At 62.5% G+C, this 124,615-nt stretch overlaps 23 protein-coding genes across 39 annotated transcripts in view; 14 read left to right on the plus strand and 9 right to left on the minus strand.

The window, feature by feature from the left end:
• The first annotated feature begins 12,206 nt into the window (after nt 1-12,206).
• On the plus strand, nt 12,207-14,045 carry PYM1 (PYM homolog 1, exon junction complex associated factor). 2 transcript variants are annotated; one of them, XM_061361821.1, is made up of 3 exons: nt 12,207-12,339; nt 12,946-13,039; nt 13,333-14,045. In XM_061361821.1, exons 1-3 carry the CDS (start codon nt 12,309-12,311, stop codon nt 13,802-13,804), a joined length of 597 nt encoding a protein of 198 aa, XP_061217805.1. In that variant the 5' UTR covers nt 12,207-12,308; the 3' UTR covers nt 13,805-14,045. The 2 variants fall into 2 exon arrangements, with proteins under 2 accessions (XP_061217805.1, XP_061217806.1); XM_061361822.1 differs by having other exon boundaries at nt 12,285-12,339; nt 12,946-13,139.
• Nucleotides 13,934-15,503, minus strand: LOC133216805 (transmembrane protein 198-like). Its single transcript, XM_061361826.1, is given in 5 exon segments — nt 13,934-14,007; nt 14,401-14,520; nt 14,742-15,188; nt 15,385-15,422; nt 15,424-15,503. Coding segments are annotated over 5 exon segments (759 nt in total).
• A 585-nt stretch (nt 15,504-16,088) lies between these two features.
• DNAJC14 (DnaJ heat shock protein family (Hsp40) member C14) lies at nt 16,089-18,353 on the plus strand. The gene is made up of 6 exons (XM_061361727.1): nt 16,089-17,196; nt 17,278-17,384; nt 17,468-17,587; nt 17,661-17,821; nt 17,898-17,991; nt 18,072-18,353. The coding sequence occupies exons 1-6, from the start codon at nt 16,213-16,215 to the stop codon at nt 18,292-18,294; spliced, it is 1,689 nt and encodes a 562-aa protein (XP_061217711.1). The 5' UTR covers nt 16,089-16,212; the 3' UTR covers nt 18,295-18,353.
• Nucleotides 18,354-18,694: 341 nt separating this feature from the next.
• On the minus strand, nt 18,695-19,777 carry ORMDL2 (ORMDL sphingolipid biosynthesis regulator 2). The gene is made up of 3 exons (XM_061361728.1): nt 19,550-19,777; nt 19,310-19,461; nt 18,695-18,947 (listed from the first exon to the last, which is right to left on the minus strand). Exons 1-3 carry the CDS (start codon nt 19,721-19,723, stop codon nt 18,812-18,814), a joined length of 462 nt encoding a protein of 153 aa, XP_061217712.1. The 5' UTR covers nt 19,724-19,777; the 3' UTR covers nt 18,695-18,811.
• Nucleotides 19,778-20,225: 448 nt separating this feature from the next.
• On the plus strand, nt 20,226-34,879 carry SARNP (SAP domain containing ribonucleoprotein). Its single transcript, XM_061361734.1, has 11 exons — nt 20,226-20,285; nt 20,410-20,509; nt 21,051-21,097; nt 21,332-21,399; nt 22,655-22,706; nt 24,445-24,518; nt 24,802-24,830; nt 25,337-25,362; nt 25,688-25,756; nt 32,938-33,027; nt 33,874-34,879. Exons 1-11 carry the CDS (start codon nt 20,250-20,252, stop codon nt 33,913-33,915), a joined length of 633 nt encoding a protein of 210 aa, XP_061217718.1. The 5' UTR covers nt 20,226-20,249; the 3' UTR covers nt 33,916-34,879.
• A 2,892-nt stretch (nt 34,880-37,771) lies between these two features.
• Nucleotides 37,772-42,859, minus strand: GDF11 (growth differentiation factor 11). Its single transcript, XM_061361731.1, has 3 exons — nt 42,118-42,859; nt 39,039-39,412; nt 37,772-38,731 (listed from the first exon to the last, which is right to left on the minus strand). The coding sequence occupies exons 1-3, from the start codon at nt 42,476-42,478 to the stop codon at nt 38,351-38,353; spliced, it is 1,116 nt and encodes a 371-aa protein (XP_061217715.1). The 5' UTR covers nt 42,479-42,859; the 3' UTR covers nt 37,772-38,350.
• Nucleotides 42,860-44,233: 1,374 nt separating this feature from the next.
• On the plus strand, nt 44,234-46,006 carry INPP1 (inositol polyphosphate-1-phosphatase). The gene is made up of 4 exons (XM_061361730.1): nt 44,234-44,510; nt 44,625-44,685; nt 44,764-44,964; nt 45,037-46,006. The coding sequence occupies exons 1-4, from the start codon at nt 44,307-44,309 to the stop codon at nt 45,777-45,779; spliced, it is 1,209 nt and encodes a 402-aa protein (XP_061217714.1). The 5' UTR covers nt 44,234-44,306; the 3' UTR covers nt 45,780-46,006.
• Nucleotides 46,007-46,301: 295 nt separating this feature from the next.
• CD63 (CD63 molecule) lies at nt 46,302-48,819 on the plus strand. Its single transcript, XM_061361733.1, has 7 exons — nt 46,302-46,467; nt 47,422-47,610; nt 47,867-47,941; nt 48,037-48,132; nt 48,217-48,360; nt 48,436-48,519; nt 48,642-48,819. Exons 1-7 carry the CDS (start codon nt 46,402-46,404, stop codon nt 48,705-48,707), a joined length of 720 nt encoding a protein of 239 aa, XP_061217717.1. The 5' UTR covers nt 46,302-46,401; the 3' UTR covers nt 48,708-48,819.
• A 54-nt stretch (nt 48,820-48,873) lies between these two features.
• On the minus strand, nt 48,874-51,336 carry RDH5 (retinol dehydrogenase 5). The gene is made up of 5 exons (XM_061361732.1): nt 51,233-51,336; nt 50,529-50,849; nt 49,850-50,108; nt 49,617-49,780; nt 48,874-49,178 (listed from the first exon to the last, which is right to left on the minus strand). The coding sequence occupies exons 2-5, from the start codon at nt 50,839-50,841 to the stop codon at nt 48,955-48,957; spliced, it is 960 nt and encodes a 319-aa protein (XP_061217716.1). The 5' UTR covers nt 50,842-50,849; nt 51,233-51,336; the 3' UTR covers nt 48,874-48,954.
• Nucleotides 51,337-52,114: 778 nt separating this feature from the next.
• BLOC1S1 (biogenesis of lysosomal organelles complex 1 subunit 1) lies at nt 52,115-54,219 on the minus strand. The gene is made up of 4 exons (XM_061361823.1): nt 54,135-54,219; nt 53,818-53,890; nt 52,485-52,617; nt 52,115-52,281 (listed from the first exon to the last, which is right to left on the minus strand). Exons 1-4 carry the CDS (start codon nt 54,193-54,195, stop codon nt 52,171-52,173), a joined length of 378 nt encoding a protein of 125 aa, XP_061217807.1. The 5' UTR covers nt 54,196-54,219; the 3' UTR covers nt 52,115-52,170.
• A 1,650-nt stretch (nt 54,220-55,869) lies between these two features.
• Nucleotides 55,870-64,686, plus strand: ITGA7 (integrin subunit alpha 7). Of its 5 annotated transcripts, XM_061361736.1 has the most exons (26): nt 55,870-56,097; nt 57,235-57,362; nt 57,441-57,520; nt 57,600-57,849; nt 58,267-58,398; nt 58,509-58,628; nt 59,600-59,807; nt 59,888-60,081; nt 60,176-60,264; nt 60,357-60,484; nt 60,672-60,767; nt 60,847-60,908; nt 61,005-61,174; nt 61,439-61,609; nt 61,726-61,838; nt 61,918-62,113; nt 62,177-62,260; nt 62,348-62,427; nt 62,509-62,586; nt 62,694-62,796; nt 62,877-63,053; nt 63,138-63,221; nt 63,446-63,559; nt 63,635-63,733; nt 63,812-63,937; nt 64,490-64,686. In XM_061361736.1, the coding sequence occupies exons 1-26, from the start codon at nt 55,931-55,933 to the stop codon at nt 64,667-64,669; spliced, it is 3,429 nt and encodes a 1,142-aa protein (XP_061217720.1). In that variant the 5' UTR covers nt 55,870-55,930; the 3' UTR covers nt 64,670-64,686. The 5 variants fall into 5 exon arrangements, with proteins under 5 accessions (XP_061217720.1, XP_061217719.1, XP_061217721.1 ...); XM_061361735.1 differs by having other exon boundaries at nt 62,877-63,221; XM_061361737.1 differs by lacking the exon at nt 58,509-58,628 and having other exon boundaries at nt 62,877-63,221.
• Nucleotides 64,687-65,394: 708 nt separating this feature from the next.
• Nucleotides 65,395-67,765, plus strand: MCRS1 (microspherule protein 1). 3 transcript variants are annotated; one of them, XM_061361746.1, is made up of 13 exons: nt 65,395-65,524; nt 65,598-65,727; nt 65,825-65,983; nt 66,057-66,166; nt 66,237-66,345; nt 66,456-66,564; nt 66,651-66,726; nt 66,795-66,823; nt 66,941-67,033; nt 67,112-67,194; nt 67,275-67,362; nt 67,437-67,564; nt 67,649-67,765. In XM_061361746.1, the coding sequence occupies exons 1-13, from the start codon at nt 65,415-65,417 to the stop codon at nt 67,733-67,735; spliced, it is 1,311 nt and encodes a 436-aa protein (XP_061217730.1). In that variant the 5' UTR covers nt 65,395-65,414; the 3' UTR covers nt 67,736-67,765. The 3 variants fall into 3 exon arrangements, with proteins under 3 accessions (XP_061217730.1, XP_061217732.1, XP_061217733.1); XM_061361748.1 differs by having other exon boundaries at nt 66,057-66,133; nt 66,426-66,564; XM_061361749.1 differs by having other exon boundaries at nt 66,057-66,133.
• A 483-nt stretch (nt 67,766-68,248) lies between these two features.
• Nucleotides 68,249-82,026, minus strand: SPATS2 (spermatogenesis associated serine rich 2). Of its 3 annotated transcripts, XM_061361742.1 has the most exons (13): nt 81,407-82,026; nt 79,414-79,636; nt 75,922-76,001; nt 75,599-75,707; nt 75,012-75,061; nt 73,862-74,111; nt 73,072-73,284; nt 72,004-72,139; nt 70,048-70,106; nt 69,597-69,706; nt 68,795-68,897; nt 68,489-68,691; nt 68,249-68,376 (listed from the first exon to the last, which is right to left on the minus strand). In XM_061361742.1, exons 2-13 carry the CDS (start codon nt 79,436-79,438, stop codon nt 68,257-68,259), a joined length of 1,458 nt encoding a protein of 485 aa, XP_061217726.1. In that variant the 5' UTR covers nt 79,439-79,636; nt 81,407-82,026; the 3' UTR covers nt 68,249-68,256. The 3 variants fall into 3 exon arrangements, with proteins under 3 accessions (XP_061217726.1, XP_061217727.1, XP_061217725.1); XM_061361743.1 differs by lacking the exon at nt 81,407-82,026 and having other exon boundaries at nt 73,072-73,281; nt 79,414-80,408; XM_061361741.1 differs by lacking the exon at nt 81,407-82,026 and having other exon boundaries at nt 79,414-80,408.
• A 1,115-nt stretch (nt 82,027-83,141) lies between these two features.
• Nucleotides 83,142-84,382, minus strand: DNAJC22 (DnaJ heat shock protein family (Hsp40) member C22). Its single transcript, XM_061361753.1, has 2 exons — nt 83,548-84,382; nt 83,142-83,350 (listed from the first exon to the last, which is right to left on the minus strand). Exons 1-2 carry the CDS (start codon nt 84,292-84,294, stop codon nt 83,174-83,176), a joined length of 924 nt encoding a protein of 307 aa, XP_061217737.1. The 5' UTR covers nt 84,295-84,382; the 3' UTR covers nt 83,142-83,173.
• Nucleotides 84,383-89,259: 4,877 nt separating this feature from the next.
• C1QL4 (complement C1q like 4) lies at nt 89,260-91,163 on the plus strand. The gene is made up of 2 exons (XM_061361754.1): nt 89,260-89,847; nt 90,852-91,163. Exons 1-2 carry the CDS (start codon nt 89,332-89,334, stop codon nt 91,029-91,031), a joined length of 696 nt encoding a protein of 231 aa, XP_061217738.1. The 5' UTR covers nt 89,260-89,331; the 3' UTR covers nt 91,032-91,163.
• Nucleotides 91,164-92,168: 1,005 nt separating this feature from the next.
• PRPH (peripherin) lies at nt 92,169-95,108 on the minus strand. Of its 3 annotated transcripts, none has more exons than XM_061361750.1 (9): nt 94,722-95,108; nt 93,889-93,949; nt 93,614-93,709; nt 93,368-93,523; nt 93,163-93,288; nt 92,865-93,085; nt 92,592-92,641; nt 92,403-92,473; nt 92,169-92,296 (listed from the first exon to the last, which is right to left on the minus strand). In XM_061361750.1, the coding sequence occupies exons 1-9, from the start codon at nt 95,084-95,086 to the stop codon at nt 92,249-92,251; spliced, it is 1,194 nt and encodes a 397-aa protein (XP_061217734.1). In that variant the 5' UTR covers nt 95,087-95,108; the 3' UTR covers nt 92,169-92,248. The 3 variants fall into 3 exon arrangements, with proteins under 3 accessions (XP_061217734.1, XP_061217735.1, XP_061217736.1); XM_061361751.1 differs by having other exon boundaries at nt 92,172-92,293; XM_061361752.1 differs by lacking the exons at nt 92,403-92,473; nt 92,592-92,641 and having other exon boundaries at nt 92,172-92,296.
• Nucleotides 95,109-95,931: 823 nt separating this feature from the next.
• LOC133216760 (tubulin alpha-1C chain) lies at nt 95,932-97,910 on the minus strand. The gene is made up of 3 exons (XM_061361745.1): nt 97,688-97,910; nt 97,469-97,617; nt 95,932-96,936 (listed from the first exon to the last, which is right to left on the minus strand). Exons 1-3 carry the CDS (start codon nt 97,806-97,808, stop codon nt 95,962-95,964), a joined length of 1,245 nt encoding a protein of 414 aa, XP_061217729.1. The 5' UTR covers nt 97,809-97,910; the 3' UTR covers nt 95,932-95,961.
• A 4,426-nt stretch (nt 97,911-102,336) lies between these two features.
• Nucleotides 102,337-105,659, plus strand: TUBA1A (tubulin alpha 1a). The gene is made up of 4 exons (XM_061361744.1): nt 102,337-102,494; nt 103,480-103,702; nt 103,773-103,921; nt 104,505-105,659. The coding sequence occupies exons 1-4, from the start codon at nt 102,492-102,494 to the stop codon at nt 105,483-105,485; spliced, it is 1,356 nt and encodes a 451-aa protein (XP_061217728.1). The 5' UTR covers nt 102,337-102,491; the 3' UTR covers nt 105,486-105,659.
• A 1,747-nt stretch (nt 105,660-107,406) lies between these two features.
• TUBA1B (tubulin alpha 1b) lies at nt 107,407-110,447 on the plus strand. The gene is made up of 4 exons (XM_061361755.1): nt 107,407-107,560; nt 108,491-108,713; nt 108,785-108,933; nt 109,274-110,447. Exons 1-4 carry the CDS (start codon nt 107,558-107,560, stop codon nt 110,252-110,254), a joined length of 1,356 nt encoding a protein of 451 aa, XP_061217739.1. The 5' UTR covers nt 107,407-107,557; the 3' UTR covers nt 110,255-110,447.
• Nucleotides 110,448-111,015: 568 nt separating this feature from the next.
• Nucleotides 111,016-115,413, plus strand: LMBR1L (limb development membrane protein 1 like). 6 transcript variants are annotated; one of them, XM_061361762.1, is made up of 17 exons: nt 111,016-111,173; nt 112,173-112,257; nt 112,452-112,488; nt 112,593-112,732; nt 112,829-112,932; nt 112,998-113,124; nt 113,237-113,305; nt 113,457-113,521; nt 113,627-113,702; nt 113,797-113,880; nt 114,053-114,129; nt 114,211-114,288; nt 114,369-114,442; nt 114,520-114,610; nt 114,739-114,805; nt 114,885-115,046; nt 115,128-115,411. In XM_061361762.1, the coding sequence occupies exons 1-17, from the start codon at nt 111,102-111,104 to the stop codon at nt 115,184-115,186; spliced, it is 1,467 nt and encodes a 488-aa protein (XP_061217746.1). In that variant the 5' UTR covers nt 111,016-111,101; the 3' UTR covers nt 115,187-115,411. The 6 variants fall into 6 exon arrangements, with proteins under 6 accessions (XP_061217746.1, XP_061217741.1, XP_061217742.1 ...); XM_061361757.1 differs by having other exon boundaries at nt 113,457-113,702; nt 115,128-115,412; XM_061361758.1 differs by having other exon boundaries at nt 114,885-115,411.
• A 952-nt stretch (nt 115,414-116,365) lies between these two features.
• On the plus strand, nt 116,366-121,746 carry DHH (desert hedgehog signaling molecule). The gene is made up of 4 exons (XM_061361763.1): nt 116,366-117,549; nt 118,721-118,982; nt 119,547-120,871; nt 121,675-121,746. Exons 1-3 carry the CDS (start codon nt 117,238-117,240, stop codon nt 120,206-120,208), a joined length of 1,236 nt encoding a protein of 411 aa, XP_061217747.1. The 5' UTR covers nt 116,366-117,237; the 3' UTR covers nt 120,209-120,871; nt 121,675-121,746.
• Nucleotides 121,060-122,930, plus strand: RHEBL1 (RHEB like 1). Its single transcript, XM_061361764.1, has 8 exons — nt 121,060-121,395; nt 121,675-121,746; nt 121,930-121,997; nt 122,079-122,161; nt 122,250-122,306; nt 122,379-122,426; nt 122,504-122,591; nt 122,672-122,930. The coding sequence occupies exons 1-8, from the start codon at nt 121,344-121,346 to the stop codon at nt 122,759-122,761; spliced, it is 558 nt and encodes a 185-aa protein (XP_061217748.1). The 5' UTR covers nt 121,060-121,343; the 3' UTR covers nt 122,762-122,930.
• A 1,002-nt stretch (nt 122,931-123,932) lies between these two features.
• Nucleotides 123,933-124,615, plus strand: part of KMT2D (lysine methyltransferase 2D) — a 24,401-nt gene continuing 23,718 nt past the window's right edge. The window contains exon 1 of the mRNA XM_061361827.1: nt 123,933-124,020. The gene's annotated coding sequence lies outside the window, so the exon portion shown is untranslated. The remainder of the gene's footprint in view (nt 124,021-124,615) is intronic.

Here is a 124,615-nt window from a genome sequence, read left to right on the forward strand (position 1 = left end):
CCTTGATAAAAGCCAAACCCAAAAGAAGCTCCCTGTTTGGAAGCTGTGCCTTATATATCCCAGGCCCTACCCACAGCCCCTCCCTCAATGACCTGGCTCGGGGGTGGGGCCAATCACTACCTGAGATAAAAGCAGCCTGACAAGGGACAGCTGGGTTGGTTTTGGTTGGAGTTTGCTTTGTTGGTTTGTCTCTGGCTTTTAAGTTTTTGGGGTTTTTTTTTATGCTTTAGGTTTACTTTCAAAGCTCACAGACTGCATAGCTTCAATTTTATGAAGTCAGGTTGAGAATTACACACAGAAAACTCTCAAAAAGCTTAGATATTAATGAATTTTCTGCTTCCTTTCAGACAACGCCTGGCCTTTACACAGATTAAGTTCCAACTTCAACCCCCTCTGAGCAGGGTGAAAAGTACACTGTAGCATTTTGTACTGACACTGTTAGCTGGTTAGATATCAGCCAAGCATGAGTAGTTCAGCCCTCAAATTGATCCCCTCAATTATTTCTTTATAATCAGCATTCTGAATAGTGGAAGATTAAGCTCAAGAACACTTTCGATCACAGAGTTGTTTCTATGTACTGGTCCCTTGGCACAGTTACCAATGCCAGTGAAGCAGAAACTGATTTAAGACCTTTCCTGTACAAAACCACTGTTTACAAGTTCTTTAATGGGGCAAGAAATTAATATGCATGTTAGAAATGAACTCACTTCCTCCACTACTCAGGGAAAGAAACTAAATAAAAAGCTTCTAACTAGCTGGACCAGCAATACAGCCACCATGTTAGCTCAAAACAAACTATGTTACTTCAGCATTCCCTCCTGCCATTGCTGCGGAACCACATCAGTTCTATACAGCCACAACTAGACTTGGATTTCAGAAAGAAAAGAAACAATTTAAAGAAGTTAAAAATTGTGTTAAGCTAATTCATCAGCTTAGGTTCTCAACAGCCAATTTCAAGACCTTTCTTCTAGAATGAGTTAATTTAATATGAACGAAAAAAAACACGCAAGCCACATCTCTCTGACCCCTTCATTTAAATGATGTGGAAGTGCCAATGCAAATCACAAGCAAATATACTCATTGAAACAGTCATGCTGCACTACCATACACACTCGAAGATGGTGCTATAAAACATCCCATTTTATTTTTCTCATCCCCATGGTACATTTCAAAGCTCTTCCTGCTGTACTGATGGTTCTCCTCAGGCCTTTCCTGTCAGAAAATATTCTTCTTTCTTAGTTTTTATAGTCCCATAACTCTAAAGCAAAACTTAATGCTCAGAACTCCACTATTAGAAACAAGAGTATTTACTGCATCCAGCCATTTATTTTTTATTATCTGCAGTAAGAAAAAATAATAAAAATCAGCCATATAATACTTCACAGACAAATAAAGAACTCTGAAATATTAATTCCATGCAGACTGTAAAGAACCTGTGCTCTCTATACTTTAGATGCATAAAAGGAGAAATTTATAAGCTAAAAAAATTCTTTTTACTACTCTCCACCAAAAAGCACCAGTTTTTTAACAGTCTGTACATCCCAAAACAACATAAATATACTGTTTTGGTTTTTTTTTAACCTAGGCATTCAACTTACTTTTTATAAGTACATACACCCAAAAGCAGCTTCATATAACTGGAATGTTGGTTTAGTAGCCACTATCATAACCATTAAATGCAAAAAAAAAAGTAAATAAAGTAAGAAAAACAAAAAAAAAACAACTTTGGCCATATTTTCTATGCCTGAGAACATCCAAAAAAGCTTGCTAAGCTCAAAAGCACTCAAAACCACAGCACCCTAAATAAATCCACAGCACAAAAAAAGTTGATTGGCACATGCCCACATAAGTATTAACAAAACTTAAAAATTTTAGTTCAGAAAATAAGCATTCCAAAAAAATTAAAAAAACAAAGCAAAAAATAAAAGACAAAGCATAAAAACCTCAAAACACCCCAAACACCTCACCTTGATAAAAGCCAAACCCAAAAGAAGCTCCCTGTTTGGAAGCTGTGCCTTATATATCCCAAGCCCTACCCACAGCCCCTCCCTCAATGCCCTGGCTCAGGGGTGGGGGCAATCACTACCTGAGATAAAAGCAGCCTGACAAGGGACAGCTGGGTTGGTTTTGGTTGGATTTTGCTTTATTGCCTTATCTCTGGTTTTTAAATGTTTGGTTTCTTTTTTGTCCTTTAGGTTTACATTCAAAGCTCACAGACTGCATAGTTCAGTTTTATGAAGTCAGGCTGAGAATTATGTTTAGTTTCTGACTGTGTAGGGTTTTTTTAATCTCAGATTCTGGGTTTCGGATTCACAGGAGCTTATTTCCACACAGAGTGGCTCAGACTCCTATGTTTAAGCTGCACAGGTGCTCTAGCTCACACTTAGGTTCAACCTGGCTTTGACTGCCTCACTCATCCACACAAGTCTCACACTGAGACTAACACAGAGTTCTTGGCTCAGACTCGCTCTCCCTTTCTAACTAAATAAAGACATTCAGGTGGTTTAGCCAAGGTTGGGAGCTTTGAAAGAGAAAGAGGGCTGTTACAGAACAGGCCAGCATTGGTGGGTGGGGTGGTGGTGGTGATGATGATGATGATGGTGGTGATGATGATGGCCAGCACAGGGTGCTCATGTTGGTTCTTCTGTTTCTTGCAGGTGATAAAGAGGAACTTGGCAGCTGTGGCAAGATCCCAGGATCAGTTTGAGATCCATGGCAGTATAGAAGGTAAGCAGAAGGACTGCTGCTTGGGACTGGAGGGTGGGGGACAAGATCAGGATGGCAGGAAGGGGTTTGAAGTATAGCATGGGGCTGAGGGAAAGGCAGGGGCTATTTTGCAGCATGAGCTTACATGGGTAGGGCAGCTACAGCTTGACTGTGTTATGGAGTGAGGGTGTCACCCATAACCCTTCCCTCAGTGCTGTGGGTCAGGGGTGGGGCAAACTCCCAGCTGGGATAAAAGAACCCTGACAATCCACAGCTGAGTCTTACTTAACGTGGCTCTGGTTCATTGGCTGCTTCCCAGCTTTAATTTTTGGCTTTTTCTCTGTGGCTCAGACTCCCATTTAAGACTCAGAGACCACGCAGGCCCCCTCTCACCCAGACTGGCTCTGGCTCAGACTCATGCTCCATTTAAATTGCACAGACACTCTCTGGCTCAGACTTGGCCTCACACTCACTTAGGCTCAATCTGACACTGGTTGGCTCATACATCCACATAAATCTCATACTGATTCTAACACAGAATTTCTGGTTCAGACTACTTGGATGAGCCTCCCTGACCCAAAGTCACCCTCAGTCTCCAGCTGAAAAAGAACATTCAGATGACTCAGCTAAGGTGAGCCATGCTTGGGATACCCAAGAAACAGCTTCTTTCAGGGAGCTGCAGCTTCTATTTTTCTCTCAATGTCTGCCTGTTTCAGTTTTGGTTTTAGGTGCCACAGGTAACTCAGGAGAGGTGAAGCTGCCGACTGAGGAGGGCTGTGAGAAGGTAAAAGGATTGTCTGCCTGAGTGGTGACTCAGAGTTGAGAATAACACGTCAAAGGGTTCACTACTCGTGTTGGTCACTGCAGGTCCTACTTTCTATCTCTGGAGTCAGATGAGTGTTTGACATGACACAGGGAGGTAACAACACTGGTTGTGAGGGTCACTCACTTTTTGCAAGTACCATGGTTAATTCTCTCTATTGTATCCTAGGTTCCGGAGTGCAGCAGAAGCCCAGCACCCTATTCTGCAATAGATTTGGTCAAGGTGAACATAATATTAAGAAGGCTAAGCAAGAGATACAGAAGTGGTGGGCATCGATGGCTGGCGTGGTGGAGGTAATGACCAACACAGCCTGTTCCCCTTTGTTTGTTTGTCTCTGGCAGATGATGAAGAGCAACTTGGCAATGGCCGCAAGATGACTGGCATCTGCTGTGGGAGTTCTGAGCAGTGCGGCTCCATGGAGATGCATGGCACTATGCACGTTAAGTAGAGTGGGTCCTTTATGAGGCGAGGGGGTGGGGGACAATGTCAGAATGGCAAGAAGGGGTTTGAGCTGTAGCATTCCAATGTAGTATTTGAGCCAGAATGTCTGAGAACACCCTTGGAGGTGCCTGGGAGGGGAATGATCAGTTTTAGTGTAGGTAGTGCCTCAGAGTTAAATGCCAGGATGAAAAGGTGCCTTTTGTGGGGCTGAAGTCTGGGGTGCTGTGTCAGGGAGAATAGGTAATGATCTGTGGTGAAACACACAAGGGTGGGAAAGGTGCTGTTTGTTGTCATGGGCCTCTCGCAGAGGGTTTTGCTTTGGCTGCTTCATGCGGTGTCCAGCTTTGGTTCCTAGCCAGAAAGTTCTGCTTTCGAAGTGCCTGGGAAAGTCCTGAGCCTTGGAGACCTTCTTAGATTTGGTTGGGCGCTTCTTGCAACGTGGGCTGGCCCCCTGCGTTGCAATGAGTGTTCAGTTTTTGTGAGTGTGAAAGCCTGAGCCTCATGCTGTGTGAGGGAGGCAGAAGCTCATGCCAGGCAGGTGAAGGTTGCCTGCGCGGGGACGCCCGCTAAGGCTGAGCCTGCCACCTCGCACTGCCATGATGATTCTCGGAGCTGGTTTGCTGATGGTCTTCCCAGGGTCCTTGGGCTTGGTAAGATAAGGAAGCATGAGAAGTATCCTTTCCTATCTCTATAGTTTGCCATGTTAATAAACTATTAGTGAGTTGTTTGCTTGTCTCTGGTTTTGTCTCACCTGGAATTGTTGAACTGTGCAAGGTATGTGGTGCAGTTTTATAATGACAGTGTAGCTGTGTACTCTTGATGAGCTGTGTGAATGGACAGAAGAGCTCTTAGAATAAGCTTGTAATGAACGAGTCAGGGCCAGAGAGTCTTCTTGGGAGTGGGTGTGATAGTATATTTGGAGTTAGTGTCTGAGGCAGAGGGTGTAGGGGCTGTGCTGCGACTGTCTGAACGTCAGTCTGTGTATGCATGTCAACCTGAGTGTCGGTGTGAGCTTGGGCTGTGACTTAGAGGCAGAATAAGCTTTTGGTTGGCTTTGCGGTTAATAAAGCCAGGTTATTCTTGCAGGTGGCGAGATGGTTAGCCCCCTGTGAGAGGCTGGTGTAGGAGGGTTGAGCTGAGTTAGGGTACCAGGTGGGTAAATTTGTGGTGTTCAGAAGGAAGTTTCAGTTTATTGTGCTGGTGGGCTTATGACTTTGTGTGTGTTTTGAATTTGGAGGTGCGCAGGGAGGAGCAAAGCGAGCTCGTTTGCCCGGAGCTGTCTTGAACTAGGTGAGCTGTGCTTAGCAGACTGAAGCAGCAACTGATGGAGTGTCTTACAGTTTTTGTGAGATGAAAACCAGGTCTTAACGTTGTGTTTTGCAGGCGGTGCACGTGCTGAAAGAAGAGAAAAGAAGCCGTGCAAAGGCTGCGGAAGAATAGCAGAGTGATGGGTGAGGGAGTTGGGATTTGCTGAGGGAAGGGTGTTCCTTCGAACCATCTCTCAGCCTTTGTCTGTTTCCCTTTGTGTTTCAGGTGCCGCAGGTACCTCGTGTGTGTTGAAGGTACCAACGGAGGAGGGCTTAGAGGAGGTAAGACGTTTGTGCATGCATGTGGCAGGTTAGAGTTGAGAAGAAGGTGTTGAATGCGTTTAGTATTGGGTGTTTGGTGTTGCAGGTCTTGCCCTCGAGCTTTGGAGGCGGAGGAGTGCTTGAGGTGAGTCAGGCAGGTAAGGAGAAGGTTTGCGGGGTGGGTCAGTTTCGCAGGAGCGATGGCCCTTGGCTTTTGTTGCACTCCTAGAGCACGGAGGGGAGGAGGAGCCCCAGGTGAGACTGCGGAAGGGCTTTGGTGGCAGGCGAGCCCAGTATTGAGCAGCTTTGGAGGAGCCTGAGAGTTGGTAAGGACCAGGCCGGGCTGGGGATGCTCACTGGCCAGCACCAGGGGGGGGTTCCCCCTCACTGGCCAGCACCGGGAGGGGTCCCCACTCACTGGCCAGCACCGGGGGGGGTCTCTATGGGGAGGGGGTCCCCACTCACTGGCCAGCACCGGGGGGGGTCTCTATGGGGGGGGTTCCCCACTCACCGGCCAGCACCGGGGGGGGTCCCAACTCACCGGCCAGCACGGGCTCCCCGAACTTGTTCCCGTAATCACTGGCCCCATCGCTGGCCCCGATGGCCACCTCCAGGGGCCGGGCGAAGGCCGTGGGGTACGGCAGGGCCGGGTCCTCCCAGGGCAGCTCATAGCCTGCAATGGGGGGGTTCAAAGGGGTTTCAGAGGGGGGGATACAAAGGGGGGGTACAAAGGGAGGACTCTTGTGGGGTTCCAGGGGGGTCTGCGGGTCCCAGACTGGTTCCTGGTGTCTCTGAAGCTGGTTTTGGAGCTCTGGGGGGGGAGGGGGTTGGGGGGCCTGGAGCTGGATTTGGGGACCCAGGGGTGGTTTTGGGGGCGTGGGGTGCTTGTGCCTGTATCAGGGTCCCTGTGTCCGTACTGGGGTCCCTGCTCTGTACTGGGGGTCCCTATGCCCGTACTGGGGTGTTCCTATGTCCATACTGGTGTATCCCTATGTCCGTACTGGTGTATCCCTATGTACGTACTGGTGTACCCTATATCCATACTGGTGTACCCTATATCCATACTGGTGTATCCCTACGTCCGTACTGGGGTATCCCTACATCCGTACTGGGGTATCCCTACGTCCATACTGGGGTATCCCTACGTCCGTACTGGTGTATCCCTATATCCATACTGGTGTATCCCTATATCCATACTGGTGTACCCTATATCCATACTGATGTATCCCTATGTCCGTACTGGTGTATCCCTATGTCAGTACTGGTGTAACCCTATATCCATACCGGTGTATCCTTATATCCATACTGGTTATCCCTACGTCCATACTGGGGTCACTATATCCATACTGGTGTATCCCTATGTCCATACTGGGGTATCCCTATGTCCATAATGGTGTACCTTATATCCATACTGGTGTACCCTATATCTATACTGATGTATCCCTATATCCATACTGGTGTATCCCTATATCTATACTGATGTATTCCTATATCCGTACTGGTGTATCCTTATATCCATACTGGTATACCCCTATATCCATACTGGTGTATTCCTATGTACGTAGTGGTGTACCCTATACCCATACTGGTGTACCCTATACCCATACTGGTGTACCCTATACGCATACTGGTGTATCCCTATGTCCATACTGGTGTACCCTATGTCCGTACTGGTGTATCCCTATATCCATACTGGTGTATCCCTATGTCCGTACTGGTGTATCCCTATGTCTGTACTGGTGTATCCCTATGTACGTAGTGGTGTACCCTATACCCATACTGGTGTACCCTATACGCATACTGGTGTATCCCTATGTCCATACTGGTGTATCCCTATGTCCATACTGGTGTACCCTATGTCCGTACCGGTGTATCCCTATATCCATACCGGTGTATCCCTATATCCATACCGATGTATCCCTATATCCATACTGGTGTATCCCTATGTCCGTACCGGTGTAACCCTATGTCCGTACCGGTGTAACCCTATGTCCGTACCGGTGTAACCCTATGTCCGTACCGGTGTAACCCTATGTCCGTACCGGTGTAACCCTATGTCCGTACCGGTGTAACCCTATGTCCGTACCGGTGTATCCCTATGTCCATACCGGTGTATCCCTACGTCCATACCGGGGTATCCCTACGTCCATACCGGTGTATCCCTATATCCATCCTGGTGTACCTTATATCCATACTGGTGTACCCTATATCCATACTGATGTATCCCTATATCCATACTGGTGTATCCCTATATCCATACTGATGTATTCCTATATCCATACTGGTGTATCCCTATTTCCGTACTGGTGTATCCCTATATCCGTACTGGTATACCCCTATATCCATACTGGTGTATCCCTATGTCCGTAGTGGTGTATCACTGTATCTATACTGGTGTACCCTATACCCATACTGGTGTATCCCTATGTCCATACTGGTGTATCCCTATGTCTGTACTGTTGTATCCCTATATCCATACTGGTGTAACTTATATCCGTACTGGTGTATCCCTAGATCCGTACTAGTGTATCCCTATGTCCGTACTGGTGTATCCCTATATCCATACTGGTGTAACCTATATGCATACTGGTGTATCCCTATGTCCGTACTGGTGTATCCCTATATCCATACTGCTGTAAACTATATCCGTACCGCTGTATCCCTATATCCGTACTGATGTGCCCCTATATCCATACTGGTGTATCCCTATGTCCGTACTGGTGTATCCCTATATCCATACTGGTGTACCCCTATATGCATACTGTTCTCCCTATATCCATACTGGTGTACCCTATGTCTATGCTGGTGACCCTATATCCATACTGCTGTATTCCGATGTCCATACTGGTGTCCCTATGTCCATACTCGTGTAACCCTATATCCATACTGATGTATCCCTATACCCATACTGATGTATCCCTATACCCATACTGGTGTATCCCTATACCCATACTGGTATACCCCTATATCTATACTGGTCTCCCTATGTCCATACTGGTGTACCCTATGTCTATACTGGTGTCCCTATATCCATACTGGTGTTCCCTATATCCATACTGGTATCCCTATGGTGTCCGTGCGGCACTTGCCGGGCAGCAGGAGGTTCCCGAAGCTGTACCCGGCGGTGCCGGCGATCACGTGGGCCCCGCGCCCGTTGCGCTGCACGTCCCGGTGGTGGCGCCACTGAACGGGGCCACAGGTGCGGGGTGGGGCCAGGCGTGAGGGGCGGGGCCACAGAAAGTCCCCCTCCGCCCATTCATACATCCGAGGCCACGCCCCCCCGCTGACGGATCGAGGTTCTCCGCTGGTAGGGGCTGGGTCCGGCCGGGTCCTGGGGCCACAGCAAGGAGACCGCGGCCCCACAGATGGCGCTGGGGGGCAGAGAGGGGTGACCCATAGAGACCCCATAGGGACCCATAGAGACCCATAGGGACACTACAGAGACCCATAGACACCCCATAGAGACATACCTAATGGACTTTTAGGTATGAAATTGAGAAGCAACCGCAATGATGGTGACACCGTTGCAAAGCTGACCGTGTGTTGAAGATTCCCAGCACCACCTTTCACTCCTGCCTCTTTAGCTGTGGGACGAGATTCCAAACATTCATTCTCTACTAATACTGCTGCTACTCAGCTGAGAGCCACCACCAGAGATGTTGAATTGAAATGGACTTTTAGGTATGAATTTGAGGAGTGACAGAAACAATGGTGGCACCGTTGCAAAGCTGACTGTGTGCTGAACATTCCCAGCACAAGCGTTCCCTCATGGCTCTTCGGCTGTGAAAGCAGAGGCCAAACGTCCACGCTGTACTCACTCTGCTGTTGGGCAGCCAAGAGCACGTGCTTCAGAGGTCAGATTCAAATGGATTTTGAAGTTGGAAAGCAAGGAGCAACAGCAATGATGGCCGCACCACTGTGAACCTCACATATTGCAGAACAACTTTTTTATTTTTTTTTTCAGGCTTCATTTTTTTTCATTTTTATTCACTTTAGTCACATTTAGCTCACTTCTTGATTATGCTTTGCTCACATTTTGCTCAATTTTCTCAAGATTTGAAGTAGTCACTTTTGGTAACTTTTTTTTTTTTTTGTAGATAGCTTATATTGATCTAGTGCAACCCCTTGACACCTCCTATATCCCCATGCAGCCCACTAATAGGTCCCCTGAGCCTCATAGACTTCTTATAAACACCCCATATTGTCCCAGAGCAACCCATAGACACCCCACAGCAACTCTTGATGAACCTACAGTGACCCATAGACAGCCCATAGCCATTCACAGCACCCCATGGTCACCCTATAGACATCCCATATAGACTCACAGTGACCAATAGACATCCACAGCACGCCATGTACACTTCAAAGTGACTCACAAATGCCCCATAGAGACCCATAAATCCCCATAATGATACACTGCAACCTACAGATACTCCATGGACACCCTGTAGTGAGCCCTGGACACACTGTACTGAGCAACTACTAGATACCTATTGACTGACACTTGGCCCTGTGACAACACGTAGAGCCATATAGACACCCTGCACTGTCACATAGCACCTCATAGGCCCACTCCTCAATGCCCCATAGTTCCCTACAGATGCACAACACACACCCCATGGCTTCTATTGACTTATGGTGTCATGATGTCACTAGGACCATGATGACATCATCAGCATCGTCAATGGCATGGTGCCCTATAGAGATGCCCAAGAGCCCTGTGAGGGGTCCCCAAGTGCCCCATAGGGCCCCCACTACCCCGTCGCACCCCATAAGAACCCCAACACCAACTGATCTTTTTATTGGCTTTTATTCATTTTTATGAACTTTCATTCACTTTTATTCAAGATTCATTCAGGCTTGCTCACACCTATTTCTTTTTTATTTGCTTTGTAATAAGTTATAAACACATTATTCTCTCTTTTGCTTTTTATTGTCTTTACGTGGGTTTATTTATTTGGGTTTTTATTAATTTTTTCTTCAGATTTCTTTGCTTTTTAGTTCTTTTTAGTAAAAAAAAATCTTTTAGATGCCCAATAGCAAGCCAGAAAAAACTCACAGAGCCCAACAGACCCACAGGGGCGCACAGCAATAGATAGAGACTCATAGAGACCCCATAGTGATCACAATAATCATGTTCTGATGAGTCTTAATTTTACAGCAAAAAAAAAAATCATTTTAAGGCAAAAATCTTCATTTTAAAGCAAGAAAACCATCATTGTACAGCAAAAACAAAAATTCATTAAAAGGTTAAAAAAAGCCGCATTTTAAAGCGAAAAAGGTCTTTGGGGTGGTTTTGGGTGTCACTAATGCTGTGTCACCTCCCTTCACATCTGCACCTCTGCTTTGCCTCATCCCCAACAGTCCTGGGAAGGTGAACTCTGCAACAGTCCCACCAACTTTAGGGGTGAGTTTTGGGGTGCCAAAGAGCTCCCCAGAAGATAGAGCAGCTGGAGTAAGGCCAGAGAAGGCCACGGAGATGGTCAGGAGCAGCTCTGCTCTGGAGCCAGGCTGAGAGAGCTGGGCTGGTTCAGCCTAGAGAAGAGAAGGCTCCTGAAGGGGAGACATCAGAGCAGCTCCAGTACCTAAAGGGGCTACAGGAAACCTGGAGAGGAGCTTTAGATAAGGAATGGAGGGGCAGGACAAAGGGATTGGCTTTAACCTACCAGAAGCAAGAGTTAGATAGAATACAGGGAAGATGGTCTCCCTGAAACTGATGTGGCTTATTATGTACAGGGGGGTTGTACAAGGGGGTTAGGCAAAATGTACAGGGGGGTTAGACAGAATGTACGGGGGGGGTTGTACAAGGGGTACTCCTTAAGTCATAGCTGACAAGCTATGACAAGCTTGACAAGCTCAGCAGATGTCTTATCAGGCAGTACCCGGACAGAACCTCCTAATGAGGAGAATAGGGGGGGTTGTACAAGGAGTACTGCTTAAGTCATAGCTGGCTTGACAAGCTCAGCAGATGCTAAGATAAAACTTCCTAACGAATGGAATAGCTCATTAAACCAGTTGGACATAGACCAGACCCATCCAGCTCCTAAAGAGCATGCGTGAGGACCAGAGGTAAAAAGTTCAAGCCTGAGGAAGACTCGTTTACTTCATCTTGAAGACCCCTACCCACAAGAGGAAGACTGCTTACTTCATCTGAAGACCCCTGCCCAAGACCACCAGGAGGCACTGCGCATGCGTGGAGAGCCTTTTAGCTCATTACAATATGAAGCGGTGGGGGGGGGGGGCGGGTAGAATATGAATATGTATAGGCGTATTGTGCAACCTAATACATATGTATGACTTTACAGGATAAATGTAAAAGGAAAACGGCACTGAGGCTCACATGCTTTTTGGAGGACCAATCCCCCATGCGTCTTCAGCTGAATAAAGCGTATCTACTTTACAACTTTAACGAAGTTGTGGAGTCTATTCCGCTATCACCCCCCAAGGCCACTCCATTGTGGGATTCAATCTTCTGCGGTCGAGCTTTAGGCCTCAGCAGGGCGCAGTGCAGCGAAGCCAAAGTGAAGTGGTGTCAGACCTGGTTGAAGCCCGGGGTGCCTCCCATTGCTGTAGCAAACGCGAAGGTGAGACCTGACTGAAACCCCCCTTAAATTAACTGCAATTAGCTCCGCCCCTTTAATTGACCCCAATTAGCTACGTCTCCTTTAATTCACCCCACGGGTAGCTCCGCCCCTTCGAGGCCACGCCCTACAGCCGCCGCTAACGTCCGGGGCGGGGCCTGGAGGCCGGAAGTGTGTCGTGCTCGCAAGATGGCGACTCCCTATGTGACTGATGAGACCGGTGAGTGCGGCGCGGCCGGATCCGGCGCTGTGGGTCAGGACGCGGGCTATGGGGCAGGGCACGGCGCTGTGGGGCACAGCCCGACGCTGTTGCGCAGGACCCGGCGCTTTGGGGCGGACCCGGCGCTGTGGGACCGGACCCGGAGCTGTGGCATGGGCGGCCCCCTCCCGCTCCATAGGGCAGCGCCCACCTGCGGTCCCTGTGGGGCAGGCCCCGATCCCTTTGGCGAAGGCTGCCTACACTGTCTGTGGGGCTCTGTCGGCTCCCCCGCACCCCCCACTGCCGTTCGCTATGGGGCACCTCGCCTGTCGCTGTGGGGCTGGGTCAGGGCAGCCTCGCGCTCCCTTGCCCCGGTTCTCGCGGTGTCCCGTGGGATTCGTGGGGGGGCCACAAAGCCCCCTGGGGTCCGTAGGGTGTCCCACGAGGTGTATAGGTTGTCTTGTGGGGTGTCCTTTGAGGTCCATGGGACGCCCCACAGACCGGGGGTTTTCCTTTGGGGTGTCTTACGGCCCTTGTGGGTCTGTGGGGTGCTCCATGGTGTCCGTGGGGTGTCCCAGGGCCCTTGTGGGGTGCCCCATATCCAGGCCTGACTGTGGTCCTCCACAGGGAAGTACATTGCCTCGACACAGCGCCCAGACGGGACGTGGCGGAAGCAGCGGCGGGTGAAGGCCGGTTACGTGCCACAGGAGGAGGTGCCGGTGTAAGTGACGGTGTCCGTGTCCCCGGTGCCACACGTGGGGCATGTCCCATCCCGTTCCCTCCATCCCCGGTGACATCTTGAGCTCCAAGTCTCTTTCCAGGTGCCCGCGCGATTCCGACCCCCTCACCCCTGTCCCATAACTGTGTCCTGCCTGGTACATATTGATCCCCTTGCGGGCACAGAGCTTTGGAGAGGTTTCACCGGTGGCATGGGGCTGGCTCCTGGGACCAGGGGTTTGTGGCACCACTGTGGGGGCCACACAGAGCCTTCACAAGCTGTTTCCCCCCATGCAGGTATGAGAACAAATACGTCAAGTTCTTCCGGAGCAAACCAGAGCTGCCACCAGGGCTGAACCCAGAAGCAGCAGCAGCACCCGGGAAAGCAGAGCCCAGCGACACGGGACTATCCAAGGCAGCCAAACGGAACTTGAAACGGAAGGAGAAGAGGAAGCAGCAGCAGGAAAAGGGGGAGCGGGACACGGACGAACTGATCCAGGCGCTGGAGCGCTCGGCACTGTCGGAGCCGCTGCCGGGCTGTGGCACTGCCAGCCCTGTCGTGAGCCCTGGCACCAGCCCCGGTGACGCTCCGGCCTCAGAGAGGAGCCGGAGGCTGAAGAACCTGCGGAAGAAGCTGCGGCAGGTAGAGGAACTGCAGCAGCGCCTGGACGCCGGTGAGGTCCCAAATCCCACCCGCGAGCAGCTTGAGAAGCTGAGCCGGAGGAAAACACTGGAGGAGGAACTGCGGGACCTGGAGAGGGACTCATAGCGGGGGAATCAGGGGGTGTGGGGGGTGGTATTGGAACAGTTGTTCCCACTGTTGGGAACGCAGCAGCGTTTGGACACTTCTCCCTTTATCCTTCTTTTTTATTTGCTGTTTTATTTTATTGGGGGGGTCTCATCTCGTGGCCCCCTCCCCACCCAGCCCCTCGTGTTCCTTGTCATGGTCTTGTCCCGGCCTTGTTTCAAACCCTGGTGACAATAAACCCAGCAGAGCCCCAGCGCTGGCAGCTCCTGGTCCATGGGGTTGTCCTTTGGGAGCCCCATGACAGGGTAAGACCCCCCCACCATAGGGTTGAGGCTCTGGGGAGAATTGGAGGGGTTGGTCCCATGGTAGTGTTTGGGTAGGTCCTACAAAAATAGAAGTGGGGCTTTCTTTTGACAGAGTTTTTGGTGGGGGGAGGCAGGTTATGGGGCAAGCAGCACTAGGGAGGGCTGGAGATTTGCCCCATGGGAGGTGTCCCTGAAGCCCTTCCCACACCATGACCATGCCCTGATTAGGGTGGGAAATATAGCACCTCATTTGTGTATTTAAAGGAGAAGGCACGTGGAGGGATCGTCCCCAGCAGGCCCTGCTCAGCCCACCTGGTACAGGCTCACTGGGGGCTGCGTGCCACCCCTGGGGGTCCTCGGAGGGAGTCGGGTTCATCCGACTCTCGGTCTCTTTCTGCCACAGGAGCTGCTGCTGCCAAGAGCTGCAGGGGGCTGTGGGTACGGGTCGAGCCCAGTGGGACACATCCCAATTCCCATCCCAGTCCCTATCCTATCCACATCCCAGTTCCTTCCCCATCCTGACATTATCATCACAATCCCAGCCTTATCCCCATCCCAATCCCTTTCCCATCATGTTCCCATCCCACTGTCCCGTTGCCCATCCGCTCAGAAGCCCCATGGGCAGCATGTGCTCCTTGTGTTCCCCCACTTACCGGCGCTATGTGCACAGCTGTGGGCCATGACCCTCCATTGGAGCATCTCAGCAAAGAAGCTGAGCAGGGCCCAGGCTCCCAGCAGCTGCTCGCACACAAACAGCACCAGCACAAGTGCCTCCACAAAGTAATCGGCACCTACCAGGACAGTGGTGGCTCCCGGTGCCGCGGTGGCCACCACAGTCACCCCCGTGGTCCAGCGCAGCACCTGGAGTGCGCAGAGGAGCGTCAGCGCCGTGCTCAGCGGCACCGGTGCAGCCATGGCCAGCGTGGCTGCGGCTAGCAGCAGCCCCCTCATGAAGAGCCCGATGCTGCACAGCAGCACGGTGGGCAGCGCGATACCCACGCTCGCCACTGGCCCCAGCTGCCCGTAGCACAGCATGAAGTTGACAGCGGAGCTGAAGAGCAGCCAAGAGAGGAACATGACAGCCCTGAAGCAGCGGTAGCCTGGCACCGGCATGAGACAGTCACTGGTGCTGCCATGGCCGTGCCCCGCAGTGTCCCCCTGTGCCACCCTCCTGGCTCTGTCTCCTAGAACACCTTTGTCCCCCCCTGTGCCACAGTACAACCCCCTCCATGGGCTTGTGGTTCTCCCCAAGTGAGCCCCAGTGCCACCCCCCAGCTCTGCCCCCCCGGCGCCCACTGAAACAGCCACACAGGAGCCCCAGGAGCACTCCAAGCACAGGGAACAGTGGGGACCAGCTCGTAGTGGGGCCGTGGCTCCGGGGTGCAGCAGGGCACAAGGCGGGGGCCGGGCCCCATGACATGGGACTGGGGGGGAATGGGTGTCTGTGAGCCCCCAGTGACCTCCCCCCGGTACTCAGCCCTTCCTCCCCCCACCCACATCTGGCAGCGCCTCCTGGGGAGAACATCTGGGGGAAAGTGCGAGGCAGGCGAGGTGGGAGCGCTGGGAACAGGAGCTCCGGGAGGGAAACCGGGAGCTCTGGGGGACACCACACCGGGACCATTGGGACAGCAGGGGCGGCGGGACGGGAATCCCCCCTCGGTGCCCACCCTCCCCGGGACTCACCCGCTCGCCGCCGGCCACGGGGGTCGCGGTGGGGCGGGACCGGGACCCCCCCGAGAGCGGGATGGGCCCCTCCTGCGGTTAAGGGGGGACGGGGGAGAAGGTGCTGCTCCTTTAAGGGGCGGGGTTAGGAGCGGGGACGCTCCGGCTCCAGGGCCCGGCTCTGGGAGTGGGCGGTGGCGGAAGTGCTGCAGGACGCAAACTGGGGGGGGAAGGTGGTGGAACCCCCCCGAGCCCGGACGGGCGCCGGCGCGGTGAGACCCGGATCCCCCCGCAGGTCCTGAAGTGGGGCCTGAGCACCGGCCCTTGGGGGGGCCCTGGCAACGGGGGGTGCTCAGGGCCGGTCGGGGGGTCCTGGGGCCGCTCTGTCGGCGCTGACCCCGCTCTGGCCCTTCAGGACATGGCTGTGACTTAAGCCCGTCCGGGGCCAGTGGGGCCGCCGGGATGGAGCAGCCGCGGCACCGGGAAGCAGCGGCGGCGGCTGAAGGAGGCGACGGCTCCGGTGGGAGCCTGGAGGAGCCCGGGGTCACCGGTGGCCGCCGCGGCTGGGACAGCGCAGGCTGGAACGGGAGCTGCGGGTGGGCAGCGGCTGCCGGCCGGGAGGAGGAGGAGGAGGAGGAGGACGGGGACGGGGACGGCGAGCACGACCCAGGCCCCGAGCGCTGCTGCCGCTGCCGGGGGGAACCGGCGTCTGCCCCGAGTGCCGCGGCCGAGGAGGAGGACGAGGAGGAGGACGCGGGGCTCCAGCGGCCCGGGCGGCGGCAGCGCGCGGCGGTCAAGAAGGAGGAGGGGAGCAGGCGGGAGGGGAAGCGGCCGCAGCCGCCGCGGAGGAGGAGTCGCGGGGCCGAGGCCGCGGCTGGGTGGCGGGAGCCGCTGCTCCAGGCCCGCAGGCTGGCGGCGGAGGCCGGGGGGCGGCTGCTCTGCTCCTGCTGCCGCCTCGGAGCCGCGGAGCCGGGCTCGGTGTGGGGCTGGGGCCGCGCCGTAGGGCAGCGCGCCCGGAGCGGGTCCTTGCGGGCAGCGCGGTGCCTGCGCGCCGCGGCACGGCTCGGCCTCCGCCTGCTCTGGATGCTCCTGGCGCTCCTGCTGCTGCTCCTCATGCTGCTGCTGGGTTGCCTGCGGCTCTGCGGCCGCGCCGGCGCCGCCGCGGTCCAGTGCGCAGCTGGGAGCCGGCTCCTGGACGTGGCCGCGCTCCGCAGGACGTGGGGGCTGCTCTGGGTCTGGTTGAGGCCATGCCGGGATCCCCCTTGGGCGGGGGCCGCGGGTGGGACGGGGGTTGCGGCGCCCGAGGACCGCGGCGAGGAGGTGACCCGGCTGCTGGCCATGGCCGAGATGCCCGAGGAGGAGCTGAACCCCTTCCACGTGCTGGGCGTGGAGGCGACAGCGTCGGACACTGAGCTGAGGAGGGCCTATCGCCGCCTGGCCGTGCTGGTGAGGGGGACCGAGGGTGGCAGGGTCTCTGTGCCCCCACCTGGGGCTGCAGTGTTGAGGTTCCCACCTTCTCCATGGCAGGTTCACCCAGACAAGAACGAGCACCCCCGGGCAGAGGCAGCATTCAAGGTGCTGCGGGCGGCCTGGGACGTAGTCAGCAGTCCTGAGCGTCGGAGGGAGTTTGAGATGTGAGCAAGAGGGAATTTTGAATGGTCCTTCCTTACCCCAGCTCTGTGCCGGGGGTCTGAGCCCCGATTCCTCCCTGGCACAGGAACTGGATGGCACAGCACGAGCTGCCGCGCTCGGTGGGTGAGTTCCTGCGGCGGCTTCAGGAGGAGCTGCGTGAGGCCATGAACACCATGATGTGCAGCAAGTGCCAGGGCAAGCACCGGTGGGTACCGGCGGGGGGGCTGGGAGCCGGGGCTGGGCCCGGCAATGCCTGTCCTCATCCATCCCAACCACAGGCGGTTTGAGATGAACCGGGACCCGCTGAGTGCCCGGTACTGTGCCGAGTGTGGCCACTTGCATGCAGCAGAGGAGGGTGATCTGTGGGCAGAGTCCAGCCTCCTGGGGCTGAAGATCACCTACTTTGCTATGATGGACGGGAAGATCTACGACATCACAGGTGGGTGTCCCCCTGTATGGTGCCTGCGGTGCTGCTGCGCACCCTGGTGTGACCAGTGCCCACTTCCCTCCTGCAGAGTGGGCAGGATGCCAGCGCGTGGGCATCTCCCCAGACACCCACCGCGTTCCCTATCACCTCTCCTTTGGGCCGCGGGGCGCAGGGCGCCACAGGTCAGTGTCCTGCACCCCTGGGTGGGGGGGCACCAGGCTCGCCTGGGGCACCCCTAAACCCCACTTCCCCCCCACTGCAGGAGCACACCCAAGGGCAACACCCCCTCAGCTGGCGACCTGCAGGATTTCTTCACCCGCATCTTTCAGAGCAGCTCAGGGCCAGGGGGACCCTTCCCGCCACCCCCCAACCCCCCAGCAGCTGCAGCCCCTCCCAGGAGTACCCCCAAGGCCGAGGGGGCTGCGCCCAAGGGGGACATGAGGCACAAGAGGCGGAAGAAGCTGCGTCGGCCACTGCAGCGCTGAGGGTGACTCTGGCCCAGGCACTCTAAGGGCTCTTTCCAATAAACAAAGCTCTATTTTTCCTTTTTAGAATTCCTTTTAAATACTCTGAGGCTTCCCAAGGGAACCGGGGGGGGGGGGGTGGGGGTACACACAGCCAGAGACAGAGGTACAAACACCTGGTGCCATGCCAGTGCCCCTCACATAGTGTTTTGAAGTTGCTCATCCCTCTTTGTTACCCTCCTCTTCCCAGTGCCAGAGCCCAGGCTGGCTTTTCCTGCCTCTCAGCTGCTTGAGGGACTCTCATCCCTTTCTCATCAAGGAGCTGTGGGTGGATGTGGGGGGCTGGATTTCAAGGGGTGCTGCCCCCCACGTGAGTGTCCAAGTGGGTCCTGGCTGGAAACGAGGGGTTACCTGTAGCAAATGCCTCTGAGATGGATTTGGTTGAATTCTAACCAGAGGAACGGGATCCATGGAGCAGCTCTGGGCTGGAGGAACCTTACCCAGACCCTGGTGGAGCTGGAGGGTTCCTTCAGGGGGCTCAGTACTTGTTGATGCCGAAGATACGGACACCGTGGAACTGGGGCAGTTTAGGCAGGAGGACGCTGAGCAGAGAGGCTGTGTTCACCAGGAAGTGCAGAGGGTCGTACTTGGTGTAGAAGCTGGTCAGGAGGTACCTGGGGCACAAGGAGACACAGGGTGAGCTCCGGGCTGCTTCCACCACCCACATTAGGGGCTTCTTGGGTGCTTCAGAGAAGCCCACAATGGTTTATGTTACAAGGGACCTTAAAGCTCCTCCAGTTCCAACCCCTGCCACAGGCAGGGACCCCTTCCACTGGAGCAGCTTTCTCCAAGCCCCTGTGTCCAACCTGGCCTTGAGCACTGCCAGGGATGGGGCAGCCACAGCCTCCCTGGGCACCCTGTGCCAGCGCCTCAGCACCCTCACAGGGAAGAGTTTCCAACGTCCCCCTTGTGTTGGGAAAAGGGCCCTTGGCCCAGGCTTGCCCAGCACTATCCTGCCCAGGTAAGCAGCACTCACAGCACCACGGGGGAAATGCTGAGGAACTTGCGTGCTGCAGTGCACTGTGTTCCGTAGTCTATCTGCTCCCAGTGCGTGAGGAGCCGGTCCCTGCCCTGGTCTGGGGTCTCGAAGGGCGTCCCCTTCACGGCATGCAGCAGCATGTACATGACCTGTGGGGTGAAGCAGGGAAATGCTGAGCCCCCAGCAACCCCGCAGCCAGGGGCTGCCCCGGGGGAGATGGGGCAGAGTTGGCCTGACCAGGTTGTGGATGATGTTGGTGAGCGTCCAGACCACGGGCACGCTGAAGAAGGGGATGCTGAGCAGCACCACGTGAAGGATGCCCACTGAAATCCCGTAGGCCACCCAGACGCCTCTGCTGTTCATCACCCGCGTGTTGGGGTTCACCTCGCTGTGAGCCACGCCGACGTTCATCCTGCACCGGGGGTACGGGGAGCTCCAGCCTGGTCCCGCATCGGAAACACGGGGGGCTCCAGCCTCGCCCGGCAGCCCCGACCCCAAGCACGGCCTCAGGCACTGTCACGGCTCCCTCCGTACTCCCGGCCCGCTCCCGGTCTCCAGGTCCCCCTCCCCAGCCCCCTTCGCCTCCCACGGTCCCGATCCCTGGACCCCCCCCGGCTCGTCCCGGTCTCCCCGGTCCCGCTCCCAACTCCCACCCGGCGACTCCGCAGCCGTTGCCAGGCCCCCGCCCGTGCCCGTCTCCAGGAAGCCTCTACGCCCGCCCCTTGCCTCTTCCCATTGGCTGATCTGACTTTTTTTTTTCCTCATTTTTATTGGCTATTCCGCCCTTCGCTCCACCCCACAGCAGGCCAATGGAGCGGGGCGGAAGTCCCGGCCAGTGGCGAGAGGCGGTGTGGGGTAGTGCTTTGAAATTGACAGCGCTGATTGGGTTAGAGGCGGGCTGTGGGGTGGGGCCGGCGCGGGCTGTGCGGGTGACAAGATGGCGGCAGAGGCGGTGGAGTTGCACAAGCTGAAGGTACCGGTAACTCCTGGGACCGGATGTCCTGGACGGGGATGGGGGGGTCCCGGGCGGGCCGAGGCCGGAGCCCGCCGTGGCTCTGGTGCTCGGTCCGTGCTGAGTGGCGCCTCTCGCCTCGCAGCTGGCCGAGCTGAAGCAGGAGTGCCTGGCCCGCGGCCTGGAGGCGAAGGGCAACAAGCAGGACCTGATCAACCGGCTGCAGGCTTACCTGGAGGAGCACGGTGGGTGCCCGCCTGGGTCGAGGAACGCGGGCTTGTGGTGTGGGGTGAAAAGGGCTCCGGACATCCCCCTCTCTGCCGCAGGGCTGTGTCCAACTCGGGGGCCCCAATACAAAACGGGCCTTAGATCAGCTGCAGGACCTAAAGGGGCTGCAGGAGACCTGGAGAGAGGTTTTTTACAAGGGCTTGTAAGAACATGACAAGGGGAATGGCTTTAACCTGTCAGAGGGGAGATTGAGATAGGATCTTGGTCAGAAGTTCTTCCCTGTGAGGGTGGTAGACACTGGAATGGGCTGAATGGAGGTTTGGATGCTCCATCCCTTCGAGGCCAGGTTGAAGTAAGCTGCTCTAATGGAAGGCGTCCCTGCACATGGAACTGGAGGAGCTTTAAGGTCCTTTTCCACCCCAAACCATTCCATGCTTCTGTGATCCATGATCACAGCCTTTGCTTCCCATTTTCCTAAGTCCCATTCTCATCCCAGGCTCCACGTGGGAAGCCGGAGGTGTCAGTGCTGTCACTCACTCCTGTTCTTTTGTCCTTCAGCTGAAGAAGAGGCAAATGAAGAAGATGTCCTAGGAGAAGAAATAGAGGTGAGTCCGTGCTGAGGGGCTGGGAACCAGGAGAGGTGGTGGTGAGGAGGAGAGCCTGTGGCTGTCCCAGCTCATGGCCAGCACAAATCTCTTCTTGTTGTGGGGCACGTTCAACACCCAGCCCTAGAAGCCTGGATCGGGGGGGGGGGGAGGCTGGATTCCAGACAGGGGCCTGTGTCTGGCCTCGGGGCTGCTCCATGCTTGGCTGTTGTCATTCCTGCCTTTTCCCTGCAGGAGGAGGAGCAGAAGCCGGTGGAGCCGCCGGTCAAAGCTGAGGAGCCTCCTGTAAACTCGCCTGATGTGTAACTATCCCTCTGAGCAGCAGAAAGCCAAGCCAGGCCTGGGAGGGCTCCTGGGGAGGGGTATGGGGCTGGAAGTGGGGCGCAATTCTAGTGGGATGCAGTCCTGTGCTGGATCCTGGAGGCTGGTGGGTGCTTGGTGTGTCTGACTGCCCTGCTCTGCGCGGCTCAGGGGGTGGGGGGAGCCCCCAAGGAGCCCACAGTGAGCCCCAGTGAGCTGCAGTGAGCTCCAGTTCACCCTCATTGAGCCGTGGTGAGCCCGATCGTGGTGCGGGCAGAAGGGGGCGTCCTGAGCCCGCGGAGCCGCAGGCCCGGGAGCCCCGGTCCCGGCAGAATCGCTTCCTGTGGCAGTGCCATGAACCCATCCCTCCCCTCCCGGGCATCCAGTGAGATCCTGCTTAGGGCTGAACAAAAGCCGGGAGCTCCCATCCCAGTGGGTGGTGTGCGATGGGAGCTGTTGGCAGCAGCAGCAGAAGGAGGAGGACTTCTCAATGTTGTCTCTTCCTCTTTTGTTCCCCCCCCCCCCCGAGCCCAGGCTGTGTTATGGGAGCAGAGCTCTGGAGCACGCCCCCTCCATTCTGCCGGCCCTGGGGCTTTGTGTGTGGCTGCTGCTGCCCTGGAGCTGGAACACAAGAAGCCTTTGTGTGGGAGGGCTCCAAAGGGGGCTCCAGAGCTGAGTGTTCCCCGTCAGAGTCCAAGGCTGGGAGAGACCTCCCTGAGCCCCAGAACCTCAGAGCAGGGGGGACATGATCGTTCCCCATGCTCTGACAGAAGGATGGGGCCAGGTCACTGCTCCCAAAGGATGAGACAACAGGAAAGGGCCTTAAGCTGTTCCAGGGGTGGGTTAGATGGAGATGAGGAACAATTCCTTCCCCATTGGAACACGGCAGTAGTGGAGTCACCATGCCTGGAAGTGCTCACACACAGCGTAGCAAACCCCTCAGTGCCTTGGGTTAGTGGTGGTCTTAGCAGTGCTGGGAATGGTTGGATTAGATGACCTTAAAGCTTGTCCAGCCTGGTTGATTCTGACCACTCCTGCATTAAAGAATGGCGAGTATGGCTGGGTCCAGTGACTTGCCCCTTCTTCCTTTTGGCAGAGGGATTTGGGAGCATTTGAGGCAGTGGTGGGGCTCACTGTGCTCCATGGCTCACCCTTCACGCTGGCATCGGGATGCTCAGCCCTGGGTCGAGGGTGCTGGTGGTGGTGTTGGGTGGGAGGACCCATTGTGACCTGTTTATCTCTTTCCCATCTCTGCAGGATCACGGAGAAGAAGGTGGTGAAGATCACGTCGGTGATCTCACAGATGGAGGTGAGGTCCCTCCTCTGCTCTCAGTTCCCTTCCTCACTTCCTCCATCTCCTGGGTGTAGCTGAGGCAGTGTCAGCATTCCCATAGGAAACCTGCTTTCTTTTCCCTTGGGATTGTGGTGCTGCTGGCTGTGAAGAACCCTGAAGCAGGTTCCTTTAGCTCTTGGGGAATGTTCCTCTCTGTTGTCCTTAACTCCTCTTTCCACCACCAAGCCCATGACCCTTCTTCAGTATCCCAGCATCACAATTCCAGTCATTCCAGGCCATTATTCTCTCTCTGGGCTCACTGCAGCCACAAAGCTTTGGTAAGGATCCACTTGAGGGGGGAGAGGGGTATCTACTGTGAGCTGAGGGATCATCCCATCATCTGCCCTGCCTTTGCTATTGCAAGCAAGCAGCTATTTCTCTGGGAAAATTTGGAGTTCAGGGAGCCTGCCCGTGATTCCACAGTACCCCCCTTGCTGGCTTCTGTTCCCTGTGCAAACACAGGTTTGGACTCCCTGCTGCTCAGCACCACTCAGAGCCTTTTCATCTCCTCTTTGGGCCACTACTATTTCCACGGCAACGGGATGTCGCAAGCAGAGGATTAGGAGGGAGGGAGCGGAGGGGGGGGTGGATGGAGCTCCATGGCCCCTGTGGTGCTGCCCTCAGGGCGAGAGCTCCCACTGGGCTCTTGGGTCTGCTCCAAACCCTGTCCAAGCTGATCCCAGGCTTGGGTTTGCTGCTGAGTGTGGATCGGTCCCAGGGCTTGGCAAAGGGGTGCTGGGGATGGTTCCCCATCCCTGGGGGGGTTCCCATCCCTGGCAGTGTTCAAGGCCAGGCTCAACTGGGCTTGGAGCAGCCTGCTCTACTGGAACATGTCCCTGCCCGTGGCAGGGGTTGAAGCTGGAGGAGCTTTAAGGTCCTTTGCCGTTCCAACCCATTCCATGATTCTGTAATCCATGGTCACAGCCTTTGCTGCCCCCTCAGGTATTCCTCAGGGATATTCTTCAGTGTGTCCCAAAGAATAAGGAAACTGGGATCCGGGTGCTAGGTTCTACTGTCCCGGCTGGTGCTGCAGGGTGGGAGCCCTGGTCCTGCTCCGTCTTTTCCAAGCGCTGCCATTCCAATGGGGATGTTTGTCCTACTCCTCACTGGGCTTGTGGCTAAAGTCAATGTTTCCATTACTAAGCTCTGTTTCTCTAACCCCAAACACGCTGCTGGGCCCTTGGCTCGGAATGAAATGTGAACTATTTCCCTTAAGCCTTTAAGGGGATTTAACACTTGGAAATGCAAATCCTGAGCTTCCAAAGCTTCCAAACTTTTCCTTTCTCCCCCTTACCTGGGGCTTTCTCCAAAGCCAAAATTCACCTGGAGTTACAGCACTAAGGCTAAACTGTGCTCTCAAGGCCAAGCCAATCAACACCCCCATCCCCTTTCCCAGCATATTCCTTTGGCCTTTAAGAGAGAAAGAAGGAAAGGAAACCCTCTTTGCCTCTCAGTTGTTACTAGGTTGATGTTTATTAAAGCTCCTTTTGGTCAAGTCCCAGCCCTGGGGTGGCTCCTGGGGGGGAGAAGGTCCCTGCAGCATCTCTGCCATCACCTGGGGGTGCAAAGGAGAGTTTCCCCATTTCAGCCTCTGGGCTGCCAGCCCAGCAGGACCCACTGGGGTGTTGACTTGGCCTCCTGCACCTGCAGAACCTCCTCCCCAGCCCCTGCCTGTGGTGACTCCTCCTCAGGTGATTCCTTTCTCTCCCTCTAGCGCATGCAGAAGAGAGCTGAGCGCTTCAACGTACCCGTCAGCCTGGAGAGCAAGAAAGCAGCGCGGGCAGTACGGTGGGTGCTGCCAACCCCCCCAGCCACCAGTGGTTGGGAGTGTTGGGTGGTGGGACTCCAGCAAGGGAATGGGGATGTGCCAGTGATCCCACTGCTGTTCCTGCACGGGGAGGGGGGGGGGGGGGGGTTGGAGGGAAGCTGGAATTGCTGCAGTGCTGCCTGCAGCCAGGAATGCTGGGTCTCAGTTAGTCTTGCCCCCAACCCAGTTTTCCTCATGGGAAACACTTGCAGGGAGGCTTCCGGGGCTGACCCTGCTCTGACAGCTCTTGTTTGCCTTTGGCAGGTTTGGTTTGGCCATGGTGTCCACTAAAGGTGAGGGAGTGAAGCAGAACTCCAGTCCCTGGAGTTCCCTGGTGCAGTTGTTGTTACCGGGGGGCAGAACGGTGCTGGTGGGATAACCCTGGGTTTAAACACTCCCTTTTCCTGCCCGGGAGTTCCAATTGGGCACTGTGGGATCAGGAAGGGAGGCCACACGTTCCCTTGGTAGTTCAGACACTTTTCCCCAGTGTGTCCCCGTTCCAAGCCCAGCTGGAGGACACAAGGTGTCCACGTGGGGCTCTCGAGCAGCATCCTGTGGCTTCATGAATGACCAGGTCCCATGGCCAGTGTCTTAGCAAGGTGGGACAGTGACGGATTGTGAGTGGAGATGCTGGAATAGGAACTGTGAGACTCATTGTGTTGGGAACAGAGAGAGAAAGTGGGAAAAGCAGTTCCTGAGTCCCTGGTGGGACTTTTCCCGTGCCTCCTTGTAGGTAAGATCCTGCTCCTGATGATTGTTCTTTAATTGGGTTTTCCCTTTTCTTCTCTCTTCCTTTCAGGCCTCTCCTCAGACAGCAAACCCACGGTAAGGAATTTTCTTGTCCTTGAGTTGCTGGTGGTCAGGCCCTTCGCATGTGTTGATGGGAGCAGGGGGGGTCCCTTTCCCATTTCCATGCTCCTCGGCTGCGGATGAGGGTACATGGTTGAGCCAAGATGTGGTAGCCACCATGTTGTTGTGCCAGTGCTGGAGATTTTGCAGAACAGCACCACGAGCAGCACAGGCTGGGGAGGGCTCATCCCTGGAAGCCTGTGTTCCTTAGGGATAAGGGCTGGCACAGGAAGCTCCCTCTGGAACCTGAGTGCTGGTGGGTTTAGAAGAGAAAGGTGACTTGTTTCCTGTGTCTCTGCAGGTAAACATGGATAAGTTGAAGGAAAGGGCTCAGAGGTTTGGGTTGAATGTCTCCTCACTCTCCAAGAAGGTAAGTCCAGAACACTCTGCACCTTCAGAGCACCTGGATGTGCTGTCTGAGGTTCTTCATCTCCTATCCCAGTGCTGTTTTCTTCCATTCCATTGTGCCTGTGTCTTCTGCTGGAGCTGGAGAGCTTCTCAGTTGTTCTCCCTGGTTTTGCCTGGGAAGAGGCGCCATGCAGCAGGTTTGGGGCATCTCCCACTGGAGATGACAGGGAATAACTGTTTGAAGTAGAGGTGAGATGGGCTTTGCAGGAAATGGATTTGCTTCCAAAACCACTGATTTTTTTCCAGGGGGGAGAGCTATCCCCAAGCTCTGCGCATAACCCCCTTCTGGGTCTCAAAGCAGCTCCTGATGGAGCTCAGCCCTGGGGTGGCAATGGAGCCAGGGACCTCCACTGGAGATGGATGGGATCCCTGGGATCCCTCTCCTGTTTTGTAGCAAACGATGAATTGAGGATGTAGAAGGAGTCAGTCAATCTGATGTGGATGCAGTGCCCTCTGTGCTTCCCAAGCAAACCCATCCCAACCCTTCCCTCCCCTGCCTGCTGATCCTGTGCTGATGGAAGGGGATTGTCCTGCAGGAAGAGCTGGATGCTGCTGGCATGGAGACCTCTCTGCTTGGTGTGGGTGAGAGCAGGGGAGGTTCATCCTCCTCCATCTCTCTGAAATAAGCTCCAGCCCTCCTCGGGGTTGGGGGGGGGGGGGGGGATTTGACCTGTTTTGCTAGGTTCCCACATCCAAGTGTTATCTCTCTGGCTCTGGGCATCCTCATGGAGGACACCTCAGTTGAAGGTCACTGTTCCCCCCTTGGCTTCTGGCCTCTGGGAATGGGGGAAGGAGCCATTAAAGACGGGATGTGTGGAGCTGAGGGTGAGAGGCTGCTCCAGCACCATTAACACCGTCCCTGGGAGCTCCCATTTTTCAGGAGGAATCAGTTCCTTGGCAGCCCTTATGGCCGTGGCCTTCCAGAGCTGCAGGGCTGTGGGGCTAAAGTTTAAGAAAGCCGCAAGGCACTTACAGAAGGAATCGGCTTCCCAGCCTGGGCCATGTTCCCAAACCAGTTCCTCACTGGGAGCTTCTGGCCCAGGGTCAGAAGTTGGTGGCTTCAGGCTCCAGGTGACCCAGTGTGGGTTTTGTCCCCCCTTGGCCTCACCTCCCCACGGCTCCTTTTTGTTTTCTCCCCAGGAAGCTGAGTTCATGGGCTTCCGAGTGGCTTTTCCCACTGAGCGGAGCACGCTCCCGCATTCCCAGCAGGAATGTGCCTGGGCACTTTAATTAGCTGCTGGCATTGTGCTTCCCACCTGGGTGCTCTTTATGGCTGCTCGGCCTGCGGGAACCCAGTGCTGTTTACATGCGTGTCAGCAGGTTTTCCTCCAGCCCCAACTTTACAATCAGCCATTGTCCCTGTGGAGCTTCTCCTGGATCCATGCAGCAGGAATGGGAAGGGGAGGGGGAGGATTTCAGTGCCTGTGAACTCCTGTGGAGCTTGGAGCCCCCCCTCTCCCCATCAGCACCCTGGGCTGGGAGTCTTTCAAGTTGAAAGTGCCCCTTCCAAAGGGATTCAGGATAGGATAGGGATGGGATGGGGATGTGGGAGGCAAGTGCTCCCTTGTCTCCAGGCACCACGGGGCCATTAACTCATCTCTAAGCTAAATCAAGTGAGGGCTCCTCTCCCCTTTGGCTTCATGTTCCAGCACCCACATGCTGCCCTCCCATCACCACCCTTTGACTCCTGTTCCTTGTACTTAACGCCCCCCCAGTGTCTGTGATTGGTCCCTCTCCAAGCTGCTCCTTGGGTTGATGCTGTGGAGGGAGCTGCTGTGGGTGCTTTGCCCATTGGAAGTCTCCTGCTGGGAGATGCTGGCATCCACTGGGCAGCGGGAGGCCTCAGCCTGTCACAAAGGCTCCATTGGCCACCTTTGTGTTCCATTAGCAAACACCTTTCCCCAGCCAGCAGATGAGTGAAGTAATTGGCTCTTCCATCTCCTCTTTAGTGGAGCCTGAGGAGCAATTAGTGGATTAACCCCTGGCCACTCAGATTGGGAGCAGGAGGTGACTCTGCTCCCAGGTTGCTCCAGGCCAGGAATCCTACTTGGAGCCCTTGGACCTTGGGGGGGAACAAAGGATGCTGTGTCCCAAGCAGCAGCATGGGACCCTCGAGTGTCCCCTTGAGCCATGGACTCTGGGAGGAGTTCAGGTTCTCCGCCAGCCCTGCTGGCAGCTTCATGCCAGTTGAATCCTGGTTAATGAGGATGTGAGATCCATGGAGCTGCTGCTGGGAGATGCTGGAGGAGCTTGGGGGCACTGGACCAGCAGAGCCCCTGTGTACAAAACAGCTAAATGAGAGCAAGGAAACAATCAGCTGAATTGTTTGCCTTCCAGCAAGCTCCTGACAACTGCTTCTGGATCAGTCCTCTTCTATTCCCAACACCCCTGAGGAGAGCCCAGCTCTCTGGAGGGGTCCCACCCGAGCAGAGGGGGAGAATCCCCCTCACCTTGGCCTCAAGGAGCTTTACAGCACCAGGTGAGAACCCTGTGCAGGGCATGGGCTCGCTGTAGTTGGGTGCTGCAGCATGTCCGCAGCCCGTGCTGCACCATGTCCCCTTTCCCAAGTGGAGCTGCTGGCTGTGGGCTGTTGCTTTGGGATAATGGGAAGTGACAAGGTGAAAAATAGCACTGGCCATGGTGGGGGCTTTACCACAGTGGTGCTGCAAGCCCAGAACCTTGTGGTTGGGCACATGAGAACGTGCTGACACCCTCCTGCAGCAGATAAGGCTCTGGCTTCTGTTCTCTTCCCGGTGCTTGCTGGGTGGTGTCTTCACTTGGAGATAACCCCGTGGTGGTATCCAGGGAGCCCTGTGTCCTGGGCAGAGCTCCGGGGGGACCCCGACCTCCCTCTGCCCACGCGGATGGTCCCGCACTGGCCCCGCTGTGAAACAGAACTTCGCTTTTGTCCCTAACACAAATACATCTTTTCCCCGCCCCCCCCTCCTCCTCTATTCTGATTCAATCAATGATGTCATTATGTCCCATTCAGGGGCTCGGGAACCATTTGGCTGCAGGAATTTGGAGGAGAGGCTGGGGAAGAATGGGAACGGCAGCACCAGCTCCCTCCAGGCCTGAGGAACAAAGTCAGATTTCCCCTTACCCCTGCTCCAGCAGGGGGGACCAAAGTGACGGCACTCATGGGGCACAGGGGGCGTGCGTGGCCAGGCAGGAGCCCTCCTGTCCCAGTAAATCCTCTTAGGAGAATTGGAGCGACTCTTGAAAGACTTGATGGGTTTGCACCCACTGGCAGCACTGGGCTCTGCAGGGATGTGGCACTGAGTCAGGAATCACAGTGTAAAATCCCAGCCTTGTTTGGGTTGGAAGGGACCTTAAAGCTCCTCCAGCTCCAACCCCTGCCGCAGACAGGGACCCCTTCCACTTTAGCAGGGTGCTCCAAGCCCTGTCCAGCAAACACTGCCAGGGATGGGGCAGCCACAGCTCCTCTGGGCACCCTGTGCCAGTGCCTCAGCACCCTCACAGGGAAGGAAGAACTACCCAAGAGCTCAGCTCAGTCTCCCCTCTGGCAGGTTCAAGCCATTCCCCTTGGCCTGTCCCTGTGGGCCCTTCTCCAAAGCCCCTCTCCGGGTCTCCTGCAGCCCCTTTAGGCACTGGAGCTGCTCTAAGGTCTCCCCTTCAGGAGCCTTCTCTTCTCCAGGCTGACCCAGCCCAGCTCTCTCAGCCTGGCTCCAGAGCAGCGCTGCTCCAGCCCTTGCAGCAGCTCCGTTGCATCTTCTGGTCTCGCTCCAGCAGCTCCACGTCACTCTTCTGTTGCTGCTTCAGAGCTTCCCACCCCAACCATTCCTGCGGAGGTGTCTGTGTCTCTGGTGTCCTCCCCACTGTGCCCCACGGCACTTGCAGCGCCCACATTTTTCCCTTAGAGTTTTCTTATTCTACCAACTCCTTCAGCTTTATCTCCTTATAGCAGTATCCCATGGGCTCATTCTGGTGCCTCACAGGGAAGGGTTAACCTTGCCCTGGGGTGCTGCACGCCTCCATCTTGAATAGAATGGCTTGATTTAGGTTTGGGTGGTTCTGAGGCTCATGTGCAATTCAATGATGTTCCGTCATCACCCATCTCAGAGCAGCTGGACTCTGGCCCTGCCAAGTGGCTTTAACTCTGCTTCCTCCTGCCTAGAGCCACGTCTCTTGCTCCCAAATATAACTTTCCATTCCTCCTCCCTACAGAGCCCCTTTGGGGTCTCCAACCAGAGAAAGCTCAGCACCAGCAGCTACCATCCCTGGAAAATACTGCAGTTGGGTGGGATTTGGTCTTCTCAACCTGTTTTCCAGGATGTGTGTTGGGAGAAGCGGCGCAGAGCTGTCTCAGGGCTGCCCATTCCTCTTGGCCTGTGTTGCAGAGAAGGTGACTATGTCCAGGAGAGCAGCTGGGGACCGGTCCTGCACCATGCAGAGGTGGTCCGTCAGCATCCTCCTTCAGAGGACATAGAGGCTCCTTCAGCAGCTTCTCAGGGTTCCCATTGCCTTGTGTAGATCAAGGTCTTCCATGACTTGTGCCGGGGTCTCCCCTTGTGCAGGGCTCATCGCAGTGCTCCCAGAAGGGTTTAGCACTGGCTGTGTCTCACCTGAGCAGGGTCCTTGTGTTGGAGTCGTTTGGAGGATGGTGGTGACTCAGTCCCAGTGCGTATCCCGTGGGCCCAGCCCCACATCCCGGCTGGAAGCCTGTGGTGCTGTTGGAGTGTTGCTGGCTCAGCTTTGTGTGGCTTTGGGAGGAACAGACAGGGCTCCTGTCCTGGGGGGTGAGTGAGGACCCACCATGGGAGAGGGGGGTACACGTGGAGCAGCTCCAGGTGTCCCAGGAGCCACTAGGGGAGTGCACAAAGACGGCCAATGCAGCTGCACATCCCGACCCATGGGAGGCTGTCACTCAGCCCCAGGCATAGGGAGGAGACTGCTTGCCCTTGAGTGTTCCATAACCTTTACCTTTGGGAGGTCAAGGCCGTGTCGTCATTAATCTCCTGATGCCTGAAAGCCTCAGGGCTCTGCTTTTCATCCTGCCATCCGTCATGCTGCAGCCGGCCACGGGCGGGCCACCAGAAGGCTCTGGCTGCGTCCACACATGCAGGCACCCACCCTTTGCCTTCCCAGGACATGGATATGGAGGCTCATGTGTGCATCTGCATCAGGGATGAGGAGCTGGGCTTCAGCTGCAAACCCGGGGACGTGTCCTTCTGGGGATGCTTTGATCTGCAGAGGATCTGCCATGCGGCACAACGCGGAGCTTGGTCTCCCATGGGGACTCACAGAGCTCTGCCACACGTGGTGAATGGTTCTGAGAAGTTTGTCCTGCTCCTGCCCAGCACCACACACGAGAGATGCTTTTTTATAGCCTGACATCAACTTTAATCCACTCTCTGGGCACTTCCTCTCCATCCGAGTGTGGTCCTGAGTCAAGCAGAGCATTGACGCTGAGCTCCGTCCCTGAGGTGTGAAGGTGAGCAGTGGTGCTGGAGCTGTGCTGAAACCAGATCAGTGCCATGGGTGCCAGAGCCCTGCTGTTCACCATGAAAACCATAATTAATGCCTTTTGGCATTAACACTTCTGGCACCAGCCTCAGTGCCTGAGTCTGACCTCAGGAGAGAGGCAGGATCCAGGGTTTGAATGGATCTGTTGGGAGTAAGCAGCTCCCACTGTCTACAGGGGCTACAAGAGACCTGGAGAGGGGCTTGGGACAAGGGCCTGTAGGTACAGGCCAAGGGGAATGGCTTGAACCTGCCCGAGGGGAGACTGAGCTGAGCTCTTAGGCAGAAGCTCTTCCCTGTGAGGGTGCTGAGGCGCTGGCACAGGGTGCCCAGAGAAGCTGTGGCTGCCCCATCCCTGGCAGTGCTCAAGGCCAGGTTGGACACAGGGGCTTGGAGCAAGCTGCTCCAGTGGAAGGGGTCCCTGCCCGTGGCAGGGGTTGGGGCTGGAGGAGCTTTAAGATCCCTTCCCACCCAACCTGTTCCATGATTCCATGGTCTCTGAGAGAAGCAGCAGATCCCGAGCTATTCCCATGGTGGTGGGTGCTGTTATTGACCCCCATGGTCCCACAGGGCTCACACACAGCTTGTGGGAGCACCCCCTTGTTTTCCTGCATTGAAGGAAAGGCTTCACCTCCAGCAATGGCTCCTTCAGGAGGGTTCGTTCCCCTCCTCTTTCCTTCACCCCCTTTCTAGACAAACCCCACAAACACCGATTGTGGGGGAGGGTGAAGGGAACAAGGTGAGAAGAGGCAAGGTTTGGGGCTAAATGTGCCCCCCCAGCAGCCAGGGCAGCTTTCCCCACAGCCCTGGGTGCTGCCAGGCCTGATGGATGCAGCATGGGGGGAGAGGGATCATTGTCCTCAGCTGGGTTCCAGCACCCCATGAATCAAGCGCTGTCAGCGTGAGCCTGGGGATGGAGTGAAGTTCATTGTACCCATGTTGGCGGCTGACACCGGCATGCAGGGGGTCAAGTGAGAGCTTGCTGGGGCCGTGCTGCTGGAGCATGGGGGGGGACCCCAAAGGGAAATAACCCTGCAGCCCCCCCAGGAGCCACTCATCCTCCTGAGCACTGCCAGGGGTGGGGCAGCCCCAGCTCCTCTGGGCACCCTGTGCCAGTGCCTCAGCACCCTCACAGGGAAGGAAGAACTACCCAAGAGTTCAGCTCAGTCTCCCCTCTGGCAGGTTCAAGCCATTCCCCTTGGCCTGTCCCTGTGGGCCCTTGTCCCAAGCCCCTCTCCAGGTTTCCTGCAGCCCCTTTAGGCACTGGAGCTGCTCTAAGGTCTCCCCTTCAGGAGCCTTCTCTTCTCCAGGCTGACCCAGCCCAGCTCTCTCAGCCTGGCTCCAGAGCAGAGCTGCTCCAGCCCTTGCAGCAGCTCCGTTGCATCTTCTGGCCTCACTCCAGCAGCTCCATGTCCCTCTTGTATTGCCCCCGAGCTGGATGCAGGATGCAGGGGGGTTCTCCTTTTTCCTTCCTGTCCTTTTCCTGCCACCCTCGTGCTCAAGCAGATAGACCACAGTGCCCTGGGGGTGCAAGACGTGTCTTGAGAAGGTTGTGCTTGGGGTCTGGTTGCAAATGGGGACAGGAGGAACAGGATTCCTCACGCAACAAGCAGCCTGGGCACTGCTAGCACCCTAAACCTTGGTACTTCTTTGTGCCAGAGTGAAGAGGATGAGAAGCTGAAGAAGAGGAAGGAGCGGTTTGGCATTGTGACAAGTTCGGCTGGAGCTGGAGCCACAGAGGACACAGAGGTAAAACCTGCCAGGGGCAGCTTCAGACTGCTCCTGGTTGCCAGAGCTCCAAGGCAGCAGCCCCTGATGAGGCTGGGTTGGGAACACATAAATACGGACAATTGGACTCCCCCAGGCTGGGGCCTCCCCATGTCTGCACCCAGATGGGCTCAGTAGAGGTGAACAGGGTTCCTAAGAGCCACCTCAACACTTCCAATGGGATTTGAGGCACTTGGCATGTGGAACTGGGCTGGGTTTACAGCAGCGAGGCATTCCCAGCCTGTGCCAGGGGCTGGCGGGCGAGGGATTCCATGCTTCTCCTTAGGTCACTTGGAGATTGTGCCTGGAACAAAAAGGTCTTTTCACTGGCATTGTGTGCACTCAAATGCACCTTTCCCCCAGAGACTCTTGATTGGGGCTTCTGCTGCCCCTGGGCTGTTTCCCCTGCTAGAGATGAAGATTTATATGCCACTCGTTTCTGGGCTCAAGGCAAAGCGGAGCAAGGCCATAGTGTATTTAATGTGTTTTAGTGTGTCCCTCTCACCTTCCCCATGAATAGGGCAGTGTTAACCCTTTGCCCTTTTCCATTTCCCACCTCCCCACCGCCTGCCCGTGCTTCCCGGCCTCTGAGGCCGCTTTGTTCACGGGCCAGCCCCTTCCCAGTGCCTGTTCCTGCCGCTCTGCTTCAGGGGGACTCTTTTGTCCCAGTGTTAGACCCAAATCCTGGGGCTCCCAGAGCTGCTGGCACCAGCGTTATTTCCAAGCACCAACCTCCTCATGGTTCCCCATTGAGTTCTGGGTGGGATTTGCTCAGTTGAATCTGCTTAGTTCTGATTCCTGCTTTTCCCTTGTCGTTCCTCTTGGCAGGCAAAGAAGAGGAAAAGAGCGGAGCGCTTTGGGATCGTCTGAGCCTTGTGCCCTTCTCCTCCTCACCCTTGCTCCCCCTTCCTCACATTCCCCCACTGTTCTTCAAGGTTTTAGCAAGGAGTAGGCAGGGAATCCCCCATAGTTGTTCCATTGTGTCCTTAGTGGTTTCCTACACTCCCAAGTTAAAGGTGAAGAAGGGTTGAGCAGAAGGAAGAACCCGCTTCCTGACTCGGTGCCGGGGCTCTCCCCAGCAGCCGGGACACAGAGTGGCTTTGTTCCCCCCATCCTGTGCTGGTCTCTGCTGTCCTGCCCTGGCACAGCCTCCGGGAAGGGGTTTCCTCAAGCAGCTGGTCTCCTGTTTCCAGCCATGGATGCAGCCGGTGGCTGGTTCCTCCCCAGTGAGGCCAATGGGAACTAGAACTGGAACTGCTGGAGTAAATGGTTTGCAAATGGACCCTCTCCCCGCTCTGGTCCATGGGGGTTTCCCAGGGTCCTCAGGGACACATTTCTGTCCTCAGCCATCTCCCTGCCTGGGATTCCAGATGGGCGCCACAGCTGGAATCCCACCCCTGTCCCAGTACCAACCCTTCAGGGTTCCTAGTTCTGACCATAACGTCTCCCCAGTGCGATCTTCAGTTCACCTTGTCCGTGCTGCAGAGCGGTGCTGGGGCCATGAAGGGAGCATCTGGAGGCTTATCCCTGGTCCTCGACAAGCAATAGATCCCATTTTTTTAATGTAGAAGCCTCCAAACCGCCTCTGTTGGGTTCCCGTTGTCAGCCAGTGACTCAGAGCAAGCCCTTGGCTATCCCTTCCCCACAAGCAGCTCTGGGGCTGTTGCTGCTGTGTGACACAAATCCATGTGGGAACATTCCTGAGGTGCCATCGGGTTTCTATGTCGGGTTTTGTACGAAGCATTTTCTATGGGCTCATGAGCTCCTCGCCGCTGGTTCCACATTTGTGGCCTCTTGTTCTTGATTTCATAATAAAACTGCTTCTCCAAGGCGAGGCCGGTCTCCAGGCACTGGATCCTCAGGCTCCAAGTCGTCAAATCCCAGCCTGGGTTGAGCTGGGAAGGACCTTAAAGCTCACACAGCTCCAACCTCTGCCACAGGCAGGGACACTTTCTACTAGAGCAGGTTGCTCCAAGTCCCATCCAACCTGGCTTTGAACACTGCCAGGGATGGGTGCAGGGATGGGGTCCAAGGGGGGAACAGCATTTCAGCACAGCCCAGAGGATCTCGGCTGGAGCAGGGACACGGCCGGTGTCCATGAAGCTGCAATGGTGGGGCCTGGAACCCAGCTGATCCAGAGCAGGAGCCATATCCTTGTGTCTGGTCCTTGTCCCAGAGTTTCCTTGCTCCTAGCCCCATGGGCCCTCCAGAGCCCACCCTGTCCCCTCCCGCCCCAGGGCTGTAATTAGCTGCGACATTCCCAGCATAGCTGCAGCCCCTAATGAGGCTCCATAAAGGCTGCTTCTGATCCCGGCTCCTCTGGCACTTGGGGCCACTTGTAAATCTCTACTTTACAACGGGGGGGGGGGAAGCGGAGGCCAGCAGGAGGGGCGGAGCTGGTGCTGCCATGTGCCCTGTGTCCCCTCCTCAGGGATCTGCTCCAGCTCGCAGTGGTGGGATGAGGCTTTTGGATGGTGAAGCCACCCGTGGGGCTGCACTGTGGGGTGAGCGGGTTCAGGATGTTGGGTGCTTCCAGTAGCGTTCCCAAGGTGCTGGGAGGGTATTCTGGGAGCTGAAGGGTGAGGACCAGTGTGTCCGGAGGCTCTGGCTGGGACATGCACCCGGGAATGCTGCTGGATTCCAGCCCTGCTCATCGCCCAGCGCTGGGAGCGTGGGAAAAATGAGAAGCATCAGGAACCATTTCCCGAGCTGGTGGCCCAGATCAGGCCAGGAGCTCCCGAGGGATGCAGGGGAGGAGCTGCCGTCACGCAGGGACCCAGCAAGTAGCCAAGGGTCCATCCTGGCATCAGCACCAGTGTGTGGGGATGGAGCCACTCCAGTGGGGATGCGGCACTGGCGATCCAGGGATCTGCACTGACCCTGGGATATGGTGCCAAGCCTGGGATCCAGTGCTGACATCACAATCCGGTGCTGGCCTTGGGATCTAGTGTGAGCCCCGCGATCTGCTCCCAACCCTGGTATGTGGTGCTGACCGTGGGACCTGATGTGATGCCTACCATGGGACATGGTGCAGCACCACAGACTCATCCCCAGCCCAGACGGTGCCCAACCAGCCCCGGCCCCAAAGTTTCATAGTGCAAATGGTTCCCAGCTCCTGGTGCAGGGGGTTTTCTGGAACATTTGGCATTCCCAAGGGCGACACTGCAGTCCTGAAGCTGGATTGATGGTTATTCTCATTCTTTTAATCTTTCTTTAATTTCTCTTTAATTTTCTTTATTTGTGTTGATGTCCAAGTGCTGTGTTTGGTTAAACCCCCCCCAGCCACTGGGGCCTTTGGGTCATGTGTCCCCTTGAGTCCCAGTGGCCACATCCTGGCCTCCCCTGAGCGACCAACATAGGACAAGACCCGGCGACAAGGGACCAGGGTGGGAAAGGAGAACATACCATAATAACAATTATAATAACCATGGAGTGACAGGGCAGGGGCAGCAGTCACCCAGCCACCCCTGCGCAGGGTCCCAGTGCTGCCTGTGCCGGGGGGCTGAGGTGCCAGTGCCCGGGGTTGACTGGTCCCAGTACCCTGTCTGGCCCCGTCCTTCCTCCGGGGCCCTGCGGGGCTCTGGGTCCTGGGCTCTGCGTTGGGTGATCCATGGCCGGGGATAGCTGCGGTGGCCAGAGCCACCCAGGCATGATGCCCATAGCTGGGGTCCCCCTGGGCTCCAGCAGGTGGTGATGGTTGTGGTGAAGGGTGTGGGTTGATCCAACTGAACCCCAGCCGGATCTTGGCCAGGCCATGGCTCCCTCAACTCAGGAGCAAGATCCCACGGCCCAGGCAGCTCCGTGCCCTTTCCAGTCCCTTCCAAGCGGATTCCAGCTCTTCCCTGCCATGTAGCTCCATTCCTGGTGGGCACTGGGGCCTGTCTCCATTGCTGGCAATGGCAGGACTGTGCTTCTCGCTGCCAGCACCTCCTTGGCCATGTCCGGTGTGGTTTCAGTGTCCAAGCAGAGAAGCCGCGGCTGGGGCTGGATGATCTCTCATGATCTGGACCAGAGAATGCAGCCCCCGAAGCACTGAGGGGCAATGGAGGGGACCCAGCACCTTGTCCCCAGCGTGTCACCACAGGGAGCACCACCGCTGTGTCAATGGGGGGGAACCTGCCGGCCACCCCTCAGCTCCCAGTTCTCCCACTCCCATCCCCTCGCGTACAGATTCAGGGAGCTGAGGCCGGAGCCACAGCAACGCTACGGCAAGGCCGGCATTGCCAGTGGCATCAGCCCTTAAGTGCTTGGTCACAGCTGGGGCTTGGCACCATGGGGCCATCGCCGTGTCCTCAGGAGCGCTTTGGGCCTGGTGGAGGCAGAGACAAGTGCTGCACTTCCCAGTGCCCCCGGCTCTGCCACGGCACTGTCCCTAAGTGCTACGTGGAGTACGGACGTGCCAGGCCTGACAGCAGCCGTGGGATGGAGACGTGTGTCCCGGTCAGAGCCATTGGCACCCTCAGGATAAGTGCTGGGGCCGGGCCAAGGGCACCGCGGTGCCCAGAGAGCCCTTGCTGCTGTGCCAAGACCTGAGACCCCCAACGGGAGACACCCGAACTGGAGCCCCCCCAAGGCTCTGGCTCCGCCAGCTACGCTGCGAGAGCTCTGGGTACCGGCGCAGCACAGGGACAAGCATTGCCATAGCGCCAGCAGCACCAGAGCCGGTGCCTGTGGCAAGTGGCAGCTCTGTTCTTCTCAATGCCCGGTGGTGCTGCTGGTGCCGATGGTGGTGCCATCCCCACGCAGGGCCGTGGGGGTGTCAGGAGGGGCAGGAGATGCCCCAGCAGAGCCCGGCCGGAGGGTGATTAATAAATAAATAAATTAAAGCAGGGGACGGTTCCCTCCCGCGCCGGAGCCGCCGCCAGAGCCCAACGGGCCCATCCCGGGGGTCCCGCTGCTGGCTTCTCCCGTCCTCAGCTGTCACCGTGGCCCTGGGGTGGGCAGGGGCGTCCCCATCCCCACGGGTGCTCCGGAGGTGTGGGATCCAGTGGCTTCCTCCTCTCCCTACCGCCGTGAAGCCGTGCCGGGGCTCCGCGCCGCCCCTTCCCTTCTCCGTCTGGTTGCGTTATTGCACAATGCAAGTCGAATCATGGGGTTGCTGCAGCGTTTCTCCGCGGGGTTTCCGTCTCTCTGCGTCTCTGTCCTCTTGCCCCAACATCCAAAGGAACCTCAACGCTTGTTCTTTGTATTTTGAAAAGAAAATAGCAAAAAAGAAACCCCCCCAAAACTCCCACCCCCACAAAAGTGGCAGGAAAGAGGCCGGTTCAGAGGCGGGGGGGGGGGGTGCGGGGCAGCAGCACCGGCTCTAAGAGCATCCACATCGGTCCACTACCATGCCCGGGATCTTGCCGTAGATGATCTGCTGCTTGTCATTGAAGTAGAGCATGTTGATGGGGGACATCTTGGTGGGGGTGCAGCAGGGCCCGGCCGAGCCGCGCGGGTTGGCCTGTTGCACGAGGTGGGTGTGCGGGTACTTCTGCATGAACATGTACTCGCACTGCCCCGAGCAGTAGTTGGCTTTGTACCTCTTGGGCGCGATGATCCAGTCCCAGCCGAAGGCCTCGAAGTCCACGGTCAGGGGGTAGCGGCAGCAGCGCGACTCGGTCGAGTGCTCGTCGCAATCCAGCCCCAGGTTGCGGCGCGAGCGCTTGTTGTTCTCCAGCACCCTCAGCTCCATGAAGGGGTGCTGGGGGGGAGAGGAAGGATGAGACCCACTGAGCCACCACCCCATGGTCCCACCATTCCCTCTGCCCAGGTCCCACACAGCCCGCTGGAGCCATCATGGGCCCCATGCAGCTGCTGCTGTCCCCACAGAGCTTTCATTGGCCTCATGGAGGTGTCGCCAGCCCCGGGAGGCTGTCATTGTCCCCATGGAGCTGTGACTGCCCCCACAAGCTGTGACCAACCCCACAGAGCTGCGTCACCAACTGTGACCGCCCCCATCACCCTCCAGCTCCCCAGGGAGCCCCTCCAGCCCCAGATCAGGCACGTACCAGCCCTTCGGCACCAGGCCCCAGTGACGTGACAGCCAGGTCGTTCCCGTTGGGGTCGAAGGCGTTGATTTCAATACCCCAGTTGTTCTGCGGCTGCTTGAACCAGTTCTGCAGCACATGCTTGAAGTCGATGCTCTGCCAGTGCCCGAGGCGGGAGTTGAGGTCGATCTTGAGTGAGCGGATGCGGATGTGGCGGCTGCCTTCCTCCGTCACAGGCTTCAGGCGGAGGATCTGCAGGTAGACGGTGGAGGTGTGCTGCACGGGCCGCAGGTACACCCACAGCTGTGCCTTCACCACCTTCGTGAACATGACCTTGGGGCTGAAGTTGAAGAAGCAGCAATGGGGGTTGCCCTCGATCTGCACCACGGGGTCCGCTGTGGGAGGAAGGAGGCATCAGGGGCAGCGCCGGGACCCCCCTCATCATCCTCATCCTCTTTACCCTCATCATCTTCATCCTCCTCATCCTCCTCATCATTCTCATCCTCCTCATCCTCCCCAGGATAAACTCATCCTCAGTCATTAGCAGGTGAAGGTCAAGCCAGAGGCTGCCCTGGGGCTCATTCCCCTTCATCCTCAGCAAGGTCCTGGCTTCCCCTGACCCCGTGTCACCTGGGATTCTGGATCCCCCATTTGGACGAGGGCTGAGCGGGATGGGGGTGCTCCAGTGACGGTGCTGCAGCTGGTCCACGGCACCGCACGGTTGCCCCCATGCACCTACCATGGGGCAGCCCCACACCTCAGTGGGAGAGGGACAGGGACAGGGCTCAGGGGTCCCGCCCACCCTCCCCCCGCTGCTCTGGCATTCCCTGCTCCACAAACACATCTGTGTCAAATTGAGCTGGGAATTCCGCCCCCCGCCACGCACCGGTCAGGTTTAATAGCACCCAGCTGCAGCGGGGCCATTTGCTGCAGCGGGGCCTCCCTGGCACATGGGGGTCACGACACCGGGAGCCCCCCAGCCACGCTGTGGCGGCCCGGCAGACACACCCCCCTACAGTTTGCTGCCCCACAGCCCCATGTTAAACCCCTGATCCCCGGGGGACCCCCAAAGCCATGTTGGGTTCCCCCCGGCTCCCAGCTGGGGCAGTTTGTGCCACAGCCCCTTGGCCACCAGTCACCAGTGGGACATTGTCCCAGCCTGGCCAGCAACCACCACAATGTGTCCTGGTGCTCCCGGTGGCTTTGGAGGCTGTAGATGTGTCTATGGCGGGGGTTGGTTTGGGGGGTTCTCCAGATAAGAGATGCTAGAGTCGGCACCGAACCCCCTCACCACTGCACCAAGGTACCGGTGGCGCCAGTGGCATCAGTGACCTGTGTCCTGGCCTTTATCCTAGCATCCCGGGGGGCACAGGGGGGGTTAGGGGTTGCTGGGAGTGTGGGGAGGTCTGTGCCATGCCGGCTGCTCCTGGCACTGCCAGGATACTCATCCGGTCACTGTGGCAACGGCGAATAAAGGATAAAGGTCCCTGGGACACCTGGAGGGGGGTGGCTCCTGACCCCCCCCCAAGCCCTTTGTTCCCAATGGGCCACGTTTGGGGCTCCCACCCTTGTCCTATTAACCCTTTGCCTAGTGTGGGGGCCTGGAGAGATGCCGCCCCCCAGGTCCAGTCCCGCTATGTGCCATCAGCGGCGCCATGGTGTCCCCATGTCCCCCCATCCCGCTGACCTTGAGCCCCCCCAGCAGCACCCCCCCAGGACCCCTCATTACGGGTCGTGGGGTCACGGGTAGCCCCTAAATTGGTTTAGGACCCAATTAACCCCCCTCGGGGCCCTTCTGCCATTAAACCCCCGGGGGTGGGGGGCGTTGGGGGGGATGGGATTACCGGGGGGAACACGAGAGCTTTATGGCTCTGCCGCCTGTGAAGCCCTTTCCCTCCTCCTGCTCAGGAACCATAAAACCCACAAATTGCCCTGGGGGAGGGGGGGGGGGCGGGAAAAATCATAATGATAACGGGGTGGCTGCAGCCAGACTCTGCGGTGCATCCGGCTGCGGCGGGGCCGGGACCCCCGGAGAGGAGCTGGGGGCAGGAGCCGCCCCATACTCTTTATGTCTGCCCCCCCCCCCCGTCCCCGGGCTGTTAAATGGGCTGGGGGGGAGGCAGGAACCCCCCGGCGGGGCCGAGATTTTATGGGTAATAAAATTTCAAAGCCGCCCGAATCTATTAATGGCTGGGAAGGGAATTGGGACGGGGGGGGGGGGCCGCGCCTCGCACTTCCCTCCCTTCCGCCAGCCCTTCGCACCCGGCCTCCCTCCCCTTCCCCGGCCCCGTGTCCACCTCCCCGCCGCGGGGGTTCTGCAGACTCATCCCACGGCCGGAGCAGGTGGAATCAGGGAAACTGAGGCAAGAGCCAGGCAGAGGAAGCAGGGACGGATGCACAGAGCATCCCCCATGGCATCCCCCCAGGGACACCTGCTGCTGTCACCCACTGTCACCTCGCTGTCACCCACCCCATGCACCCAGCATGGTCCCAGCACCCAGTGAACAGTGCCAGTGTCAAGTGCCAGATCCTTACACCCATCACCAGTGATAGTGCCCAGTTCTCCTACAGACGGGTGCCAGTACCAGGCCCCAGTACCTAGTGTCAGTTCCCAGCACCCAGTGATGAGTCGCAGTGCCGGTGCCAGGTTCCAGCACCTGCTACCATCTCCCAGCACCCAGTGACAGGTTCCAAACCCTGTTACAAGTTCCCAGCACCCACTGGCCATTCCCAGTCCCATCTCAGCTCCCAGTGCCCGGCACCGGCTCTCCCCGTATCCTGGTGCGTGTCCCGGGATTCGCACAGAGCCATCCCGGGTAGCGGGGGAGTGACAGAGGGAAAGCGGGGGCCGTCGGGGGGGTACCGGGGGATGCCGGAGGGGAACCGGTGGGGTGTCCCAGAGGGCTGGTACCTGCAAGGGGCTTTAGGGGAGACACCGAGGAACACGGGGGTGGGATGGAGGACACTGGGGGTAGGATGGGGGGGGACCAGGGGCGGGATGGGGACAGCGGGAGTGGGAAGGGGGACACCGGGGGTGGGATTGGGGTGCCCGCGGGCGAAGTTTGGAGCGGCGGCGGGGCGGAACAAAGGCGGCACTGACTTTCCTGGGCCATGCTGATGACGGTCTCGGTGGTGGCGTGGTACTCGTCCTCCTCCAGGTACTCGTCGTGCTGCAGCGAGTCCCCCTGGAAGTCGTGGAGGTCGAGGAGCTGCTGGAGCGGGGGGGCCTTGGGCAGCAGCTGCTTCACCACCTCCCGGGTGATGTTGGGCGCTTCCTTCAGCCGCAGCTTGCTCAGGATCTGAGACTTGATGCTCTCCAGCCGCAGCTCTTTGCTGTGCCTCCGCCACAGGCACACCGGGCAGGAGGGCTCCGAAGCACTCCCCGTTCCAGTAGTGCCCCCCCCTCCCGTTCCCACCGCCGCCGCCGCCGCCGCCAAGAGGCAAAGCACCACCGGGGCCATACCGGGAAGCAAAACGTCCCCACCACCACCGGGGGCCGGCCCCCCCCCGTTCCGCTTCCACCGCAACGTTTTTAACGGGGGGAGGAGGGAGAAAACAGGGAGGGGAGGGGGGGGCGCGGCGGAACGGGGGGAAGGCGGGAACGGTGCCGGGGGGCGGGGAAGCGGGGGGGGGGGTGAAAGGAAAAAGGGGAGGGGGGGGGAAAGGAAAAAAAAGCGGCGGTAACGGCGGCCCCGGGGTTTTATACCCCAAGAGAAGTGTGTCGTCACCGGCCATGATTGGCTGCGGCCGCACAAAAGAGGTTCGGGCAGGGGCTTGGCACCAGCCGCCGCCGGCCCCCCGAGCACCGGGAACGGCCTCGCAGCCACCGGGTCGGAGAGATGCCCCCCCTGAGTCAAATCCCTCCCTTGTATCGGGGGGCGGCACCGGTGGGACCCAACTCCTGGCAAGTGCGGCGGGGAGGGGGAACCCCGGCACTTGCCGAGAGTTGGGTCCCACCGGTGCCGCCCCAGTAAACCGGGGATACGCATCCCGGTGGGTGTCTACGTGTGTTATCCCGTCCCCCCCGCTGCCCTGCTCCCCATCAGAACCATGGAGAGGGCAAACCGGAGGCTCGGCAAACCCGTGGTAGCGGGGCTGCAACCGGTCACTCGCCCTTCTAGCGGTGCAGAGACTCCCCTCTACGATACCAAACCAGCACCGGTGGGGTGAAGGTGACGAAGGAGCCATCCCGTTATCCCATTATCCTCCCCCCAGCTACTCCCCACTACCGGAGCGGTGTCAAGCGCATCCCGCCAGGGGGCGACACAGCGCAGCCGGTAATACCGAAGCGGGGCGAGGACGCCACCGTGTGGCGCTGGGAGGCACAACCCGCACCGGTACCCCGGGGGGGGGGGTTAGGGTTCCCGTAGGAGGCGGGATGAGGTGGGAGGGAAGTGTTTGTTATGGGGGGTGACCCCCAACCGTTCCCGCTGGGGCCGCTCCCCGAGGCATCACCGAATCTCGGTGTCACCGGTCCCGCGGCGGCGGAAGCTACAAAGCTACAAGCGGAAGCGGGTGGCGGCGCGGGGAGCACTGACAGCAGCGGGTGCGCCCCCCCAGCCCCGCTGGCGGTTTTACCCACGCCGCCCGGTACCGAGGGGGTTAAAGCGGCGCCGTGACGCGGCCCGGCCGGCCCCGCCCCAGCGGCCGCCCCCCAGGAGCTTCGAGAGGCACTGACCCCGGTAACGGCAAAGGCGGGGCGGGGGGGGGGAGCCGGAGTGGGCTGGGGACCCTCCCGGGGGCATCGCAGGTGGGGGGAGCAGGGAAGGGTGTCCCGGGGGGTGGGGGGGGGGCACATGGGCGCCCCGGAGTGGGGGGAACAAGGGAGATCCGGGGGGGTGCCAGGATAGGTCTCGCTGTGGGGGGTTGGCCCCATCACCCCTCAACGCTCTGGGGGCAGTGGGGACCTGCCCCCCTGCCCTGCTGTGTCTTGTGGCCAGCCCCACATCCTTGTACCCCTGTCCCCATTCCCATGTCTCCACGTGTCCGCATCCACATCCCCATGTCCCTGTTTCCTCATGTCCCCACAGTCTCACGTCCCTCCATCCATGTCCCCATGTTCCCATGGACCCATGACCCCATCCTCACATCACACGTCCCTACATCCCCACATCCACATCCCCACGTCCAAGCTGTGGCCTCTGGCATTGGGTGGGATCACTGTAGCCAGGTCCTCACCCTGCCCAAACCCCAGAACCACTGGGCTGGGTGGTGGGGCCAGGCAGGAGGTGGGAGGCCACGTCACCGCAGTGCCACGTCCCCTCAGGCCCGTGTCCCCCAGCCCTGGCCATGGCTGGGCTGCTCCAGGCCCTGGTGAGTGCCTCAGAGAAGGCTGCGGATATCGCCCGGCTGTGCCGGCGGGAGCAGCCGCTCTTCCAGCTCCTGGTGGCCGAGAAGACAGGACCCGACCGGAACCGGAGGTTTCTGCAGGACTTCAAGACGCTGGCGGATGTCCTCATCCAGGAGGTCATCAAGCATGACCTGGGGAGGGAGGTAGGGATGGGATGCGGTGGATGGCATGGGGTAGCATGGCATGGCATAAGGCGGGACAGGGTGGGATGAGGTGAGTGCTCCCCGTGCGCTGCAGCTGAGCCACCCCATCCCCAGTTCCCAGAGCTGCAGGGCCACATCCACGGCGAAGAGTCCAGCGAGTTCAGGAGCCCTGAGGGTGAGTCTGGGGGTGCAGCTGGGCTGGGGGGGGGGCACCCCCACTGCAGAGGTTGGTTCTGAAGCCAGGGCACCACAGGGGAGATGGTGACGGTGCGGGTGTGCGCCACGCCGAGGGACACGGCAGCGCTGCTGCTGGCGGTGCTGGGGCCTGAGCACGAGGCCGCGGAGCTGCTGTCGGACGCTGTGCACCGGGACGTGGCACTGGCAGATGCGGCGTTGGCTGGCGTGGAGCTGAGCATCCCCCCTCAGGACCTGGCCATCTGGATAGACCCCATCGGTGAGGGGGTTCTGGCACAGGCTGGGTCAGGATCCCCCCATCCCCATGGCTGAGCTCCGGCTTCACCCACAGACTCCACCAACGAGTACATCCGTGGGAGCGAGGATGTGAGCCCCGTCGATGGCATTGCTCCGGCTGGGCTGTGCTCAGCACTGGTGCTCATCGGCGCCTACAACCGGCACACGGGCTGCCCCGTGCTGGGCGTCATCAACGAGCCCTTCTTCCAGCGGCACTCCGAGACGCACAGGTACCGGCACCAGGGGCAGCACTGGGGTGAGCGGGACCCCACTGGTGCCTGCACTGAGGGTCCCCGTCCCCACAGGTGGCAGGGCCGGTACCACTGGGGCGTCGCTTATGGGGACACGCGGCTGAGCTCACTGAGCCCCCCAGGACCGTCGCTGGTGCCACGCGTGGTGCTGAGCCGCGCTGAGGCGCCAGCAGTGCGGGCGGCGCTGAAGCCTCTCTGCGGCGGGCGCCTGCTCTTCGCTGCCGGTGCCGGGTACAAGCTGCTCTGCGTCATCCTCGGGCTGGCGGACGTCTACGTGCTCTCGGAGGGCAGCACCTTTGCCTGGGACGCCTGCGCTCCTCACGCCATCCTGCGTGCCCTGGGCGGGGGGATCGTGGCCTTGGCAGGGGCCTTGCAGGCGCGGCGAGCAGGGGGCATCGGGACCCCCCCCGAGCTGGTTTACAACCGCCCCATAGACGGGGCAGATGGGGCTGAGCGCTGGGCAAACTGCGGCGGCCTTGTGGCCTACGTGGACCCCCAGCACCTTGAGGCCGTGCTGGCCACGCTGGACACCGTGCTGGGGCTCTGAAAGCATGGGGGCCAGGGGTGTGGGTCACAGGGTGGCAGGACCAGGGTACAGGGTGTCTGGGACCAAGGGTGGTGGGTCACTGGGTCGTCAGGTCATAGAGTATAGGACGTCAGGGACCTCTGAGTGCAGTGTATGAGGTGTCTGGTCCCTCAGGGTGCAGCTTATGGGGTGTCAGGGACCTCTGGGTGCAGGCTTTGGCGTTTCCAGGGGGTGGACCAAGGGTGGCAGGATGCTGTTGTGGGGTGTCCAGGATGCTGTTGTGGGGTGCGGTTATGGGGTCCCAGCTGCAGTGTCTTTGCGATGGGAGCTCTGTGATGCTCCTCCGTACTCCCAAGCCCCCCCATTAAAGCGTCCCCCGCACCCGGTGTCTGTGCTACCGGGGGGGGGGGGGGGGGGACCCGCGGGGGGGGCCGGGCGGGCCCGGGGCGGTGCCGGTGCTGCCCGAGGACTCGCCCCGGTCCCGTCACATGATCGCGGAGCGGGCGGTGGAGCAGGAGTGCCGGTGAGCGCCCGGGGACGGGAGCGGGAGCATAAGCAGAGGAGGGGACAGGAGCGGGAGCGGGGACAGGGACAGGGACGGGAGCGGTACTGGGGCTGAGCGGCGGCTCCCGCAGGACGGGCCATGGCGGTCGAGGGGGGGATGAAATGCGTGAAGTTCCTGGTTTTCGTGTTCAACTTCATCTTCTGGGTGAGTGCGGGGCCGGGGTGGGGGGGGGGGAAGCCGGGCGGGGAACCGGAGAGAACCGGGAGGGAACCGGGGGAGGAGGACTCGGGACCCGCCCCAGTCTCCCGTCAGGCCGCGGCCCCTCTCGCTGGGAGTCAGGCACCCCGGGCTGGGAGGGGGGGTCCTGCCCGCACCGGGCCCTGCCGGTGCCCCCCGCCGCCATCAGGAGGTTCCAGGAGTAACGCGGCCGGTACCGGCGGTACCAGGGACCCCAAGGCCGGGGGGGGCACACGCACACACACACGCCCCCCCCAGGGGGTGACCGGGACCCCCCGGTCTCTGCGGGGCTCCCGCGGGGGGGGTCAGGGGGAGGTTTGGGGAAGTCGGGGTGAGGAAGGAGGCGCCAACGGCCGAAGCGGGGAGCGGGGGCACAAACCGGCCCTTTCCTGGCGGGGAGGGCCTCGTCCCGGTCCCCACCCCGGTCCTGTGGGGCTGAGTCACCCCTCAAGGGCCTCGGGCCACGCGCCAGCACGGGCGGGGGGGCCGCGACGGGGACACCGGCGCCAGCCCCCCCCCGGCTCCCCCCAGGAGTGTTTGTGCAGCCGGGCCCGGCCCAGCGAGCAAACAGGAGCCGGGGGGGGCACAGAGGCCGGGGTGACGGCCCCACACCCTGCCCTGGCGCCCCAGCACCGGGGGGGGGCTGGCGTTGGTTCCCCCCCCCCCCCGCAGCTCTCGCCGTGGCCGGAAGGCTGCGCTTCATCCTGGACTTCCGACGTTCCGCGGCAGCCAGCGCCGGGAGGGTCCGTCCGTGGGGCAGGATCGGGCCCCCCGTAACCCCCTGCACCCCCAGAGCGTGGCTGGGATAGGAGGGAGAGGGGGTCCCTCCCTGTGACCCCCCAGTCAAAGGGAGGATGCAGGTGCCCCCCCCCCGTCATCGGGGGGCTCCCGGCTGCCCCCCAGCGGCTCTGCCCCCCCCAGGTATGCGGCGTCGCCCTCGTGGCCATCGGGATCTACGTGCAGGTGGCCTTGGATAAGGTGCTGGTGGTGAGCTCGGCCTCAGCCGCCGGCACCCCTGTGGCCATCCTGGTCCTCGGCGTCATCATCTTCTTCATCTCCTTCTTCGGCTGCTGTGGAGCCTGGAAGGAGAGTTACTGCATGGTCACCACAGTAAGCACCTGGACCCCCCTGAGACCACTGCAACCCCCCCCCCAGAGCTGCCCAAACACCCCTCAAACACTCCCCAAGACTCCCTCACTGCACCCTGCAAGGAGAGTTACTGCATGGTCACCACAGTGAGTGCCAGGCTCTCCAGACACCCCCAGAGACCTCCAAGCACCCACACTGCACCTTGCCCCCCCCACTTTAATACCCACCCTGACTCCCCCCGCTGCACCCTGACACCCCAACCTGTCCCCCCCCACAGTTCGCCGTCCTCCTCAGCATCATCTTCCTGGTGGAGGTCGCCGCTGCCATCGCCGGATACGTCTTCAAGGACAAGGTGGGGACGAGCAGGAGGGGAGGAGGGAACGGCCCCATCCAGGGGTGCTGGGACCCCTCTCACCCACCCAGCCCTTCTGTGCCCCCCCCCCCCAGGTGCGCTCGGTGCTGAAGGACAGGCTCTGGGATGCAATGAACAAGTATGAGGAGGACAAAGCCCTGACGGAGGCGGTGGATATGATCCAGAGGGATGTGAGCGATGGGATGGAGGGGGGGACACATGGGAACCCCCCCCCTTGACCCATTGGGGACCCCACTGACCCTCCCTCTCTGCAGTTCTCTTGCTGTGGAGCCAACAACTACACAGACTGGAGCAGCATCGAGCGGTTCCAGGTGAACAACACGGTGCCTCAGTCCTGCTGCCGCGTCAACAGCACAACGTGCAACATGCACCCCAGCCCTGCCACCGTCTATGAGAACGTGAGACACCCCCAGCCCCCTGTGACCCACCCGGGGTCCCCACAGCCCCCCCTGAGCCCCCCTGTGCCCCCCCAGGGCTGCCTCCAGAGCATCGAAGCCTGGATGAAGAAGAACATCCTCATTGTGGCTGCTGTGGCACTGGGAATCGCCTTCTTTGAAGTGGGATATGGAGCTGAACCCCCCCCCTCTTCCATCCCCATGTGCGGGGCTGGCTCTCCCCCCAGCCCGGTGTATGGGGCTGAGCAGGGTGGACTTCACCCCCTTCTCCTCTCTGTATCTAGATCCTGGGCATTGTCTTCGCCTGCTGTCTCATGAAGGGCATCCGCAGCGGCTACGAGGTCATGTAGCCCCCCCCCCAGCTCCCACTGCCCCACACTGGGAAAGCTGTGGGGGCTCTGCAGGACCCAACGTGCCAAAACCCTGCCATAGCCTGGGGTTGGGAATAAAAGCTTCCATAGATCCCTATGTCCCAGCACTGGGGAGGGATGCAGGCGGATCATTGAGCACGCAGGGGTGCGCCATGGTTGACCTGGCACCGGGGGGGTGTTTTTATTGGCAGCACTTGTGGGGGGAGCACAGCTTGGTCCAGGGGGATCAGCGGACACGATGGGCAGGCTTGGGCAGGATGGTGGCCAGGACCAGGTCCACAATGCAGGCGGGTAGGTAGGAGGCAGGGAGCCAGAGCAGCTTGGCGTCCCAGCCTGCGCTGTAGCGGGTGCGTGGGTAGCGGGCGCTCAGTGCATGCTCCATGCACCACGTCACCTTGGCCAGGTCCGCGTCACAGATGAGGTTCATGATGAAGCGCTGCACCTTGAGGTCTGGGGGGGAAAGGGAATGGGGGGCTCAGGCATGGCAGTGCTGTGAGGGCTGGAGCCATTCTGCCTGGAACCAGGCTGAGAGAGCTGGGCTGGCTCAGCCTGGAGAAGGGAAGGCTCCTGAAGGGGAGACCTTAGAGCAGCTCCAGTGCCTAAGGGGCTACAGGAAACCTGGAGCAGGGCCTGTAGGGACAGGACAAGAGGAATGGCTTTAACCTGCCAGAGGGGAGACTGAGCTGAGATCTTGGGCAGAAGCTCTTCACCATGAGGATGGTGGGACATGGAATGGGTTGAACAGAGAAGGTTTGGATGCCCCATCCCTGGTGGTGGTCAAGGCCAGGCTGGAGCAACCCACTCTAGTGGAACTGGAGGAGCTTTAAGGTTCTTTCAACTCAAACCCTCCCCTCTGAGGGCCTCGGGGGATGCATCTGCCCCACTCACACTGCCGGAAATAGTCCTCCCCATAGCTGAGGCGCGTCTCAGGTGCCAGCCGCTCCCAGAGCTGCCGCAGGGACCCCTCGATGCTCTCCAGGTCCGTCACTGCCGTCTTGAAGAACCCGGGCTCCACGATGCTCACCTTGACCCCGAAGTGGTACATGTCACGCCTGCAGGATGCAGGGGGTCAGCGCCATGGGGCTGGGGATGCTGCTGCTGATGGGGGCTCCAGCACCCACCGCAGGCTGTCGCTGAAGGCCTCAATGCAGTACTTGGACACGCAGTAGCCACCGCCGTTTGCCGCGAGGCGGCCCAGGACACTGGAGGTGTTGACCACGCGGCCCCGCGCCCGCTTCAGCAGCGGCAGCAGCAGCAGCGTCACCTCGATGGTTCCGAAGGTGTTGACTTCCATGACTTGGCGATAGTCCTCCAGCACCATCCACTCCGTGGGGCCGATGGGATTGGCCACTCCGGCGTTGTTCACCAGCCCAAAGAGACCTGGAAGGGATATGCCATGGGGGGGTGGTCCTGGCCCTGGTGTGTTCCCCCACTCGTCCATCCTGCCCTGGACCCCCCACATCCCACAGCACCGTCGGTCGGGACCATCTTGCTCCATGGCCCTTCTTGAGCTAACCCTTATCCTCTGCCCTACAGGGATCCCCCTGCTCTGCCCTACAACACCTCATCAGGGACTCTGAATCCTGGGGACCCCCAGTCCTGCCCCCTTATGGAGCTATTTGTCTTGATCTATATCATCCCTTGGTGGGTCCCATCCTCTTGTCCTACAGCACCCACCTCTCCTGAGACCACCCATCCTGCTCCCTACTGATGGACTTCATCCCATACCTCACTGACCTCCCTGGCTCCGATCCTGCCCCACAGACCCCGTCCCACCCCACAGACCCTCTCCCCACTCACCTCTGTCGCCCACCTCATCGCTCACCCACTCCACGGCGCGGCGGATGCTGTCGGCCCGGGTGAGGTCGAGCAGGGTGGTGCGGAGGTGCCCGGGGCAGCCGCGGGGCAGGGCCTCGGCGCCAGCGGGGGTGAGGCAGGCAGCGAGCACGCGGTACCCGCGCCGCGCCAGGCGCCGCGCCAGCAGCCGCCCGAAGCCGCTGTCGCAGCCCGTCACCAGCACGAACTTGTCCTGCACCGACGGCAGCGTCTGCCGGTCCCGCAGCAGCCACAGCAGCGCCCAGCACAGCACCGCCAGTGCCACCGCCAGCCACATCCTAGGGGCTGTGGGGCAGGGGGGCAGTGGGACTGGAGCCCCCCCGCCTCTGTCACCCCATTGCCCATAAGCCACAGTGGGCACCTCAAGGTCACTGCCCTGCCCCACACTATGGGGGTCATCACCCATAATGACACATGCCCCGTTCCATCACCATCAGTAGCCACATTAGGGGGGCTGTGAGGCAGGGGGGGACAGTGGGATTGGAGCCTCAACAGTGGAGACGCCACCCCATGGTCACCCTCTGCACCCCACCTTCAAGCTCATCACCCATAAAGCCATGGTGGGCACCTCAAGGTCACTGCCCTGCCCCACACTAGGTGGGTCAGACCCACACACGCACACAGGGAGGGTGGGGAAAGGGGGGGCTGAGGAAGCTTCTCCCACCCACCTCACTCTGGCTCCGGGCTCCCAGTGTCTGGATGGGATCAGCCGGATGTGGTGTCAGCACCTGGCCGGGACCCAGCAGTGACACTCGGGGGAGGAAGCGGGGGGGGGTCCCTGCTGCTCCCCCCGCCCCCATTTAACTCCGTTCCCCCCTGCCCTGCACTGGAAGGTGACCATCACCCTGGCACTTGGGACCCCCCAAACCACGTAACCCCCCCAATCAAGATAGCTTTTGGGGGGCTGTGTCCCCCTCCAGGAGCCTCTTTTGGGGGGTCTTAGTGGGGGTCATGACCCCCCCATTGCTCCCAGCAGTGGGTGCTGTTGGGGGCTCTGGTGAAGGGACCCCAAAGCCAGGTGCAGGAGGGGACAGGCAGCTGCCCCTGCCCCGGCAGGGCACTAGCAGCTACGGGGCAGCCCCACAGGCCCCCCAGGCTGGGTTGGGGTGCAGGGAGGAGCCCACCCCCTATATTCCCCCTACCTTCAATGGGGCAGCACCTGCAGCTGCGGCAGTGGCTCTGGTTTGTGTGACCGGGGGGGGGGGCCACGGCTGCTCCTCCCCTGATGCTGCAGCCAAAGTCCCCCCCCTCGGGGTGGGTGCAGCTCCGGAGGGTGTAACGGGATGCATGGGGGGCACTGGGACACCCCCCACCATGCTGGGGTCTCTCATTATGAGTGGAGCTGGGGGGAGGTGGTGAAGGCAGCCCCCCCCCAGACACACAGATCCCCCCAGGTGCCCTCTGCAGCCCCCCAAGGTGGGGGAGTGGGGCCGAGCTCGCGGGGGGGAGGGGGGGGATTAGAGCCTCAGGCCCAAAGGAGCCCTTTGTCCTGGAGCAAAAGGGGCCTCAGGGCTTAGTGCTAAAGAGGATGAGGAGGCTTAGGAGGGGGCCATGGCACAAGCAGCCTTTATTGCGGTGCCGGGGGGGGGGCCGGGACCCGGGGGGGTCAGGAGCAGGGTGGCTGGAGCTGTCCCTTGTACACGTACTCCAGCGCGGTGGCAATGGTCCTCATGTCCATCTCGATGCTGCGCGCCCAGTTCTCCACATCACCGATCTCCTGTGGGATGAGGGGGAGGAAAGTCAATGCGGTCTGGGAACACCCCGTCCTCCATCAACCATTGATGTTGGGACCCCCCCCCAGCACACGGTGACACTGGGGATGCTGCATCCCCCTGTGTACCCCAAAGGGAATCCCAGCTCCCCGGGTATGGGGTGACGCCCCCCTCCCCTATGGCAGCGGGGGGGGGTCGGGGCCCCCACCTTGAGGGCCTGGTTGAAGTTCTCCACCATGGTGATCCATTGCCCGGTCTGCTTGGCAAACTGCGCTGCCTGGACCTGCAGCGTCTTCACCTCGTGGTCCAGCTTCCGCTGGTTCACATAGGCCTGCGCCACGCTTCGGGGGGAACACAAAGGGGACATGGCGTGAGCGGGCACGAGGAGAGGCTTTGGGTGGGAAGAGGCTTTGGGGGTACCCAGGCTGGGTTTTGGGGGGGTCTCTGCCCCAGATGTGGGGTATTATAGGGATGCAGGGATCAACGGATGCAGGTTTTAGGGGGGAGTCCCTGGGGAGGAGGTTTGGGAAGGCTGAAGGGGCACCAGTGCTGGGGGGCACCAGTGTTGGGGGGCTCCCTGTTTCAAAAGGGAAAAAGGGTCTGGGGGACTCAGGAGGAATCCACATGGGGGGATAAGGGTCGGGGGCTGCCAAGGAGGTTCAGGGGGTCCCGTTGATCACCCCACATTGAGGTGATCCCTATGGGGGTGTCCCTATGGGGGTCCCGTTGCTCACCCCACGTTGAGGTGATCCCTATGGAGGTGTCCCTATGGGGGTCCCGTTGCTCACCCCACATTGAGGTGATCCCTATGGGGGTGTCCCTACGGGGGTCCCGTTGCTCACCCCACGTTGAGGTGATCCCTATGGGGGTGTCCCTACGGGGGTCCCGTTGATCACCCCACATTGAGGTGATCCCTATGGAGGTGTCCCTATGGGGGTCCCGTTGCTCACCCCACATTGAGGTGATCCCTATGGGGGTGTCCCTATGGGGGTCCCGTTGCTCACCCCACATTGAGGTGATCCCTATGGGGGTGTCCCTATGGGGGTCCCGTTGCTCACCCCACATTGAGGTGATCCCTATGGGGGTGTCCCTATGGGGGTCCCGTTGCTCACCCCACGTTGAGGTGATCCCTATGGGGTGTCCCTATGGGGGTCCCGTTGCTCACCCCACGTTGAGGTGATCCCTATGGGGGTGTCCCTATGGGGGTCCCGTTGCTCACCCCACGTTGAGGTGATCCCTATGGGGGTGTCCCTATGGGGGTCCCGTTGCTCACCCCACGTTGAGGTGATCCCTATGGGGGTGTCCCTATGGGGGTCCCGTTGCTCACCCCACATTGAGGTGATCCCTATGGGGGTGTCCCTATGGGGGTCCCGTTGCTCACCCCACATTGAGGTGATCCCTATGGGGGTGTCCCTATGGGGGTCCCGTTCTACCCCACATTGAGGTGATCCCTATGGGGGTGTCCCTATGGGGGTCCCGTTGCTCACCCCACATTGAGGTGATCCCTATGGGGGTGTCCCTATGGGGGTCCCGTTGCTCACCCCACATTGAGGTGATCCACCAGCGCCTCTGTGAGCCGAGTGGCGGCCGTGATCGCCTCCCTGCGCCTCCGCTCTGCCGTGATGTCACAGGGGCGGCGTGACGTCACCGTCACCTTGGCGGACGGTGACATCACACCTTGCGGATTCGCCCTCCTTCTCCCCCCAATATCCCAGCCGCGGGTCTCCCTCCTCTCCCCCCCGCCCTGACGGACAGCCCCGCCAGCCAATGGCGTGTCCCCTCCGCGCTGAGCGGCAGCCGCAGCTGCCAATCAGAAGCTCCCCGCCCCGCGGTTGCCATGGGGACGGGGCGGGCTCACCCTGCAGCTCGCGCCGCTCGCTCTGCCGGGACTGATGCTCCTTCAGCAGCCGGGACAGCATGGCGGCGGAGACACGTGACTGTGGCCTCCTCGTCACCGGCACGTGATCCGCGCCGCCCCGCCCCTGAGGGGCCTCGATGGCTGGTGGAGGCGGGTGTGAGACCTATGGGGCTCTATAGTTGCCTGGGGGCGGGGTATAGGGCTTTATAGGGGTCTATGGGGGGATATAGGGCTTTATAGGGGCCTATGGGGGAATATGGGGGACTATAGCTGTCTGTAGGGGAGAATACAGGGGTCCATAGGTGTCTATGGGGGCGATACAGGGCTCTATAGGGGGTCTGTGGGGGTATACACGGCTCTATAGGGGCCTCAGATAATCCCACTTTCCTTCCCAGCCAGAGCTGCTGGCACTACTCTGGAATACCCACACGGACAATGCAGCCTAATGCCAGGAACTGGGATTTGTGTGCCAGCAGCTAATGGGATGAGGCTCCTGGCAGTGGAACGGGGCTGCGGCGTTCCCGAAGGAGAGCTGGCAGCATTCCAGGATGTCAGAGCTCACCAGCCTCAGGATGCTGCAGCAGCAGGAGGAGGAGGAAGACCTCCTCATCCCCTTGGCAGGGAGTGGAGGGAATATGCTGGATTCTTCCTATGGATTCAGCTTCTTGTCCCAATGGGGGGGGGGGGATCCGGGAGCTTGAGCCAAAGATAAAGCAGTGAATGGGTAAAAATAGTCCCATGTGTTCCCGCTCCGGTTACACAGACACACCGGTGCCTTTCCCAGCCTCGGGAATGGCGAAGGAGTGGATCCTGCCATTGCCAACCTGCGCAGGGTTTGGGGGCAGCTGCTCCCTGCGGAAGGGGTTTGGGATTTGCCAGGATAACGGTCAGCGCCACTCCCGACATTCCTGTCCTTCCCTGCAGCAGAATGAGGCTCCATTGCGGGGGGGGGGGGTGAGGGTTCGCACCTCTCCCAGGGGCGTGGCAGGATGAGCTTCCCTGGGGCGGGGATGCATCCATGCGTGTCCGAGAGCAAGGATGGGATCTTCTCCGTGCATGGCTCCAGGGTCCATCATCCCTTCCTATGGACGGGGGTGCTCCGAGGGGTTCATCCTCACTCCCTGTTTCAAGCTCCTGCTTTGAGCCTTGTGAGGATCCCGCAGCATATCCCGTGGGATCCCCTCATCGCTCTGGGAATGCTCCCAACCGGGCGTTCTCGGGGGGGCTCTGACGCCCCCAAAACCCTTGTGCTCCCTGCCATTCCCAGCTCCTTGTCCCACTCATCCCGACGCCTGAACACCCCCCCCTAGGGAGCGGTCTGGTCCCATCCCAAGCAGGGATCGGCTCTTTCCCACGGCGGGAATCTTGGGAAGGAGGAACAAGGGGGGAATGCTGGGGGGCGGGCACGGACCCGCTTGGCTCGGGGTGAATTCCCATTCCTGGAGCGTTCACAAGGCCAAAGGCTCCGGGAGAGCGGATAAAAATAACCGGGAGCTGGGAAATGTGACGGACCCCCCTTGCTCCCCCCCTCCCCCGAGCCGCTCCCTGGGGACCCCGACCCTCCGCAGGGTCCCGGGGCAGGAGGGGCGCAGTGAGCTGTGCCCGGGGGGATCAGCTCCATGCCGGGTGCGGGGGGATCCGGTGCCCGGTGCCGCCTCTGCCCCGAGCGATGTCACCGGTGACCGCAGCCCCGCGGGCGGGGCGGGGGCGGGGGGCCGGGCCGTTGTTCCCGGTATCCCCGGACTCCTGCCGGGGCCGGAGCGGGCGGGGCAGGCGCTCCCGGTGCTGCCGGGGCCATGGTGGGCGCTGCCCGGCTCTGGCCGCTCTGGCTGTGGTTGCTGCCTGCCGCCGCCGCCTTCAACCTGGACACGGGCAGCGCCGTGCTCAAGGACGGTGCCAGCGGCAGCTTCTTCGGCTTCGCCGTGGCGCTGCACCGGCAGCTGAGCCCCGAACCCGCGGGTTGGTGAGTGCGGGGAGACCGGACACTCGGAACGGGGCTGGGGACAGCGCGGCTCCTGTCGGCGCCGTGTCCCCCCTCAGTGGGGTCCGTGTCCCCCCATTGGAGTCTGTGTCCTCCTCCCTCGGGTCCGTGTCCCCCCCCATTGGGGTCTGTGTCCCACTCTTCGGGTCTGTGTCACCCCATTGGGGTCCGTGTCCCCCCCCCAGTGGGGTCTGTGTCCCACTCTTCGGGTCCGTGTCCCCCCACTGGGGTATGTGTCCTCCTCCCTCGCCTCCGTGCCCCCCTGCTCAGTCGGGGACCCCCCTCCACTCCCCGGGACACCGGAGGGGGAACTGGCTCCTGCCCCACGTGGCTTTTGGAACACTGAGATTCACCCCCGAGGGGACGGGGACGAGCACCGGCGGGTGTTGGGGGGGCAGAGATTTAGGGGGCTCAAAGCATCGAGCACAGGGAACCCCCCAGGCTGGGGCTGGGCTCCCCCCGAGCGGTGCCACCGCCTCCACGGTGCCATTGAGCTGCCGAACGCCCACACCGCGTGCCAGCGCGGGCACCGGCGGCACCGGGACCCCCCACCTCGGGTCCCATAGACCCCGGTGCCGGTGTCCCACTGGGGCTGGCACCGGTGCCCGGTGTGGTGGTGCCACGGCCCCGCCAGCTCCCTCCTTGTTTGGGCATGTCGCGGCCGGGTTATTTTGAGTGAATTCCAGGTTATTTTTACCGGCCCCGGGCCCGAGGCCATTGTGTGCCCCCCCCCGCCCCCCCCCCGCCGGTCGCGGTGTGGGGCTAGGGGGGCCACCGACGCTGCCATGGCCACTGTGGAGCCTTCAGCGCAGCTGCAGCAAGCCCCAGCCCTTAGGGTCCCCAACCTGCGGCACCAAGGGACAGGGAATGGCGGGGTTTGGGGCTGCGTCACCCACACGTGCACTGAGGCTGGGCAATGGGGCTGCAGCTGCTGCGGGGGGGGTTGGCACTGGGTGGGCACCGGCACTGCATGAAATGGGTGCAGGGGCACTGGGACAGCTGCAGGGAACATGGTGCCCCATAGACACACACACAGCGATGTCCCAGGCCCCCCATACACATACACTGACAGGGACACAGACACACACACACACACTGATGGGATCCCCCCTGTCCCAGGCTGCTGGTGGGGGCCCCACAGGCACCAGCGCTGCCCAGCCAAGGTGCCAACCGCACCGGGGGGCTCTTTGCCTGCCCCCTGACCCTGGAGCCCTCCGACTGCTGGCGGGTGCCCATTGATGATGGGGGTGAGTGGATGCCCCCTCCTTTGCCCCCCAACCCCACAGTGGGGTTGGTGTGGGGCTGATGCTACCTGTCCCTGCCAGTGGACTTGGAGCGGGAGAGCAAAGAGAACCAGTGGCTGGGGGTGAGCGTGTCGAGCCAGGGCGCCGGCGGCAAGATTGTGGTGAGTGTTGAGACCCTCCCCAAGCCCCCCTGATGCCATTGACCCCCCTCACCCCACTGATGCCCCTGGCCCCCTGTAGACCTGCGCGCACCTGTATGAGGCACGGCACCGCGTGCGGCAGCCGCTGGAGACCCGGGATGTGCTCGGCCGCTGCTTCGTGCTGGGCCAGGACCTGCAGGACGAGCCTGAGGGCGGTGACTGGAGCTTCTGCCGGGGGCGGCCGCAGGGCCACGAGCAGTTCGGGTCCTGCCAGCAGGGCCTGGCCGCAGCCTTCAGCCCCGACCGCCTCTATCTGCTGCTGGGAGCACCCGGCACCTACAACTGGAAGGGTGAGAGCGGGGAGAATGCGGGTGGGAGCGTGGTCTGGGCAGGGGGATGAACATGAGTGTGAGCATGTGTGTGTGTGAACGCACTACAGGTGTGACCATATAGCTGCATGCATGCCATGGGCATGAGCACATGTGTGTTCATGGTGGGTGTGAACATGCGTGTGCGTGAGCGTGTGGCAGCACACATGCTGTGGATGTGAGCACATGTGTCTGTGTGCATGTGTGTGCATCCTGGGGGTGGGCACACACGGATGCGTGTATGCTACAGCTGGGCGCAAGCACACGGGTATGTGTGCATGCCACATGAGTGTGCACGTGTGTGTGAGCTGCGTGTCCGTGGGGGGTGGTGCCTGCTGCCCCCGGCACGCACAGAAGGGGGGTTCCCTGGGTGCTGCCCCCCCCGCGTTGGGCTCGCAGGGACCCTGCGTGTGGAGCTGCTGCCCCAGAGCCCCCCGGACCCGCTGCGCTTCGACGACGGCCCCTACGAGGCGGGGGGCGAGAAGGAGCAGGACCCCACGCTCATCCCTGTGCCCGCCAACAGTTACCTGGGTAGGGACGGGTGCGGCGCGGGCGCGGCACCGGGGATCGCCCCCCCCCGGCCCGGCCCAGCCGCCGCCCGCCCCGGCCCCGGTGACCGCGTGTCCCCGCGGCCCGTGCAGGGCTGCTCTTCGCGACCGGCGTCGGCGGCTCCGAGCCCGACCAAGTGGTCTACAGGAGCGCGGCGCCCGGCGAGACCGTGCCAGGCGCGGCCGCGGACCTGCCCCACAATAGCTACGTGGGTTCGTAACGCCCGTGTGCCTCCCCCCCCCGGGCCCGTGTGCTCCGGAGTGTGTCCCCCTTCCGTGTGTCCCTGTGCCTGTGGAAGGGAGAGGAGTGGAGCTGCCGGCAGGGCTGGCAACACGCATGGGCTCACGCGTGGCACCGTACGGATGTGTCCCATACAGATGTGCGTCCCCATACACACCACAGACGTGTCTCTGTGCACATCTCTGTACAGACATGTCTCCCTGCATCTTCATGCACGTGTCCCCCCCATGCATACATATAGCCATGTCCCTATACACACGTGTCCCCACGCACACACATGCACCCAGCACCTCCTCGTGCATGCTCACATCCAGCTTCCCACCCCCCCCCCCCCCGTTTGTGTGTGTCCTCTTGTGCACACCTCTGCAATGCTCGGTTATGCACACATGTGGCTGCCTCCGCTGCATGTGTGTCCCACAGGGGTCCCGTGTTCCTGTTGTGTGTCTATTGTGGTGCCAGGGCTGGTGGAGCCCCACCAGGCTGAGGGGGTGTCAGAGCCTGGTGTTACCCCCTCCCCCCAGCACTCACCATCTCCCGCATGTCCCCTCCTGAGGTGTCTCTGCATGGGGGTGCACAGAGCCCGTGGGGTGGACTTGGGGGGCTTTGGGGGGCTCTGGGAGGGGGCCGCGCACGGCAACTGCTGCATGTTGGGCAGAGGCTTCTAGCCTCACACTGGGGGGCGGGGGCGGCTCTGCTGCTCTCCGGGGTGGGGACACATGGATCCAGCCCCAAATATTCCATTCTCCCATCCCAGATCTTGCCTCCTGGTAATTGGGGTCCTGCCCCCCCAGCACAGAGAAGGGAAACTGAGGCACGGGCAGAGCCCCCCCACTCCCACCCAACGGTCCCCAGGGCAGGAGGCGGCAGCGGCGGCGGGTGGGGGGGGTGGGGGAAGGGGCCGGGGCCGGCACCAACACCGCGTCCGTCCTCCCCCCCCCCGCAGGGTTCTCGGTGGCGTCGGGCACGGGCCTGACGCGGCAGCGGGAGTTGAGCTTCGTCACCGGCGCCCCCCGCGCCAACCACACCGGAGCCGTCGTCATCCTGCGCCGCGACAGCGCGAACCGGCTGGTGCCCGAGGCCGTGGTGCCGGGGCAGCAGCTCAGCTCCGCCTTCGGGCACAGCGTGGCCGTGCTGGACCTCAACAGCGACGGGTGAGGGGGGGGGGACACGCACCCCGGACCCGTACTCGGCCCCTCAGCACCCCCAATGGTGACAGCCGCGGGCCCTGCAGGTGGATGGACCTGGTGGTGGGAGCCCCCCACTTCTTCGAGCGCCAGAAGGAGATCGGGGGCGCCGTCTACGTCTACATCAACCCCGCGGGGCGCTGGGACGCCGCCACTCCCCTGCGCCTCAACGGCACCCGCGGCTCCATGTTCGGCATCGCCCTCAGCACCGCCGGGGACCTCAACCACGACGGCTTCGAGGGTGCGGACCCGGCCGGGCCCCTGCCGACAGGTGCATCCCATAGAGGGGTGTCCCCCCAGCACCCCATCCCATTCCCCGCCCTTGCCCCCCCCAGACCTTGCTGTTGGAGCCCCCTTCGACGGCGCCGGCAAAGTCTACATATACCACGGCAGCAGCCTGGGCATCGTGGCCACACCGGCACAGGTGTGTGTGTGTGTGTGTGGATGCTGGCCCGGGGGGGGTCATTGCCCATCGTCTGCCCCCCCCCCCCAGTGTCACCACGGGCACTGTTGCAGGTGCTGGATGGGGAGGCCATGGGGGTGACGGCATTCGGGTACTCGCTGTCGGGGGGGCTGGACGTGGATGGGAACCTCTACCCCGACCTGCTTGTGGGATCCCTCTCGGACACTGTGGTGCTGTACAGGTGGGTGTCCCATCCCGACCCCCCCTTCCTGAGACCCGTATTCCACAGCACCACATCCCTGGGCATCCCCCATCACCTCCATTATGGGCTCCCCATACCCCAACCCGAGCCTCCCCTGGCCTGGGGGGATCCCGGTGCAGGGCTCGGGGGGTTGTCCCATCCTGGCCCCACCGTTTCTCCCCGGCAGAGCCCGCCCCGTTGTCCACGTCTCCCGCAATGTGACTCTGGAACCCCCAAACATCGACCTAGAGCAGAGCAACTGCCGGCACCAGGAAGGCGTCTGGTGGGTGCCCCCCGATCCCTCCCTCCCTGTACCCCTCTGTACGCCAACCGTGGCCTCTGGCTCACTCGCTGCCCCCCAGCGTGGACGTCGGCGCCTGCTTCAGCTACACAGCCAGCCCCGGCAGCTTCGGCCCCCGCCTCGGTGAGCACCGGCTTAGGGTTAGGGTCCCTGTGCCCCACCGCGGCCGCAGGCAGAACGAGGACCCGCCTGGCACCGCGGCCGTCCCTGTGCCCCCAGCGCTGCAGTATGTGCTGGACGCAGACGCGGAGCGGCGGCGCCTCGGCCACGCTCCCCGCGGCACCTTCCTGAGCCGCCGCAGCTCAGACCCCGAGCATCAGTTCTCCGGCATCGTGGAGCTGCCACGGCAGCAGGCGCGGGTCTGCGTCACCGCCACCTTCCAGCTCCAGGTGGGGCCCAGCCCATCCCCTGCCCCATCCTCATCTGCATCCCCATCCCTGTTCCACATCATCTCCATCCCATTTGCATCCCTATTCCCATCATCATTCCTATCCCCACCTCCATCTTCATAGAATCATTTAGGTTGGAAAACACCTTTAAGGCTGTTGAGTCCAACTGTAAACCTCATCCTTGTTTCCATCCCCATCCATATTCCCATGCCAACCCCACCCTATCCTGTCCCTCCATTGCTCCCCTCACCCTCATTCCCGCAGGACAACATCCGTGACAAGCTGCGCCCCATCACCATGACCCTGGCTTATGGCATCCATGGAGATGGGGCCACGCGGCTGCACCAGGATTCAGCACGGCTCCGCCGGGGCTCGGTGCTGCCGCCACTGTCACCTGTGCTAAGCCCACAGCAGCCCAACAGCCACTGCACTGAGGTGGGCACTGGCCACATCCCTCCTTCCTGCTCCATGGGTCCCATTGCCTGGAGCATCCCTGTCCCTGCTCCATGGGTCCCATTGCCTGGAGCATCCCTGTGCCCCCATGTCCCCAGGTTCACTTCCTGAAGCAGGGCTGTGGGGACGACAAGATCTGCCAGAGCAACCTCCAGCTCCACTTCCAGTTCTCCGCCCGCCTTGGGGATGCCGAGTTCCTGCCACTGCCACAGTGAGGGGGGACACAGTGGGTGCTCACCCCACGGGGTGCCAAGGACACCCCCGGGGGTCTCACGGTGGCTCTGCTGCAGGGGGGACGATGGTGCTGCCATCCTCGCCATCAGCGACCAGAAGGACGTGGCCCTGGAGATCCACGTCACCAACGAGCCCTCGGAGCCGGCAGAGCCGCAGCGGGATGGGGACGACGCACACGAGGCGCTGCTCAGCGCCTCTTTCCCCCCCGAGCTGCCCTACTCTGCCCTGCGCCACGATGAGGGGCGTCCCACGGTGCGCATGGGGGTGCTGGGGGGGTCTCTATGGGGGGCAGGGGGGCTCAGCTCTGTCCCCCAGGAGAAGCCGGTGCTGTGTCTTGCCAACCAGAACGGCTCCCGAGTGGAATGTGAGCTGGGGAACCCCCTGCGGCGGGGGGGCGAGGTGGGTGCAGCCCCCCCTGAGACCCCACTCCTGCTCCCCCCATCTTGCCCCCTGATCCTGCCCCTCTCACCCTTCCTCTGCCCCCAGGTCCGGTTCTTCCTCATCCTCAGTACCTCAGGCATCACGCTCCAGACCACAGACCTGGCAGTGGAGCTGGTGCTGTCCACGTGAGCCGTAGCCATGGGCACATCATGGGGGGAGGACGTGGGGTGATGCCCCCCCCCATAAACCCCCATTGCTCCCCACAGCATCAGCGAGCAGCCAGGACTGGTGCCGGTGGTGGCTCGTGCACGCGTGGTCATTGAGCTGCCACTCTCAGTGACAGGGTGAGCGCGGGTGGGGACCCCCCATTGTCCCCATAGTGCAGATGTGGGTCCAGGACCCACCCCCATCTGCCCTCACACACACACACACACACCCGTTGTCCCCATAGCGTGGCGGTGCCACCACGGCTCTTCTTTGGCGGCACCGTGCGGGGGGAGAGCGCTGTGAAGCACGAGAGCCAAGTGGGCAGCGCCGTGCGCTTCGAGGTGACGGTGAGTGCCCGTGCGGGGAGCCCCAGCGCCCACCCTGCACTCACTCATGGGGCAGCCGCACTGGTGCCATCACTCCCCAGGTCTCCAACCGGGGCCAGTCGGTGAAGACGCTGGGCTCAGCCTTCCTGACGCTGCTCTGGCCCCACGAGCTCCCCAACGGGAAGTGGCTCCTGTACCCGCTGCACATGGAGCTGGTGGTGACCCCGGGGCAGGCGCTGCCCTGCAGCCCTGCCGCCAACCCCCTGCGCCTGGCGCTGGTACAGCTGCACGGGGATGCGGCGCTGCGGGCCCGGCTCCTGCTGCTCCCACCCCATCCCCGGCCTTATCCCTTCCTCCTGCAGGAGCCCCAGGGGCAGCCAGAGCAGCCCACGCTGGGGGCCTGGTGGGTGCCGGCACCCGCCGAGAGGAGGAGGAATGTCACGTTGGTGAGAGGGAGGAACCCGGTTATGGGGTGCCCCTATTCATGGGGTGCACTTATTCTTGGGGCACCCCTGCTTATGGGGTGGCCCTGCTTGTGGCATGTCCCCACTTATGGGGTTCAGCCACTCATGGGGTAACCCTGGCCTGAGGTGCCCCTGCTCATGGGGTGCCCCATTCCTGGGCTGCCCCATTTTTGTGGTGCCCGGGTGGTATCTGACCCCCTCCACAGGACTGTGCCCAGGGCACCGCGCGCTGCCGGCCATTCCGCTGCCCATTGCCCAGCTTCGAGCGCGCAGCCGTGCTGAGGGCCCGCGGCCGCCTCTGGAACGGCACCTTCCTGGAGGTGGGAGCCTTGGGCCAGGCATGGGGCCGGGGATGGGGCCGGGGATGGGGCCGGTGCTCACCCCCCGCCCCGCAGGAGTTCCTGGCTGTCACCTCGGTGGAGCTCATCGTCCGCGCCAGCGTCTCGGTGACCTCCTCCATCAAGAACCTGGTGCTGAGGGATGCGGCAGTGCAGGTCCAGCCCCACCACACCCGGACACCCCCCTCCCCCGGTACCCCCCTCCCTTCACGCTGGCCCCTGTCCCCTCCACAGATCCCCATTAGCATCTACCTGGACCCCGGTGCGGCGGTGGCGGGCGGCGTGCCCTGGTGGGTGATCCTGCTGGCAGTGCTGGCCGGCGTCCTCCTCCTGGCGCTGCTCGTGGCCGGGCTCTGGAAGGTGAGCGGCAGGGATGGGGTCAGGCAGTGAGAAGGGGCCCCTGGCCGAGGTGCGGGGTCCCCTGGGGGTGCTGTGCCACATTGTGCCGTGCTGGGCCACGCAGGGCCATGCACTGGTGTGCTGTGCTGTGCCATGCTGTGCTGTGCCACGCTGTGCTGTGCCACTCAGGGCCATGCACTGGTGTGCTGTGCCATGCTGTGCTGTGCCACACTGCGGTGCTGTGCCACCCCTGCCATGCCACCCCATGCTATGCCATGCCACCCACCCATTCCATTCCATTATCACCCCATGCCATGCCACTCGGCCATGCCATGTCATGCCATCCCTCCCAGCCATTCCATCGGATCCCATGCCATCCCACCCAACCCTTCCAGTCCATTTCACGCCACCCCACCACCCACGGCGCCTTGTGCTGTGCAGCGCATGCGTGCGGATGGTGCGCGCGTACACGCGGTCCGTGCACGGGGCGCGCCGGTGCGGGTCCCTCTGCCCCTTCCGCGGGCACCGAGGCACCCCCGGGGCTGGGCGCAGGCGTGACTCCGCGCGCCGCAGGCCGGGTTCTTCCGCCGGGCGCGGGCGGTGCCGCCGGCGCTGCCGCAGCACCACGCTGTGAAGATCCCCCGGGAGCAGCGGCCGCAGTTCCGCGAGGAGAAGACGGGGACGATCCAGCGCAAGGAATGGGCAGCGCTGAGCGACGGCGGCGACGGCCGCGTCACCCCCAGCTCCGCGTGACCCCGGGACGTGCGACCCCTCCCGGGGGATGGAGCTGCGGCGGCGGCACTGGGACGGGGCCATCGCCCCGCAGCGATGCCCGACCCAATAAAGCAGCGGCCCCACCATGGGGAAACCAACGACGGCGTCGACCATGAAGAGCGTGGCGAATGGGGCAGGGAGCCGCCATGATGGGTGTGGCGAAACGGGTGGGAGCCGCCATGATGGGTGTAGGCAGGGGGAAGCCGCCATGATGGGAGCGGCCGTTTCGGCGTGTGGCCGTGTTGCCGCGGCCGGGCCGGGCTCTGTGTGCCGAGACAACGAGGCGCGTCCCCGTCCCGGTTCCTGCCCCGGTCCCGGCTCCGATCCCTCTCGACGTCCCGGTAACCGCGGTGCAGAGCGTAGGGGAGCCCGCCCTGCCCGTAGTCAAGATGGCGTCGCCCTGACCCGAGGCGCGGAGGGGCCGCGCTTTGACGATGGCACCGCCCAGCGCGGCTTCAACGCGTCTGGCGTGACGTCACCTTCCGGCGGGTACCCGGAGCGGCGCCATTGATGGCGGCGGAGGTGGCAGCGGCCGCGGCCCGTTCCCGGTGCCCGCTCCCGGCGATGGTGGGGCTGGGTCCGGCCCCGTTCCCGCTGTGACCCCTGGGACCGGGCCCATCTCCGGTGTGAGCTCTGGGGACACCGGGCCCGTTCCCGGTGTGAGCTCCGGCGGGGCCCGCCCTCACCTCTGCCCCCCCCTCCAGCACCGCTGCCCCCCGCACTGATGGCGTCGGGCGCCACGAGCCGCTCCGAGGACGAGGAGTCTCTGGCGGGGCCGAAGCGGGGCCCGGCCGCGGCCTCGGGCGCCGTCCCCAAGCGCCGGAGCTCGTCTCGGTACGCCGGGGCCGGGGCTGGGGAGGGCTCCGCCGCTCTCAGCCGCCTCCATTCCCCTTCTCCTTCCGTCCAGGTTCATCAAGAGGAAGAAGTTCGACGATGAGCTGGTGGAGAGCAGCCTGGCCAAGCCCAGCCGCGCCAAGGGCGGCGCCGAGCCCGGGCGCTGCTCGGGCAGCGAGCCCTCCTCCAGCGAGAAGAAGAAGGTGCGGGCATGGCCGGGACCCCAGGGGGCGCCGCTGGGAGCCGCGGGGGGGTGCGGAGCGCGCAGAGCCCCAACCCGCGCTGTGCTCCCCCGCCCAGGTTTCCAAGGCGGTGCCGCCGCCCGTCGCGCCCAGCCCGGTGCCCGCTCCCGGCCTGGCCAAGCGGCTCAAGAAGAGCAAGCAGCCGGTGCCGGTCACCAAGGACCTGGGCCGCTGGAAGCCTGCCGATGACCTCCTGCTCATCAACGCGGTGCTGCAGGTGCTGGGGGCTCCGGTTGTGGGGGGGGGGGGTCCCCCAAACTATCCCCTCCCTCACCCGGCGGCTCCCGCAGACCAACGACCTGAGCGCCGTGCACCTGGGGGTGAAGTTCAGCTGCCGCTTCACGCTGCGCGAGGTGCAGGAGCGCTGGTACGCGCTGCTCTACGACCCCATCATCTCCAAGTGAGCACAGGGCCGGGGGGGGGCAGAGCTGGGGGCTGCGGGGGGCTATAGCAGTGTCCTTGCCCCCCAGGCTGGCCTGCCAGGCCATGCGGCAGCTGCACCCCGAGGCCATCGCCGCCATCCAGAGCAAGGTCCTGTTTAGCAAAGCTGAGGAGCTGCTGCTCAGCAGAGTGGGATCGGTGAGAGGCGATGGGAGCTGGGGGGGGGGGGCGCAGGGTGGGTCCCCGGTGCTATGTGACCCCCTTTGTCCCCCCTCCAGGGCAGCCAGCCGTCGCTGGATACCTTTCAGGATCTGCTGCACAAGCACCCTGATGTGTTCTACCCCTCCCGCACGGCCAAGGCACTGCAGCTGCATTGGCAGCTCATGAAGCAGTATTACCTCCTGGAGGACCAGACCGGTGAGCACGGGGGCGTCCTGTGTGCACCCCCAGCACCCCCAGATCTCCCCACACTCCTCAATTTTTCTCTCTTCTGTTCCTTCCAGTGCAGCCGTTGCCCAAAGGGGATCAAGTGCTTAATTTCTCGGATGCTGAGGACATGGTGGATGACAACAAATTGAAGTAAGGGGATGGGGGAGGCCAGGGGGGGAAAGAGGGGACCTCATTCTCATCCCACTTCTGTTCCATAGAGATGTGCGGGACGAGGTGCTGGAGCACGGTGAGTCCAACTCACTCCATCCAACAGCCTGACTCCGTGTGGTGAGGTCTCTCCCCAGAGCATGGGGGGTGCCCCATAGGAGCCCCCCTGCTCAGCTCCTATCTCCCCCTGGCCCAGAGCTGACCGTGGCCGACAGGCGGCAAAAGCGCGAGATCCGGCAGCTGGAGCAGGAGCTGCACAAGTGGCAAGTGCTGGTGGACAGCATCACAGGTAAGGGAGGGGGGGATCTGGGTGTGCCCCCCCCCGACCCCATGTGCCCCCCCCATATCCCTGTTGTTGCCTCCGCAGGGATGAGCTCCCCAGACTTTGACAGCCAGACTTTGGCCGTGCTGCGGGGCCGCATGGTTCGGTACCTGATGCGGTCGCGGGAGGTGAGACCCTGCCTCCAACAGAGCCTCCCCACCCCATGGACCTCCCCCCCAGCATCCCCTTTTGCCTTTCCCCCCCCCAGATCACCCTAGGCAGAGCTACCAAGGACAACCAGATTGACGTGGACCTGGCACTGGAGGGGCCAGCCTGGAAGATCTCCCGCAAGCAGGGTGGGTTTGGGGGGCTCTGGGGCAGGGGGGCCGTGCCCCCCCCATCTTCTCACCCCCTTTCCGCCTCTCTCCAGGTGTCATTAAGCTGAAAAACAACGGGGACTTCTTCATCGCCAACGAGGGCCGGCGCCCCATCTACATCGATGGGCGCCCTGTGCTGGGTGGCAGCAAGTGGAAGCTCAACAACAACTCCGTGGTGGAGGTGAGCCCAAAGGCTATGGGGAAGGGGGGTCCGGGGGGGGTAGGTGGTCCCAATGCTTATTCTCCGTTCTGTCCCCCCCACCAGATAGCCAGCCTCCGCTTTGTCTTCCTTATCAATCAGGACCTCATCACTCTCATCAAGGCAGAAGCAGCCAAGCTGGCCCAGCAGTGACTGGGGGGCTGCTTGCCCCCCACCCCCGCGAGGATCTGCCCCCCTTGCTGCCCCATGGATGGGGGTGGCACTTCCCAATAAAGCTCCTCAATGGACTGCAGGGCCCAGAGCTGCGCTTCATGGGTTTAATCTCTTCAAATTAAGACACTTGGAGTTCAAGAGAAGGAAACAAAAGTGGGCAGGGGGTAAAGTTGTGGGCCCCCAGCACCCCTAAGAACCTCCCCAGGCTCCCTAGGCCCCTGCAATGCAGCTTTAGGCATCCGGCCCCTCTAGTGCTGCAGTTGAGCTGAGGGAGGACACAGGGCGGGAGGAAGAGGAAAGGATTAAAGCCAAGGGATTCCAACATGGAAAACCCAGGGATGAGCAAAGGGGTGGCGCACTTCCCTCCTCATCCTCGCTGCCAGCACGGGATGAAGGTGGGGAAGGACAGGCTGGAGCTGGGGTGGGGGGAACATAAAGCAAATGGGGGGGGCCCCCAAGAGGCAAAAGAGCCCAAAATGGCACAAAGGAGCACAGGGACCTCAGGTGCGGGCCCCCTCGTGCCGAGCGCGGGGCCGGCGCTGGGGCGGTGCTGCTGGCGGCCGGGGTTGGGCCATGGGGGGCGGCTGCAGTCGGGATCCTGCTCCCGGCCTCCTGGGGCGCTGCAAGGGAAGCCGCTTGGTGAGGGATGGATGCGACCCCGCTGCAGCAGCGCGGCTGCAGCCCTGTGCACCTATCACCCCAGCTCCGGTGCCATGGGGCCGGTGCAGTTACCTCTCGCGCTGGCTGTGGGGGGTGGCTGCCCGTGTCCCCCGTGGGTCCCTCTGCTGCGGCCGGGGGCTTCTTGGTGCCGGTGCTCAGGCTGGGGGCGGTGGCTGGGCCGGGGGGGGCCGCGGTGTCCCCGGGGCTGCCAAGGGCTGCGGCTGTGAGTGAGCTGCACCGGGACCGTGTGGAGTAACTGTTCTTGGGGTGGGAAACTGCGCGAGGAAGAGCCCTGGGGTCAGTGCTGGAGGTGGGACCTGAAGCATCCCCCTCCAGCAGCAGGAAAAGCAGGAAAGGGGGGAGCAGTACCTCCCTCACCTTGGCCAAAGGCAGCGATGCTCCTCTTGAGTACATCCAGGTCGCAAGAGAACCGTGCCACCCGGCCCAGGTCCTCATCGTACTTGCGCTCACTCACAAAGTGCTGCTCATGAGAGACAGAACACGAGGTTAGGGCAGGAAATTGAGGGGAAAACATTGCCACAAGTGGGAATCCGCACTGGGAGCTGCTCGGGGGCACTGGGAAGGGGGTGGTAATGGTCTTCTGGGAACCATTTCTGCTCCATGCAACCACCCCCAATCCATGGCACAATCCCTTCTCCATGGAACCATACCCAGTCCATACAGTTGGCACAGCCCTGGTCCCTGGACACTTGACAGAGGAGATGGTTTCTTACTGCACTAATCCTGTTCTAAGGCTGGCGTTTTACAGATCTCCAGTACCTAAAGGGACTACAGGAGACCTGGAGAGGGGCTTTGACAACGAATGCAGGGACAGGACAAGGGGAATGTCTTTAACCTGCCAGAGGGGAGATGCAGGTGGGATCTTAGAAGGAAGTTTTTCCCAATGAGGGTGGCGGGACATGGAATGGGTTGTATGGAGAAGCTGTGGCTGCCTCATCCCTGGCAGTGTTTAAGGCCAGGCTGGACTGAGCTTGGAGCAACCTGCTCCAGTGGAAGGTGGCCCTGCCTGTGATTAGAGCTGGAGGAGCTTTAAGGTCATTTCACCCCACCCCATTCCATGGTTCTGATCTACAAACCAAGGGCTTTAAATGAAGGTGTCCCCAGGGGAACAACCCCCTCCTGGTGGGTCTGGGCAGGAGCCTGCTGTGGGCGCACTCACCTTGATGTCAGCCCGGAGCTCCACCAGCTGCTCCTCAGACATCCTCACAGCCACATCTGTCATCTTCTTCAGTGCCTCCGCCTTCCTCTGCCGGCTGCCCAGGATCTCCACTGGGAACACAGCATGGCTCAGCACCACGCCAGGACCAGCACCGCACCACTATCAGGCTCCCCTGAGCCCCCCCTGCCCACCCATGCACCAGCAGCACTGGGAAAGCCCTTTTCATCCACCCTGATCATGGAGCTCTTTGGGAACAGCACCCCCACAGAGGCTCAACCAGGGCACAGGGCAGGTGGTGGCAGGGGGCAAGTCATGCTATGGACAGGCTTTGGCTGGGAATGGAGCCGGAATGTGGGAACAAGGGGGATAGGAGGTAATTCAATGGAATCCTGGTGCTGGGGGTCCCTCCAGCAGCACCCACAGCTCTTGCAGGGGAGAACAAGGGGCTTACTTGCTTCTGCTTTCACTTTGTCCATCTCGGCCAGCAACGCCACCTCCCGATCCATAAGGCTGGAATGACAGGGAGAAATGGAGCATTAAACAAAGGCTGGTGCTATCCCACAGCAGGGCAGGAGAGGGGTGGAGGGCGGCAGGAGCGAGCTGGGATCGGCAGCATCCTCAGCAACCTGCATCAGCCTCTGAGCACCACTGGAAAGGGGAGAGGGAGCTGTGGGGCTTTTTCCCACTGGGCTCCATCCCTGAGGAAAACAGGGAACAATGTGGAAAAGAGGAGTGGGATGAGCAGCAGATCCCTCCAGAGCTGTATCCACAGCATCCTCAGCTCTGCTCATCCCAAGGTTCCTCCTGCACAACCAGGGGATGTTGAGAGCTGGGAAGGTGCTTACTGGGAATGCTGTTACTTGGGAATGGGATTTCTTGGAGCCACGACCTGAATGCAAATCAAGGCACATCTGAATGCAGGCTCCCATTCCTGCTCCGTGAGGTGGGATCAATGGAAGCAATTCCCTCTGAGCAGCAGCTCTGACATTTACCTGCTTGTGGAGATTTATGGCCCATCCAGCTCCTGCTCTGGGCAGGATTGGTGCCACCAGGAGCACAGCCAGGGCCTGTCCTGGGGCAGGGACATGGAGCTGGGCAGAGCCAGCATCCGCTTGGGATGGAGCCTTCATTCCTGCTGCCGACCCATGGGGAAGCACATCCTGGTCCCTCTCTGCTGCCACAGTCCCCTCGCCAGGGGGCTTTGAGGATGTTTAAGCAGCACACAGGGAAGCACAAAGGCTCCAGGTGGGATTTCCCTCCTGGGATCCTTTCCAGCCCCACTGCTGTCCAGCCCACAGCTCCTTTTCCATAGGGAAGGTGAAGGTTGGGAACACCAGGAAGCCTCCAGGCTCAGCAGGACCAGAAAGGGCAGCCCTGACAGGCAGAGGTTAAAGCAGCCCAGGCTTTGCTGCTCCAATGCTCTGTTCCAGCTGAGCAAACCTGCTTCCAGGTCTGCCTTTGGCAGGAAGCCACCCAGAGGCCACAGGCTCTGCTGTGGGGTTTAAGGATCCACTTCATCCTCCTCTGGGTCATGGAGGGGGGAAGCAGCACGGAAAAGCCCATTAAAGAAGGTGAAGGTGCTGGAGGGCAGCAAAGGGAACGTTTCCCTTCTCCCTGGGCAGCAGCTCCCAGGATGTTTGCTGAGGGAGGATCCTCTGGGCTGGCTCCCCCCTCCCTGCTCCCGGAACCGTGTCCTGCTCGGAGCCAGGGCTCTCCCAGCGTGACGTGAGTGCTCCACAGGCAAAGGTGAGGAGCTGCCCACAGGGAGAGGGTTTGGCTTGGAGGCACCAGGAACACCCTTAACCTGCCCTCTGGGGCTGGGGGAGGCTCCTCAGGTCAAACATAACCTCAGAACAGAGTCAAGAGCTGGGCTGAGAATGGGGCAGGATGGTCCCTGGTGCTGCTGCACCCCCAGCAGATCCATGTCTCCCTGAAGTGAGGATCTCAAGGAGCAACGGTTGCTCCTCACAGCCACATGCTGAGCTCCAGCGCAGGGTGAGCACCAGGCTGACAGCTCCTCACACCTCCTGCATCCACAATGGTTCTGTCAGACACGAGCCCCAGCTCAGCAGAGCCTCAAATCCCACCTCACAATGAGCTTAGCCTCTGTGCCAGCTCCTCAGCACCCTCACAGGGAAGAATTCCTTCCTAAGAAGCCATTTCAATCTCCCCTCTGGCAGGTTAAAGCCATTCCCTTTGTCCTGGCCCTCCATTCCTTATCCAAAGCCCCTCTCCAGGTTTCCTGTAGCCCCTTTAGGCACTGGAGCTGCTCTAAGGTTTCCCTGGAGCCCAGCTCTCAGCCTGGCTCCATGGCAGAGCTGCTCCAGCCCTTGGAAAGTTGCAGTTTTATCCCAGGTGGATTTGCCCAAAGCTGGAACACCCGGATCTATCCCTGCATGGAACTCACCTGCTCTGCAGCTCAGCAAAGACCTGCTTCATCTTCTTGATGGAAGCATCCATCTCCTCCTTCACCACCACCCGGTACCGTGCCAGCGACACAGTGCAGCGTTGTAGATCCTTCACTGACTTCTCAATGTTGGAGCCTACCAAGAGACAGAGCAACCTCGAGCCTTGTCCTCCCAGCAGTGACCAGCTACCAATGGCATTCCCCCTCCTTTCAACACCAGGCATGGCCTGGGGTAAAATCTCCTTTCCCCAGGAGGCATCCAGCACTTCCCTCTGTGGCAGTGATATTCCTCCATGTTTCCCAATCCCCAAGAGAAACCAAATGCATTTGTAGTAGGGACCCGTTCCAAAGCCACCCACCCAACACCAAATGATGCTTTGCATGGAGGGAATTCTCTTGGAAAGGAAGATGAAGGCTCTTCCCTTGCAAGGATGGCTCTGGCCCCATGGTGAGCCCTCTGCCCAGCTCTCTGGAGCTCACTGCCCTGCCAAGCTGCATTAACCCCACTCCTGACAGTATCCCTGTGCGGGAGGAGGACAAGGACACCACCTCATGTCCCTGCACTGAACAGAAACCCAGCGGGCTCTACAGTGCCTCCTGTCCCCCGTGGTGCCTGCAAGAGCTCAGCTGTGCAGGAAGCACATGGCAAGGGGGGGACAGGGGACAGAGGTGGTGGCTGTCACCTCTGCTGACAGGATGTGCCCAGCATGTGGCCTTCCTCACCCAGATGAGAGCCAGGCTGGAGATGCTGCGAGGAGTGACCCAGCCCCGCTCACACCCGCTCTGCTGCTGCAGGCACTGGAGCTAAACTGCTGCCACAGGTCCTGCTGCACGGAAGGAGCAGGGGGAGAGCAGGGGGGCAGGGTGCAATGAGCTGCCCAGAGGCAACCAGGGTGTTCGTTCACATTAAAATCAACGTCTGACAGTGCTGCTGTGGCACAGACACAGCGAGAGCCTGGCCTGCAGCAACCTGCTCTGGCACTTGGGGGGCAGAGACAGCAATGGGAGGGCAGAGCTGACACTGGGGGTGCAGAGCTGGCAATGGGGGGGCAGAGCCTCAGGTCTTACCCAGCTTCCTGTTGGCAGGAGACAGGGGCACGTCCTCAAGGCGGGTTGCAGACAGGGAGGCAGGAGTGGAGTGGCTCAGTGCTGACCTGGACAGAGATCTGCCAGTGCTCCGGTGCTCAGGCTGCTGCCTGAGGGATGCAGGGCTCTGGGAAGGATGCAGGGTGAGCGATTGTGTGTCAAAGTCTGCTATCCCATTCGCTAGGTCAGGCACTGCTGTAGGAAAGCACACTGCTTTAAAGGGGGGGGCTGGGAGGGCGGCAGAGCGCTGTCCACCGCCACCACCACAAGCAAAGCAAAGCAGAGACCGGCCCCTCGGAGCTGAGCTGGCCTCCGAGGGGGCAGGAGGCAGCTCCTCTGCTTTGGGAACACTCAGTGCTCGTCTCATACAACTAGGGAATGGGTTAGAAGAGACCTTAAAGCTCCTCCAGCTCCAACCCCTGCCACGGGCAGGGACCCCTTCCACTGGAGCAGCTTGCTCCAAGCCCCTGTGTCCAACCTGGCCTTGAGCACTGCCAGGGATGGGGCAGCCACAGCCTCTCTGGGCACCCTGTGCCAGCGCCTCAGCACCCTCACAGGGAAGAGCTTCTGCCTAAGAGCTCAGCTCAGTCTCCCCTCGGGCAGGTTCAAGCCATTCCCCTTGGCCTGTCCCTATAGGCCCTTGTCCAAACCCCTGCCCCTTTAGGTACTGGAGCTGCTCTAGGGTCTGCTCTTAAGGAGACTTAAGGGGCTGAATCAGCCCAGCTCCCAGCCTGTCTTCAGCAGGCTCCTGAAGTGCTCCCTGGGCACTGACCTGCTCGGGGGGGCCCTGCTGGGCACTCACACTCCTCCAGCTCCCTGGCATCAATGGAGAGCGCATCCAGACCCTCGCTGAGTGAATCCACGGACTCGGTGTCATGGGCACAGCCGTTGACATGGAATCCGTTCATCCCGCCCTTCCCGGCGCTTCCCGGTGCCTCCTCCCCACTGGATGCTGGTTTCCCCAGCTCCGGGAGGCTGCTGGGCTCTGCCTGTGGCTTGGGTTTGGGTTTCTTCTTCTTGTTCTGGGGATTGGAAATCGCACCACAAAAAGGGGGAAAAGCATTAAGTGAAATTCCTGAAGGGAATTCTGCCTGCAGACAGGAGCTGAATTAAAGCCTTTAGAGCCCAAGTTGCTCCCAGTCCCGGGCACAGCAGAAGGGATTGACTCCACAATGAACACAGACCCAGCAGCATTAAAGCACAAAGCACCAAGAGCAGCGCCCTGCTTATCACACAGGGGCTGAGTCATGATGGGGAGCACCCAGGGTTGCTGTGCTGGGGTGCTGTACCAGGGTGCTGTGCCCACCCTCCCCTCATCCCCCAGCACAGGCCACGATTCCTCTCTGCCCTCCCCACCCTCCCCACCTCGTGCTGCTGCTCTTCACGTATTCAAAGGAGCCCTTTTGAATAATGATGATTTGACTCCTGGTCCTGGTGGATTCAGGCATTAGAATATCAAATGTGGGCACTTTGCAGAGCTCCGTTTAACCCTTTTGCTGAGCAAACACCCCCAAAAGCTGCTGTGACAAAAGAAATCCATGTCCTCTGAGCTCAGCCCCAAACGTGCCTGCTCGGCTCTGCTGCCAAACACAGCAACGTGCCTGGAGTGAGTTAGAGCAGAGCTCTGCAAGGACCAGGGGACCTGACCCGCATCTCCCCACGCCGTGCGTGGGTCAGTAGAATGAAACAGCAGTGAGGACAGGAGCCCAGAGCCTTTGCTTGGGATGCTGGGCCTGACAAGTACAGCAAATGCAAATGTGGTTGATGCTGGGTACAACTGGCTCTGTAAATCACTGCCCCTGCAGTCAGGCTCTGCTAACCCACAGCTACAGCAACACCACACCTGCTCCTTGCCTCTCCTCTGGGTCTGAAGCTCTGAACACAGGGAAATGTTTTGGCAAAATGCCTTGTGAAAGCATTACCTTTTTCTTGCCTGTTACAGTCCATTCCTTCAGTACTTCACTGGCGTTGCCTGGAACAAAAGGCAGGGGTGAGGCTCTCCCCTGGAACACTCCCCAGAGCTCAGGGTCAATGTTTGCAGGGACCGGTTTCAGTTTTGCTTTGGGAATAGGGTTTCTCCCTTTCAACACAGTCCCAGGATTAAAAACCAAGGAAAAGCCACCCCTTCCCTCTGGCTTTGTTCACTGAAGGCTGAGGGAGCTAAGATGCTGCTGAGCTCCAGCTCAGCTCCCTGCTGGGCTCTCTCCAGAGACTGCCTGTTAGGAGGCTGCTCACACCTTCTGCAGGCCAGAGGCTGGCAGGGATGGGCAGCGCAGACAGAGCTGCAGAGCCCAGCCCTGGCACCTCACCAGGGCAGCAAATGCACCCAGCCAGGCCCAGGCAAAGTCCCCTGTGTACTCTCACTCTGTACACAGGGGCAGGAGCGCCTGCTCTCATCAAACCTCCTGTACCTCAGGAGCCATCAACCACTTCTCTCTGACGCTGGGAACACACCCAGCTAAGCAGGATCCCCGTTAGTGCCTGTGGATGTGCCACCAGCCCCAGGTACCTTCCATGAAGGCTTGCACCGTCCTGTCCACGCAGTTGTCAAAGTGCTGCAGCACGAGCACAATCTCATTGTTGCTCCTGTTGGGGACGATGGCTCTCACAGCACTGATCTGCAGGGGACACAAGGGGACATGGAGAACCTGTGTGCTTCATCCCACCCAAACCAGACCCAGGGACCTCCTCATGCACCACTGAGCCTGAGTAAAACCTGGCTTTTGATGGAGTGAGCTCCTGGCCAGCACCATCCTTCCCCTGGGAGAGATGGGGATACAGCACCAGGAGCTCTCCAGCACAGGGCAGTTGAGGGTCTCAGCACACATTTACCTTCTCCTTCATGTTTTCAAAGGTTCCTCCCTGGGCCAGCACCGTGTTGGACTGCACATCAAAAACAAAGCCAGAAGGATCTGCAGAGGGAAAGGCTCTTCTGAGCACCAGGCACCAGAGGTGGGAGCTCAGCTCCAAACTGCTGCTTTGCCAACAGCCTACAAGTGAAGGACCAGGTTCTGCCCAGCCAGGTAGAATCTGCTTTGCCAACGCCCTCCTAACCCTAAAGTTACCCAGAGTCAGCTCTGGGTCAGTTTAACCAACCATGAAGCAAAGGAGCTCGCTGGGGCAGAGCTGCTCCCACTCTATGTCCATACTCATCCCAGCCCAGCACTAAGGAGTTAAGAGCAGCCTGAGAGCCCGGAGCAGTGGTTAAGAGTCCCCTCCACCTGCAGATACAAATGGCAAGCAGACTGATAAATGGGCTGGAAGATGTAGCAGCCTGTGTTCCTGCCAGCCACCATCTCCAAGGTAATGTTTAAATGTTCCAGGAGAGGCCCATAACAGAGACAGGCACGATGCCAGCTCTGAGGCCCACCGGTGGGGCACATAAATCTGAGCCCCACACAAGCTCCTGGTGTCACAGGGGCTGCAGGAAAGGGATCCTACAACACAACGTGCTTCCAAGCAGTGGCTCACTGCTGGCGAGGGTTCTCTTGCACCCCGATGCCTTGAGCCCTGCGTGGAGCTGGGGAGAAACCAGAGGAAGCTCCTCGGGTGGCTTTGGGGAGCACCAGGGGAGGGATATGTGCCATAGGGCCGCTATTCCAAGCTGCTGATCCATGTTCTTCCCCCCACCTCCTCTAAATAAGCAGGATGCGCTTCCGAGCCACCCCATTGACTTCCAGAGACATTGATGTAGCATTTAAAACAGCTGCCTCCAAGCCCTGCCAGAGCCCAGCGCGATGGAAAGGTCAGGCTCCTGTGGGACTGCACACAAGCAGTTCAAGCCTTCCTCGTCCATCCTTCCCCAGGAGCACGTTCCCTCCAGCTTCCCAAGCCCAAATTCCTAACTTCCAGCCCTTCATCTCCTCAGTGGCTCTGCCAGCACTGAGAACAGCGATCCTCCCTCAAAATCCCTGCGGAGCCACCTCCAAGGATGCAGGAGCAGGGAAGATGAAGCTCTGCCCATCCTGAGCCGCTCCATCGCAGCAGCTTCGCTTCCACTCAGCTCTTCCAGGACTGGAGCTCAGCCCCAGTCCTGTGGATGGGAACGTGTTTGTCACACACGGATCCACCCAACACTGCCCCTGAGCACCCAGAAACAGGGCTCTGCTGTGACACTGGGGATGTGCAGGAAGGGTGGAACATGAAACACTGGCACCGTGGCACCGGAGCCACCAACACATCCAAATCCCATCCCATGGGATAGGAGAGGCTCCTGACCAAAGCTCAGGCTTTGTGTCCATCAGGCTGATCCCCTCTGCATTACTCTACACACACACTGAGCCCCAGGGGTGGTGCCCACAGCCCCCACTGCTTCCTGCTCCCACTGCATCCTCCAGTCACACAGGTAGGAAGAATCCCTTCATCCCAAAGCATTTCCTTGTGTGTTGCAGTGCTATTTATTGGAGTAACCAATACAGGATCCTTCCAGCTCCCCTGGGGCCTGGAGCCAGCCCTTGCTCTGTGAAACACTCCATCAGCTCTTATGGAAACTCCTTTAAGGCCCCAAGAGCAGCTTCAACTGGAATTTCTCCCACATTTGGGGTTTTGTGGCTCCGGCCAAAACTTTCCCAAAGACATGTCACCAATCCCAGATTCCTGCTTTCCAGCTCCTCGGTGCAGCCCTGGCAGCAGGTGCTGCTTCCCTCAGGACCAAAGTGTGGCTGGATGTGATCTGACCCCTTTACAGATGGAGCCGCTTCCTCCTCTGCACAGATCTGATGAGTAAAGTGTGAGTAACCTCCAGCAGCACCAAGCCCTGCACAGCTGCACCACTCAGAGCTGAGCTCTTCATCGCTGTGCTCATGGCACTGCTGGACCAGGGGGGCTCCCATCCCTTCCACAACTGCTGCATTATTCAAAGTGGGCCTGGCTGGCTCCTCTCTCCTTTGTTCTGCTGCCGAGGGGCTTTGTTCCGCTTCCAGAACAAGCCATTCCTTACCTGAGCAGCAGCAACACTCCCTGGCAGAGGGCTGGGAATCGCTCCTTGCCTGCATTAACATTCCAAAGCAGCAGGAAAGTGGTCATTGGCAATTCAAGGCCAGGCAGGAGGCTTGGTTTAACCCTCACTTCCCCTCATGGCCTGGTGCTGGAGAGCAGCAAGACAAAGCCTTGAGCATCTTGCTCTGTGTCATGGTCCAGATCCCTTCACTTTCCTCCAGGAGCCCTCCAGGTGTTCGCTCCATGCTGCTCTGCCCCACAGCACCCAGGGCTGCTCTCCTTCAGCCAGACCCCCAGGATCAGCTTCCCACGATCCCTCTCCCTGTTCCCCACCAGGACCCGTTATTGCCCCCCTGTTCCTTCTGTTTGCCTCTTGCCAGGCTCCGTTCCCAGCATCGTTCCATCTTCCTCATGCTCCTGAAGCTTCCAGGAGCACAAGGAACAACCAGCACCTTCCAAACACGTTCCTACATCATCCTACCCAGTTGCCACCGCTGCTCCTCAAGGCTCCGAACCCAGCAGGGCCGAGCTGTCCGAGGACACAGCTCCTCAGGTAGGCAGCAAAAGCTGCTCGGATGCAGACAATGGGAACTGTCAGCCCCATTCCCTTCAATTATTAATTAGGAGCCAGTTCAAATAGAAGGAGAAGCCACAAACCCCCTTGCTCTCCCTGGCACCGCACACTGGGATTAATTCTCCACTCGGGACAAAGCTCATCCCTCCCTGGAATACACTGCCTGGGGCTGGAGCAGCAGGAACAGACAAACCAGGGAGGAAAAAGCAAGGAGAAAAGCTGCTCCCAACCTGCTTCTTGTCCTTTTCCACAGGGGAAAGGGATTGAAGGAGGTCAAGTTGGGATCAGGGAACTGAGCTTGCCCATCCCAAGTTTCCCAATTGGATTCCTGGAAGGACAAGAAGGGCCAAGGCAGGAGAGGGTGGACAAAGGCTGCAGCAGGAATGGGGTCTAGTTTTGGTAGAGCTGATCCCATAAGGAATCCATAATTCCTCATGAGAGAACCAGAATTCCCTGTGAGGGACCTGGAATTCCTCATGAGGAACCTCCTGGGTTCCCCAGGCCCTGGGGCCAGAAGGCATCAAGTGGGGCCCGCAGTCTCATGCATCCAAAGGGCTCTGCAGCCCTGCTGTATCCTGGTTTTCCTCTCCCGTCTGCACCCGTCATGTCCCAGCGGGATTCAGGAGACGATCCCTGTCCAGCCACACATGAAATGCTGCTCAAGCTGTCACCAGGAGGCTCGGAGCTGTCACCACGGAGGTGACAAGGAACTGCAGCAGCTCTGATGGGGACCCAGCAAACCCAATTAACTCCTTCCCTAATGGAGAGCTTAGGAATAACTGGTGCCCATTGCAGCATTCCATGGCTCTTACCTCTGGTGTTTTGCTTCCTAGACATTTCCAGGCACACGGGAAGGGGGAATGACAACAGCAGCAGTATCCTCGCTCCCAAGCAATGGATCCAAGCAGGAAGAAGCAGGGATCTGGGATGGAATGGTCAAACGGGGTCTGGGGTAGCAGCTGCAACCAAGGCGCTTCCTGGGAAGAGGAGCTCCTGGTCAGGAAGGCTTCCCTGGGAAAGGGAAAGTCTCAGGATCTGTAGAGGAAGGAAATGGGAATATCAAGGAAGGAAAGGGCTGAAGTGATGCTGAGGACACCCCCAGGCTTCTTGGAGCCACCTTAGGAAGGGAATCAGTGTCAAGCAGGGAAAGGGAGGGATGTGAAACAGCACCAGGATCCAGGTGCAATTCCAACAGGCTCCATTCCAAGCTGCTTTAAGCCAGTGCCTAAGGAGAGAGGGATAAACCCCCCAGAACAGCAGCATTCCCATAAGTTTTTCAATGCCTTTTCCCTGGTTAAGCCAAGCAAGCTGGAGCCCAAACCTGCCTGTCCATGTTGAATTGCAGCATTCCCCGTGCCAGCCCTGACTGAGGGAGGCAGTGAGAGGCCAGTGACAGGTTAAACAAAGAACAAGAGGATCCACAAGGTAAGGAAACAATGGAAGGGGAGGATCCGGCCCTGCACAAAGCCTCAAAGCTGGAACCAAAATGGGAAAAATAGGCAAAAACAAGGAAAAGCCATCCCCAGACACTGGCCATTGGTTGTGAGGAATGCAGAGAGGCTCCTGGCACACAGGAACTAACCTCAGTGAGGCAGGTTCAGCCCCAGGGCCCAGGCCCAGGCATTCCCATCATTGGGATTTTATTTGCTTCGGAGCTGTTTCGAATCCCTGCCCCTGAAAATCCAAATCCCAGAGCAAAGAAAGGGATTTTTACCTGCCAAGAATCCCAGAACATTCCCAGTTACATCCTTTCATTCCTTCAGAGGCACCAAATCCCCCCCTGGAAAACACGGTGGCCATTCAGCTCTGCTCCAGCTGGGAATTCCAAGCGGGATCAGGCACAGCTCGGAGTAGTTTCACTTCCCGCTGTGCCCGCACCGGGAATGGCTCTGGAGGCGGGAGTTAAGGGCGGGTGGGGAAGGTGCCCTGTGACACTGGAGCTCTGTACCTGATCCCACGTGGAAAAGCCAATCCCAAAGCACTTTAGCAGCCCAGAGTTTTCCCTGTTCCAAAGGGGAAAACTGAACAGTGCTGAAGTCCTGTGGTGGGAACAAACATAGAACAGCCTTGGAATTACTCCTTGGCAAGCTGGATTCCAAGCATGGGAGTGATACCAGGCTGGCAACCAAAGCCTACAGGGATGTGAGGATGGGAAGATGCAGCCCATGGAAAGAGCCCCCTGTTACCGACACAGGAAAAGTTCAGCAGATCCCATTGGAAACAAACGTTCCCATTAACGGTACAACCAGCAGCTCCTTCGGGAAGCAGGCAAAGCTCTGGCACTTTAAAGGCAGCAGGAAAGAGCCAGGTTCGGAATCACACAGCAGCTGCTCCCTCTCCAGCTCTCGACTTGTGGAGCTCAACAGCTCCCTGTGGAAGGGAAAGGGACGAACAGGGAGCAGTTTGTCTGGATTTGGGTTTAGGAGACTATGGAAGAGCTTTTTGCTGGGAAATGGTGAATTCTGACAGGGAATGAGCTGCCGGAGGGGTTTCACATCCACACTGTGCAGCAGTGCCTGGCCCTGGGGTTCAGCAGCCATCTCCCTTCCTGGTTTTGATCTCCATGGAGCTCATCCAGAGCCATTCCTGGAGCCATCCCAGAGCCATTCCCAAAGCACATCCCAGAGGAGAAATGCTCCAGGGTGTAACGGAGCACTTACAACCCCATTGTCCAAGCCTCCAGCACCTCGGGAATGCAGGAGCTTCCCCAGCTCTGAATCCCTCCTGTGGGGAATTAACTCTATCCCCAGCCTGGGCCAGCTCCAGAAGGGATGGTTCCATTGGGGATACCGGGATTTATTCTACCTGCCATAGGACACAGGAAGTTTTAGCAGCAAATCCCAGTTCACACACACAGCTGCTCCAATAGAGCCTCCATCCTTCCTGCTCCAAGAACTTTTCTTCCCTGAAACAGGCCACAGATCATTCCCATTGGAACCCCACATCCAGGAGCAGGGAACTGCAACCTGGGAATGGGGTTTTATCCCCTCAAACCCTTTCTCAAAGCTCCTTCCAGCAAACACCAGCTGGACTGGAGCGAGGCGCCAGCACGAAGCAGCTTTTCCCTTTGCATGAGGCCTTTCCTGCTGCTGGAGGAAGGACTGGGAATGATACAACGACAAGAACCATCTGAGGATGAATAAAATCAGGTTCTCAATATCCCTCACAGATCTGGGGAAGGCGGTTCCTGGTGTTTCCTTGGGAAGGAGCATGAAGCCGGGAGAGAACAGGCTATATCCCGATTGAATCCCCACTTTCCATGTCCCTGCTCCCGCTGCACTGTGCCCAGGCATTTGCAATTCCCAAACATCCCCCTCTCAGCCTTCACTGGGCAGCACTTAGGGGCATGAAGGAGGAACAGGATGGATTCCCGAGGGGAAAACAGAAGGGAACACTGGGATACATCCCAATGGTGCTTCCCAACACTGGGATCCAGCTTCCAAGTACCTGAACAAGGAGCAGAGTGGGGTCTCTGCTCCTTGGGCAGGATTCCTGCTGGGATGCTGCTGCCACACTCAGATTCCACAAAGTGGGAATCACTGGTGGGATCAAGATCCTCTCTGCCCTCAGAGAGACGTGGAAACACTGCTCCCCACGGCTGGGAATGGGGCTTGGAGGGAGGACCACTGCTCCCCACAGAGGGGATGGGGCTGGAGGGGGGGGATAATCCCCATCACCCCCCCATTACCCCATAACCACCCCCAAAGCCGCTCCCCCCACCCCCCACGGCCGCCCCACCGAGGCCTCCCAGGCCCCAGCACCCGCTCAGGGCCCACACGGTCCCCACCCGAGGCCCTGGACCCGGTTCCGGGGCCCCCCCTCACCTCAGGCCGCCGCGATGCACCGGGAGGGGGGCGGAGGGCCGCGGCCCGGCAGGAGCCCTGAAGCCGCCCCACAACCAATCAGGACGCGGCCACCGCTCGCTAGCCAATAGCGACCTGGGATTTCCGCAAAACTCCCGACCTCCGCCAATAAGAGAGAGGGAGTCCGCCCTCCTGCTCCGCCAGCCTTTCAGATGAGACGCCGGGGCCGGGCAGAGCGCTTCTGGCCAATGAGAGGGCAGAAGGGAGCATCGGCGAGAGGAGGGTGGTGCCCCGCCAGCCAATGGAGAAGAGGTTCGTCTGACGCAACGGCGAAAGCCCCGCCCCTCACGCCGGGAAAAGCGGGACCAACCTCCGCCGAGAGCCAATCGGATCCACGAGGGACGGGCCGGGGCGGGGCTGCTGGTGCCGAACGTGGACGGAAACTGCCGAGAGCCACCGCCCTGAGGCGGAAACACCCGAGTGCTCTCCGGGAACGGCCGAAGGCTGAGCTGGGGGGGGTGGGTGGTGAGCGGCTGAGTTCGGGGCTGAGGGTTCGCGGCCGCGCTCCGCCTAAACAGCTCCGGAGCTGGCGGGTGTGGAAGGAACGGCGAGTCCCCCGTGCACAGACAGCGTGCAAGGCTTTGCACAAGCCCCGTGTGATGGCTCACCCATCCCTGTGCATCCCTGTGGCCCCCCACCCCTCGCTCATGTCTCACTAGAAGGAACAAGGCAGCAGAGAGAGGGAAACTCGTGTTCACCCGCCCCGGCATCAGCCCGGGGCTCTCCTGGGCCCTGCCAGCTCCTCGTAGGCCTCCAGCAGCTCGATGAAGCGCCGCTCGGCCTCCTCTGCGCGGTGTCGGTTGTGGTCCGGGTGCCAAAGCTTCACCAGCTCTCGGTAGCTCCAGTGCACGGCCTCGATGGAGGAGCCAGGTGGGAGACCTAGGACCTGCGGGCGAGAGGGGGCTGTGGGGTCCTGACACGCTCCCGGGGCCATACCAGTACCTCCAGCAGCTGGAGGGGACCCCAGAAAGGGGGTTTGTCCCCCCTAAGGGCACGGCAGCCCCCGCCCCCCATGGACTCCGCAGCCCCGCATCCCCCTGCAGCATTCCCCTTCCGCCCGGTACCCAGCTCCGCATCCTGCACCTCAAACGCCCTCCGCTGCCGCTCGCTCCTTTCGACGCCGGCGCCGCATCCCCGGGAGCCGCCAGCAAAGCCCAAGACCTCAGCGAGGAGCCGCCCGGCGCGGAGAGGCAGGAGCAGGCGCTCGGTGACCGCACGGGCCAGCGCCAGCGCTCCGCTGAGCCCGCGGCAGGCGAGCGGCGCGGCGAAAGCCACAAGCGCCAGCGCCAGGCGGCAGAGCCGGGCTCGCAGCCGGGGCCGCGGCGCCCGTTGGTGCCGGTAGCGCCGGTGCCGCTGCGCGGCGATGGCAGCGGCCACGCTGATGGGCAGTAGCGCCAGCACCCGGCCCTGGAACAGGAGGGAGGCAGCGAAGGCTGCGGCCACCGTGCGGGGCGCCTCCGATTTCTGCTCCCCCACCGAGGCCACCAGTTGCACCCCGAGCCCCGCGGCCAGGGGCTGCACCAGCATCGCCGGTACCCCCGGCAGCCCCAGCGCCGCAGCTAGCCCGAAGTACACCCCCACCAACACCTGCCCAGCCAGGCGCAGGGCGCTGAGCGCTGGTACTGGCCCAGTGCGGGCCACGGGAGCCCCGTTGGCCATGGCCACCCAGCTCGGGAGGTGCCACACGTCCCAGAGCCACCCGGCACCGAAGCCACCCAGTGTGAGCATCCAGAGCAGTGCGTGGCTGTCCCGGCCCAGGTAGAAGTGGTGCAGCCCCAGAGGCCCCCCAAGAGCCCACAGGCCGTAGGCCACCAACAGCTGCTTGGTCATGGTGTGTGTCACCGCCCCGGGGGGCACCGGCACGGCCGCGGTGTTCGGCACCCTGCGAGGTGGATGGTGCCATTAGGGACCCTCAGGTTGTGCTCTGTCCCCCCCCACGACAGACCCCTCCAGTGGAGTCCTACGTGCCTGTTCAGGACCAGTGCACACTAACATGGCTCCCGTGTGTCCACCCACAATAGTGCATCCCCACCCAGCACCCACCAGGCCCACCCAGTGCCCCATAAACCCACCCATGAACACACTCAGGGACCCAAGTCCATCCAGGACCCCATGAGCCCACCCAGGACCCTCTGACCCCACCCAGGACCCCATGAACGCACCCATGGACCTATAAGCCCCCCCGACCCCTATCTTGACCCACCTCTTCCCATGGAGCTCCAGTGGTGCCGCTCCCCTCATAGACTTTGCCCCACACACCATCGGTCAAAGGGCACTGGCACCGGCAGCAGTGCTGGGACAGCAGGTGGGGGACAGCCCCCCAGCAGCGCCACAGGCTCCCCCGCCCGGAGGCACCGGGTGCGGGGTGGACTTGAGCCCCCCCGGGCCCCGTGCAGCCTCTGTTTGCTCAGCGCCGCCGTGTTTGCCGGGATTAACCGGCTGCAGCCTCCAATTTGGGCTCATCCATTATTAACGGCTCCGCAGCCATCCTGCGCCAGGGGCTCAGCCCCGGGGGGGGGGGGGGCCTGAACCCCCCCTAGGCTCAGAATACCCACAGCGATGCAGTCGATGGACTTTGGGGTGTGTCACCCCACCAAGCACAGCACCAGGGCTGGAGGGGGCCCCCAGCACTGGGGTGGGGGCCGAGAGGCAGGATGTTGGTGGCAATGGGCTGATGCTGTGGTGGAACGGGGGCAGAAGGGAGATGCTGTGAGCAATGGGGGATGCTGTGAGCAATGGGAGGATGCTGAGAGGCAATAGGGGAGATGCTGTCGGGCCCCCCCGCCCCGCTGCCTGTCAGGACGCGCTGACAGCGCCCCCCCCGCTCCGCCCGCCCCGCCTGGCTGCCTCCTTGACAGCGGGTCCCAGCGGCCTCGGCCCATGCTTCGCTGCCTGGCGCGGGGGGGCTCAGCCACATCACCCTCAATAGAGGACCCCCCCGTGGATGGGTGGGCTTCTCAGCCCCCAGGATCCCCCCCAGGAACCCCCCGGCTGCGGGGTGGCTCTGTCTGTGCCCCCTGCTGCAGACCAGGATGGATGCAGGAGGTGGGGGGGCTCTCACATCTTCATCGATTCCTTTAAGTAACCCCAATTCCAAATGTCAGATTTGCCTCCAGCACTGGGGGCGGATGGAGCCCGCGAGTGGTCGCAGCTCCGTGTGCCCCCAGCCGTGTGTGCAGGGCAGCCCTTGGGGTGCCCCAGTCGTGGGGGGCCATGGGGGGTCTCCATGTGATTGGTGCCGCAGCCACCAGCGCTGGTGTCATCGACCCCTGGAGCGTCCCTGTGAGCTGAGGCATCTGTCACCGCTTGGGGACACGGGCACCGGGCTGGGGACACGCCAGGGACCATGGCCAGGACCTCATCCTGCCGTGTCCTCACATACCTGTCCCAATTCACCTGTATCCCCATGCACACGTGCCCCGATGCGCATCCGCATCCCAGTGCACACACATGTTCCAATACACACACATATCCTGATGAACACACATGTCCCAGTTCACACCCGTGGTCCCCCGCAGCACATCCCCACACGGCCGCCCCGTTCACACGCTGCCGGAGCTGGTTGAAGGCTTCCGGCACCTCTCTCGTGTCGCTGCCTTGTCACTTGGCTGGTAATTAATGCCAGCGCCGGGGCCGGAGTCCCCCCGGGCTCGTCCATCACTGCCAGCCCCGGCTGCGCCGCGGCCCCGGTCCCCCCGCGCTGCTCTGAGGGGGATTTGCTATGTATTAGCTGCTGATGCACATTAATACATTAAGGATGTCAGCGGTGCAGCCCAGCTAATTGTCTGATTTAAATGTCTATTTGTCAGTGCCCGGCTCAGGTGGGCATGAGCCGAATCCCCAATGAGCCCCCGGCCCCATAGCGCGGGGGGCAGCGCCGCACAGGGGGGTGCACAGCCCCGGGGTGCTACGGTGGGGGGCAGGGGGCAAACGGCCCCCCCCCTTCCCCCGGCCACCGCTTTAATTGCCGCCTGGGTGGGATGGATTTCTCTGCCTGACATCTCCTGCATCCGTAATAAATGCCACTTGTCCAGAGAATTAATCCGGGCCGGGCTGCAGCCATCCATCCATCCAGGCAGCGCCGGCACGGACAGCCCCGCCGCACGGCCCCCGCCAGCGCGGGGGGGCACAGCACATCAATCCCCCCCCCTTGGGAATTCCCCCTTCCCAAGGGATGCCCCCCCCTCCCCCGGAGCCGGTGATGGGATGAAACCCTGCAGCACCATAGCAGTGGCTGAGTGACACCGTGTATGTGTGTCCCTCCTCCAATGTGGGGCAGCCCCCATCAGTGGCTGTGGGGCTGGAGATCAGCCCCATCCCAGGGAGGGGTGGACACAGAGAACTGGGGTGTGACCCCCCCTTAGCACCGCTCAACGCATAGGCTGCTGCTTTATTGTCGCCGCTCAAGGACAATTTGCATCCAACCTGGGTGGCTTTATTGCCACCAGGGCCTGGATGGAGCGTGCAGCCGCATCCAGCCATCCGTATCCATCGGCCATGAGGCTCCCTCTCCCACTCGGTGGGGAGGGAAGCGCTTGGGGAAGACATGGGGAAGGAGGGATGATGTCCCCTGGGTGCCAGGGACCGTGCACCGGCCGCTCTGGACCATGCACCAAGCAGCACCAGCGCTGCATGTGACCCCGCGGGGGCCGCACGGCTGCTCCACAAGCCGGTGGGTCCTCGGGGGCCGCAGAGGCAGATGGTGACCGTGGCTGTACCGGCGCCGCCGTCCCCGAGCCGGGTGATGCATTTATTCATGCCCCGCTCTGCCGGCTCGCTCCGGGCTCTGCGGTGCGGGACGTGTCCGTCCCCATCGGGATGACCGCAGCAGCGCCCGTGCTCTGCGTGGGGACATCGGGAGCAGCCGGAGGAGGGAACCGAGGCTCGGTGCGGCCGCAGGGACCCCACGACGGGGCCCGCTCCCTCCACCCCCCGGTCCCCGGTAATTAGCGGCAGGGCTTCCCCTCGCGGCTAATTAACGCGCTGATGCTGCTCGTTAACGTCAGGCGGTGGCGATGGGACTCGGGGGGCTCCCGGGGGCACCGGGGGCTCCCGCCGGGGCGAGCGGGGGAGCAGCTTCAGCCGCTTGATTTATTGCACAAACATGGTCGGGATCGTATCGATCCCCCGCAGAACGGGGCCATAAATCCCGGCAATAGCCCGGGATCGATCGGCCGCCGCTGGAGCCGCCGGCCCGACCTGGAGAAGCAATGGGATGAATCCCACACATGGAGCATGCACGGGCACGCACACACATGCACAGAGCATGCACATGCATAGGCATGAACACACATGCACTGAGCATGGACATGCATAGAGCATGCACAGGCATAAACACACATGCACTGAGCATGCACACACACACACAGAGCATTCACACACATGCGCTAAGCGTGTGTATGCATGTGCACAGTTACACTGAGAATGCACATGCATAGAGCATGCACAGGCATAAACACCCATGCACGGAGCATGCACACAGTAGGCACATAGCCATGCACACACCTGCACTAAGCGTGCACACACCTGCACTAAGCGTGCACACACCTGCACTAAGCATGCACAGGCACACACATTCCTCCTGCATCCCCAGCTCCAGCCCCCCGGTGGTACCAGAGGCACTGGAGCATCCCCGGGGCTCTGTCCCCATCCTGGAGAGGGACCGGACACCCCGACAGAGCCCCCCCCGCCAGGAGGGTCCCTAAAACGGGTCCACGGTGGTGCATGGGGGGGGTGCTCTGTGCACCCCCAGCCCCTCACCCCCCCTGCATCCCCCTTTGCACAATCCCTGCCCCCGCCGCGCTCCCCTCCCTCCCCCACCCCCCTCCCCCGCCCTCGCCGTGCCCGGTGCCGTCGAGCGGGGCGGGCGGAGCGGGGCTGCGGGCGCGGTGCGCTGCGGGCGGCGGCCCCGGCACGTGGCTCCCGGCGCCGCGGGCGGCAGGTACCGGAGGGCACTGGCTTGGGGGGGGGGGTGCGGGAGCTGGGGGTACTCCGCTGCGGGCCAGGGGTCGCGCGTCCCCGGGGACCATGAGTGGGGCGCGGGGGGGGCTCCGGGAGAACCGCCCCTGGCGGCGCTGTCCGTCCCCGTCCCTTCGCCCGTCCCCGCCGGTGCGCACCGGGAGAGCGGGGCCGCTCCGGGGCTGCCGCGGGGAAGGGAGTCCCGCTCCCGCGGGAGGGGCTCTTGCTCCCGGGCAACTTGGCGAGAAGTTGCCCCACGCGTTGCGGCGGCTCCATCCCGGCTCCGGTCTCGGTTCTTTCCCGGCTCCATTCCGCTGTCAGCTCCTTCCCGGCGCGGTCCCGGCTCCTTCCCGGATACATCCCGGCTCGGTCCCGGCTCCGGTTACATCACCAGCTTCTCCACCGGCTCCGGTCCTGGCTGCTGCAGGAGCTCCGATCTCTACTCCGTCCCCGGCTCTGATCTCAGCCCCTTCCCCACCTCCACTCCCGGTTCCATCACCGGCTCCGCTTTCTTCCCCTTCACCAGCGCAAGTCCCAGTTCCATCCGCAGCTCCACTCCCGCTCCTGGTCCCATCCTTGTCCCCGGCGCCAGCCGCGCTGCTGTCACCATCCCTGTCCCTGTTCCCATCCCTGTCTCCCACCCCGCTGCTGTCCCCAGCCTGGCTGCTCTTCCCAACCCCATCCCCGCTGCTGTGACCATCCCTAGCCCTACCCTCATCCCTATCCCCATTCACATCTTCATCCCCATCCCTGTCCCCACGGGGACTTGAGGATCTCGGTGGGCGGCTGGGTGCCGTCCATCCCCCCAGCATCACCATTGCACCCAAGGGCGACGAGGACCTGCTGGCACTGGCGGCGTCACGGCTGAGCCGGCGGAAGCGGGTGGCCGGGGCAGCCGTTGGCGTGGCCATGGTGCTGGTGCTACTGGTGGCCATCCCGCTGCTTGTGCACAGCTCCAAGGCAGCCACACACTATGAGATGCTGGGCAGCTGCCGTATGGTTTGTGACCCTTATCCCGAGCTGCCTGCGGCCTCCCCACCGCCCTTCCTGCCCGGTGCCAAGGGTGAGCCGGGCCGCAAGGGCCGTGCTGGGGTACGAGGACCCCCAGGGCCACCGGGACCACGGGGGCCACCGGGTGAACCAGGTCGGCCAGGGCCACCAGGGCCACCGGGGCCAGGTCCTGGGGGGTACATCCCCTCCTTCTACAGCCCCAAGATCGCCTTCTATGCTGGGCTGCGGAAGCCCCACGAGGGCTACGAGGTGCTGCGCTTCGACGATGTGGTCACCAATGTGGGCAACTACTACGAGCCCTCGAGTGGGAAGTTCACCTGTCCCCTTCCCGGCATCTACTTCTTCACCTACCATGTCCTCATGCGCGGCGGCGATGGCACCAGCATGTGGGCCGACCTCATGAAGAATGGACAGGTACAGGCTGGGACCAGCACTGGTGCCACCACCACGACTGCGGCTCCTCCTGGTATCCCCCATCCTGCTTCCTCCCAGCTGGTCCCTTGCCCTGTTCTACCCTGGCTTTGGTTATCTCCATCCAGCTCCTCCAGTCCCACATCTCCCCATCCTGGTTTTCTCCATCCCAATTTCCTCCATCCCAGTTCCCCCACTGTGCTTCACCTGTCGTGCTTTTCCCATCTTGTTTACTCCCACCCTGCTTTTCCCATTGTTTTCTGTTAAATCTCCATCGCTCCATCCTCGTTCCCCTCATTCCTGACCCCCCCATCCAAGCTCCACCCATCATGATTCCCCCTCTCCGATTCCCCCTCTCCAATTCCCCCAACCACGCACATTCCATTTCCACCATCCGATTCCCCCAGCCTAATTCCCATCTTCTTCTTCTCGTACCTCTTCCTGCATCCCATTTTCCCCTATCCCAGCTCCCCCAGTAGCCCCATTCCCATCTCCCACCCACCCCATTCCCCCTCTGGGACCATGGGCTGAGGGGGGGAGCACCTGCCCATTCCTGGGGACATGAAACCCCCATTCCCGGGGCTCCTGCCCCAGGAGCACTGGGCTAGGGTGGGGGGGGCGGGTCTGTGCTCCCCCCGGCCGGTCCCTTTGTCTGTGGCAGCACAGCTCCCGCCCTGGACACTTCCCTTTTATTATGGGAGAAACAAGGATAGATCCAGCGGGATCAATGGCGGCTCCATCACCCCCGTGGGGCACCACTGGTCCCTGGGCTCCCCGGTTGAACACCGACAGCGAGACCCATGCGAGCGGTCGGGGGGGGAGGGGCTCTCTCACTGTCCCCTCCCAAAGCAGGTTGGGAGCAGGGGGGGACACCGGCTCCATCCCCGGGCTCTGCAGCACCGGGGAACAGTGCGACTTTGAGCCACGGCTGATCGGGGCGGGGGGGGTCCTGGGCACAGTGTGACGCAGACGGGGGGGCTCTGATGACCGTGTCCCACATCCCCCAGGTCCGGGCCAGCGCTATCGCGCAGGATGCAGACCAGAACTACGACTACGCCAGCAACAGCGTCATCCTGCACTTGGACGTGGGGGACGAGGTCTTCATCAAGCTGGACGGGGGCAAAGTGCACGGCGGCAACACCAACAAGTACAGCACCTTCTCCGGGTTCATCATCTACCCCGACTGACCCTCCCGGCTCTCCTCCCCTCCAAACCCACCCCCATCAGTGCTCCGTGTCCCCCTCCCCGCATGCAACACCCAACGGTGGCATCGGGGTGTCCCGGTGCTGTCCCCATCCCCGCAGCTGATCATGGGGCGTCATGACACCCCCCAATAAAGCACTCGGGGTTTGGATGTGCAGCGGCTGCCGCCATCTCCACGGGGAGGGTTGGCCTAGAAGGGAACATTTGGGGACACGGCCCCGGTGGGGGGGACGGACTGAGCCGCTGTGACGAGCTCCGCACCGATGGGGGAAACCCCTCGATGTCACCTTCCCTATCACACCTCCCCCCGGAACACAGGGACAGCGACAGCCCCCCGAGGCGGGGTCACGCTGCGGACCCCCCGGACCCCGCAGCCCGTATCCCCATCCCTGTCCCCGCATGGCATTGGGCCGGTGCTGCCACCGCCCGGCCGGCGCCCGCAGGACATGGGTAGGACCGGGGGTGTGTGGGAACCTCGGGAAGGGATGCCGTGGAGGGGGGCTCACAACACCGGACACTCCACACGGCGCTGGGGGGAGCTGGGTTATCTCCTGCGCGACCGCATCGAGCCGCGGTGGGTCGGGGGCTGCTGCCGAGGTGTGGGGGGAACCCTCCTCTTCGGGACCCCCCCTATCCCTGGGCCCGGTTTTCACTCCGGTCCCGTTGCACCTTGGGCGCGGCCCCTCTTTATAAACACCGCCAACGCCACTGAATCGCCCCGCGGCCCAGAAATGACCAATCAGCGGCGGCACCGCGCGCAAGCACCCGTCTGGGATTGGTCGAGCGCCCAGTCCTCTCAGCGATAGGCTGATGTCAGCCTATCAGGTCCCGGGAATGGAAGACGCTGATTACAGAGAGCCGAGGAGAGCGCCGGGATGGGGGCTTGTGGGACAGCGCCGCCTGGTGGTCCCGCACCAGTAACGCGCTCCGGTAAAGGGGCGAGCCCCCGGAGCCCCCCCGCACCTCCGCGCGTAACTCGGTCCCTCCGCGCCACAGCCTTTATTGGGGGGGGGCAGCCCCAGCGTCTCCCGGACCCCGCGACCCCCGGAGGCGGGGCGCACTCGGTGAACGTTAAATACAGAGGAGGGGCGGGAGGGGCGGGGCATAAACAGCAATGAATAAGAGGCGGGCACAAGGCACCGGATGCATCGCGACGCTGGGATGGGGGGGGCAGCCGGTGAAGCCCCGCCCGGACCCTCCATCACTGTCCCGGCTCCGCTCTCTGTCTGTGCGACTCCGTCACCACCTGCTGTGGGGGGACAAGGGGGAGTCAGGACACAGATGGGATCGACACCCCAGGTAGGGACAGCCCCAGAGAGGGGGAGCCCCCTCATGCAGGGACAGTGGCCCCGCACCTGCCCGTCCTGTGTCTCAATGGTTTTGATAAGCACCATCCTCTGAGTCAGGCTCTGCATAGGCTCCAGCACTGGGGGACACAGAAGTCATGAGTCCCCCGCCGAGGCAGGGCCCAGGGACCCACCTGCACCCTCATGGGGGAAAAGGACCCCCAAGGACACAACTGGGGACCACCCGACCCCTCTCACCTGAGCTTCTCCCGCTGAAGGAGGTTGGAGGGTGTGGGGAGACAGTGATCCTGGGGGGCAGAAAGGGGTAAGGGGGTTGTGGGGTGTCACTGGTCACCACTGAGTGACCCCATCACGGGCTGGTAGAGGGGGCAGCAGCTCCCTCATCCTCACCCCGTCCCTTGGCCTTGCTGTCATCTCCAAGCTCCCATGGGATGGGAGCTGCTTGTCCCCTGTGGAGCCACCTCCTTCCCAGGAGATCCCATGGGAAAGTCAGCGGAGGGAGGCCCTCACCTGCTCTCCTCGCCCTCCAGCAGCTTGCGGTACGTGGCGATCTCGATGTCCAGAGCCATCTTGATGTTGAGCAGGTCCTGGTACTCGCGGAGGTGCCGCGCCATCTCCTCCTTGAGCTGCCGCAGCTCCTGCTCCAAATGCTCCACCACATCCCGGTAACTCCCGATCTCCTCCCCAAACTCAGCCTCCATCTCCCGCATCTGCCGCTGCAGCGCCTCGTTCTGCACGGGATGAGGATGCACTGCAGGGCCTGGGGCTGCGATCCCCCCCATAAGTGTCCCCCCCGCCCGGGTCTCACCATGCTCTTCAGCCCATCCACCTCGCTGGTGAGGCTCTGGATCTGCCGCCGTGACTCGTTCATCTCCTGCTTGGCCAAGCGCAGCGCCTCCTGGTTGCGGTTGGCTGCGTCCGAGAGGTCTGCAAACTGCAGCACCCACGGGGGGGGTCAGAGCTTTTGGGGTGCCCCAGACCCCAATCAGAGCCCCCCCCCCGGCCCGGGGTACCTTGGACTTGTACCACTCCTCGGCCTCCTGCAGGTTCCTCACGGCGATGCTCTCGTACTGGGTGCGGATCTCCCGCAGCGCAGCTGTCAGCTCCGGTTTGCAGAGCTCCACCGGAGGCACCGGGCTCAGGGTGCTCACCTCCAGGTCCCGCAGCTCCTGCGGGGCACACGGGCGGTCATGATACTTCACGACACAGCACATGGACCCTGCCCGTGTCCCCCATCCCGACCCATGTCCCCATCGCACCTCCTCATGCAGCTTCCTGAGGAAGCCGATCTCATCCAGCAGCAGCTCCACCTTCCGCTCCAGCTCCAGTCGGGACAAGGTGGCATCATCCACGTCCTGTGGGTACAGATGGGATGAGTTGTGGGGCAGCAGGAAGTGAATGGGCACTCGCAGACCAGCCCAGGTCCCCCCCTTAGTCTACATGATGCATGGCTGGGGCCTTCACATGCATGAGCAGGCTGGGGGCGCAGGGCATGAGGAGCACAGGGGAATGGGCACTGCATGAGACCCCTCACCTTGCGGAACAGCACCAGGCTCTTCTCCGCATCCTCCCGCTTCTGGGTCTCATCCTCCAGCCTGGGGACAGCAGGAGCGGAACAAGGTGAGGACCCTCCTGCAGCCCCCACTCTGCAGGCACGCGGGGATGGAGGAGTCCCTAAGCCGGAGCCAGAACAGGAACCTCACATTCCTGCCCTGTCTCGGGGCCAAGACCCCACTGTAGGCCCCCAAGACCCCTCACTGGGCCACTCTCCTCCCCGGGGGGTTCAGCCCCTGACTTGGGCCCATCTCCCACCTCAGTGCTTCTCCTTGTCCACTCTCAGTGCCCCCCCCGTGCCCCACCCTTTGCAGCACCCAAGCTCCCCATTCTTTACACTCTCTCCTGGTCTCCCCGGGGCTTTCTCCAGCCTCTCCTGGTCCTCCCCAGCACATCCCAATACATGCAGCACTCCCCTCCCTGCAGCCTCCAGTGCGTCCCCCCCCCAACACCCCTGGTGCTTCCCCATCCTGCTGCATGCCCCTGGGTACCTGGGGGCATCTCCCCGTGTCTTCTCCAGCACATCCCATTGCATCCCTCATCCCGGCGCATCCCTCATCCCAGCGCATCCCTCATTCCGGTGTATCCCTCATCCCGGCGCATCCCTCATCCCTGTGTATCCCTCATCCCGGCGCATCCCTCATCCCGGCGCATCCCTCATCCCGGTGTATCCCTCATCCCAGCGCATCCCTCATTCCGGTGTATCCCTCATCCCGGCGCATCCCTCATCCCTGTGTATCCCTCATCCCGGCGCATCCCTCATCCCGGCGCATCCCTTATCCCAGCACATCCCCAGCCCCGCCGCCCACCCACCGCTGCCGCAGGGCCGCCAGGTCAGCTGCCAGCCCGTCTCGCTCTGTCTGGAGGCGGTCCCGGTCCCGGCCGAGGAGCTGCAGCCGCTCACGCAGGCCCCGCAGCTCCCCCTGCACCAGCCCGGCCGTGCGGGGCGCGGCGGCGGCGGCGGCGCGGCCCAGCGCTGCCCGAAGGGCCCCGTTCTGCCGCTCCAGAGCCCGCACCCGCTCCAGGAAAGCGGCGAAACGATCGTTCAGGGCCGCCAACTCCTCCCGCTCCGCTCCCCGAGCCGCCGCCGCCGCCGCCAGCAGCCCCGGAGCCCCGCTGAGGGGCGACGGCGCCCCGAAGGAGCGCCGCGCGGGGGGGGCGCGGCCGCCGCCGCTCATGCTGGCACCGGGAGGGCGGCGGTTCCCGGTACCGGCCGTTTATAGCGGGCGGCGGCTCCGCCCCGTCGGGGAGACCTGGGGGTGCGAGGGGAGGGGTCTCCCGGCTGGGGGCTTCAGGTGCCCCGCGGAAGGCGGGATGGGGCAGGCCCAGGGGCCCGGCAGCAGCGGGAGCAGGGAGGAGAGGGGCCGGGGGTCCCCAATTCACTGGGATGGAGGGAGGGTTCCCCCTGCCAGGCCCCAGCAGAGGGGTTGGGGAGCCCCGTGGGGTGAAGCCCTGGGGCAGGGGCTACCGCAGCTCAGCGGGTCCCATCCTGCGCTATGGAGCAGGCCGTGTCCCTCCCCAGCATTGGGAGTGGGACCCCTGACGTGTCCCCCACTTCTGAACGGGAAGCCATGACTCGGCTATTCAGAAGCTGCCCCCCCCCCCCAAGCCTTCCCTCCACAGGCAGCACTTACGGGAAGGGGTCAATGCCCTGCCCAGCACTGCACAGGAGAGCAGCCAGACGCCACGTAGAGAGCAGGGCGCCTGCACTGAGCTGGACACTGGCTGCGCTACAGAGCCCAAAGCAGGGAGTGATCCAGGGGTCTGCACCCCACCGGATGACCTACTCTGTGACAAGGACACTAGCACAGACAGGGAGACATGAACCCCTCTCAGGTGCAAACAGCCAGACAGGGCACAGCCAGCCGATGGCACAGAACTCAGCCAAGGTACACCCATGACACAAAACCACCCCCACCAGCCCGGATCCCCCCCCCCCCCCCCGAACATCCTCCCTCCCTGGTCACTCCCAACGACAATGAACAAGGCAAGAGTGGAAACAGCATCTTTAATGATGAGCATCACAGTGTCACGGGCACAAGAGCCAAAGGCACTAATATTCCTCCCCATCCTCCTCCCCTTCCACACTGTCAGCCCCCACCTCCTCATAATCCTTCTCCAGTGCAGCCATGTCCTCCCGGGCCTCTGAGAACTCACCCTCCTCCATGCCCTCCCCCACGTACCAGTGCACAAAGGCTCTCTTGGCGTACATCAGGTCGAACTTGTGGTCCAGGCGGGCCCAGGCCTCGGCGATGGCCGTGGTGTTGCTCAGCATGCACACTGCGCGCTGCACCTTGGCCAGGTCCCCGCCAGGCACCACCGTCGGGGGCTGGTAGTTGATGCCCACCTTGAAGCCAGTGGGGCACCAGTCCACGAACTGGATGGTGCGCTTGGTCTTGATGGTGGCGATGGCGGCGTTGACATCCTTGGGCACCACGTCCCCACGGTACAGCAGGCAGCACGCCATGTACTTGCCGTGCCGTGGGTCACACTTCACCATCTGGTTGGCTGGCTCGAAGCAGGCGTTGGTGATCTCAGCCACAGTGAGTTGCTCATGGTAAGCTTTCTCAGCTGAGATGACAGGGGCATAGGTGGCCAGAGGGAAGTGGATGCGGGGGTACGGCACCAGGTTGGTCTGGAACTCTGTCAGGTCGACATTCAGGGCCCCATCGAAGCGCAGGGAGGCAGTGATGGAGGACACAATCTGGCTGATGAGGCGGTTGAGGTTGGTGTAGGTGGGCCTCTCGATGTCCAGGTTGCGGCGGCAGATGTCGTAGATGGCCTCGTTGTCCACCATGAAAGCACAGTCAGAGTGCTCCAGGGTGGTGTGGGTGGTGAGGATGGAGTTGTAGGGCTCCACCACGGCTGTGGAGACCTGCGGGGCTGGGTAGATGGAGAACTCCAGCTTGGACTTCTTGCCATAGTCGACAGAGAGGCGTTCCATGAGCAAGGAGGTGAAGCCGGAGCCGGTGCCACCCCCGAAGCTGTGGAAGACCAGGAAGCCCTGCAGCCCTGTGCACTGGTCAGCCTGTTGGGAGAGCCCCCAGCGGGGGTCCAGAGTGGGTCAGCCATGGCTTTGGAGCCGCGTGCTCCCCAGGATGGGTGAAGCAGGAGCCAGCCGGCCCACACAGGCCCATGGGTGGCAAAGCTGTGGCTTTGATGTGCCTGGAGCTCCCGGAGCGAAGCCAGTGGCACTGCAGGTCCAGCGAGCCCCGGCGCCAGCCCCAGCGTGGGAACTGCAGGTTCAAAGAGCTCAAGTAGCCGCACCAGTCCAACCAGTGCTGCACCAGCAGCCAAACTGGGGCTGCAAGTCCCCCGTTGCCCCGGGCATGGGGCTTCTCATCCTCCTCCCATAGCTGGGCTCAGGAGATGCATCGCATGTGGGCACCAGAGACAGGCCAGACCAGTCCCACATACCTCAGGGCAGCTCCACCTCCTGTCCCAAAGTGCTGATGAGGTGAGAAGGACCCGTTGATCACCCCCCCCCAAGAACAATGGCTTCCCTTTATCCTCAGCCATTCCTCCACCCTAGGAATAAACCCACCACATGGGATGCCCACCAGCTTGCGGATGCGGTCGAGGACCAGGTCGATGATCTCCTTCCCAATGGTGTAGTGCCCACGGGCATAGTTGTTGGCCGCATCCTCCTTGCCCGTGATGAGCTGCTCAGGGTGGAAGAGCTGCCGGTACGTCCCCGTGCGCACCTCATCTGCGGGGAGAGCCCATTAGCACCCGGTGGCCTGTGGAGCCTGCACCCCCCAGCCCCGGCCCACACTCACCGATCACCGTGGGCTCCAGGTCCACGAAGACGGCGCGGGGCACGTGCTTGCCGGCACCCGTCTCGCTGAAGAAGGTGTTGAAGGAGTCGTCCCCGCCGCCGATGGTCTTGTCACTGGGCATCTGCCCGTCGGGCTGGATGCCGTGCTCCAGGCAGTACAGCTCCCAGCAGGCATTGCCGATCTGCACGCCCGCTTGGCCAACGTGGATGGAGATGCACTCGCGCTGCGGGGACACCGGAGACAGGCTCAGACCCCCCCCAGCTCCGACTGGGTTAATTGGCACCCGCTGCTCCAAGTCAGAGGTTGAGATTCCTCAGGGTTATTCCCAGTCCTCACCATTCCCTATCTAGGCTTGTATAGGGACAGAGACAACTTCACTGCCCTCTTTTCAGAGGTCCCCATCGGCCCCAGTTCAGGTGCACTCCTCGATTACCAAGGGGAATCCCCGTTCTTTCCAGCAGCGCTGATCCACAGGGATGGGAGCCCGGAATCCCCCCACTGCGTGGCCCAGGGGCAAGAGCAAACTCTCGGTAAACTCCCGGGACTGGGAAGCGTTTCCCCACCGCAGCCGCTGCCGTCTCCCCCCCCGCCCAACACACGAGGAGCTCTCCCTACTCCCAGCAGGATACCACGGCAGATTCTTCCTCGCTCCCCCCAGCACCTCCCTGGCACACGTTTCCCTCCCCAGGAGCAAATGCATCCAGGTCCTACCTCGGAGCCCGGGACACGCAGTGCGCCCAAGGCTGGGACCCCCGATCCCCCCACCCCAAACACCCCCCTCCAGGGTCACACGGAGCCCCCCCCTAGAGCATAAAAGTGCTCAGCAGCCCTACACAGTGTCCTGGGCACACGGGAACCCCTCACCCCCCCGGGACACAGCTCCACGTGCTACCGTGGACACGGGGTGGTCCCGCACCCCCCTGCCCTCACCATGGCCGCTCACTGCCCGAACCGCTACGGAGTCACCGAGGAAGGAGGCGGGGGGCGCCCCGTGGGGCCCCCCCGTGATATACCGGAGCAGGGGGGGGCGGGCGGACGGGGGGAGGGGGCGTGGCATCGCGGTTTCCCGCCTCCGTCACGCCCCTTCATCGACTGACCACGCCCCCTCCGCACCGCCTCGATTCTGATTGGCAGGTTCGAAAGACGGCGGGGGTTGGGTAGACGGTGACGTCGGCGGAGTGGAATGTGGGGGGGGGAAACGGGGCGAGGGGCGGGGGTTGGTGAGGAGGAGGTTTTGGGGGGGCCTTGGGGTCATTTGGGGGGGTCTTTAGTGCCGGGCGGGGCTGAGGGGGGGCAGGAGCGGTCCCTGAGCCCTCTCCGCCGCAGCCCCGGGCTCCGCGCAGGGAGCGCCGCGGCCCAGCCTGTGCTGGGGTCCCCGGGTGGGGGTCCCTGTGCCCGGTTCTCCCCCCCCCGCCCCTTCCCCATCACGGTGCCGTTCCTGTGGGAAGCCCCGCGGGCCCCCGCCGCGCCGGCTCCTGCTCCTGCTCCTGCCCCCGCTGCCGGCGCCGCGCGCGTTCCCGTGCCAGGCCCCGGGGCCAGGCCCTCGGGGAGCGCAGGACCTGCGGGAGGGGTTGGACCCCCCCGGCCCCTGTCTGGGTTCCCACGGCCGCAGCGTGGGGACACGGCAGCCCTGGACTGGACTGGAACCCGAGTGCTGCCCCTCTTGGTGTCCCCCCCACCAAGGGACCCTGTTCCCACGTAGGGCTGAGGGTGGGAGGGTCACGATGTCCCGGGGGACCCCAGGGAGGGTCCCGGCATGGCCTGGGCACCCCCGATGTACCCCCACTCCTCAGGTTCCCTAACGCCCCCCATCCCCTGGCTCCCCGCTGCCCCCCCACTCCCTGCGCACATCCTCACTGCTGGCACCCACCTGGGGTCGGGGTGCCCCTGAGCCCCCAGAACCCCGCGAGTCCCCCCCACCCCATCTCCTGCTGGGCTCCGGGGCTGCTGTGGGGGAGGGCAGCGCGGGGACCCCCCCGCAGCGGGGTCTCTCTCTCCTCCCGCCGCCGCCACCGCCCTGCTCCTTTACTGCGGGTTTTGCCGCATTGCGGTGCTGCGCTGCTGCAGCCCCCTCCCCACGGCGACGCGATCGAACCAACCCCCCCCCCCCCAGGCTGCAGCCCCCCCGGGTTGAACCCCGATTTTGCTGTGGCTCCCGCAGAGTGGGGGCTGCGCGGGGGGAGGGGCACAGGGCACCCAGCTGCGGGGACACCACTGTGTTCCCCCCGTGCCAGGAAACCAGGACCCACCGGCACTTAAAGCCCCCCTCCCGACATGCCCATGCCCAGCCCGGGGGGGGGCAGCATGGGCAGGGCTGTGAGCTCTGCGTGGCCCAAGAGGGGTCCCCGGTGGAGCAATGGCCCGTCCCGTGCCCAGCAGTGGATACGGCGGGGGGGTACAACAACCGTCGCCAGGAGCCGCCGCGTTGCTACCAACAGTCAACAGAGCACAGGAGGCCGGGAAGTGCTGAGGGGGCCGGGAGCAGGGCCAGCCCCTACCCCCCGGCACACACTGGGGCTGGGTAGCTCCATGGCATCCATGGCAAGGTGGGCATTGGGAAACCCCCTGCCTGTGCACCCCTCCTAGCAGACACTGGGGGGGGGCCAGTGATGGTGTCCCACCTCAGCACAGCAGGGTCAGGCAGCGGGGGCGACTCCAGGCCTGTCTTCCTACACCCCCACAGGCCCTGGGATAGATACTGGGGAAGGGGAATGCGCGAGGAGGGGGGTCCCAGCCCATCCCTTAGCAACCGGTCTCCTAGCAACTCCGCCACCACGGCGGTTGCCTGGCAGCGGCCGGCGTGGGGACGAGTGGCCCTCCATACCTAACGAGATGGGGGGAGACACGGGGTCCCCCCGGCACTCAGAGCCCCACATCCCATACCCTGCATTGCCCGAGGGGGCTGAGCCACCGCCACCCCATGGGGCACGCCCTGCCAGCCCACGGCTTGGGGTACACAATGGGCAGGGGAACCCCCCCCCCCAGCATGGACACGGGTCCCCGGGGCAGGAGCTATTGGAGGGTCCCGAACCCCCAGACCCTGGGGACACCGTGGGGATGCACTGGGGACGCGCTGCCAGGTCCCACACCAGCACTGGGGGCTCGGGGCCATGGGGAGACAAAGACATGAGGCTTTTCCCATGCAGGGATGGCCCCAGTGTGGGTCACAGCTGGGGGGGGCTGAGCTGCTTTGGGCTTAGGGTGCCCCTAAAACCCGTTTGCTCCCGGTGGGAGCTGGATCTCCCGGTTCTCCTCTACTCTGCACAGGCAGGACCGCCCAGTCCTTTGTTCTGGTGGGCGATGCCCAAATCCTCACCTCTCTTTGTCTGCAGCCCCACGGGCCCTGCTCCCACCCCACTTCAGCAGCACCCCAGAAGCACTGGGCTGGCCGGGTGGGGGGGGGGCGGTGGGAGTGGGGATGTGGGGCTGGTGATCTGGTGCTGAGGATGTGGGGCTGGGACTGAGGAAGTGGGGCTGGGACTGGGGGTGAGGGAATCTGGAGCTGCAAAGAAAACTGCAGAATGTGGGAAGCGAAGAGAAGAAAGGCATTTCCCATTGGGGGGGCACCCTGGCAGCTCCATTGCAGCAGCTAGGGCCACCCCTGAAGGTGGTGTGGGGTCACCCCTCTACAGAGACTGACCCCCAAGCTCCCCCCGCCCCAGGCACCATGGCCTTTGCAGGGACAGAAAGGAGGGGGGGGCACCCCCTGAGGAGGGAAAACACCACGGCTGTGGGTCTGGTGACTGGGGGGGGCCATGCAGGGGCTGCAGCAGATGGAGGGGGGGTGGGGGATGCATGTCCTGGTGTCCCTGCTGTGTCCGCATCCACCACCAGCTGCTGCAGAGCAGCTGCCCCCCGCCCCAAAACCCCACCTCAGGCCTTTGTCCCCTGTGTCCCCACAGTGTCTGCAGCCCCATGGCACTACCCATCCCCAGCTGCCCCCAGGAGGACTCTTTTTCCCCCGGATTGGGCCCTGCGGGATTGGGTTCTGCTGCCTGAGCAGACAAAGAGGCACTGGAAGGGATGGGTACGGGCCAGGCTGCAGCCAGGGCACCGGGCCACGGTGGGGACTGGGGCCAAGTGGTGGCTGGGAAGCAGGGCACTGGGACACAGCCAGGTCTAGGACAGAGTCCCTTGGTTGGGGACAGCATCCCTGGGGATGGGAACAAGGCCATGACTGGGGATGGGGACCAGGGTGTGGCTAGGGATGCGGACAGGGATGGGGACCAAGTGTGATGGGGTTGGGGACAACAGCGAGGTTGGGGACAGGGAGGGTGCGTGGCTGAGGATGGGGCCGGGAGCACAGACTGGAGGCAGGGCAGTGGCCAGATGAGGGGACGGTGGCATAGGTGGGGACGGGAACGGGTATGCGGGACCCGGGTGCGGCTGAGGATGGGGACAGGGATGTGACCGGGAGCCAGGCCTGTGGACACAAGGACGGTGACACCACTGGGGCAGTGCAGAGGAACCGGGGCATGGCCGGGACCAGCAGCTTGGCTGGGAACGGGCACCGGGACCAGGCGGGGCCGGGGACGAGGCCGAGGCCGGGGCCCTGACGGCGGCCGCCGCAGCCCCCAGTCCCCCCCTTCCCCGCACCGCCCGGCCTTTGTCTGCGGCTCCGGGGGGGCATTACCTCATCCAGGGCCGCGCCAATGGCCGCCGCCACCGCCCCCCCCCGGCCCCGCCGCCCGCCCCGCCCCTCCGGGCCCTATAAAGCCCCGCGTCGAGCCCTGCGCTCCACCGCGCCTCTTACATCGACCGCCTCAGCGTCGGGCTGTGAGACCGCCCCGGAGCGACCGCCACCATGGTGAGGGCAGGAACAGGGAGGGGAGGTCCGGTTCCCGTCCGCCGATGCCGCTGTTGCTCCCGGGGCCAGCCCCGCCGCACCCGGGATGAGCGGGATGAGGCCCTGGGTCCCGGGGCTGAGCCCGCACCGGGCGTGGCTCCCGTTACAGAGGGCAGGGGGGGTTGGTGGGGGCTCAGCCCTTCGTGTGGGTCCCGTTAAACGGGGCTGGATGTGTCTTTCTCCTTTCCCAGGGCTCAGCACCATACTGGGCGTGGCTCCGCTTAAAGCGGGCAGGATGGGACCCCCGGGACCAAGCCCTGAGCCTGCTCCGGGCACGGTGCCCGTTAAACGGAGCAGGATGGGTCCCCGGTGCTGATCCAGGAGCCCGAAGTGGGCGTGGCTGCTGTTAAACCGGGCACGATGGGGCCCCGGGGCTGAGCCCGTACTGGGCGTGGCACCGGGTCAACGACGCAGGATCGGGCCCCCGGTTCCCGGTACAGAGCTGTGGTCCCGCACTGGGCGTGGCTCCCGTTAAACCGGGCAGGACAGACCCCCCCCCCGGTGCTGAGCCTGCTCTGGGCGTGGCCTCGATTTAACGGTGCAGAATGAGTCCTCTTGTGGGGGCAGAGTAGGACAGCTCCCCCCTTCCCCAATGGGTGTTGCCCTGGCTTAACAGGGACCCTGGTGCTGAGGCCCTACCAGAGGCACTGCTGGGTCTCAGCAGGGTGTATAGGTCAGGATGAGACTCTGGGGCCCTTGTGGGGGATCCCTGTTGCCTGGATCAGGATGAGTCGCACTGTTCGGAGCTCCCCATCCCTCAATGGGCCCAGCCTCAGGTTCCTGGGTGGGCGGGATGGGACCCCAGCAGCTCAGGACCCAGAACAATACAGTGCCTCGGAGCAGGATCCAGGCTCCATCATGGGATGGAGCATCCCTATGGGGCCCTTAGGGAGGGACAAAGCAGGGGAGGCAGGGGGTGACACGTCCCCATGTCCTGTCCTTGCAGCGTGAGTGCATCTCCATCCACGTTGGCCAAGCGGGCGTGCAGATCGGCAATGCCTGCTGGGAGCTGTACTGCCTGGAGCACGGCATCCAGCCCGACGGGCAGATGCCCAGTGACAAGACCATCGGCGGCGGGGACGACTCCTTCAACACCTTCTTCAGCGAGACGGGTGCCGGCAAGCACGTGCCCCGCGCTGTCTTCGTGGACCTGGAGCCCACGGTGATCGGTGAGTGTGGGCCGGGGCTGGGGGGTGCAGGCTCCACAGGCCACCGGGTGCTAATGGGCTCTCCCCGCAGATGAGGTGCGCACGGGGACGTACCGGCAGCTCTTCCACCCTGAGCAGCTCATCACGGGCAAGGAGGATGCGGCCAACAACTATGCCCGTGGGCACTACACCATTGGGAAGGAGATCATCGACCTGGTCCTCGACCGCATCCGCAAGCTGGTAGGCGCGGGGGATAGGTTGCAGGGGGCGAGCTGAGGACAAAGCCGCAGTTCTCTGTCGCGGAGCAGCAGGGCTGGCTTTAGCTTTAATGTATTAATGAATGTTAATCCTGTTGTGCAGTGGCTGCCATTGGCCGCAGCGCGATGCGGCGCAGCGGGGAGCTGGAGAGGCTCCACAGCGCCGCAGCTCCCGGACGGCGCTGAGTTCTGCAATTCCCTCTTTGTTCCCACTTGGCTCGGCAATGGCTGAGTCCAGCTGCATGCGGCTGGGGATGGGCGCCCCGGCTCGGACCGGGCCTGCCCGGAGCAAAGCAGCTGTGCTGAGCCCGGGGCTTGGACCCGGAGCCCAAACGTGTTCCTACAAGTTGCTTTTGCCCACTCTTCCCACACCTGGGGCTTCCCTGAGAGATTCACCACTCCTATGAGTCAGTGACCAACAGATGGGTCAGGGCCACGCTGTCATCCACACCAGTGACTTCTGCTTTGGGAAGCCCCCAGATGTCCTCAGGGGGCCACAGAGTTGAAAGAGCAACTTCTGCTGCTCTCTGGACTAAACATGCCCTCCCCTTGTCTCTCCTCACCAGGCTGACCAGTGCACAGGGCTGCAGGGCTTCCTGGTCTTCCACAGCTTTGGGGGTGGCACCGGCTCTGGCTTCACCTCCCTGCTCATGGAGCGCCTCTCTGTCGACTATGGCAAGAAGTCCAAGCTGGAGTTCTCCATCTACCCAGCCCCGCAGGTCTCCACAGCCGTGGTGGAGCCCTACAACTCCATCCTCACCACCCACACCACCCTGGAGCACTCTGACTGTGCTTTCATGGTGGACAACGAGGCCATCTATGACATCTGCCGCCGCAACCTGGACATCGAGAGGCCCACCTACACCAACCTCAACAGGCTGATAGGCCAGATTGTGTCCTCCATCACGGCCTCCCTGCGCTTCGATGGGGCCCTGAATGTCGACCTGACAGAGTTCCAGACCAACCTGGTGCCGTACCCCCGCATCCACTTCCCTCTGGCCACCTATGCCCCTGTCATCTCAGCTGAGAAAGCTTACCATGAGCAGCTCTCAGTGGCTGAGATCACCAACGCCTGCTTCGAGCCGGCCAACCAGATGGTGAAGTGCGACCCACGGCACGGCAAGTACATGGCGTGCTGCCTGCTGTACCGTGGGGACGTGGTGCCCAAGGATGTCAACGCTGCCATCGCCACCATCAAGACCAAGCGCACCATCCAGTTCGTGGACTGGTGCCCCACTGGCTTCAAGGTGGGCATCAACTACCAGCCCCCGACGGTGGTGCCTGGCGGGGACCTGGCCAAGGTGCAGCGCGCAGTGTGCATGCTGAGCAACACCACGGCCATCGCCGAGGCCTGGGCCCGCCTGGACCACAAGTTCGACCTGATGTACGCCAAGAGAGCCTTTGTGCACTGGTACGTGGGGGAGGGCATGGAGGAGGGTGAGTTCTCAGAGGCCCGGGAGGACATGGCTGCACTGGAGAAGGATTATGAGGAGGTGGGGGTGGATTCTGTGGAAGGAGAGGGAGAGGAGGAAGGGGAGGAATACTGAACTCCCCCAAGGGTGCTGCTCTACAGGGAACGTAACCTAGTTGAAGGCCCTCAGGGCTGTAGCAGTGTGTTTGCCACGGTCTGTCCTGTCAATGGTCTGTGCTTCAGTGGAAAAGTTTTTCTGGACCCACCCGTCCTCTCCTGTGGGTCTGAATAAAAAGCATTCCCTGTCTTATCCCTGGTTCTGGTGTCTTTACTCTGTGCTGTCCCTGATGACTTCCCATAGTATTGCAGTCTCTGCACCCCAGGTCTCTATCTGGTTCCTGAGCCCAGCTCTGTGCTCCCCAAACACATCCTTCCCCAGCCTGTCCTGCCCAGGACTGGGCAGTGTCTCCCCCATATTCTCCCTTCTATTTCTCCCCATCTCTGTTAAGTGCTGGGGGGGGGTTGTTGAGGACCAGGAGCAAAGTGAACACATGGGGGCTGGTTTAACTCCTCCCAAAGTGAGGAGCTGACTGCCCCCCCCCCGTTTTGCAGAAATCGGGGGGGGGGCTCCTGCCTGTTCTGTGCAGGCAGGGGAGGGGCTGCATTGTCCCTGAAGGGCAGGTTCTACTGCCCAACACCACTGCTGGGGCTGAACGTGGTGCCTTCATCTTTCTGGGTGGTCAGAAATGGGTGCCCCCCCGCAATCCCCACCCATGATGTGTCCTGGGGTCCCTGTGTCCCTTATGACAGGGTCAGACAGCCCTGGCTTAGCGGAGAGCTGGTCCCAGCCCCTGGGAGTGGGGAATGCCACAGCAGCCCCTCTTCCCCTGTGGCTCCAGTCAGGGCTAAATAATGAAGGGGAAGTTGAACACAGTCAACCCCGAGTGGGTGCTGAGGGGGCACCCTGGTCCCCGCCCCGGCCACCGTGCCTGAACCCCCTCTCCAGTGTGGCTGCGATGACAGCGGCTGGCACCGGCTCTTCCGCGGCGCCTCCTCGGCATCAGCCGGAGCCGAGCGGACCCCAGACCCCATCGGGGACCCCCCGCACCCAGAGCGGCCTCCGGTGTCCCCAGAGATTCCGAACCCCCTGCGGTGCATCCCGGCGGGAGCGGCAGCGCTGCTGCCCGGGAAGGCAAATGGCGGGAGCCACGTCACCCGCTGCAATGCGGATGCGGCCGCCGCGCGGGCCCGAGCACCCCTGGGAGGATCCCGGTGGGGCAGGGGAACGCGCTGGGACGCGCAATGCGGCCGCGCTGCAGCCGCGGGGCTCTCAGTGAACGGGAAGGCGGATTACAGGGGATTAGATGGGGGTTGGTGCTGAACACCCCCCCTGCGCCCCCCCGGCTCTCCATGGACTTGCAGTCAGGCGGGGAGCTGCACCCCACAAACACAGCCCTGGGGCTCGGGGGGAACCATGCAGGGAGACTGGGACACACCCGAGACAAAAGGAGCGGGATCTGCCACCCCCCAGTTGAAATCCAGGGGGGTCCCGGGGCACGATGCCCCCCGGAACGGCAGGATTCAGGACTGCGCCCCCCGATAAAGATGAGTTGGGGGTGCCGAGATTGAGAAGAGCTGTGGGGGCGCCGTGGGGTGCAGACGGGCCGGGAGGGGTGACCAGAGCAGCGGATTACCGGCGTCGGGACGCGGTTAAGGCGGGGGGAGGGGGGCAGCACGTGCCATATCCCCCCCTCCCCCCCATGTCGCAGTTTTCCTCTGCAGCGGAGCCGCACCGGCGGGGGAGGGATGCGGGGGGGGAGCGGGAGGCGCCTTTGCCCCCTCCCCCCGCAGCACACACAGGGAGGGGGGGGGCTGAGCCCAGCGGAGGGGAGGCTCAGACCCCCGCCCCCCCCGGAAGCCCCAAACCGTGCGGGGGGGGGCCCTCCGCAAACCCCGGCCCCCCCCAAAGTCCCGCAGCCCCCTCCCGGCAGCTGGGGGGGGAACGGAAGGAGGCGGGACGAGCCATGTGCATAAGCCAATCGGTGTTGGGAGCATGTAGATGGGCGGGTGTGGCTGCCAATAGGAGTGCGAGGCGGGGGCTGAAAGCCCGCCCCCATGGCCGGTATATAGGGGTGTGCTCGGGGGCGGTGGCAGCCTGATACTTGCGTCGATTCCTTGCTTGTCGGGACGAGTAACAGAGTCTAAGCCATGGTAATGTGGAATGTGGGGCGCATGGGGGGGGGGAACTGGGGGAGATTGAAGGTAGGGGCAGGATTGGGAGAGAGGGGAGGGGGAAAGACTTGGAGGGGAATAGAGGGGTTGGGGGGCACATGGCAGAGCGGGGTTGCAGAGGGAGAAGGGGGGGAAACGAGGCGGAGGCACAGCAGGAGCTGGGGGGTGCTTAGGGCGGGGGGAGCAGCAGCCGGGGGGATGCAGCGCCCTTGGGAGGGTTACAGCAGCCTTGGGGGGAGCAGCACGTGGTCCCTGGGCCGGTGGCCCCCTCCGGTGGGGGCGGGGCTCTTGTGCTTTTGGCGCCCAGCCCCGACCGTTAACCTTCCCGCGCGCGGGAAGGCGACACAGCCCCACCCCCTCCGCAATGAGCACATTCCCGCCCGGTCCCCCCCCCATCACCGAACCCCGTAACCCCAGCACTGAACCTCCCAGAGCCCAACCCCATGGGGCTAATCCTGACCCACAGCTCCTGAGGAGCCCCCCCCCCCGGCAGCTGGAATGCCGGGAGCAGGTGGCGGGTGCAGGGTGTGGCCGGGAATGTGCTTGAGGGGGGCCATGGGGACCCCAGGGGCGACAGCCTCAGTGGTGCAGCCACCTCCCTGCTGCTGCGCCGGGAACTTCCTCCTCCTCTTCCTCCCGGCGCAGCCTCACCCCGGCCCTGTTGTAAGATGTCCTCCCCGCGCCATTTGGGAGCAGGCAGAGGCCTGATGCGGGTGATGGTGCCCAAATGGTGGTTCCAGTTTCTCCCCAAACACGTGTTGTGTCCCCTCCACCACACATAAAGGGACCCCCTAACACCCATCCCATGATGAGCTCCTGGCTTTCAGTTGGATCTGCCTGGAGCTGTGACACAAGCACTGCTGGTGATGAGCATGAGTGTGACCCCCCCCCGATGTCCTGTCCTTGCAGCGTGAGTGCATCTCCATCCACGTTGGCCAAGCGGGCGTGCAGATCGGCAATGCCTGCTGGGAGCTGTACTGCCTGGAGCACGGCATCCAGCCCGACGGGCAGATGCCCAGTGACAAGACCATCGGCGGCGGGGACGACTCCTTCAACACCTTCTTCAGCGAGACGGGTGCCGGCAAGCACGTGCCCCGCGCCGTCTTCGTGGACCTGGAGCCCACGGTGATCGGTGAGTGTGGGCCGGGGCTGGGGGGATGCAGGCTCCACAGGCCACCGGGTGCTAATGGGCTCTCCCCGCAGATGAGGTGCGCACGGGGACGTACCGGCAGCTCTTCCACCCTGAGCAGCTCATCACGGGCAAGGAGGATGCGGCCAACAACTATGCCCGTGGGCACTACACCATTGGGAAGGAGATCATCGACCTGGTCCTCGACCGCATCCGCAAGCTGGTGGGTACCAGCCTGGGTGGGATCAGCCGCTTCCCCCTCCCCTTGGGCTGTGAATCCCCTTCATCAGGACCCTGCAACCTCCTACAGGAAGGTGGAGCTGCTCTGGGAATGCAGTGGGGGGAATATGGCTTATCTGTACTCTTAGGATAAACTTATTTCATCCTTTTAGTAAGTTCATGGAGGTTTCTATTTGAATATCTGTTCTTTCTTAACCAACTGTTTATTAGCAGTGTCCCCAAAGCTGACATCCTTGGGTGAATATTTGCCATCCTGGGTGACTTGTTAGCCACTTAAACCCTGAATTACTGATGGATCAGTCTTGTCTTTTCTGTTCTTCCAGGCTGACCAGTGCACAGGGCTGCAGGGCTTCCTGGTCTTCCACAGCTTTGGGGGTGGCACCGGCTCCGGCTTCACCTCCTTGCTCATGGAGCGCCTCTCTGTCGACTATGGCAAGAAGTCCAAGCTGGAGTTCTCGATCTACCCAGCCCCGCAGGTCTCCACAGCCGTGGTGGAGCCCTACAACTCCATCCTCACCACCCACACCACCCTGGAGCACTCTGACTGTGCTTTCATGGTGGACAACGAGGCCATCTATGACATCTGCCGCCGCAACCTGGACATCGAGAGGCCCACCTACACCAACCTCAACCGCCTCATCAGCCAGATTGTGTCCTCCATCACTGCCTCCCTGCGCTTCGATGGGGCCCTGAATGTCGACCTGACAGAGTTCCAGACCAACCTGGTGCCGTACCCCCGCATCCACTTCCCTCTGGCCACCTATGCCCCTGTCATCTCAGCTGAGAAAGCTTACCATGAGCAGCTCTCAGTGGCTGAGATCACCAACGCCTGCTTCGAGCCGGCCAACCAGATGGTGAAGTGTGACCCACGGCACGGCAAGTACATGGCGTGCTGCCTGCTGTACCGTGGGGACGTGGTGCCCAAGGATGTCAACGCCGCCATCGCCACCATCAAGACCAAGCGTAGCATCCAGTTCGTGGACTGGTGCCCCACTGGCTTCAAGGTGGGCATCAACTACCAGCCCCCGACGGTGGTGCCTGGCGGGGACCTGGCCAAGGTGCAGCGCGCAGTGTGCATGCTGAGCAACACCACGGCCATCGCCGAGGCCTGGGCCCGCCTGGACCACAAGTTCGACCTGATGTACGCCAAGAGAGCCTTTGTGCACTGGTACGTGGGGGAGGGCATGGAGGAGGGTGAGTTCTCAGAGGCCCGGGAGGACATGGCTGCACTGGAGAAGGATTACGAGGAGGTGGGGGTGGATTCTGTGGAAGGAGAGGGAGAAGAGGAAGGAGAGGAATACTGAGCTCTGAGTTCTTCTGTTGCTGTAGCATGTCCACAAAATGTCTGCTTCAAACACTGCAGCTTCCTTGTGCACTGGGCGGGGTCCAGCCCCGCGAGGGGGGGCCTGCGCTGCTCCAGGCTCGTGTTCTCCAATGTGATCTTGTCGATTTTCCATGTGTCTGTACCATGTCTGTGAATAAAAGGCTTTAAGAGAGGCTGCCCCTGTGTCGGATACAAACCCTCTGTGTCAGCGCCTGGCCCCAGCCCATGGGAACAGACTGTCTCTATTGTCTGTGCCCGGCCAGGCGCTGGGAATGATGGGGCTCCTGCTGGGTGCTGTGCTCTGCATAGCCCTTATGCTCCCTGGGGGGGTGAAGGCCCCTCTTCTCCCTCGATGCTATGGGGCGGGGAGGCTGCCCTGGGATCCCTCCAGAGCTGCCTTGGCTCAAGGTGTCCCCTGGAGAGGAGCTCAGCCCTGGCGGGGATTAACCCGCCGGGATTAGCGCTGGCCCTGGGATTAGCCCCGTCTCTGCTCCCGCCTGGAGGACTCTGTGGGAGCGCGGGGTGGGAAAGCGGCACCCCCCTAAGCCTATCAGAGTGCTCTGCTCCGCCCTCCACCAATAAGCGGCGTTTCATTCACTCCCCCGGGCCAATGGGTGGGAAGGGGCGGGGCCTAGCGGGACTCTTTCGGGCCGTGGAGGCGCGGATACATTGTAGCGAGGTACCGGACGTGAGGGGCGGGGTCAGGCGCGGCGCTTCCCACGGTAATAACGGTAGCACCGGTAGTACCGGTAGCACCCGCCGCTGCTGCCCTGCCCGCCCCGCCCCGCCCCGTCCCGCTGCCGCTGGCCCGGCCATGCTGCCACAGTATGGCCTCTACGGAGCAGGACGCGCTGGCCCTGCGGGAGCAGCTCTTCCATGAGCGGGTCCGCGAGTGCATCGTGAGTACCGGGGCTCCGCGGTGAGGGGTGGGGGAATGGGCACGGTGTGGCCGGGAGCCGGGGGTAGGCTCTGGGAGCCCGGAGTCCCCTGCTTTGGAAGGGCGGCAGCTCTGCGGCTCGGCCGGTGCTGTGCCCCACACCCTGCCCTTATCGGTGCCAGAGCACCGTGGGCTGCCATGTGCCCCATGGATAGCGAGTCCCGGGCTCGCGAGTCCCCAGTCCAGCTCTGGGCTGGAGCCCCGGTGCTGGGCCGTGCCTGCCTCGCCAGAGAGCCCCTGGGAGAGTGCCAGGGTGCGGTGAGTTAGACCCGAGCCAGGCCCCTGGCTCTGTCACTGCCCCGGGGCCAACACTTGGTGTCCCTAGGAAGGAGCCCTGTGGAGCCTCCCCAAAACATGGGCACAATGCAGGGAGGCCAGGCGTGTGTCTCAGGTCCTGCTCTGCTGCCACGGGCTCTGGGATGAGGATGACACGGGTGTCCGGGGCCCTCCAAGATGTTGTGTGTCAGGGAGCACCTCGGGCGGGAGCTCCCCAAACCCACCCTGAGGAGCTCCTGATTCAGCACAGCCAGTGTGGAGCTCATCCAGCCCGACCTCCCTGTGTGTAGAGGGTGTTGGGGGTCCCGGGGTGCAAGCAGAGACGGGAGGATCCTCTGGACCGCCACTCCTGGGGCTCCCTGTGCCCCCACCAGCAGTGCTGCGGGTGCCCCGCTCCACCCGTGCCAAGGTGGCGGCTTCGGGAGACCTTTCCCCGTGCTGCCGCGTACCCGCCGGGATGAAAGGTCACCGCGCTCCCCGCACGCCACGAGCAGGGGCGGCAGCGCTACTGCAGCGGCCTTGGCGCCAGCTTCAAGGCTGCTCCTACGGCGCTGGAGCCGGCAGGGCGGGGGCTGCGGGCTCCGGCTTGTCCTGAGTCCCCCAGTCTGGGTGCTGTGGCAGCCTGTGGGCACCCATGGGTGAGCCCCCATCCCTGACTGCACTGCTTGTGCTCTTCTGCCTGCAGATCTGCACCCTGCTCTTCACCAGCCTCTACGTCCTCTGCCACTTCATTATAACCCACTTCAAGAAGCACACGGACTTTGCAGCAGGTAGGAGGGTGGGAGCTGCTGGAGCTGTGTTCATCCTCCCCAGGGCTTGTTCTTCCATCACCCCCCTGGGAGCTCCAGGTGCAATGGAACAGCAGCAGAGCCCAGACCCACCCCAAGAGGGTTTCTCCAGCACTGGGATGGGCAGGAGTGAAGCCTCCCCCAGCCCAAATGGTTTGGAATGTTCCCCTCTTCAGAGCACGATGATGAGGATGCTGCTGTCAACAGGATCGCGTAAGTTCCTGCCCATCCGAAGCTTCTTCCTGAGCTGGGATATCAGGGCCCCCCATCCTGTGATGTCTGGTGACCGTGGGAACTGACATTGGTCCCTGCCACAGGCTGGGGCTCTGCACCTTCACCCTTGCCGTAGCACTGGGTGCTGTCCTCCTCCTGCCCTTCTCCATCATCAGCAACGAGGTGCTACTCTCCTTCCCCCGCAACTATTACATCCAGTGGCTCAATGGGTCCCTTGTCCATGGTGGGTGCACAGGGTGGCTGCAGGATGCCCCAAGGGCTGTGGGGCAGGGTCTGCCACCCCAGGAGCTCACCCCATTCTTGTCTTCCTCTTCTCCAGGCCTCTGGAACTGGGTCTTCCTCTTCTCCAATTTGTCCCTTGTCTTCCTCATGCCCTTTGCCTACTTCTTCACCGAGTCTGAGGGCTTTGCAGGGTCCAAGAAGGTGGGTGGTGGTGTCCCCCCTTGTCCCTCTCTGTCCCTGGCTCCCCACTAACCCTACTCCCACAGGGCATTATGGCCAGGGTATACGAGACCTCAGTGGTGCTGCTGCTGCTGACACTGCTGGTGCTGGGCATGGTCTGGGTGGCCTCCGCCATCATGGGCAACGACGCAGCCAGTCGCCAGTCGCTCTATGGTGGGTGCAGCCGGGGGGCCTGGGGCTTATGGAGCTCCAGCAGGGCAGGACCAGGCCTTGAAGGGAGGGAGGGTTTCCTCATGCTGCTGGCCTGACCCTGCCATATCCACAGACCTCTGGGAGTACTACCTGCCCTACCTCTACTCCTGCATCTCGCTCTTTGGGGTGCTGCTGCTGCTGCGTGAGTCCTGGGTTGTGGCATGTCCTATGCTGGGTGCTGGTCCCATGGGTGCCTGGCTGAGTGCAGGCTCCAGCCCTTATCCCGGCCTGTTCTGGAGTGCAGGGAGGGGTAGGATCCTGGGTCCCCCCCTCATCCTCTCCTCTCACTGCAGTGTGCACCCCCTTTGGCCTCTCCACCATGTTTACTGTCATGGGGCAGCTGCTGGTGAAGCCCTGGGTAAGGTGCTGTGACCTCCCGGGGGTGTCTGGTCCCACATCCCGGGTGCAGGGTGCACCCACACCCCTCTTGCCTGCTGCTCATGGGCTTCTCACCCATCCCCAGCTCCTGGAAGACCTGGATGAGCAGCTGAGCTGCACAAGGCTGGAGGAAGCCGCTGTGTCCCGCAGGATCTGCTCTGGTGGGTGCCCAGTATGGACACCAATCTGGGCGGGAGCTCAGCATAGATGGGGGCCCCTCTGCCCTCCAGCCCCTCAGCATCTCCTCCCTGGCAGGCAAAGCTTCCTGCTGGCTCAACTTGAACATGGAGCTGCTGCAGGAGCAGCTCTTCACCATCCGGAACAAGAGGCGGAAGCTGGGTGAGGATCCTGGGGGAGAACCAGCTCCCTCCAGCTTGGCACTGGGAGCACCGGTTCCCTGAAAGGGTGGGAACTGTAACCCCCTCTACTGGCACCCATCAATCTGCTGCCCTGATCTGGGGTTTCTGCTCCCCTCTCACCCCTCTCATATCACATCCCCCCCCCTCCCCAGAGCTGCGGCACCGAGCATCTCCCTGGCAGAGGAACCTGGGCTACCCCCTGGCCATGCTGGGCCTCCTGGCGCTGACTGTGAGTGTCCTTGTGCACCAGGGGAGCTGGAGCTCATCCTGGTGGCCTCAACCCCCCTCAACCCCTCCCTGCTCCTCTCAGGGCACCTCTGTGCTCATCGTCTGCTTCCATGTCCTGGAGCTGCTGCTGGATGATGCTGCACTGCCACGGGGCATCGAGGTACTCGGGTGAGGAGGGGATGAGATGGAGACAAGTGTGTCCTATGGGATCAGTCCCACAGCCTCCTCCTCTCCCACCAGGACGCCTCCCTGGGCCAGGTCTCCTTCTCTATCTTCGGCTCCTTTGGTGCTGCCCTCCAGGTCATCCTCATCCTGTATCCTTCCGGCGGGCACTTGTGGCCCCAGCGCTGTCCCCAGGGTTCCCCGTTCTCCTCCTTAACACCCCTCGCAGGTACCTGATGGTCTCCTCTGTTGTGGGCTTCTACAGCTCCCCCCTGTTCAGCCGCCTGCTGCCGGTGCATCAGGACACCCCCCTCACCAAGGTGGGAACACTGCACTTTGTGTGTGTGTCCCCATCCAGATACCACAGGCACAGAGTCCCTATGGGGCTCCAGCACTGGGGTCCACGTTCCCAGCACTGCCCCCCCGAACACTCCTTTCCCTGCCCTAGATCATCGGGAACTGCGTCTCACTGCTAGTGCTCAGCTCGGCCCTGCCTGTCTTCTCCAGGACACTGGGTGAGTTGCATGGGGGGACCCAGTGTGAGCCCAGCCCTGGGTGTCCCCACATGCCCTGACTGCCCCCCCCCCCACGCAGGGATCACCCGCTTCGACCTCCTGGGGGACTTTGGCCGCTTCAACTGGTTGGGGAACTTCTACATCGTGTTCCTGTACAACATGGGCTTCGCGGCCCTCACCACCCTCTGCCTGGTCAAGAGGGTGTCCTGGGCCGTCCAAGCTGAGCTCATCCGTGCCTTTGGTGAGGGGGGGACACGGGGCTGGGGTGGGAGTTGTGTCCTGGTTCCCCCCTCCTCACCTCTTACCCTCTCCCTCTGCCCAGGTCTGCACAAGCTACCTCTGCCTAAGCCGTGCTCCCGGCGCCTCACCCAGCCCTGCTAGTGTGGGGGCCAGGGATGCACCACCCTCTGTCACTGCACGGTCCCAATGGTGCTTCAGGGCCATTGGAGCCCCCCCAGGGAGAGCTGAGGCTCTGCGGGGGGGGAGCTGCCCGTTTCCAGCTGCGCTGCTGAGCCTTGGCCTTGAGCCGTGTCCTTGTCACAGCCCGCCCTGGAGCTGCGCTGGCAGCAGCTCCCCCCTGTCCATTTCCATACCTCATGTAAAAGCATCAGAGTCACTATGGGGGGGGCGCGTGGTCCCTCCATGCCCAGAGGCACCCCGTGTCACACTGGGGGGGCACTGCTTGTCCCCCACCTCCAGGCCTTTGGCCTCCCCGGGGGAGGAGCAGGGCTGGGGGTGAACTCCCCCCGGTGTGAGGAGTCTGTCAGGTCTCTGCTACCAGCAAACTCGGTTGGAGCAATAAAGAGTCTCTTTTTTTATACAGAAATACCTACATTTGCAGGGGTTTATTTACCCTGAGCCCGTGGGGGGCCTCAATCCTGCCCATGCTCCCTCAGTATTGACCTTCATCCTGGCTGGGGTTAAGGAGCTCCTTCGAGGTAGGGCTGATGTTGGGAGCAGCAGCCTTGGGGGGCACCAACCTCTTCGGGGTGCAGGCAGGGAGGGACTGAGGGGCCCGGGGGGGGTCGGTCCCTGCCCCCCTGGAGTGGGGGTGTCATGCAGCTTAGGAGGAAACTGCCCCAGGAACCGGCTCCCCCCCCCTCGGGGCTGGGGGTCCGGACCCCCCCCACCCGGCCGGGGCCGGGCAGGAAGCGCAGGAAGCCTGCTTTATATTGCAGGAAATGAGGCCATCGGTGCCCGCGATTTCCCCGCGATCTGCTCCCCTCCCAGTTACCCCGGGCTGGCACCGGGGCAGCCGCGGGGGGCCGGGCCCACTCCCCCCCGGCCCCTTTCCAACCCTCCACCACCCCGCTGCTGCCTCCTGCCCTCGACGGGGTCCCGGCATCTTTGGGCGCTTCTCCGGGGTGTTGGGGGATGCTGGAGGTGCCTCCGTTCCTGAGAGCGCGGTCCCAGCCCCGGGGGTGCCTCCATCCACGCCGAGCCCGGTCCCGGCGGGGGGGGCCCCGTCCCGGGGTGCGGAGGGGCCGTGCGGGGCAGGGCAGCTCGGCGGGGGCGGCCCCGGGGGATGTGGCCGCCGTTGCCGCCGCTCCCGGGGGCCGGGTCCGAGGCGGGGCTGCCCAGGGCCGGAGCCGAGCGGTCGCAGGTGGGAACAGCCCGGCCGGGGCAGCGCTCGGTGCAGACCGGCACCCAGGGGAGCCGGTACCGGGGCTAGGCCAGGAGCGGGCACCGGTACCGGGGCTCGGACTGAACAGGGGGGACCGGGGTGTTGCCAGGAAGCGGGTCCCGGGAGCGGGGCTGTGCCAGAGGACGGAGCAGGTGCCTGTACCGGCGGCGCAGCGTTAGGATAACGGGTGTCCCCGGTGAGAGGAGTGGCCGGGACCGGGGCCGGCGCCAGGAGAGGGGGGGTCCCTGTCCCGAGGGGCGGTGACAGGACAGGAGAAGGGTCCCGGGGCCAGAAGCGCAGCGTTGGGACCGGAATAAGGGTGTCCCGGTACCGGAGCGACGTGCGGGGAGCGGAGAGAGGAGCCGCTACCGGAGCGCAGGGTTCAGACGGGGAGAGGAGGCGAGTTCGGGGCGCGGGGCGCCGGTGCCTGGTGGCCGGTACCGGGACGCAGCGGGAGGAGCGCGCTCCCCTGGGCTCGGTCTGTGTCGAGGGGTGCGGCGCCAGGCGCGCGGGTGCCGAGCCCGTGGGTGCGGAGCCGGCTGCGGGGGGGCCGTTCCGGTGCCCGGGTGCTGCGCCCCCAGTGGGTGGCGGCACCGGTGGGGGGGGGGGTCAATCATCCCGGGCGGCCGCGGATCCCGCAGCGGCGACGGGGCCGTGGGTGTGAGAAGGAAACGGCGCCGACCCGCCCCTGGCACCGCGACCCTCTAAAAGCCCCGGGGCCGCCGCAGCGGGACCATGCCCGCCCCGGCCGCCCGTGCCCCCGGCCACTGAGCGGGGCCGGTGTCGGCAGCGGGGGTCGGTGGCCGGGATGCCCCGGCGGAGCCCGCTCGCCCTCGGCCTGCTCGGCCTCGCCGCCTGCCTGCTGACCGCACCGGCGCTGGGCTGCGGGCCGGGCCGGGGCCCGGTGGGGCGGCGGCGGCTGGGGCGGCGGCAGCTCTCGCCACTGCTGTACAAGCAGTTCGTGCCCAACGTGCCCGAGCAGACGCTGGGGGCGAGCGGGAAAGCGGAGGGCAAAGTGCTGCGGGGCTCGGAGCGCTTCAGGGACCTGGTGCCCAACTACAACCCCGACATCATCTTCAAGGACGAGGAGAACACGGGCGCGGACCGGCTCATGACCGAGGTGGGGGCTGCGCCCTGTCCGGCCTCGCTCCCGGGGGTACGGGAACGTGGCGGCGGCGGGGAGGCGCGTGGGAGTGCAGCGACCCTCCCCTGGCGGCACTGACCCTGCCGGGGTGCAGGGTCCGACCCTCCGCGGGGCCGGCAGCACCGGCAGACCGGGAGGATGGTGCGGTCACACCGCGCTGGGCATTAAGGAACCACCGCCGGGGACTAACGGGGCGGTGCCGATGGGACGGGCAGCGGGGAGGGGGCGGCCCCGGTACCCGTGCGCCCGGGGCGGCGTGAGGGGAATCCAGGGGGCCGAGAGCCCGGGATGCGCCGCGCCTCGCCCCGCCGGGATGCTCACGGTTGCCATGGCGAGGGGCGGCTCCGAGGTCGCCATGGAGACGGGGGATGCTGCTAGTGGTCCAGGCGGCGGCGGCGGCGGCGGCGGCTCCCGCGGGCCGGGACGCGGGGCCGGCCCGGGGTGCGGGCGGCTGAAAGGGCCCTTTGTGGCCGCTCCGGCATTCCCGGAGCCTGAGGTCAGCTCCGGGCTGGAAGGAGCCCATTGTCGCCGGGCCGGGCCGGGCCGGGCACATTCCTGCTCCCCCGCCGCTGCCGCCCCCCCGACCCGCTTTCCCGGGAGCCGCTTTGTTGCACGGGGGAGCGGGGGGCACCGGGCCGCGAAGGGACGCTGTGACCTCACCGGACCGGGGAAGCTCCGAGCCCCGCAACCCACGTCAGTGCTGCCCAAGAGCCCCCACAATCACCTCAGCTCTGGGCACTGGGGTCCCAGCCCCCCGGTGCAGCCCCCACAAGCCGGCGCTGCGCTCCCCACAGTGCTGCTCCGAGACTCAGGCTTCAGGGTCTGCTGCACCCCCATCTCTGCCCCACAGCCTCCCCGGGTTAATGAGTCACTGCCAGTGCCGCGGGGAAGGTGACACCATCGCTGTCCCCATCCTGGTCCCCTGCTCGTTCTGCCTGGCTGCCTGCGCACCGCGGGACCGGGGGGCATGTTAACGTTCAACCTGCACCCTGGCAGGAGGAGGGCATCTCTGCTGTGGCCCTCTCTGTGCCCATGGGGGCCCGTTTGAGCTCCCCCCAAGCCTCTGCAGGCCTGGTGTCCATCTGTGTGTGTGGTACCTGGCGCTGCCAGGGGCTGGGGGTGACACCAGTGCTGGTCCCCCCGGCAGCGCTGCAAGGAGAGGGTGAACTCTTTGGCCATCGCGGTGATGAACATGTGGCCTGGGGTGAAGCTGCGGGTGACAGAGGGCTGGGATGAGGACGGGCACCACCTCCCTGACTCCCTGCACTACGAGGGCCGTGCGCTGGACATCACCACATCCGACCGGGACCGGCACAAGTATGGCATGCTGGCGCGCCTGGCCGTGGAGGCCGGCTTCGACTGGGTCTACTACGAGTCCAAGGCGCACATCCACGTCTCCGTTAGAGCAGGTACCACATGGGTGGGGGACTGCCATCCCCATCAGCATCACAGCCTCTCAGCATCCTCTGCTCCCCCTTGGCGTCCCAGGTCCATGTGGGATGCAACCCTGCTCCGGTTTGTGTCCAGCGCCAGTGGGTTCAGCCCATGTCTGGCCCCAGCCCTGCACCCCCATTTCTTCCAGCCCCACAGCCCTGCAGCTCCCAGCCCCACAGCTCCCAGCCCCACTGCTCCCAGCCCCGCAGCTCCCAGTCCCACAGCCCCGCAGCCGCTCCAGCCGCCAACCCCCATCCGGCCTAGAAATGACAATCGACAGAAAGTGAAAGTGCCCGTAAATGTCACCGTCGCCAGCCCCGAACAAAGGGCGTCAGTGCGGGGCGGACAAAGGGGCCCTGCAGCGCCCCGGGAGCAGCGCAGGAACCGGGGGTGTTTGGAAAATACCGGCTTTGTTCCGGGGGTGGCTTTGGGGACGGTGGGGGGGTGGGGAGAGGTGGCTCCATTCGTGGCCATTTCCCTTGTGGAGGTGGAGGTGGCCGGCGGGGACAGGGCACCCACGGCTTTCCCCACCCACCCAGATAACTCCTTGGCCGTCCGCACCGGGGGCTGCTTCCCAGGCCACGCCACCGTGACGCTGCAGAGCGGCGAGCGCCGGGGCTTGGCCGACCTGCGCCAGGGCGACTGGGTCCTGGGTGCGGAGCCGGGTGGGCGCCTGGTGCCCACCGAGGTTCTGCTCTTCCTTGACCGCGACCTGGAGCAGCGCGCCTCCTTTGTGGCCATCGAGACGGCCAGCCCTGCTCACCGGCTGCTCCTCACCCCGTCCCACCTGGTTTTCGCGGCCCGCGGGGCGGCCAACACCACCTTCCTGCCCGTCTTTGCCCGCCGTGTGCGCCCTGGGGACGCGGTGCTGGCCCATGGCGCTGGCGGGCAGGGGCTGCGCCCTGCCCGGGTGCTGCGGGTCTCAAGGGAGGACGGCGTCGGGGTCTTCGCCCCGCTCACCTCCCACGGGACCCTGCTGGTCAATGGGGTGCTGGCATCCTGCTACGCCGTCCTGGAGAGCCACCGCTGGGCCCACTGTGCCTTCGCACCGCTCCGCCTCTTCCACGGGCTCCTCTCGCTGCTGCCGCTGCATGCCGAGGCTGGGAACGGGACGGTGCCGGAGGCCGGGATGCACTGGTACTCCCGCCTTCTCTACCGCCTGGCTGGGGGAGTGCTGGGCCACGAGGCCCTGCAGGTATAGGGGGTCCCAGCCCCTCCCAGTCACTGCACTGTAGATCATGCTACACACTGGAAATGGGGGGCTCCAGCCCTGGCCCCTCCTTGAACCCAGGGAGGAGCGATAGGGGTACCCCCGGCCCAGTGGGGAGGTTGGGGTGCCCTCAGCTCAGCTCAGCTGGGGACAGGGTCCCTGGGATGGGGCGTTATGGGGTGGCACAAGAACCTGGGTTCAGCCATCTCCTGTGCCCCGGAGCCCTCCTGCAGCGCTGCTTGGTCCCTGAGCACAGGACCCTGTGTGTTCTCCTGCTATTTATTGCTTTATTAACCACTGTGGCTGGGGCTGCTGCCTGTCGAGCCCAGGCTGGGCACCATCAGACCCTCCCCTAGGGCTGCATCCAGCCCAGGGAAGGCTGAATCCAGCCCGGGGGATGCCGGATCCAGTCCGGGGGATCCCGGATCCAGTCCGGGGGATGCCGAATCCAGCCAGGGGGATGCCGGATCCACCCGGGGGGTGCCGGGCCCGGCTCTAACCGTGCTAACCGCTAACTCGCCCCGCTTGAGAGGTCTATTTTTCTATTTATAAATGATAATATAAATGCTCCCGCCCGCGCCGCGGGGCAGGGCCCAGCCCGCTCCTAACCACGACTGTGTCAGAAACAGAGAATCCTGCTATTTAAGTCTTTGGGTAAATAAAGAGACTCTATGGCCCTTGTGGAGCCCTGCCTGGCGTTTGGGGGGGGGTGGTGGGGTGTCTGGGAATCCCGGTGAGCTGCGGCATTCCAGGGCATGGGGGTCCTGTGGTGGACGGGGGTACCCCGAGTGGAGTCCCTGGGATGGGGGTCCCTGCGGCTGAGCGCGGGGGTCTATGGGGCTGAGGGTGGGGCACTAGGACGCGTGTGCGGCCACCACGTGGCTCCGGCCGTTCCCTCCCGTTTCATGAATGGAGCCCCAGCGCCCCGCGCGGCCTGCAGGCCCCGCCCCTTTCTCGTCCTCCCGGCCAATGGGAGCGGGCGGGCGGGAGCTGTTGTGTCACGTGGAGCCTCCGGTGTAGTGCTGGCGGCACCGCCTCCCCGAGCCGCGGCGGGCGGTTTATAACGCTGGTTTCCGCGCCCGCCCGCGTTCCCCCCGCGCCCCCCCTCCCAGCCGCGGCTGGGGCCATGCCGCTGGTTCGCCACCGCAAAGTGCTCATCCTGGGGTACCGCGCCGTGGGTCAGTGCGGGCCGGGGGGCGCGGGGCGGGCTGCACCCCCGGGGGGGCCCTGCTCCGGGTGGTGGGGAGCGGGGCTGCCCCCAGGGCACGGGGGTGCACCGCGGGGGGGGGCTGTAACGGGCTCCGTGAGTGCTTCCCGCAGCAGCGAGATCGGAGCACGGCGGGTCCCTGCCCCACGTTGGCGTTGTGAGGCTGTGCTTAGCCCAGACACCCCTCTCGGGAGCACCCCGACTCCCCCACCCCGTCCCCACCTCTGTGCTTGTCCCCCCCCCCGTCCAGGCAAAACCTCCCTGGCCCATCAGTTCCTGGAGGGGAAGTTCGTGGAGTGCTACGAGCCCACGGTGGAGAGCAGTAAGTGCCACACCGCGGAGGGGTCCCCCCCTTCCCGCTGCCCCCGTGGGGTCGCGGGTGGTGGGGACTGATGTGTCCCCACTTGTGGGCTGTGCCCCAAAGGGGGCTGAGGCACCCTCGGAGTGTGGGGACGAGGGAGAAGTGGTCCCAGGGAGCCCCGTTAACCTGGCGCCACCTCCGCAGCCTACAACAAGATGGTGGTGGTGGGCAAGGACGAGTTCCAGCTCCAGCTGGTGGACACGGCCGGGCAGGTAACGCTGAGAGATGGGGGGTCCGGGGGGTTCGGGGCTGCTGGACCCTGAGCCCCCGACCCTGGGCTCTGCCCTCCCTAGGACGAGTACAGCATCCTGCCCCACTCCTTCATCATCGGCATCCACGGCTACGTCCTGGTGTACTCGGTGACGTCCCTGCGGAGGTGAGGGGAGGACACGCACCACTTCGCGGTGGGGGGGGAAACAACACTGGTGGGGGGCAGTGCCTGGCTCTCCCCATCTTCTCCGCAGCTTTCAGGTGGTGAAGACCCTTCACAACAAGCTCTATGAGAGCCGGGGGAAGACGCGGTACGTGCTGCCCCTCCTGGGGTGGGGGGGGGTCCAGGCTGGGCCGGCCCCTTACCCTCCCTGTTACCGCAGTATGCCCGTGGTGCTGGTGGGGAACAAGGCAGACCTGTCCCTGCAGAGGTAAGTGGGGGGTGTGGGAGTCCTGTCCCCCTTCCCTAAGGAGCCGGTGCCATCCCACCCGCCCTCTGCCGTGTCAGCCGCCGGGAGGTGAAGACAGATGAAGGGAAGAAGCTGGCGGAGTCCTGGGGGGCAATATTCCTCGAGTCCTCGGCCAAGGAGAGCCAGGTCTGGGGCAGGGGAGGCCGTGCCCGCACCCGGGGCTGGGTCCCCGCAGCGCTGGGGCTGATGCGTCCCCTCGTCCCCAGGTGACCCACGGCATCTTCATGAAGATCATCGAGGAGATCGACCGAGTGGACAACGCCTACAGCACATCCACCGGCTGCCGCCTGATGTGACCCCCCCGTGGGACCTTCCCCCCTACCACGGCACAAGGGCTCTGGGGCCACCTCGTCTCACTTTGCACTGTGGGACCCCTCACTTTGCACAGACTCTGGGGTGCACGAAGGGCTGGGTGTGGGGCAGGGGTCCACATCCCCCCATGCACTGGGCACCGGGTGACTGCGGGTGCTGCCCCGGCGTGGGGCTGCGGGCCGGTCCTGCCGCGCTCGGGGCACTCGCGGCTGCGGGGCTGGAACAATTAAACTTTGTTTTGGCTGTGACCCCCCCTCCGAAGCTGAGTTGGAGGGGGGCTGCTTCCCCAGGGGTGCAGGGGGTGAGGGAGCATATGGGGACCCCCCAGCACCCAAGCATTGGGCCTGAATGGGGCTCAGCATCCCCCTCGGGGGGGGGGGCTCTGCGGCTCTGTACCCCCAACCCGCAGCGTAGGCTGGGGGTGGGGGGTCTGCGGTTCCCACGTGGCAAGGGTTCCCACCCAGCCAGGCCAATTCCTGCCACTTGATGATGGGGGACGAGGAGGTGCCAAGGGGGTATTGGAGTGCAGGCGAGGGGGGTCCTGCACCCCCAAAGCGCCCCCCCCAGCCCCAGAGCTGCCTTTCCGAACCCCGTAGCTGCCCTCGGTGCCCACCCCGGGGCAGCAGGGTACCGAGTGGGCCCGGGTCCTCCCTCCCGCTGGGGGGCGCCCGTGGGGCTCCCCGTGTGCGTGGCCTCGGACGCCCGGTACCGGGAGGGGCTTAGGGCTGCCGGGGCGGGGGGGAGCAGAGCCCGAGAGCAGCACCGGTGTCACGGGACTCGGCCCCTCCCTCCGGCCCCGGTTCACAGGGGTGGGTGTGCTGGGGGGCGTGGCCTGTCCCGTGCCCGGTTCCGCCCCGCCGTGCCCACGTGCGCGCCGCTCGCCCCGGCGCCGCCGGGGTTAAACGTGGCGGAGGGATCCCTCCCTCCCGGCAGCGTGCGCTGCGGCCGTCGCCGTCACACACCCCCCCTTCCCCTCCGCGGCCGCGCAACTCCCGCCGCGCAACGTCTCCCTCCGCCCGAGCCCCCGCCGCTAAATAGTGCGGGCGCGGCGCCCCCCCCTCCCGCCTCTGCCTCGGCCGCGGGCCCCGGGGGCGCAGCGCGGCGGCCCCGGTGGGGCGGGCGGGGGCGGGCGGGGCGGGGCGGGGGGCGGGCGGCGGGACCTACTTTCCTCTGGAAATGGCCGCGCCGGGGAGCACCGTCCGCCCCGCGCCCCGAGGCCCGTCGGCGTAGGGCGGCCGCGGGGGTAAGCGCCGGGCGGGGGACGGGGGGCGGCCCCGAGGGGGCTCACGCGCGGTCGGGACCGGGGTCCAGCGGCCCCACAACGGGGGAGGCCCCGCGCTCGGCCCCGGGCCGCGCCGCCGCCGCCCGGCCAGGCCTCTCCGGGCCCGGAGCGCGGCCCCCGGCTCCCTTTGTGTCCGCTACCGGCGCCGGTATCGCCCGCGGAACCGGTGCGGCTCCAGCCTGAGCCCGAGGCCCGGCCCGGTCCCGCGCTGCGAGGTCCCGGGGCCCGGGTAGGCCGCGGCGGGCCGGGGCAGTGGGCATGGCTCGCTCGGCCCCCCGGGAGGGCCCGGTCGTTCCGGGAGCGGCGGGAGGCGGCGCGGGGGCTCCGGGGCGGGTGAGGGGCGTCCCGCTCGGTGCTGCAGCCCCCCGGGGGGGTGGGCAGGCCCGGCGGGGCCCCTCCACCGCCCCCCCCCTCCCCAGCCCCGGTGCACGTCGGAGCCCTTCCGGGGAGGGCGCAGCGAACCCGGGGAGGCCGTAACCTCCTCCCGGGATCGCCGGGGGCGGGGGTCTGCGGAGCGGCGGTGCTGGGACAGGGACCCCGCTCCGAGCGCGGGGGT

Source organism: Neopsephotus bourkii, unplaced genomic scaffold (genome assembly GCF_033783945.1).
Source record: "Neopsephotus bourkii isolate Nb327-2 ecotype Australia unplaced genomic scaffold, CSIRO-AGI_Nbou_v1 NB_1063, whole genome shotgun sequence".
In the NCBI taxonomy this organism is placed as follows: domain Eukaryota; kingdom Metazoa; phylum Chordata; class Aves; order Psittaciformes; family Psittacidae; genus Neopsephotus; species Neopsephotus bourkii.

Coding starts and splice junctions, on each gene's coding strand:
- PYM1 (XM_061361821.1), top strand. CDS start 12,309: ATGGCGACTCCCTATGTGACTGATGAGACCG. Junction 12,340..12,945: donor CTATGTGACTGATGAGACCG/GTGAGTGCGGCG, acceptor GGTCCTCCACAG/GGAAGTACATTGCCTCGACA. Junction 13,040..13,332: donor CCACAGGAGGAGGTGCCGGT/GTAAGTGACGGT, acceptor CCCCCCATGCAG/GTATGAGAACAAATACGTCA.
- DNAJC14 (XM_061361727.1), top strand. CDS start 16,213: ATGGAGCAGCCGCGGCACCGGGAAGCAGCGGCGGCGGCTGAAGGAGGC. Junction 17,197..17,277: donor ATCGCCGCCTGGCCGTGCTG/GTGAGGGGGACC, acceptor TCTCCATGGCAG/GTTCACCCAGACAAGAACGA. Junction 17,822..17,897: donor GAAGATCTACGACATCACAG/GTGGGTGTCCCC, acceptor TCCCTCCTGCAG/AGTGGGCAGGATGCCAGCGC.
- ORMDL2 (XM_061361728.1), bottom strand. CDS start 19,723: ATGAACGTCGGCGTGGCTCACAGCGAGGTGAACCCCAACACGCGGGTG. Junction 19,462..19,549: donor CCAACATCATCCACAACCTG/GTCAGGCCAACT, acceptor TTCACCCCACAG/GTCATGTACATGCTGCTGCA. Junction 18,948..19,309: donor AGCATTTCCCCCGTGGTGCT/GTGAGTGCTGCT, acceptor CTTGTGCCCCAG/GTACCTCCTGACCAGCTTCT.
- SARNP (XM_061361734.1), top strand. CDS start 20,250: ATGGCGGCAGAGGCGGTGGAGTTGCACAAGCTGAAG. Junction 25,363..25,687: donor CCTCAGACAGCAAACCCACG/GTAAGGAATTTT, acceptor GTGTCTCTGCAG/GTAAACATGGATAAGTTGAA. Junction 25,757..32,937: donor TCTCCTCACTCTCCAAGAAG/GTAAGTCCAGAA, acceptor TCTTTGTGCCAG/AGTGAAGAGGATGAGAAGCT.
- GDF11 (XM_061361731.1), bottom strand. CDS start 42,478: ATGGCCCCGGTGGTGCTTTGCCTCTTGGCGGCGGCGGCGGCGGCGGTG. Junction 39,413..42,117: donor CATCAGCATGGCCCAGGAAA/GTCAGTGCCGCC, acceptor TTCCTCCCACAG/CGGACCCCGTGGTGCAGATC. Junction 38,732..39,038: donor GGCCTGGTGCCGAAGGGCTG/GTACGTGCCTGA, acceptor TCTCCCCCCCAG/CACCCCTTCATGGAGCTGAG.
- INPP1 (XM_061361730.1), top strand. CDS start 44,307: ATGGCTGGGCTGCTCCAGGCCCTGGTGAGTGCCTCAGAGAAGGCTGCG. Junction 44,511..44,624: donor AGCATGACCTGGGGAGGGAG/GTAGGGATGGGA, acceptor CCCCATCCCCAG/TTCCCAGAGCTGCAGGGCCA. Junction 44,686..44,763: donor CGAGTTCAGGAGCCCTGAGG/GTGAGTCTGGGG, acceptor AGGGCACCACAG/GGGAGATGGTGACGGTGCGG.
- CD63 (XM_061361733.1), top strand. CDS start 46,402: ATGGCGGTCGAGGGGGGGATGAAATGCGTGAAGTTCCTGGTTTTCGTG. Junction 48,133..48,216: donor TGGATATGATCCAGAGGGAT/GTGAGCGATGGG, acceptor CCCTCTCTGCAG/TTCTCTTGCTGTGGAGCCAA. Junction 48,361..48,435: donor CTGCCACCGTCTATGAGAAC/GTGAGACACCCC, acceptor GTGCCCCCCCAG/GGCTGCCTCCAGAGCATCGA.
- RDH5 (XM_061361732.1), bottom strand. CDS start 50,841: ATGTGGCTGGCGGTGGCACTGGCGGTGCTGTGCTGGGCGCTGCTGTGG. Junction 50,109..50,528: donor CGATGAGGTGGGCGACAGAG/GTGAGTGGGGAG, acceptor TATCCCTTCCAG/GTCTCTTTGGGCTGGTGAAC. Junction 49,781..49,849: donor GCCTTCAGCGACAGCCTGCG/GTGGGTGCTGGA, acceptor TGCATCCTGCAG/GCGTGACATGTACCACTTCG.
- BLOC1S1 (XM_061361823.1), bottom strand. CDS start 54,195: ATGCTGTCCCGGCTGCTGAAGGAGCATCAGTCCCGGCAGAGCGAGCGG. Junction 53,891..54,134: donor CGAGCGGCGCGAGCTGCAGG/GTGAGCCCGCCC, acceptor ACATCACGGCAG/AGCGGAGGCGCAGGGAGGCG. Junction 52,618..53,817: donor GTGGATCACCTCAATGTGGG/GTGAGCAACGGG, acceptor TTCCCCCCGAAG/CGTGGCGCAGGCCTATGTGA.
- ITGA7 (XM_061361735.1), top strand. CDS start 55,931: ATGGTGGGCGCTGCCCGGCTCTGGCCGCTCTGGCTGTGGTTGCTGCCT. Junction 57,521..57,599: donor GCGCCGGCGGCAAGATTGTG/GTGAGTGTTGAG, acceptor GGCCCCCTGTAG/ACCTGCGCGCACCTGTATGA. Junction 60,082..60,175: donor CAACCACGACGGCTTCGAGG/GTGCGGACCCGG, acceptor TGCCCCCCCCAG/ACCTTGCTGTTGGAGCCCCC.
- MCRS1 (XM_061361746.1), top strand. CDS start 65,415: ATGGCGTCGGGCGCCACGAGCCGCTCCGAGGACGAGGAGTCTCTGGCG. Junction 65,525..65,597: donor AAGCGCCGGAGCTCGTCTCG/GTACGCCGGGGC, acceptor CCTTCCGTCCAG/GTTCATCAAGAGGAAGAAGT. Junction 66,346..66,455: donor TGCTCAGCAGAGTGGGATCG/GTGAGAGGCGAT, acceptor GATACCTTTCAG/GATCTGCTGCACAAGCACCC.
- SPATS2 (XM_061361742.1), bottom strand. CDS start 79,438: ATGTCTAGGAAGCAAAACACCAGAG. Junction 75,708..75,921: donor TTGAAAACATGAAGGAGAAG/GTAAATGTGTGC, acceptor TGTCCCCTGCAG/ATCAGTGCTGTGAGAGCCAT. Junction 72,140..73,071: donor TCCTGCCAACAGGAAGCTGG/GTAAGACCTGAG, acceptor GTCTCTTGGTAG/GCTCCAACATTGAGAAGTCA.
- DNAJC22 (XM_061361753.1), bottom strand. CDS start 84,294: ATGACCAAGCAGCTGTTGGTGGCCTACGGCCTGTGGGCTCTTGGGGGG. Junction 83,351..83,547: donor GGCAGCGGAGGGCGTTTGAG/GTGCAGGATGCG, acceptor TCTCGCCCGCAG/GTCCTAGGTCTCCCACCTGG.
- C1QL4 (XM_061361754.1), top strand. CDS start 89,332: ATGGTGCTGGTGCTACTGGTGGCCATCCCGCTGCTTGTGCACAGCTCC. Junction 89,848..90,851: donor ACCTCATGAAGAATGGACAG/GTACAGGCTGGG, acceptor CACATCCCCCAG/GTCCGGGCCAGCGCTATCGC.
- PRPH (XM_061361750.1), bottom strand. CDS start 95,086: ATGAGCGGCGGCGGCCGCGCCCCCCCCGCGCGGCGCTCCTTCGGGGCG. Junction 92,642..92,864: donor CTGGAGGGCGAGGAGAGCAG/GTGAGGGCCTCC, acceptor TCTGCCCCCCAG/GATCACTGTCTCCCCACACC. Junction 92,474..92,591: donor CTTCAGCGGGAGAAGCTCAG/GTGAGAGGGGTC, acceptor TGTGTCCCCCAG/TGCTGGAGCCTATGCAGAGC.
- LOC133216760 (XM_061361745.1), bottom strand. CDS start 97,808: ATGCCCAGTGACAAGACCATCGGCGGCGGGGACGACTCCTTCAACACC. Junction 97,618..97,687: donor CCTGGAGCCCACGGTGATCG/GTGAGTGTGGGC, acceptor CTCTCCCCGCAG/ATGAGGTGCGCACGGGGACG. Junction 96,937..97,468: donor TCGACCGCATCCGCAAGCTG/GTGGGCATCCCA, acceptor CTCTCCCAACAG/GCTGACCAGTGCACAGGGCT.
- TUBA1A (XM_061361744.1), top strand. Junction 103,703..103,772: donor CCTGGAGCCCACGGTGATCG/GTGAGTGTGGGC, acceptor CTCTCCCCGCAG/ATGAGGTGCGCACGGGGACG. Junction 103,922..104,504: donor TCGACCGCATCCGCAAGCTG/GTAGGCGCGGGG, acceptor TCTCCTCACCAG/GCTGACCAGTGCACAGGGCT.
- TUBA1B (XM_061361755.1), top strand. Junction 108,714..108,784: donor CCTGGAGCCCACGGTGATCG/GTGAGTGTGGGC, acceptor CTCTCCCCGCAG/ATGAGGTGCGCACGGGGACG. Junction 108,934..109,273: donor TCGACCGCATCCGCAAGCTG/GTGGGTACCAGC, acceptor CTGTTCTTCCAG/GCTGACCAGTGCACAGGGCT.
- LMBR1L (XM_061361756.1), top strand. CDS start 111,102: ATGGCCTCTACGGAGCAGGACGCGCTGGCCCTGCGGGAGCAGCTCTTC. Junction 112,258..112,451: donor GCACACGGACTTTGCAGCAG/GTAGGAGGGTGG, acceptor TCCCCTCTTCAG/AGCACGATGATGAGGATGCT. Junction 114,130..114,210: donor TGGGCCTCCTGGCGCTGACT/GTGAGTGTCCTT, acceptor TGCTCCTCTCAG/GGCACCTCTGTGCTCATCGT.
- DHH (XM_061361763.1), top strand. CDS start 117,238: ATGCCCCGGCGGAGCCCGCTCGCCCTCGGCCTGCTCGGCCTCGCCGCC. Junction 117,550..118,720: donor CGGACCGGCTCATGACCGAG/GTGGGGGCTGCG, acceptor TCCCCCCGGCAG/CGCTGCAAGGAGAGGGTGAA. Junction 118,983..119,546: donor CCACGTCTCCGTTAGAGCAG/GTACCACATGGG, acceptor CCACCCACCCAG/ATAACTCCTTGGCCGTCCGC.
- RHEBL1 (XM_061361764.1), top strand. CDS start 121,344: ATGCCGCTGGTTCGCCACCGCAAAGTGCTCATCCTGGGGTACCGCGCC. Junction 122,162..122,249: donor TCGGTGACGTCCCTGCGGAG/GTGAGGGGAGGA, acceptor TCTTCTCCGCAG/CTTTCAGGTGGTGAAGACCC. Junction 122,592..122,671: donor CCTCGGCCAAGGAGAGCCAG/GTCTGGGGCAGG, acceptor CCTCGTCCCCAG/GTGACCCACGGCATCTTCAT.